This window comes from Bubalus bubalis, chromosome 6, assembly GCF_019923935.1.
Source record: "Bubalus bubalis isolate 160015118507 breed Murrah chromosome 6, NDDB_SH_1, whole genome shotgun sequence".
Taxonomy (NCBI): Eukaryota; Metazoa; Chordata; class Mammalia; order Artiodactyla; family Bovidae; genus Bubalus; species Bubalus bubalis.
The window spans coordinates 95,709,765-95,853,943 of NC_059162.1; the positions used below are offsets into that span (position 1 = coordinate 95,709,765).

The 144,179-nt window shown below is 41.5% G+C and overlaps 1 protein-coding gene and 1 long non-coding RNA gene across 6 annotated transcripts; both read right to left on the reverse strand.

Annotated features, from left to right (window-relative positions):
- Window positions 1-6,985: 6,985 nt before the first annotated feature.
- LOC123333929 lies at window positions 6,986-7,712 on the reverse strand. Its single transcript, XR_006551523.2, has 2 exons — window positions 7,554-7,712; window positions 6,986-7,302 (listed from the first exon to the last, which is right to left on the reverse strand). It is a non-coding gene; the product is annotated as an uncharacterized LOC123333929 (long non-coding RNA).
- Window positions 7,713-28,093: 20,381 nt separating this feature from the next.
- Window positions 28,094-119,197, reverse strand: ELAVL4 (ELAV like RNA binding protein 4). Of its 5 annotated transcripts, none has more exons than XM_044945029.2 (7): window positions 118,857-119,197; window positions 79,703-79,943; window positions 53,063-53,166; window positions 37,337-37,490; window positions 35,250-35,475; window positions 33,573-33,611; window positions 28,094-30,515 (listed from the first exon to the last, which is right to left on the reverse strand). In XM_044945029.2, exons 1-7 carry the CDS (start codon window positions 118,863-118,865, stop codon window positions 30,146-30,148), a joined length of 1,143 nt encoding a protein of 380 aa, XP_044800964.1. In that variant the 5' UTR covers window positions 118,866-119,197; the 3' UTR covers window positions 28,094-30,145. The 5 variants fall into 5 exon arrangements, with proteins under 5 accessions (XP_044800964.1, XP_044800963.1, XP_006054797.3 ...); XM_044945028.2 differs by lacking the exon at window positions 118,857-119,197 and adding an exon at window positions 118,087-118,496; XM_006054735.4 differs by lacking the exon at window positions 118,857-119,197 and adding an exon at window positions 118,087-118,488 and having other exon boundaries at window positions 28,094-30,473.
- Between the last annotated feature and the right edge of the window lie 24,982 nt (window positions 119,198-144,179).

A 144,179-nucleotide genomic window follows, 5' to 3' on the forward strand; every position in this document is an offset into this window, starting at 1 on the left:
CATTAGCATGTCCTGTAAATGATCTGTGGTGAGGGACCTTTAATTTTTCCATTTTTGCTATGTTCTGGACCAACAGTCCTATAAAATACAATAAGAACATCTCAGCAATATCAAAATGCTATTCTGAAATATCAAATCTCTATAAAGGTTTCTAAGTCCCTACTCTTACCTTTCCCTTTTTGTACTTCTTTCATTATGGGCTGGTTATAGCTCACAAATCAGTTCCAGTTTGCAGACCACACTTCTCTGAGCGCTGCTCAAGTCTCTGTCTCCAGTTCCACTGCCACCATGCTGGACCAAGCCACCCTCATTACTCGCCTGCTTCTGCAGCAGTTTCCTAAATGCTCCTCGTGTATTCTGGTCCATTCCAACTCATCCTCCACCTGATAGCAAGACCGATCATTCTAGTTCATGGATCGACCATGTCATGCACTTGCTTAAACCTTCCTAGGACTTTCCACTGTCTTCAGTGTGGTTCACGATAGACATATTCCTGCTTCTTGCTTCTTATTTAAATTCTTATTTCCTCTTGATTTACACCGGGGTTCAAGTCATGTCAAACTGCAGAAATTTTTGAAAATGAATGCACCCTCTCATACCTCAGGGCTTTTGTAAGGCTGCTCTGTCTATGTGGAACATCTTTTACTAAAAAAAAAAAAAATCATTCTTTTAACCGACGCTTATGGCTACCCACTATAAGCTAAACATGCTAAGCACTGGGACTACAAAGGTGAAGAAGATACAGTTCTGTCAGTTAGGAGCCCATGATCCAATAAAGAGAGAGAGACGTGTAGACTGTCAATGACTGCACAGTGGGGCAGTGGGAGACCAGAGGAGGCTCTTGTAACCCAGCCTGGGGTCAGGAAAGCCTGCCTGGAGTAGATAACACTTGGGCAGATCACTAAGGAATCATTCAGAGTTAGCTTGGCTATAGCAGAGGTGGGAGTGAGGAAAGGTGATCTGGGCTGAGGAACAGACTACCCAAAGGCTCAGTAGTGCCAGACAGGAAAGGGGATGGAGAAATGGCAAAAGGAGGCTTCTTCATTGCTAGCTGTTCCTTGCTGGACCCTATGCAAGGTCCTCGGGATACACCTGTTGTGCCGAAAATCTAACACGTAATACATACCAATGGGCTTCCCTAGTTTCTCAGCAGGAAAGAATCCACCTGCAATGCAGGATCCCTGGGTCAGGAAGATCCCCTGGAGAAGGAAATGGCAACCCAAGCCAGTATTCTTGCCTGGGAAATCCCATGGACAGAGGATCCTGGCAGGCTACAGTCCATGGGGTTGTGATGGAGTCAGACACACCTTAGTGACTTAAAACAACAATAACAGACTTAAATACAGAAACATGAAAACATATATGGAGAACCTTGAAAATATTATGCTAAGTGAAAGGGACTGGACACAAAAAGTCACGTGATTCCATTTATATGAAATATCCAGAACAGGTAAATCCTTAGAGACAAAAAATAGATTAGCAGTTGCCCGGGGCTGGCGGCAGGAGGATGTGGAGTGACTGCTTAATGGGTACAGGGTTTCTTTGGGGGGATGATAAAAATGTTATGGAACTAGATGGAGGTGATGGTTTTACAACTGTGAATTTATACTGAGCGTCAATGAGCTGTGCACTCAAAAATGGTTAATTTCTGCTTTGACTACACTGGGTCTTAGTTGTGGAATGCAGGCTCCTAGCTGTGGTATGAGGGATCTAGTTCCTTGACCAGGGATCAAACCCCCAGAGCCTTGCATTGGGTGTGTGGAGTCTTAACCACTGGACCACCAGAAAAATTTCCAAAATTGTTGATTTTATATTATGCATTTAAAAAAAATATGTGGAAACCCCTAGACATTTTCACTCAGCAGGTACTTACGGAGAGCCTCCCATGTGCCAGGCACTGTATGAAGCACAAGAGATAAGGGATAGTTCCTACCTTGAAGGTCCCACATGTACAAGTCACACAGATATGAACCCATACAGACAAAAATGCAGGCCTCGTGAAGACATGCAGGCATATTCACTTAATTCATTTAGTAACTATTTATGGAGTGCCTAGCATGTGTCAGGCAACAGGCTGGATGATGGGCCTACAATGGGGAACGAACAGGCATAAATACTGTCCTCATGGTTTAAGGACACAAACACGTAATCACTTACTGAGGCACACCCAGATTGAAGTACACATACACACACACATAACAGACACATACCTAAACAGAAAGCAGCCAAAGTCTACCAGCCACATACATCCTGGGTGAGATACATGAGCAGTGATGCACACAAGGGCAAGCATGACCCCATCTCCTCATCATGTACACATCCCTCATGCAATCAATGGGAGTTCCATTAAAAGTCAGATTAAAACTGGCTCAGGATTTCAGAGCATTCTCAGGAGAGGGGCATAAACAGGCCTCAGTAGAAAGGCCTGGAGCACTGAGAAAAAAATCCCCAAGTCTCACTTAAGTGATTTTTGGCAGAAATCAAATTAACGGCAAGACTATGGACTGCTGACAAGGTGCTCCATCATGCTCTGCTGTGTGAATGTGTTTCTTATACATGTTGTTTTCATTAGCACTTCATTTGATAATGATAAATGGCATTTTCATCTGAAAGGAAAATATTAAAAAGTTCTGATTTGCAGGAGCGAGTTAGAATAAATGATATTATTATGTTCTGCCACTTGTACGGCTCAGAGAAAAATAATAATAATGTTAACAAAAAACCCCAGCAGCTTTCTCTGCTGAAGAAACACAAGCATTTTATTTCTCCACTGGGCCATTTGCTCGCCATCAAATCTGTCCTTGGTGTAGAACCTGCTGAAAGGTGATGGTTTAGAAGAGTGGGGGAGAATTGCTGGAGACATCAAAGGCTGTCAGGAATGGTGACCTTGGGAAGTCCTGGGCCGCTTGCAGACTAGCAGGGGAAGCGACTGCTCATTGGCTGAGGCTCTGTTAGGGCCTGGAGTGCACTTTCTTACCTTTGAGTCAGATTGTAGGATTTTCTCCTTCAATGTGCAAAATATGGCCCCTTCTGAATCTGCTTCAAGAATGCTGTGGTCACTCTGATGGTTGATCAAGTCACTATCCTGCTTTCAACCCATGAAGGGCTCCTATCACCTACCGGATAAAGTCCTAACTCTTTAGCTTGTATCCAAGGCCCTCATCCACCTTGTCCCAGCCCCCAGCCTCAACTTCCACATCCCCCCACGCTCCCCTTATGCTCGAGCTACACTGAACTCTGTACCACCCCCTGCCCATGTTTTCTTTTCTGCCCACATGCCATTCGGAGTACCTGACCCACAACTTGGGTGAACTTATACTCATTCTAAGAGCCAACAGGGGCTTCTCCCTATGAGATTTTGTCTGAATCTTCTTCCAGGAAAAGGGTTCATTTATTGGTTCCCAAGCCTCATTTTGCATACCTAATCAGGGGTGTGAATGCATGAAATGCCCTGGAGCAGATGAAAGGTTGCAGGTCATTGGTGTGGTGGTGCAGAGGATGTGGGCAGGTGCGCAGACGATATGGGCAGAAGCATTGTGGCTGCAGCTGCGCCCAGCCTGCAGAGGGTCTGGTATCTTCAAAACCTCTTTGGCTTTGTGCACCTCAAGCTAGTGAGTGCTCCCTTCTCTGGCTCCCACAGCACTCTGGGCTACTCAATCCTATGAACCATCTTACCCAGTGGTCTGGGTCCATGGTTCTGCCCTGTTCTTGCCCCTAGACCGGGAGCTTCTTCAGCACAGGGTCTGCTCTGTGTTCTCTTGGTGCTACCGGGGTCTGCTCAAAGTGAGCATTTGTTAGATAATCAAACGAGTGGATGGCATGGTGGGTTCTCTAACCAGGGTGTGTCACCTGAATCTAAGCAGAAGTTGGGAAACTTGAAGCCTGGAGAGAACTGTTGTTGTTTGGATGACTGACTTTGTTCCTGATATTTCTTCATATCCATAATGTAACTTTTCTTTTCTCCAGAGGTGAATCAGAGTCAAATATGCTTGTTTGAAAATCCAGCACATCTCTGTGAGGGTCGATGGCATTAGCATGCATTGGGAGGTTTCCAATGTCTGGCATCAGTTCAGGCAATTGATAAATGTCCCTCCTGTCTCCTCTGCAGCAGAGGGACCTTGGTGTGCAGAGAGAGGGCTGAGAGTCTTTGGATGCAGTGAGAACTGCTCAAGGTCAGTGACCATGGCAATAACACAGGGCTTTGTGTCTGTCTGTGGTTTATCTTTCTAATCATATGACCATCTACCGCCTCATTTGATGCCCTGCAAGAGTCCAGTTCAACTGACATGAAATGAGCTTCCACTAAGGACTGAACACCCTACTGGATGCTACAGGCAGGAGAAGTATGGCTATTCCCATTTTAGAGATGAAGAGACTGAGGTTCAAAGAGAGGAAGGATCTTGCCTAAAGTCACATAGCTGGATAGTAGATGAATTAGGACTGGGATCCAAGTCTGTCTTGCTTTTATCTGGATTAAGGGTTTCCCTCTTCCAAGCATCCATAGGTATTCAGCCCTGAAATGCATGCTGGGGAAGAGAAGGGGCTGAATGAGCTGGAGAAAGTGGGACAGAGGGAAAGGTTTGCATCCTGGCTGACACTGAAGGTGTCCATAGCTGGGCCCTTCTTCTGCTCATCCCACATCTCAGCCTGGACTCCATCCCACCTGAGCATTCTCTAAGCAGGCCCTGCCACCTTCTTCATTCCATGTCTTTGTTCAAGACATCTCTCCTGTCTGGCAACCCCGTGTATCATCTTCACCTGTTAAGAATCCTAGCATCTTTTAGCAGCAGCATCTTTTAGGATCCAGCTCATATTCTGCCTTCTCCAAGAAACCTGCCCACTGCACTTGGTTCATTATCCCCACAGAACTGTGAGCCATGTGGGGTCATGGATTTCTCTAATTCAATCTTGAATTATGCCTGACACATATGTAGTAGTTGCTCAGTAAATGTATATGTAGTGACAATCACCATAGCATGCTAATCATTATTAATATTGTAATACTTGTAAGATTTGTCTAGAAGGGTGCTTCCTAGCCAACTTTGGGTCATTTTTTCCTTTGAGAATCTGCTATTGGGAGCCACAGACTCTCCTGCCACAGGCAGACAAACAGAGAAGTCACATCTTATGCAGGAGTTGGAAAGTACATACAAATTTTAGCATCAACCTCAAGTCTGAACAACTATAACGACCACAAGGGGTTCATGGACCTCAAAGCTCAGGCCTGGACCTCAAGTTAAGAGCTTTTGGCATACAGCTTTAAAATGTACAAAGTCTTTATCATGCAGTAGCCTATCTTAACCTTCAAAACCATTCTTTGAAATGGATTATCTTTGATATTATTCCTACTTCATAGATAAGAAAATTGAGACTCAGAGAGGCCAAATGACTTTTAGTTCAAAGATCTGGCCTCTTGTCCAATCCTTTCTCCAAAGACTTCCCTACTCCCTTGCCTGGATGGCCACCTTGGGGGTCTTAATTAATCCTTGGTCTACTTGTCAATGGAATGGGTGTGTGATCTTGGACCAATTCCCTAACCTCTCTGAAACTCAGAAGCTGTGTTTGCAAAATAAAGATAAAAATACCCACTGAGTAGTGTCCATGTAGGATTAAATGAGCCACTGGATGCAAAATTACCTGGCAAGGTGCCTAGGATATTGCAAAGGCTCCCTAAGTGTTGGGTTTTCTTCTCTACTCTGCTGGCACTCCTGGGAAACCAACCAGGAAAGCCTCCCTCTGAGCAGTGTCATCTCCCTTCCTGACCACCAAAGGGCTTCAAGTTGGAGTCCTGGGCAAACTGCTTGAGAATATGAAAACCTTTCCTTGTCTTTCAAATCTCTGGATCCTCAATGCCATTTATTAAACACTGAGTGGAGAGCAGAGGAGCAGGAACCAGGTATCTGTTCCATCACAGATTTTGTGTGACTTTGGACAGGTGTCTTCAATTCAAGAAAGGCTGATGGAAACAAATGCTTTATCTGGACTTTCTAAGCCCTTCATGAACCTCTGCTCGAGCCCTCCAGTGACTGCCCGTGTCACTTAGAGCAAAAGCTCAAGTTTTACAAGGGCCTATGCAGCCTACATAAAGGCAGGGTCCAGCTGGGAAAACAACCCACTCTAGGGAATTTAAAAGAGACTGTTTAATACAGGGAGTTTATTACAAAGGCATTAGAAAATCTGGAATAGCAACCAAGGGAAGATGAAGCAACCCTGAGATTGCAGGGAGTGGCCACTTCCTCTTGGGATGCTGGAATAAAGGGAACCCAAGGGCTAGACCTGTCTCTCTGGAGCCAGAACCAGGTAGGCCTGTCTGGTGGGAGCTGGACCCATCAGAAGCTGTGGCCCCTGCTAGATATACCACTTGAAACAGAGAGAGTTGGAGATATACTTGGCTTTTTTCCCCTCTCCCTCTCTCTCATCTCCTACCAGTGCCTTCCATCGACCAGACCTAGTCAGAAGTCATAGGGCAAGGGAGAAGTAAAAACAAGGATGAATACAAGAGGAAACCAGCCACTGATGGCACAGAACCCTCAGGATATGGTGTACCCCTCCCCAGCTCCTCATTAGCTCTCTGAACTCATGTCCAAAGTCTTGCAATTCACTCCCTATGCTCCAGCCACATGGACCTCCGCAGCGTTCTTTGGACTCACCAGGCCCTTACATCTGTTGTTCCTTCTGTCTGAATTTTGTCTGCTGGGTGTCCACATGGCTCCCTTCCTTCTATCACTTTCTAAGTGAGGGCTTTGACTGTTCTACCTAAGTTTCCATCCCCTCCTCCACTGGCCCTCCTTGTCACCTTCCTGTTTTATACTTCTATTTTTAATGGTCATTTAGCAGTCTTTGCTATTTATGTTTGTATGTATATTTATTTATTTACTTCAACCCATTTCCAGTGTTCTTGCCTGGGAAATCCCATGGTCAAAGGAGCCTGGCAGGCTATAGTCCATGGAATCACAAGAATCAGACACAACTTAATGACTGAAACAGCAAAAAGTCAGCAATTAATTTATTTATATTTTTGGCATCACGGGTCTTGTTGCTGGGCATGGGCTACTCCAGTTGCAGCTCGTGGCCTCAGTAGTTGTGGCACATGGGCTCAGTTGCCCGTGGCATGTGAGATCTCCTTGGACCAGGGATCAAATTCCATGGCCCCTGCATTGGTAGGCAGATTCCTAACCAGTGGACCAGCAGGGAAGTCCTGTATGCATATGCATCTTTAGTGTCCACCTCTTCTCTTTAGAGTGTAAGCTCCATGAGGGCAGAGATTTTTGTTTGCTTTGTTTACTGCTGTATCTCCAGTGCCTAGAACAGTGCCCGGCAAAGAATAAATATTTGTTAAGTAAAGGGATATCCATACTCAACTCAAGATCCAAACACCCCCTTTATTTGTTTCATTTGTTCCTGCAGTGAATTTTAGTGTGGGGCATATAAAAAGGCAATCTGAACAATTAGGGTGCGATTCTGATCGCTGGGCCTTTGTTTCCCCATCCCTCAGGCCAAGGGGCTGAGCCGGAGACCTCAAAAGACCTTTCCAGCCTCACCATTCTACAAACCTGAGAGTATTTTCCTGACAGAAATTCTTGGAAGATAAAATTAATCCTCTCCTTAATCAGCGGTTCCCATCTCTGCACGTGACTTGTCAGGGGAACTTTTCTCTGATGCTCATGTGATGCGGGAACTTGTCACATCTTCCATCTCTGGGAACATCCTCACCTGAAATTGAAAGGTAAATATTTCAGTTGTGAGTCTCTCTGTCATGACTCAAATAATTTTAAAATTGCTTAGATGTCTTTGCCTAACAATGTTCAGATTGTTCTAATGCAGGGGAAAACGGTAGTTTCAGACACAGTAATATTGATAGCAGCTAGTAATTTCCATGTATTTCTCACGGTTACTGGCGCTGTGAGGATTACCAAGGAGAATTTTTTTACTTACTAGAAAGACATTCTATTCGAGGGCCTAGCATGGTGCCTGGCAATTGAAGATGCTCACCAGGTGATGACTTTTGCAATATTTATTTTTGTTGAGTTGGGTTGGAAAATAGCTGTGCGTATTTCCAGAATGTCCACAGGGATCTCAGCTCCAAGGTATTTTAACCCCAGTAGACCCCTTTAGAAACCAGGACAGGCCCACTGCACGAGTTGCAGAAACTTTGTGAGGCAGAAAAGAATGAAAGGATTGAAAAATATTGAAAAGGGTTTATGACTAAGGGTCAGTGGACAGACAGGCCAGGGTTGACACAATCCTTCTCCCATTTATTCAGTAGATAATCTCTGGTGCCTTCACGAAAATGAAACTCTATCCTTGCCCTTAAGCAGCTACTGATCTAGTCAGAAGGACAATATAATGTGCTGTAAATATCAGTTAATGGGTCTCAGTGCAATGGTAGGAGAAGGTACAGGGCATTTCTCTGAGTCTTTAGAACAGCAAAGAAAGATGTTTAAAACAGTACGTCGAGGGCCATCCCTGGCAGTCCAGTAGTTAAGACTGAGCTTCCACTGCAGGGGCACAAGTTCGATCCCACATGCCACATGGTAATAAATGTGGCATTTATTAGTGCCCAAATAAATAAATTAATTAAAACATTTATACGCTGAATCAAGCACAAGTTTTGTTTCGCTACCTTTACTCACCAGTGCCAGCAAAAAGGGAAAATGAACTAATACGGTCAGCAATTATCACCATTTAAAAGGCAGTGTTGTTGACATTTATCTGGTCATTTTTGTTGTCTATTTTCTTTTTAAGGCCAAGGGATTTTTATCTGTTTGTTAATTGCTTTACCCTCATCATCTAGAATCATGTTGGGTACATAGCAAATCCCCAATAATTATTTGCTGGCTGATGGACTAGACCAGCCCCATTGCACAGGAGAAGAAATAAAACTGGGCCCTGGTCAGGAGAGAAGCTGGAAGAGCCCCAAGGTCCACACAGTCAGTGGGGTATGTAGTAGTGGGGATCAGAGATGGGAGGAGGGGACAAGATTGCAGAGACTGGAGGTGTGGCCAGAACCTGGAAGGATCTTAAATACAAGGAAGGAAGGAAGGATCTTAAATACCAGGTCAAGCATCTTGACCTGTGTCCTGAAGCCCTAGAAAGACACTGAAGGATTTTTAGCTGCAGTGAGACCTTTTCGTACTCCTGCTCCAAGGCTCTTTGGAAAAAAAAAAAGATGTTTCCAGGTTCCTTTTGTGTCACTTGCTTTATTTGACTAGGCCATTGTTACTTGGGCGTTCTCTAGCAAGGAAGTCTTTCAGTGAGTCTAAGGGCCTCAGTCATCTATTCCTTCCTTCCCCAAATTCAAGCCCACATTCTTCCTGTAGTTAAACCCAAATTCCAGCTAAATTAGGCAAACATTTTAAAATGGCAACTCAAGAAGGATGTTTTAGTAATTGTGTGATGAAGATGTCAGATCTTTGTCATCTTATTGCAGCCTGAAGGACAGCTGGTAAGGAAGTTACTTGGAGGGATTTTAATAATGAGTCCAATTCTTGCCGCGTATAAGAATGATGACAACTGGATGCCAGTCCCAGAGGATGGGCCAAACTTTGGATTTGTGTGTCTTTACCACCTGTCACATATCAGGATCTTTTTTTTTTTATATTAACAGAACACTGTATATTGACAAATATTTCTTAACCATCTACTAGGTTCCAGGCACTGCCCCAGAAGCTGGTGCTGGGGATTAAGTATTCTCAAGAAGCCTTGTCCTTGCCATCAAGGATCTTTTAGTTTAGGAGAAAAGATTTAACACATGGTCATAAGATCAGCACAACAAAAATAGCTTCCTTATCTACTATGTGTGATTGAAATACATTTTCTCATTTAGCTTTCACCGCAACTCATTAAGGTTAATACTTTTATCTCTATTTTATGAGACAAGGGAACCAACCGTTGCAAATCTTGTGATGCAGTCAAGATTTGAACTTAGGTCTGACCCCAGACTCAAGCTCTTTCCATGGCACCTGTGTCTTACCTTAGAGGAGAGCCAGGACTTATAAGGCAATGGCACCCCACTCCAGTACTCTTGCCTGGAAAATCCCATGGACGGAGGAGCCTGGTAGGCTGCAGTCCATGGGGTCGCTAAGAGTCAGACATGACTGAGCGACTTCACTTTCACTTCTCACTTTCATGCATTGGGGAAGGAAATGGCAACCCACTCCACTATTCTTGCCTGGAGAATCCCAGGGACGGGGGAGCCTGGTGGGCTGCCGTCTCTGGGGTCGCACAGAGTCGGACACGACTGAAGCGACTTAGCAGCAGCAGCAGCAGGACTTATAAGTAGGATGGGGCCGGAAGAAAGGCAGCCACGTGGCATGTCGGGGATTCTTAGAGAAGAGGAATGAACAGATGGAAACTGGCTAGGGTGGGGAATGGGGAAATTGCAAGGGATAGAAGTGCTGGTCTGCTATGGGGGTGGGCAAGTCACCAAGTTCCAGGGGTCTCTCCATATGGCCAAGTTCTACCATGGCAGACTTCCTGCGCTCTCCCACTAGTTACAGCTCATGTTTCTGAGTCCCTGCTTCTGACCCACTGCTTTCATCCCCTTGGATCTCTGGGAGAGGCCCCAGTGACAGTTCTGCTTCTCTCACCAGTGTCAGCCTGGCACACATCTCCCACATACCTCATAGTGGGCAGGTTTAGCTGCAGGTTCCAGCTGTTGCTTCCAGTGATAGGCAAGTACCACTTGCACATGGAAATACATTTCTTACCTGGGGTTTGCAGAAGTAATTCTGCCGCTGGCTCCATAGAAACCTCCCACATGTAATCCCCTCTCTTCCCCTGTCTGCTGACTACATGCAGAGGAGTCATGGGCCTTAGGGGATGGTGAAGCCACAGGATGGCTTTATAGACCCACGTGGGTCTGTAAATTTCCACTTGGAGGAAAGCTTCCTACCTATCAGGAACACCCATTATGACTTTGTGTGGATGAGAAATAAACTTCTCTGGGTGGGGGAGGTTTTCTGTTACAGTAGCTTTGCCTTTGAGCATGCCCAGTCGTGTCTGACTCTTTGTGACCCCATGGATTGTAGCCCATCAGGCTCCTCTGTCCATGGAATTTTCCAGGCAAGAATACTGGAGTGGGCTGCCATTTCCACCTCCAGGTGATCTTCCAGACTGAGAGATCGAACCCACATCTCTTGTGTCTCCTTTATTGGCAGGAGGATTCTTTACCTCCTGGGAACTGTGCCACCTAGGAAGCCATTATAGCAGCTGGCGGATGCCTTTTCCTCAGTGCTCCTCAAACTCTAGTATGCACCGAAATCACCAGTGATGCTTGTTAAAACAGATTTCTGGACCCTATTCCAAATTTCCAATTGAGTAGATCCTGAGGTAGGGCCTTAAAACTTGTATTTTTTTTTTTTTTAATTGATAGGCAGTGCTGCCTGTATGGGAACTACATTTTAAGAATTACTATCTTAACTCTTACACCAAGTTCAAGGATTTCACGCGAATGAGAGAAGAATAACCTTGGGTCTCCGGAGGGTAAAGGCACAGCTGCATGGGAAGGGATCTTGGTTAGATGATTATGCTGATACTGAAAACAATGATGATATTCTTAAATTTCCACCTTTGAGGGGCAAAGACTTTTGTTGCAAAAGTGCCTTACATGTCCCCTCCCTCAGGCTATGTGAGAGAAGGGAGGAAGCAGATATCTTGGGAAAGATAATGAAATTTAGTAGAAAGAATACATAAGCTCTGGAGTCAGAAAGACTGGGCTAGAATCCCATTTTCCCCACAGACAACCTGTAGATGCTGGGAGAGTCACAAGACTCTTTTGCATCTGAATCCTCACCTGTAAGGTGGGAAAAATGCTACATACTTCAAAGGGGGTGTAGGAAGATGACAGAGAGTGTATTTAAACTCCTGGTTCCTGGTCTGTACTCAAGAAAAGGCATCATCATTATTAAGTCTGCTCTGAGTGCCTAGACCCCATGCCTGGGCTTGACCTGGCTATGTTCGTGTGTATAACACTGGTCCTTTTCCCTGAACTGCCTCAATTTCCCTTGAGCAGCCACGGGCAACTGTCTGAAGATGGACGAGATGTAGCTACCTGTAGCTACTATCCTGCCCAACTGGAGCTGACCTAGAACTCCAGCCTGGCTCTCAGGTCACCAGCACACATGGGTCTGGCAAGCCTGATTCACATGTCCTACTCCTTTTTGTAATTCTTGGGGCTGTCCTGACCTCAAGGCAGTTTCGTTAGGTTTATATTTAACTCTCCCTAAGCATGGAGATGAGACCTAGCAAGTTTTTGCAGAGGTAAAAGTTTGGGTGAGGGTTCATGGCCAAATCAGAAGTAGGGATTGACAAAGCCAGCCCCAACTTTGTGGTCTTAACAGCACAGAGCTCTAGGCTCCAGGTACTTTCCTGTTAGTAGGTCACTTTTCAACCTCCCTTCTCAAATGCCAGGCACTTAGCTGGAATCTTGGCTGGAAACCCCCAGGCATTGCTAGAAAATGCCTTTTAACTGTCACCATAGCAAAACAGCCCTTGCTGGTATAAACTATATTTAACCTCTTTAAATGCAATCCATTTCTAGCTTTCCCTTTCACTTGGTCTGTGTGTTTAACAATGTGGTTAAAATGCCCTACAGGCCCTGGCAATGACACCTCTGATGATCCCTGGCTAATCTCACTTGAATCTGAAGACAGATCCAGAGGAAGCAGGTCAGAAATGGTTATCCCAAAGGAGTGATGTTTGGTAGAGGTCACACAGTGTAAGTCTGGCAGAACAGGGATCCAAATCCTCAGGTCTTAACATTACTCCACACTCTTTAGAAAGTTGACAAGACAGATGAATTCAGTGACCTTAGAATAAAATCCACGGTCCTTACTGGAGTCTGCAAAAGCCTGTATGATTTAGCCAGCTCTCCAATGTCTTCTGATATCTCTGTCCCTTCGCTTCCTGTTCTTCTGACCCTCTGGCCATTTCTTGCTTCCTAGACAACAGAGGATGAGATGGCTGGATGGCATCACCAACTTGATGGACGTGAGTTTGAGTGAACTCTGGGAGTTGGTGATGGACAGGGAGGCCTGGTGTGCTGGGATTCATGGGGTTGCAAAGAGTCGGACACGACTGAGCGACTGAACTGAACTGAACTGAACTGAAGAACCTATTAAGTTCTCACTTAGCTCTAGGACTTTGTATGGATATTCTTTGCCTGTCTCTTTCACAATGACTCCTTATAAACCTTCAGGTCTCATTTCAGTCTTTTTCTCAGGGAAAAGACTTCTACCCTGCCTAGCTAGAACCCCTCTGCTATTTTTTTCCATAGTATTTTCCTTCCCAGACCTGATCACAGTTCAGTTCAGTTGCTCAGTCATGTCTGACTCTTTGCGACCCCGTGGACTGCAGCATGGCAGGCTTCCCTGTCCATCACCAACTCCCAGAGCTTTCTCAAACTCATGTCCATTGAGTCAGTGATGCCATCCAACCATCTCATCCTCTGTCATCCCCTTCTCCTCCTGCCTTCAATCTTTCTCAGAATCAGGGTCTTTCCCCATGAGTCTTTCTTCTCATCAGGTGGCCAGTATTGCAGCTTCAGCTTCAGCATCAGTCCTTCCAATGAATATTCAGGACTGATTTCCTTTAGGATGGACTGGTGGATCTCCTTTCTGTCTGAGGGACTCTCAAGAGTCTTCTCCAATACCACAGCTCAAAAGTATCAATTCTTCGGCGCTTAGATTTTTTCATGGTCCAACTCTCATATCCATACATGACTACTGGAAAAACCATAGCTTTGACTAGATGGACATTTTTCAGCAAAGTAATGTCTCTGCTTTTTAATATGCTGTCTAGGTTGCTTATAGCTTTTCTTCCAAGGAGCAAGTGTGTTTTACTTTCGTGGCTGCAGTCACCATCTGTAGTGATTTTGGAGCCCAAGAACATAAAGTCTGTCACTGTTTCCGTTGCTTCCCCATCTATTTGCCACAAAGTGATGGGACCAGTAGCCATGATCTTCGTTTTTTGAATGTTAAGTTTTAAGCCAGTTTTTTCACTCTCCTCTTTCACTTTCATCAAGAGGCTCTTTAGTTCCTCTTTGCTTTCTGCCATAAGGGTGGTGTCATCTGTATATCTGAGGTTATTGTATTTCTCCCAGCAATCTTGATTCTAGCTTATGCTTCATCCAGCCTGGCATTTCACATGATGTACTCTGTCAGTCAGTTCAGTTCAGTTCAGTTCAGTCGATCAGTCATGTCCAACTCTTTGTGACCCCATGAATCGCAGCACGCCAGGCCTCCCTGTCCATCACCAACTCCCGGAGTTCACTCAAACTCACTTCCATCAAGTTGGTGATTCCATCCAGCCATCTCATCCTCTGTTGTCCCCTTTCCTCCTGCTCACAATCTCTCCCAGCATCAGAGACTTTTCCAATGAGTCAACTCTTTGCATGAGGGGGCCAAAGTACTGGAGTTTCAGCTTTAGCATCATTCCTTCCAAAGAACACCCAGGGCTAATCTCCTTTAGAATGGACTGGTTGGATCTCCTTGCAATCCAAGGGACTCTCAAGAGTCTTCTCCAACACCACAGTTCAAAAGCATCAATTCTTCGGCGCTCAGCTTTCTTCACAGTCCAACTCTCAAATCCATACATGACCAAAGGAAAAAACCATAGCCTTGACTAGACGGATCTTAGTTGGCAAAGTAATGTCTCTTCTTTTGAATATGCTATCTAGGTTGGTCATAACTTTCCTTCCAAGGAGTAAGCGTCTTTTAATTTCATGGCTGCAATCACCATCTGCAGTGATTTTGGAGCCCCCCAAAATAAAGTCTGTACTCTGTATATGAGTTAAATAAGCAGGGTGACAATATATAACTGTGACATACTCCTTTCCCAGTTTGGAACTAGTCTGTTGTTCCATGTCTGGCTCTAACTGTTGCCTCTTGACCTGCATACAGATTTCTCAGGATGCATGTAAGGTGGTTTGGTATTCCCACTCTTGAAGAATTTTCCACAGTTTGTTGTGATCCACACAGCCAAAGGCTTTGGTGTAGTCAATAAAGCAAAAGTAGATGTTTTTCTGGAACTCTCTTGCTTTTTCCATGATCCAGTGGATGTTAGCAATTTGATCTCTTATTCCTTTGCCTTTTCTAAATCCAGCTTGAACATCTGGAAATTCTCAGTTGAAGCCTTGCTTGGAGAATTTTGAACATTTCTTTGCTAGCATGTGAGATGAGTGCAATTGTGCGATAGTTTGAACATTCTTTGGCACTGCCTTTCTTAGAGACTGGAATGAAAACTGATCTTTTCCAGTCCTGTGGCCACTGCTGAGTTTTCCAAATTTGCTGGCATAGTGAGTGCAGCACTTTCACAGCATCATCTTTTAGGATTTAAAATAGTTCAGCTGGAATTCTATCACCTCCAATAGCTTTGTTCGTAGTGATGTTTCCTAAGGCCCACTTAACTTCACATTCCAGGATGTCTGGCTCTAAGTGAGTGATCATACCATCATGATTATCTGGGTCATTAAGATTTTTTTTTTTTGTATAGTTCTTCTGTGTATTCTTGCCACCTCTTCTAAATATCTTCTGCTTCTGTTAGGTCCATATCATTTCTGTCCTTTATTGAGCCTATTTTTGCATGAAATGTTCCCTTGGTATCTCTAGTTTTCCTGAAGCAATCTCTAATCTTTCTCATCTATTGTTTTCCTCCATTTCTTATCTCTCCTTGCTATTCTATGGAACTCTGCATTCAGATGTGTATATCTTTCCTTTTCTCCTTTGTCTTTCACTTCTCTTCTTTTCTCAGCTGGTTGTAAGACCTCCTCAGACAACCATTTTGCCTTTTTTGCATTTCTTTTTCTTGGGGATGGTCTTGATCTCTGCCTCCTGCACGATGTCATGAACCTCCATCTGAAGTTCTTCAGGCACTCTGTCTATCAGATCTAATCCCTTGAATATATTTGTCACTTCCACTGTATAACCATAAGGCATTTGACTTAGGTAATACCTGAATAGTCTATTGGTTTTCCCTACTTTCTTCAATTTAAATCTGAATTTTGCAATAAGGAGTTCATAATCTGAGCCACAGTCAGCTCCCGGTCTTGTTTTTTGTTGAGTGTATAGAGCTTCTCCATCTTTGGCTGCAAAGAATATAATCAATGTGATTTTGGTGTTGACCATCTGGTGATGTCCATGTGTAGAGTCATCTCTTGTATTGTTGGAAGAGGGTGTTTGCTGTGACCAGTGCATTCTCTTGGCAAAACTCTGTTAGCCTTTGCCCTGCTTCATTCTGTACTCCAAGGCCAAACTTGCCTGTTACTCCAGTTATCTCTTGACTTCCAACTTTTGCATTCCAGTCCCCTATGATGAAAGGGACATCTTTTTTTTCATGTTAGTTCTAGAAGTTCTTGTAGCTCATTATAGAACCATCAGCTTCTTCAGCATTAGTGATTGGGGCATAGACTTGGATAACTGTGATATTGGATGTTTTGCCTTGGAAATGAACAGAGATCATTCTGTCATTTTTGAGATTGCACCCAAATACTGCATTTTGGATTCTTTTGTTGACCTTATCACAATGTGTAATTGTTTTATTTATTGAATAAACAGGTTGACTTGATACTCAAGTCATTTAATTCAATTAACTTAATTATTCACTTATTTAACATTTATTCATTATTAAACATTTATTGAGCACCTACTAAGGGCCATTATTTCAGGGGCTGAGGTTACAATAGTGAACAAAGGTCCAAATCTCTGCACAATGGGGAAAATGTCTAGAGGAGAGAAGGAAAATAAATGGAGTTAATGGTAACCCCAAAGGTTTTGCCTTAAAAGACTGGAAGGATGGTGCTGCCTTTTGCTAAAATAAGGAAGAGAGTAGATTGAGTGGATGTGAAGGTAAAAAGGCATGGCTTTTGGTTATGTTAAGTTTGAAGTGCACTTTAGACAGTCAGGAGGAGACATCAATTTGGCAATTCTATATATGTCTTCAGAGCCAAAGGGAGAAACCTGGGCTGGAATTATATTTGGGAGTCATTGAACATAAATTATATTAAAAGCAATGGCCCTGGATGAGTGATTCTGATGAGTGAATGTAGTTAGAGAAAAGGTCCAAGAACTCAGACTCCAATATTTAGAGGTCAAAGAGATGAGGAAGAAATTTAGAGATGGCCAGGAAAGTAGGAATGGAAGCAGAGTCTTCACTTGAAAGTGAAGAAGAGGCAGAAGGTATTGGAGGTTTGAAAGAAAGAGGAGAAAGCAGGATGGCATCATCTTGGAGAGAGGGAGAGTGAATGAACTAGAGTACAGTGAAATGAGGGAGGGCCAAAAAAGGATGCTTGTAAGCGTGGGATTATATATTCAACAACGGAATTTAAACTGAATAGAAATGGAAGTGAGGACATGCGGGCTGGGGAGGGAAGGGACAGTAAAAAGTGAGTTGAAGGTCTCAGTGGATTGAAGGGTTATTTTGAGTCAGGGTAGTAAAGAGAGTGGGATAGGAAGTAGGCATTGACAAGAGGATGCTTGAAACTGGCATTCAGGTCTTAAGGACTGACGTATGAGCAGGGAGGGAGTAATGAGGAGGAGAGAGAAGCAGAGGTTGAGAATTCAGAAGCAATTATATTGGAAGGATCATCTGTGTGCATATTGAAATCATCAAGAATTAAGACTGACTGGTTTTGGAGAGTCTTAGTGTGATTTGGGGGAGTATTTATGAGAGATAGGTGTGTGCCTGACACATGGTTGGTTCTCAGTCAATGCAATTTGATCATTTATTTGCTTAATATTTGTTCAGGGTGCTGAGGCTTCTCCTGCAGGTACTTCCAAGTGAGGCAGAGCTCCGTGGAGGGTTGTGATATTGCATTTCAAGTGGGGATGGGGGTTGCAAGACATAGCTGGGGCACCAGCCTGGAATGTGTGGATGCCTGTGGCCGAGGTTGCCCGGTAGTCTAGGGCGCAGGTCCTTCTGCAGGCTTCAGGCTGGACTCCCACCAGAGCCGCACGCCTCCAGCTCCGTGGCAGCAGCAGCAGATGGTGAGAAGTGGGTGGGCTGGGGGTATCTGCGACTGATCCCACGTTTGCCGGATTAATGAGGCCTCATGCCCGCCTTCTTTTCTGCAGTGTGCCAGCCGACAGTAACTTCCTTTGCTGGGGTGGGTTTGTTTGTGGGAAATTTTTTGGCAGTGAAAACTCAGCACCTGATTGAAAACTTCCTCTCCCCCTCACTCTCCCCCTCCCCCAGAGCCTAGACTGGTTCGAATATATTCTGGGTCCTCAAGCCTGTCCCTGGGCTTCCTCCTGGTATCAGACTGATGAGGCTGAGATTAGGTAGTACTGGTCCTGCTTTTACAAATGGGGAAACTGAGGCCTAGAGAATTTAGATATTCATTCTGTCACAGGAGCCTCAGGATTCTGCACACTCTCTAAGCCCTTTGGGTGTCTAGCTACATCCCCAGGTTGGCATAGACTCCACAGGTAAGAATTTGGATTGTTCATATTTGAGATTCAGACATATATAAGCATATATGATGGACATTGAGGTTGTGGGGAAAGAGAGCATTGGAAGCCAGATTACAATGAGGACAAGGAATTACTGAGAGAAAGCATTACTGTAGGAGTGGAGGGAGGCAAGCACAGAGGATCAGGCTGGTAAACGGGTGTGAAGGTAAGGGGCACTAGTCGTGGGCATAGTATAGAGCTCTTCTTAGCCGACTTTGACCTGGCCCCTTGGTAAATCCTAAAAACCATTTTGGTAAGATACTAGGGTAACTCTGTGATAGGATCGTTCCTTTCCCAGCAAAGTAGGATAAGAGAGAGGAAGGGTGCATCCCCAGTGATGAACAAGAGTGAGAGAGCAAGCATGTGAGAGAGAGAGACAGCCCTGGGGATCTGGAGGTGAGCAAAGATGCTGAGGTTTCCAATTAGCGGGTGGCAGGGATCAAGGCCCCAAGGGGCATGAGAGGTCAAAGACAGGTCGGTGCCACTGGATGGATAGCCCAGGAGAAGCCTTAGCCACATGGACTAATGCAGAAAGAAATACAGCTGTGACAGTGAGGTGAGTGGGGATGGAATTCATGACAGTGGAGACATTAGGGGCTCTGAACATCTGGTGTGAACTTGAAGTTCAAGACAGGCTTCATCAATGTGGTCAAACTGAGGGGCACAGGCAACAGCTAAGTGCAACAAAGTAGTAAGCAAAGTTAAACCAGTGAGACAAAGTTGTCTAGTCTTTGTCACATGGTAATGTAGTACAAAAATATTCATTTGTCCCCAGTAGAGTAGAGGGACAGACGTGTGGGGCCAGAGATGCATGCTCAGGGGTTGTAAGAGCCCAGGGTCCCACCTGGTGGCTCAGAGGGCCGAGGAAATAAAATGAGCACATCAATGAGAATATATTCAGTGGTTGGGAAGCTCTGCAGTAAGGAGGATATTTTTTTCTCAAGTAATAAGAGATCTTGGGGAGATAATCCAGGGTTGCTATAGCAATTCAGAGGTACCACCGAGGACCTAGTCACCTCATGTGCTTCTGATCTGCCATTCATTGGTTTTTACTAGTGCCTTTTTGGTTGCAGCCAGACACATGCAGCTCCAGACATCACACCAGCATTCCATGTGGGAGGAAGGAAGAAGGAGAAGAGGGCAACGGAAAAGGGTAAATATTGTGTTATCTGTTCTTTTTTAGACATTTTTTTCTACTTTGTTTTTTTTTTTTAGGTTACAGATTTTATTTGTTAATGTATTTTTGGCTGTGCTGGGTCTTTATTGCTGGGTGGGCTTTTCCCTCTAGTTATGGTGAACAGCAGCTGCTCTCTGGTTGCAGTGCACACACTTCTCTTTGCAGTGGCTTCTTTTGTTGCAGAGCACAGGCTGTAGGGCACATGGACTTCAGTAGCTGCAGTTCATGGGCTTCAGAGCACAGGTTCAGTAGTTGTGGCACACAGGCTTAATTGTTCTGAGGTATGTGGGTTCTTCCCAGACTAGGGATTGAACCCGTGTCCCCTGCAGAGGCAGGCAGATTCTTTACCACTGAGCCACCAGGGAAGCCCCTGTGTCATCTTTTAAAGAGCTTTCCTGGAAGCCTCACCAAGGACTTGTTTTATGTCATTGACCAGAACCTTGTGATGTGGCTACCTCTAATTGTAGGGAAAACTGAAAGATATTTTGTAGCTAAGCATTTTGTTGCCCCAATGAAATCAGAGTTCCGTTAGAAAGGAAGAAGAAACGTGAGTAGGACTGTGACAAATGCTGCGTGTATTCAGGGAACAGTTCCTAGTTTTGCATAGCTGGACCACAAATTATGAGGCATGAAAAAAAAGAGGGATGAAGCTAGCTGAACCATCAGAGCCAAGGTGATGCAAGGCCTTGAAAGTCATATTCAGGCATCTGGGCTGTATCATCTGAGTGATGGAAATCCAGTGATGGGATGTAGGCAGAGGAGTGATTCGGTCAGATTAGTGTTTTTGGCAGATCATCCTGGCTGAGGGGGTGAAAGGAGTGTTGATGGTGAGGAGGGAAGTTCTCCTGTGAAGTTAGTGCCAGAATCTGTGTACAAACACAGACGGTATCCAGGTGACCTTTGAATGAGATGTTAAGACTCAAACTAGGATATCAGCCATGAAGAGGGGGAGAAAGGGAGGAATTTGAGAAATTTTCAGCAGGTGAAAAATGACTGAGTTTGGTAAATGATTTCATAGTTAGGGGAAGGGGTTTGGAGTTTAGAAATACTCCTGGGTGTCCCCCATTAATTGGGATGTGGAATATAAGAAGTAAGTCTAGAATATATAGTCAACACTTGAACAATATGGGTTTGAACTGCATGGGTCCACTTATACATGAACTTTTTTCAGTAGTAAACACCACAGCAGTACTATACAGTTCATGGTTGGTTGAATCCAGGGATGCAGAGGGCCAACTATAATGTATATTCAGATTTTCAATTGCCAAAGGGCCAATGGCACCCCTAAAGTCTGAGTTGTTCAAGGGTCAACTGTATAATTTGTTCAAAATCTCACAGGAAGTTGGTGGCAGAGCTGGTAATTGAACCCAGCTCTCATAGGAAAGTGTTCTTTCCATTTTTCTACTTTATTCTTCAACCTCTATCCTCTGGAGCCAGGAAAAACAGTCTCCTGATGTCATTGGACCCACTGATTTGTCTTCCCCTCCTCTATTCCCCAAGTCATGAGAGCCCAGAGATGAAATTGATCCAGTGGTGGCATCTTGCTCCTGGAGGGCCTAGTTTGATGAGGATATGCTGAGGGGTGGGCAGATGGGGCCACCACAAACCCCAGCCCTGCTCTCACTAATGCTGGGGGTCAGGGAGGACCAAATAAGGAGGCTGAACTGACTTCCAAGGACTTCTCATAGCTACCAGGGAAGGCAGTGCATGCATGCTGCTTGCAAAATCACTTCAATTGTGTCCAGCTCTCTGTGACCCTGTGGACCATAGCCTGCCAGTCTCCTCTGTCCATGGGATTTTCCAGGCAAGGATACTGGAGTGGGTTGCCATGCCCTTTTCCAGGGGATCTTCCCGACCCAAGGATTGAACCCATGTCTCTTATGTCTCCTGAATCTGGAGGGGGGTTCTTTACCACTAATGCCACCTGGGAAGCCCCACCAAGGAAGGCAAGGCCAAGGCCAATTGTGTGAAAAGTTGGGGAGGGCTACCTTTTATAAATAGTCTGATCAGATCACCTTGGGTGAGCCAGATCTTACGACTCTTGTGCCTACAGCCAAGCTGGACTTGGTGATGTCAGTCTTTTAACAGGTATTTGCTTATGAATGAAAATGCCTCATTTCTCTCCTTTAAAACTTTCTAGCACCCTGTGTTTATAAGGAAAACCACTGCTTCAGCCTGAGTGTTCAATTCTTTTTCTCTTGTTCTGTTGCTATCTGCCCATGACTGCCTACCTAGGCTCCTCAGCACCTGCCTCCATCTGTTCACTAACCTCAGGAAGGCCTGCCTTAGCTCTGCCATGCCCAGACACTCCTCACTGTGTTGCCCAGGCTCTTCAAGCTGCCTGCCCCACCCAAGCCATTCTTTACTAGCAGGCCATGTTGTTTAGCACATAACTCCAGCCCTGGCTTCTGCTGTTTGGACTAGGTTGGTCTGTGGGAAAGAGAATTGATAATAGCAGCAGCTTGTAAATGCCAGCCCACCAGGGTCAACCTGGTCCCTCTCTCTGGAATTTGAGCTGTTTATGCAGGGATAAGTGGACCTTCAATAAAGTGCAACATTGAAGAGTTGCAGGGAGTGAGGAAGTAAAATGGCGGAGTCACTATAGTGGCCGGGCTCCAGAGGATGGGCCAATTCCTTCTCTGGTTGCTGAGGAGGAATCAGAGCCTCTTCTGGTGTGTGGTTGCAGTTACTATTGTACTGGGTTGGCCAAAAAGTTTGTTCTGGTGTGTGGTTGCAGTTACTATTGTACTGGGTTGGCCAAAAAGTTTGTTCTGGGTTTTCTGTATGATGGGGAATCCAATTAGAACCCAACTGGCCAACCCAATGTTTTGAAAGCAACTCAAGTACCATGAGACCCAGTAAGATTTCCAAGCACCTATTCCCACATGCATCTCTACTATCTTGTCCCTCATTTACTTGAGGGTTTCTCTGTTCTTTACATTCAGAGGCATCCACCACTGACCCCCACTGCCCTCCTCCCCTCCAGTCAGTCAGATGGCCCCATCTGAGCTGCTTTCCTCTGGAAAGATTTCTGGCTACAGTTTGACTTCTACTATTCTTCGCTGAGTGTCAGAGACTTGATGTATTTTATCTGTGTTTTTTTTTTTTTTTTAATCATTTATTATGTTTGGCTGTGCTGGGTCTTTGTTGCTATGGGCTTTCCCTAGTTGCGGCAAGCTGGGACTACTCTCTAGTCGCAGTGTCTGCTTCTCATTGTGATGGCTCTCTTGTTGCAGAGCATGGACTCTAGGGTTCTCGGGCTTCAGTAGCTGTGGCGCATGGGCTTAGCTGCTCTCCAGCATGTGGGATCTCCCCAGAACCAGGGACAGAACCCATGTCCCCTGCATTGGTAACTGAATTCTTAACCACTGGACCACAAGGGAAGTTCGATATATTTTATATCCTTCCTTCTCTGATCAGGAGTCTCAGAGACATTAAACAGTTTACCAGGGAATTCAAACCCAGAACTTTCTTTCACCAGAGCTGTCCTCTTCCCTTCAGGCCATATTCTCTTTCCTTTCTGGGCCCTGGAATACTCCTTTCACTCTTCACGGATTTTAAAAATTTCCTCTAATTCTCCTCCCAACATAGAAACAATCTGGCATAGCTAAATAATTGTTCCATATATCTTGTCTTTGTAACAGAATTCCAAACTTCTACACCCTGCTTTTTTTGCTTTGTTTTCTGTCATAACCTACTGCAGTGTCACACACAAAATAAGTGGAAGAAAAGAAAATTGAGTATGTTTACTCAACGTGTGCCTCTAGCTCAATGCCTGGCATGTGGCAGATGGTCAGGGTAAGGATTCTAGTGTGGATAAGGCTTAGGTTGGTTTCCTCACTGATGGTGGTGTCACACTGAAAGGTCATTGGTGTGGTTTAGTGGAAAGACATTGGACTGGAGCCAGATGGCATGGGTGTAAATTCCAATTCTACTTCATGCTGTACAATCTTGGGCCAGATATTTAACATCTCTGAGCCTGTTTTGTCAGATATAACATGGGAATTAAGTAATGTGCTTTCCAGGATTGTTCTGAGAATCTGGTGGCACACAGGGAGTGAAAGGAGCTCCCACCTCAGTAATGCTGGTTCGTCCACACAATGCCTTTAATTCATAGGGAGTCTAACAGGACCAAGTTCAAGGGCAGCTAAGGTGGCTTGTAAACATTCTTACTTTCTAATCCTATCCTTGACCCCTTTCTACCTCAATGACTTTTGGTGTCTGTCAACAAATAATCTTCCTTGATTTTTTAGCACTGCTGGGCAAACAGCAGTTTAAAAACTGTTACTTTTAGGTTTTGTTTTTCAATTGCTAGTAAACTGGTTATTGGACTCATTTTTCCATTAAAGATTTGGGGAGAAGTTTAGCCCCAGGCACAGAGGATTAATGCTATTTCCCTTATTTGTTATATAACAGGACTCATCTCCACTTTTAATTGAAATGAAATGCTAATTATGACAGAATTGGCTTATAGCCAGGGTGGTATAACTGGGAGCTTTGGAGTCACATAGGTCTGGGTTTGAATCCTGTCTTCACCACCTACTCCCTTGGACAAGATGCCAAATCTCTCTGAATCTTTTTGCTCAGTGTGAAAAGGGGATATCATTCCTCATTGAGTTGGTAGAAGGACCAAATGCTAAATGTACAGTGCCTGGCATACTGGAAAGATAATAAATGCTAGTGCTCTTTCTAGAAACCATTTCTTAAACCTCGAGGACTTTGCTGGAAACCATTTAAAATAATTACATGGCATCTTGGAGTGGCATTGAGTCCACTTTGCATTTGAACTACTAGTAGATCAAACTGGACTAGCATAGCGAGGACTTCTGGTAATTAGCCCGGGGTTGGGTGATTTTGAGCCAGTTTTTATTCTGCTGCGGAATCCCAAAACGATGAGACTGGAGAAATGCTATTCCTTTAATTGAAGGAACACGTTTATGTTCTCAGGTCTATTTTAATCTTAAGTGCCGATTATGCATCATTCTCTCCTGTTAACAGACACTTCTGTAAGTGATCTGCACAGAGAGAAATAGGATTCTAACATAAATACTCTACCATGAGAAATTATCTTATTACCTAATATGCCAAAAAGCTAATAAGATAAAGGAACAGTTCGAGTCATTTTTGGACAATATTAAAATTTGATTTTAGCTCATGGAAATAAAATGTAATTTCCTTTTATTATTCTCTTTTACAGGTAGAACAAAGGCAGTGAAGGGTGTAAGGATATTATATAGCTGTGTTCCGTGAGCGCTTGTTAAGGCTGTGGAATGGATCCAGGAAGGATGGCCTCAATAGCTCTTCCATTTAGAAATCATACTCTGGCTGTTAATGCTGTCTTATCAGATCTGAGTTTTGAATTTGCAGATGAAAGTAGAAAACCCCATTTCCTATTCAACTGTACAAATGTTTGCCTCGTGTGTCTGCATACATTTGTCTGTTAGGGGACAAATGTCTAGTGCCTACAGAAAGGCAGGACAAAACAATTTCAAGAACTGGGAGTTTCCTGAATCATCTACGGTAAAAGGTGATTAAGTGTTGAACTCTGACAAGGATAAAGTAGCCAGACCAAAACACTGACTAAGCAGGGGCCCGAAGAGGCTTTATGAGTATCAAATATGCTTTTAAATATTATTCTTTGGGATTCAAATGTTTTATTTACAAATGAACAAGTAATGATTGATTTTGATGAAAGAAATTTAAACAGGACCCTAGTTGATGAAAACTGCTGGCTGCAACTATCATTTGGTTGTGTTTGATCTTTGGTAGAAGATGTAAGTAGTTTTGATGATGGTGGTGATGATGCAGGCTGGTTGTGGACACAAGTCTGTGTGTTTTTGCCTTCTCTTCCTATCACGTTGACAGAAGTAATACTAAGTAAATGCCTTCAGTCTTCTCTGGAATGCAATTTTTCATCCAAGAAAAGCATAATGTACCTAGGACCTGAAAGAAATTTAATAATCTCTGCATTCTTGTGATTTGTTAAACCTTTTCCAACAAACACCTAGAGAAACTATACAATGTTTGCCTGGAGATTTGAGGTAACAGGCTTACACTTGCAGTGAGATGGATTTTTTATTAGATGTTAGGCAGACACATTGTGCTGATGGTGGGAAGCATTGCTGAGAGGGCGTATGTAGAATACCCTTCTACGGATATTTTAAAGATCTATTTAAACACCTACAGTTATTTGTGAAACTTTTAGGATAGATCTGTTGGAGGTTGGGGAATGAACTGTTTGAACTGGTAAGATTCCATCAACTTCCAATATTCCAAAATAATGTATCCATTTGTTTAAAGTGCACTAAAATGCCACCTTTAAGGAGCAGGGGTGGTGATGCTTGGTGATAACTATCATAGGCTTGGCAGCAACATTTTTGGACCCTAGACACACATTTGTGAAGCTCTGTTATTCCTGGGGGGCAGTGATTAGTTTGAATGCCTGTTTTTCTTCAGAAAAGGAACGTAGGGTCTTGTCTTTAAGATAAAACTAAAGGAAGAAACTTTTAAGTATGTGAAGTTCAGGCTGACTTAGAATTTTAATATTTAGTGTGGTTAATTAAATCCCATTCTTTGCCCTGAATTTAATTATGCTAACCATTGAAGTAATTTAATATAATAATAAAAAAGGAGGTAATGAGAAATGGAGGTGAATCTTGACTACTCCTTCCCCTGGATCAGTGGGGGCATTTCTTCTTCCTGTGTCAGCTTGTGGATGGTGATGTGATGTTTTATGGAGTAATATGAATTTTCAATTAGTGAGAAGATGAAAAAGAAAGACAGTAGATCATCAGTGAATGATCATATCAGGAAATCACTAAAAGGCTCATCTGTAAAGTTCAGATCATATTTTAATATGACTTCATGATATTTTAGGTAGTCTTTTCCCCCTAGGCTGAGCTTAAATCATGTACTTTATACACAGTATGAAAAAGTCTTTGTTTAGTGTTCCTATTCAAAGATAAGAAAGTCAGATATTTGCCACTTCTAAGCAAAAATGAATTTAAATAAAGAAGTGCTCTTTCTTGTCACTTACAGTAGAGATGGTCTGTTTCCTTACTATTGCTCAAGCTCTGCCATCTCAAAACTGAAGTGTGGTGCACTGAAGTCTGTGCTATCAGACTTGGATTCAAGTTCCAACCGGGGAACTTTGCTGGTGGTCTAGGGGCTACAACTTTGTGCTCCCAATGTAGGGGCTCTGGGTTCGATCCCTGATCAGGGAACTAGATCCTACATGTCTCAACTAAGACCTGGTACAACCCAATAAATTATATATATATAAGTTCCAGCTGGAAATTTGCTAGCCATTTCAAGTTACTTAATCTCTTTCACTGACCTCAGTCTTGCCATCTGTGAAATGAGGGTAGTGCTCTCTCCCTCTCCCAGATTGCTGTGGGACCAAGGGAGGGAACACAGAGGCCACCACACAGACATAATAGATGGTCCGCAAATAGTGACTCCCTTTCTTCTGCACAAGTCACAAGTACACTTATAAATGAATAACAGACGCTAATGGATCATAAAGCCAAACACACTGCCAAATGTGTTGGCTTGTTATCAACCAGGACAGTGCTTCTGAGACTTTACCAGTGATTCACTTGAGGATCTGGTTAAATATAGATTTGCATACAGCCTGAGACTCTGCATTTTAACAAGCTCCCAGATGACGCCTATACTGCGGGTTAATGACCACACCTTATAGTAGTGTGGAACTAGGGCAACGACTTTTGAATACTGAATTGACTTTGAGAGACTTGGCTAAGTTGCAAAACAGAATTTCACTCTGCCTTTTTCGTTTAACAGTAAAAATATTGGGGAAATCTGAAGATGCTACCAAAAAGAAAAAAAAAAAACGTGTGAATAAACACATTTAAAAATCTGGGAAGCTCAAATCCATTCTACACACTTTCATTTATTGTCTGGACAGATAAAGTACAAATAATTCAAACACAACAAGATTAAGGAAAAAAAAACATTTACAATACTTTCCCTCAGAAATCATCTAAACTAGCAAGATTAACATGAAGTCATTCATTATAACTAAAGTATACAACTGCCTGGTCCTAAGATTTTTTTTCCTTTTTTTTTCCCCCAAGAGTGAACACATTATAGAGAAGAGATGTTGGCATGCCTTTCCCACTAATGCTTAGCAAATGCATCAAAGCTTTGCCAGCAAACTGCGTTCATTCATAGCAGGTGATATAAAAAGGTTTCCCTGAATGTTGAACGAGTGTTCTCTGAACTGAAATCTGGTGGTTTTTTTTTGTTTTTTTTTTCAAAACTGAAACGAGGAAAAAAAAATAGAAAAAAAATTTCAAGGAGGAGTCTACGGTGCAGCCCTGGTTTGCGTTATCTGCCTACCACTACGACTACTACCACAAAGTTTGCCTCTCCAGTGTGAAAACAACAGCTCTGTCTACATGCACTTAGTGGGTTCAGCATGGGAAAAAACACACAAAGTAAGCACAAGTTATAAATAACCATAACGTTTTATTACCATTAAGACTAAACTGGTATTGAAAAGATTGTATATAACAAGACAAGAAAAGCAATAGCAAATTTAACTATCAACTAGATTATGCATAGCGAGTAACTGTTTCTATTACCCAGGGAAGAGCATGAACCCTTGTATTTTTTTGTTTTGTTTTTGTTTTAAATATATAACCGTACAAAGCACAAACATACTAAAATGATCAGTGCACTGGACGTGGGAGAATGCTCCCTCAGTCGTTTTGTTCCCTTAGCTCTGTTTTGTTTTCCCCAATCTGAATTACATTAAAAGAAAGACCCAGTTGTTTTTATTTTTCTACTGTGCAGTAAGAAAAAAATATTCACAACAAACATGACAATATATCAAACAATAGTTCTACACAAGTTACCTTGATACCTCTTTAACTGTCACTTAAATATCATAAGAAAACATTTTAAGACATATACAAACAAAACTAGCCAAGTGTTACAACTTATAATAAATTAACCCAAAGAAAAAATAACTTTATATATATATATTTATATTGTATATACACATACACACACAACAGAATGACACAATAATATGCTTCTTCCCATAGTTTAAGTAAACAAATACGTAGTCTAGCCAATCTAGCTATATTTGATCTCGGCCATAGGCATCATCACATCTGCGATTAAATAAATAAGTGTTTCAAGCAACATAAACAGTGTTTCAAATGTACCAACACAGCCCAATTCTATCAGCATGGGCTACAAAGTGAATTTGAAAATTCCTTAATGAATTTAAAGCAAATGTATCTTTTGTTTTCCTCTCCTAAACACATTACATTTAACTATGATACTAAGATATGTAAATAATTTCGTAGCACCTACTGCTCAAACTAAGGAAGTTTTAGATTGAAAGGAAAATTAATCTTTTTAATTTTTGTTCTGCTGACATCCCATACTGATGACTTAAAGAAAAACTGTCTTTCAACTCATCTCCTTGCTTTTGGGTTTTGACTGTGGGGAACTGTGGTACCCTGGGTAGAACGAACACTCCTTTCCCCTAGTAATTAATAATTTTTTATATTATTATTACATGCTATGAAAAGATATGAAGATCATCTGTTTATAGCCCATCCTTCAAAAAACAGTCTACGAATCCAGTTTAAAACACACATCTTGATCTCTAAAAAGTTACCAGTGCAGTATGAACGCGACAAAGTTGTCAATTTCCCCTAAATTAGCCAGTCAAAATATTTTTTTCTCAAATCCAGATTCTCTTGTAAAAATTCTTTATATTTTATAAAAATAGATTTTTCTTGAAACCCATTTTCAGCAAAGAGACCACCTCTTTGGCAACAATGTTAATGTTATTAAATTGTTAATGTCATCAGGTATCCCCCTCGCCCCCGTCCCCTAACAGAAGACTGTTTTAGTTCACATGATATAAAAGAAAAAAGGAAAAATAAAAAAATTTGCAAAAGTTTTTTAATTTTTGCAATTTTTATTATTCCTCTTTAATTTGTGTGGGGGTTTTGTTTTTTTTTTTTTTTACCAATCTGATTGGATCAACATTTTGACAAAAAAAAAAATCTTTTATTTTCTCTCTTTGAATCCCATTACTTTGTAAAAATTGTTTTATTTTTATTATTTTTTTTTTGTTTTTTGTTTTTCTTCTTCAAATGAGTGAATGGTCATCTTAAAAAGATCCACCTTCAAGGAAGGTAGTAAAGTTAGCTGGCTGGGTAAAAATCCCTGCACGTCGCTATCTATGTATATATAGTCAACAACGACAGCTATGAAAGAACATTCAATGCATCAAAGGTATTTTTTTTGTGTTTTTTTTTTTCTTTTTTTCTAAGCATTATAAAATCCTTTCCTGGTACACCTCAGGATAATCCAATGTTTTAATACTTAGGCAACACTGGCTTATAAAGTCCATGGTTGAATATAAGCCTTGAAAAGTTTGTTTCTCTCTCTTTTGTGTGTGTGTGTGTGTGTGTGCGCGCGTGTGTTTTGTTCGTATATATTTATATATATAATTTAATAAGTAAGGATGGGAAATTCAGGACTTGTGAGCTTTGTTGGTTTTAAAGGAAACTTGCAACACTCGGTCTCCCAGGCGGTACCCGTTGAGGCTGGCAATGGCCATGGCTGCCTCATCATAGTTGGTCATGGTGACAAAGCCGAATCCCTTGCACTTGTTGGTGTTGAAGTCGCGGATGACCTTGACGTTGTTCACTGCGCCAAAGGGGCCAAAGAGCTGCCAGAGGACACTCTCGTCAGAATCAGGGGACAGGTTGTAGACAAAGATGCACCAGCCCGTTCCTGTGTGACCAGGGATGTTCATTCCCACAAGGCTTGTCATCCCATCAATGGTGATTGGAGAGAACCTGGGGGGACAAGCAGAAGGGGGGACTGGTCCAGACATCAGTCTGACCGTGGATAACACACAGATGCACAGACACAGACACGGGGCAGAGGGCTGAGTGAGTGTTTGCAGGAGAGTCTTCAGGGTTTAAAAACCAAAATGCAAAAACTAATGTCTGTGGCATTTCTTCTGATGGGAACAGCTAGACTGGCTAAGGCATGTAAATGCCAAGAGAAAATCCTAGCTCAACTCCTAAAAACCAGGAAGAACTCTCAGAGCAAGGCTCTGTCACGCTATCACAGTATATGTTCATAGGGTATCTCACCCTGACCCTCTCCCTCCCTCCCCACAGTAGATAGTGAACTCTTCATAGAAGGGGCCCTACTTCATCCATCCTTTCACTCTATTTCTTTATTCAATGGAGGCCATACAGGAATCTCACAGACATGACACATAGAAAACACTCAATAACTGTTTATTGATTGAATAGGTGAATAACACTGGTAGAGGTCAATGCTTGGGAAACTTTTTTTTTAAGGAAGTCTAGGCGATGGTCCTAGAAGTGCTCAAGTCCACCATCTTTGCAGTCCCTTGACTTAACAATCGTTAAAGATCTCTTGATATTATTGAGGATGGAGATACATGAGAATAAACAGACAAGACTTGTTATTACTCCAAAGGGCAGCTTATGTTTCATTTAGCGTTTATTCAAGAGAGTTCCAAAAAAACCCCTGAGCAATAATAATAAAGGTGATCACTCCTTGATGCTATATTATCTGGAATTCATTTCTAAGCATCACAGGAGTGAGATTTCAAGTGGTTTGCGCATTTACATATCTTGAATCACTGTACATTAGAAAAGCAGGAAACTGTTATTTGTCCTATTATAACTACTTTTGTATTAGGCTTCGAAATCTTCTCAGTTTTCACATAATCTTGGAAAGAAAAACAATCCTTCAGATACTATTCATTGTCTGATAAAATATGTATGTGATTCATGATGGATGCATCAGATGAAACAATTAGGTTACCAGTGCCTACAGCAGAAAAAATATTTGTTAACATTTTACTTATACCAAACTTATACGGGTATTTTGATTCTATACACTGACTAGTATTTGCTTTTCATTTGGTTAGTTTTTTTTTTTTTTTTCCTGAAGAGAGGGATAGAAGGAGAGGAAGCAAAAACTGGGGAAGAGAATGGATTAAGTGTCATTTAGGACTGTTTTAAAAATAAGCATATATCCATATATGCATAGGATTTGAAAGTCCTATGAAAGAATACTCTGTATCTAACTATTTAAATAATCAAATGGCTCCTGAAAATATGCTAAACACAACAACTCAACAGATATTATTTTCGGTATTATTCACTAAGTCAATCTTCCCTCTTACTTAAAAACAAATTAACAGGACAAAACCCAAATCATCATAGTACGAATTCTTAGAAGGGCAAATCCATATGTAATTGTTATTTGCATTATTTCTGAAGACTGTCTTCTCAACTTTCTCTCCTCCAACTAAGTCAACGGACGTCTTTCAGTTTATAGGTAGAGAACAGCTAAATATTATAAAGCCAAAGTCAGGGGCTAGCAAAGAGGTTTCAAGTAGAGCCTCAACTGCAGGTGGTAATGCTACCTGAGCACTTTGGTAGGAAGGACTCTGGATCCAAATCTGAGCTTAGTAGGAAAAGAGAGTGCTCTTATCGACTCGTGATGTTTAACTATGGGTGGGGAACTGGAGAAGATGGCAACGTGTGTGCTGTCTTCCCTGACCTCATCTGTATATAAGCATCACTCTCTTCATAGTATCTCACTAAGTCCGAGAGGAGCAAAGGTATGGGACAGAGCTGGGCAAAATGTAAAATGTGTGGGAACAGGCAAGCCGTGTGCCAGATCCATGGAGGTAGTTTACAGTTAATCTCACAGGGGCTGGGATTGCGATTCGAGAGGCTGGTGCCTTGAGAGTGAAGTCTGCAATCCAGTTACTTCCTCTACTGTGTGCCAGTTTCCAGAGCAGGATACTGGGCTGGCCAAAAAGTATGTGTGGGCTTTTCCATAAGATGTTATAGAAAAACTCAAGCAAAGTTTTTGGGCAACCCAATACTTACCCTGCACAGCCAAGTGGTGAAAGACTCACCTCATATGGGGAGAATGATTCAGACTACTCATGACCACACTTTTTTCCCTTGACAGTAGGAAGGGGAATTAAAGTGTGCAGCTCTATAGAGCAGGATGAGAAAGATGCTATGTCCCTGGGAGCTCAATGGGGCTTATCAAAAGCACACGTGGGAATCTTATGGACACAGTGACATACAGCACCCAATTTGCAGATTCAGTTTTCAGACTAGGTCTGGAACACCCCTGTGACTACATTTAGAAAGTCCCCCAAACTTTGACTCTGTTTGAACCCTCGATCCCACAAAAAGGTTTTAAATAAAAGAAACAGCAAGTTTAAAACGTACATACACATATAACCAAGGGAGGACTGATAATTACTGCTAAAACCTGTAACAAAAGAAACCTCTGGTTGAGGTGCACACAGATACACTTTATTCTCAAACTGTGCCCTGAAATGAACACTGAGGTGGGGGCAGGAGTCATAAGGTCACCCATGCATTTATTCATGCTTTGGCCAGGGCTGGTAGTCCAAAATCTAATTTTTCCACTGGCAATCATAAGATTGTCAACCATGATAAGCAAAATGTTCTAATTTTGATTTGCTGGAATCTGCCCTCTTAACTGAATCTTGGCATTGCTAATGCAAAACAGTTGCCTTGCAAGTTTGCAAAATCAGCTGGCAAAGAGTCACAGCCTTCCCTCTTAGGGGAGCTATTCGAGGACCAGATTATCAAGGGCTTGGTAGCTGTGGCACCTGAACCGTAGGAGAAGCCCACCTGCAAATAAAAGAAAAAGTGAAACACACAAACACACTTGTGTGCCCTAAAAGAAACAAAACCAACTGAGGTCTGAAAGTAAAAAAGAATCTGACATGCTGGTGGAAGAAAAAGGAAGAATTTAAAAAAAAAAAAAAAAAGTAAAGTTAGTGAATTAAAAAAAAAAAATTCTAGCCCCAGTCTGTGCCAACACGGACATCTGGCAATCTGTGGAGTTTTAATTACCTCTTTACGCCATAGGCCATATTAAGCAAATTGTCCAGCCTGCAAAGAGAAGGAGGGTCTCTGGGTTAATGCCTCACAGATGGCAAGATCGCTCAATGGAACTATTAATAAGAATGCTCCATTTTCAAAGAAGAAAAGCTCAAAAACTTTCCCTGGTGCTCAGGAGCCTATCCACTAGGTAGTTTCCCCTTTTCCTACCTAACGTAATTCATGTTGAGGTCAATGCTAGAGTTTAAAGCAAGTGTCTAAATGAACCTTCCTTTCTTTCAAGGTCTAAATTAATCTCACTCCACCCCATCTCTTAGAACATGTGTGGATATTATATATGTTGTGTGTGAAATTTTTTAAAAAGGGACTAATGGCTTCTTATGTTGTTCACCTTTTATTGTAATGAAATTTATGAATAAAGGTCTCTGTTACGGATTAACAATACATGCACACACATCATGCATATCAGAATGGATCTTTCTTATTAGCCTGGATACTTTAACTAAATCTTCTTACCACACACATTTTTGGGCAGGAGGGAGTTTGAGGGTTCAGACTTTTTTTTTTAAATTAGCTTACTATTTACAACCTGAAAGCACCTCCCAGCAAATTGCCATTTTGTTATAATCTCCTTCATGTTCAGTATCTTACTCAGGGACAAGCTTTTCACATCATGGGGCAGTAGTAACCATAGTTTCCACCATTAGAAGCCTGCTGGAAAGGCTTTTTACATAAATACTGCATGTGCTCTCACACAAAATAAAAATTAAATGACTTGGACTCTTCATGAAATCATTAACCGTTTCATATTCAGGGGGCATGGGAGGACACTCGGAGGCTGATTTTTCTCCTCTTTGTGGCCAGATGGAAGGGCCTACTATCCATGTGATGTTTGAAAAAGAGAAAGACCCTTTCATTAAAGGGAAGTCAGGACATGGGTCAACTAAAATAATTATTTAGAATTATTATGGGTAGGTTAAGAATATTCTTATCTCTTGCACAGTAGAGACTGGTCAATGTCAGCCTGCCTTCATGGAGAGATATCTGCCTTTCAGAAATGTCCCAGGAGAAGGAGAACGTCCCACTGCACCTGGAGCTTCCTAGGGGTTGGGTACCTCATGGAAATGCTAATAAGGCTTGGACAAAGTCTTCCTCTTTGCCTTCCCAAAGTCTGCTGACTTAATGTCAGAGTGAAGTTAACACAGAAGATTGGGTTAATCCCCCCACCCAACCCAATAGAAGCACCGGCAAGAGAAAGAGGAGAGCAGACCAGACCACTCCCTTTGGCAAGGACATGCCTCCTGGGCTACTCTTTTCTTTGACTTCATTAAAAGTCATTCACTGCCTTAGCCTTAAGTCTAAACTGCTGAATGTAGTCCCTTATCTGTGATGAACTCCTGTTGAAACTGAACCTTCTTATCTGGTTAAATGTAGAAATTTGTTTCAATCAAAGAATCTGAAGTTTAATCACAGTCATGTGCTAGTTTGAAAGGGGGCTTAGAAGAGCATCTTGGCCCAGTCATCACATTTTACAGCAGTGGAAACTGAGGTTCAGGGGGAGTGTCCCACAGTGATTCCAGGGGGCAGATATCCTCACTCAGCCACATCCTTCAAGGTCAAGGGCTTCCCTGGCTCTTGCCCAGCTCTGTACTTGTGTAGTGGGGCTCTTGCCCCTGTGGGTACACCTACCTGAACCTCTGAGCCTGGTGGTGAAGTGGGCCAGGGTAGCGCCGGTTAGGGGACTGGTAGAGCTGGGAGAGCAGGGCCTGGCTGGACTTCTGGCTGGGGTTGTTGGCAAACTTCACAGTAATCGGTTCCGTAGCACCGCTGGGCTTCTGGCCATTCAGACCTTTGATTGCTTCTTCTGCCTCAATCCTCTTATCAAATCGGATGAATCCCACCCCTCTGGACACTCCTGGGGAAAGAGAAAGAGCCTTTGTAAACAGTGAACAAACCAAACTGGTAAAGATCCCCAGGAAGTTATGGGCTGAGTCCCATCAATGTTTCTAGGGGAGTCAGCCCACTTGTGGGGCCAGGGCTGAGCCTGGCTTCCTGAATCTCTCTCACCCATCAAAATGCATCTGCCTGCCTTTTTGTCATCATGGCTCTGTGCTGGCAATTCCTGCCCACAGAACACAGGCATATTTCACATCTGTCCCTTCCTGCCTTCCTCTACTATCCTGCTCAGCCCTCAAGCCTTCCTTTAGTTGCTGTAACTGATCATCCGCTGTCCAGTTTCTAGCCCTCCAATGTGCTCCCCATACCTGGCAGCTAAATAATCCATTTGAAAGCAAACTCTGACCATATGATACCCTTTAAAAACACCTTTTATACCTTTTTGTACCTTTTCTGTTTTTTACCCTGTGAATGTACCTGTTCCTCATTGTTCCCTACTCCAAAGGCAGAAAAACAAATGAACAAAACCCATAAAAACCCCTTCCATGGCTCCAGGTGGCATACAGAAGAACTCCAGACTTCTTGGCATGGCATTTAATGACCCTGATGATCTGGTCCCAACTCCCTGTTGAACTTCATGTAAGCCAAACTAACTGCCAGATATTCCTTGAACAGGCTGTGTTTCTCCTTGACTCCGTGCCTTTGGGTATGTCCTATCACCTATTCTATGGGATATATCCTATCCACCTAGGATGTTCTCTCTCTCTTTCTCACCGGACAGCTTCAAGTCATTCTCTAAAACTCCGTTCAAACACCATCCCCTTGATGGAGACTTCCCTTCCATCAGTGCCTACCAGGCACAGCACACCTTCTCCTGAGCTCTCCTGGGGCACTGGGCAGCTCTAGCTGGTACTCATCACACTGTGGTCTTGTAAGGATGGGGCTGTGACACCTTTGTCCCTGATCTCTGGTGTCCCTCTGCCTAGCATCTGGGGCAGAGCTGCCTTCAGTGAGGTTTGTTGCAATAATCAGATGATAAACACACGCTAAATGACTCTCTTGGTGGCTCAGATGGTAAAGAATCTGCATGCAATGCAGGAGACCTGGGTTGGATCCCTGGGTCAGAAAGATCCCTCGGAGAAGGGAATGGCAACTCACTCTAGTATTTTAGTCTGGAGAATTCCATGGAGAGAGGAGCCTGGTGGGCTACAGTCCATGGGGGAACAAAAAGTCAGACATGACTGAGTGATTAACACTTTCAAACGACTCTCAGGGGATGTTTTTAATTAGAGTAGGAGAAAACCTTCTGTCATCAAAAATGCAACCTGGGTGCCTTTCTTACTGGTGGCAGCTGCTTTTCTTTATGATAGCCCAAGTACCAGAGGACCCAACCCTGGGTTATCCCTGCGCTGCTACTAACTGGACAGGTGTCCCACTTTGGATCTCTGTTCTCTTACCTGTGAAATGAGCCAGTTTCAGTTTCCCTTTAACTCTACAGTGCTATCAGAGCAGACAGAGCTATACACAGAGGTTCTTTTCACATGCAAAAGTAATGTTATTTGGTTGAGGGTTGAAAGAGACTTTGAAGGTCATTCAGCCCCACTCCCAGCCTGATGGCTGAATCCTCCTTACAACTCTGCCAAGTGGTTTAGCTGCTGCTGGAACCATTCCCATGATGGAGTCCTTCTACTTCCCAGGATGGCCCATTTTAAATTTCAGCAGTTGATTGATAAAAAGTCTTTCTTTTAAGTCAAAAAGCTGCCTACTTATGACCCATACCCTTTTCCCTAAGTGACCATTACCCTTCTGCTCCAGTGGGTCACAGGGCACTGACTGGTGACAGTGACCCAAAGGAAGGAAATAGCCTAGAAATACTTCACCTGTGACTTGATCAACCAGGATTCGTGAGGTGATGATACGGCCATATTGTGAGAAAAGCTGTTCCAGTTCCTTCTGGGTCATGGTTTTGGGAAGGCCGCTAACGTACAGGTTAGCATCCCTGATTGAGGCAGAGCTCGGACGGGCATATGAGACCTAGGAAAAGGCAAGAGGTGCTAAATGCATTACAGGCAACACCTTTCAAGTACAGACGGAGTCCACAACCGAGATGATAGCCCCGCGTCTATCATTCTAACTCACAGTGTCAGTTCAAATAACTAACTCTGTAGTTCAGATTTTTAGCTGTGCTTGGACTAGTAATGAGCACCAGGAGAACAGCAATAGAGGAACAAAAGGAGAGTGGATGATAACTTAAAACAAATGCACAGATGAGGGTCTCTAAGTGCAGAACAAAATAGCTACTGTATGGCAGCTGTTAAATGCAGAACAACCCACGCATGGAGTTCTGAAGATTTACCTCCTGGATGTGGGTGTATAGATGATTTACTGTATCCAACACATAATAATCTTTGAATAAACCAAAAAAAAAAAAAAAATCCCCATGAAACTCTGCTCTGCAGCTTTCTTTCCTTGCCACCCCCAACCCCCAGTCCCTTCTTGAACACATAAAAAGCGATCAGGTTCTCAGCAAGATTTTTTTTTTTTTTTTTAATGTCCCATCCTTTGTGTTGTTCCAATCTGTTCCCACAAGGTCTGGTCTCGCTGAATGACAAAGTGCTGGTGAAATGGGGCTGAATGAACATCTGCTTGCGAAACTAGATATGTGACCTTGTCATAGCATCTGCAAGAACCAGTTGCCTTCGAACTTGGAAGCAGAGCAGCTAAAACCACAATAAACAAAAATGAGGGCACGATGGGAAGGAGGGAGGAGAGGCCAGTGGAGAGAGACTCGAGCCTCTCCGATGGTTATAATAAGTTTGACTTTATAAATTTGTCCTCCCAGATCTCTCAACTGCTTTTTTTCTCCCCAAAAAGCTAACACAGAAGTGTAAACAGATCTGAAATTCCATCTGCAAGAAGCCAAATCTGTAGCAGTACACATAAGCAAAGCAAACCCCAGCAGTCATTAATTTTAGACTTTCATTTACTTATTTATTTTTTTAAGAAAACAACATCAGACATTTGAAATATAATTTACAGCTAGTCTAACAAAAGCATTTTCCTGCTAAAGCTATTTCTGCGGCGGTTATGGCTCAGAATAGATGATGAAAACAGTCATTTCAGAGCACATCTGACAATGTTGGACAGGAAGGGACCTATATGCCTTAGCATTTTTCAGTTTTATTTAATTTGTATCAACAATTCACAGGACCTGCTAAGACTACAGGGGTGAGGGAGTGAGTGGGTATGCTTGTGTGTATGTGTGCTCTGCACACACGAAAGCATGTTTGCAAAAGGAATTGTATGCATTAAATTGGACCTTTGGCATTAGGAACTAAACCTCCATCAGTGAAGCAGACCTTGCCTCTGAGAATGGGTCTAGCAGTGAATCCCACAGAGGGGCATGAAGGATGAGTATATCCCCTCACTCTACCCCTTTCCATGCAGAGATGCCAGGTCCCTTTATGGGTTCCACACCTAAAAATAGATGTTGACTCAACAGATAAAAGGATGCTAGTGACGAATCTGCCTCGCTGGCCTCCTACTGCCAGTGGAGCAAGGAATCCTGTCGGCAGCGTCTACCTCTTCCAGAAACTCACGTGTGGCTTCTGTAGGCTCCTTCCCAGCAAATGGACGACATGCAGAAAGGTCTTTGCATGGAAGGTCCTTGTGTGTGCATTTAGGGGTGAGGACTGAAGGATCATGTGACTGCCAAGACAGGACATCACTCCACATAAGGCTGTCCTACCCTGACCTTTCAGGTTATAATCTAGCAGAGCTATTTTTCTTAGACATGAGGAGGGAGTGGTAGGGAGAAGGAAATAAAAACATCACAGTGATATGTCTGTGGTAATGAGGGTCACCCTTGTCTCACCCCTGCTGATTGCTGACAAATTAACTATCTGAATGATCTTCATGTTCCCCAAAACATACGTCCCCATCTCTATGCTTTTGTTCATAGGGAACATTTTCCCACCTACTTCCTCAGGTCCTAATTGTATGGCCCTTTTAAGGTCCAGCTCGAACGCCACCTTCTCTAGATGGCTTTCTCTAATTTTACCTCCTCTTAAAAATCTCCCTGGCAGTGCTCTTGATGGTATCCATGGTACTTAACCCATTCTGACCTTGATTCTCCACCTCTCTATCTAGTCTGCTGATCTCCTTGAAGTCATGCATTGTGTGTGTGTGTCTTATTCATCTCTGTGGTTCTAGCTCCTTACCTGGACTCTCACAGGGTGCTCAACATCTACTGAAAGAGTGAATGAACACCCACAGGTCATAATGAATGACTCGGGCATTAATGGCATGTTGGGTTAACTGCAGCTTGAATTCCTCCACTTAGGGGGATCACTGAGAGTTCAGCATCCAGAATCATAGCTTTATTGGCTAAGCTGTGAGCTAAGAGATAAGTCTCCTATTCTCCAGAATCTGGGGTAGGAAGGACTGAATCTTGTTCAAGAACTAGATTTAGAGGCCACTCTTAGAAAACATTTCCTGAAGATCTACTATGAGCCAGGCATAGTGCTGTATGCTGGGGATACACAGCAAGCAAGAACAGGCATGGTCTCTTGCCCCATTGGACTTCCGAGTCCAACAGGGGCAACAGGCAATACCACAGCAGGTACTCAACAAATGAGCTGCATAGAAGAATGGTGCACAAATGGACCAGTTATCATAATGTCACAAGGTGAGTGCTGTTCCAGGGCTATATGGGGAGAGACAGGTGGGGAGACAGGTTGTATGACAGTGTGTGGTGGGGTCAGGGAACCATCGCCTGATGACAACCCTCCACTGCTGTGAGGACAAAAGAGATGATGAAGGTTAAGGGCATAGGGCAGTGCCTGCCTGGCACCCCATCAATGCATAATGGATAGTAATGACCTTGATCCCCTTAGTTCTGGGCAGCCTGAGCTGGGGTACAGGGGAGAGCAGGCTGGGGACAGGACTGCTAGGGAAAAGGAGCTGGCACAGGAAAGTTAATGACAGAACCAAAATCGATTCCCCAGAAGAGGATTCTGACTGAGGCAGAATCTCAGCTGGGAAGGATTACTACAACATACTCCAGTCCCAGCCCAGCGACAGATCTCAAGGGTGAACAGCACCTCGATCATTCACCAAAGCCTAAATCCCACTTAATTTTTCTCTTCTATTTGGAACTTTAGGTCTATCGTTTCTCTTAGTCCCCCATCCTGGAAACCTGCAGAAGTGGGAGTGGGCAAAAATAACAGAAAACAGACCTTCCCACATTCAGTATCCAAATGCTTGTCCCGGTATGAAAACTTTTCAAGTTTCTTCATACATTTATTAAATCCTAACTGAGTGACTACAGGTCTCAGGCCCTTTGTTAGGCTGAAATATTTCTAAAAACATCGTTGACTTTTAGCTCCGTCCTGACCTTTAGCACAATTGCTAGTTTATTAACCCCACTAGAACCCAGGGCTTCCAACACTGGAAGTGCCCTAAAGAACCCTGAGTCTCAGACCATCGGGGTCTTGCTCACTTCTTTCATCCAGAATCTTTGAAGACAAGACTAGCATTTCTATCTAGCTTTGCACCAATCTTGCTCTGGATCTCAGGAGCTGGAGTAGGGAGACCACTCCTCTCTCTGGGGAAGGGCGACCCAAAGGCAGGTGACTGTACAAATGATCTTGTCGGAAGATCAAGTCACTCCAAACTCCCTCTCCCTTCCCGTTCCTACATGCTTACAGTTATTCCTACTCTCTGCAAGAGGGACAGTGCAGCACAGAGCTTCTGAGATGTGGGCTGCCTCCAGTACTCACTAGCTTTGTGACCTTGGGCAAGTAATTCAATCTTGATAAGTCTATTTATTTACTGACAAAAAGGAGGAGAATTCTCCTTCTATGGCTTTTCAAAAAGAATTAAGACATCAGACTTAATGCGTCTAGCACATACCTAGAATTTAGAATCTACTTGGTAAATATTATTATGGGATGACTCAGACTGACTTTTGTGGGTCACTCTGGGACGCTAGCTCCCATAGGGCACATCTTTCAATTTGATCACACAAGCAAACATTTGGAACATGACCAGTGAACACTTAATAGAAGCTCTGTCCTCCTCCATCAGACTGGTGGGGTCTGGGATCATCCTTTACCACTTCACAGCCATGAATTTCCTCTAGCACGTTCCTACAGATTCCTCTGCCTGCCATCTACAAAGTACTTTTCACTTTCCAAAGTGACTTCACAAAGCTGCTCTCAGCGATTCTCACCAAGGTGGGAAGGCAGGCACTATCATTCATCCCAGATGGGGCAGCAGGACCAAGGCGGGATCTGCCCCTCACCACGCAGCACTCACAGGTACCTTCACCTGCTCACAGCTGGGGCGTGGCAGGAACAACACGGCCTAGGGAAAACCTTTCCTGAATCATCTGGCAACACTGTGGCCCTCGTCTGACCCACCATGGAACAGAAAAAGAGGGCACTTGGAAAGCATGATAAAGACATGGTCTTGAGTGCTGCAAAGAGGGTGAGATGAGAGGAAAGGGGCTTCTTTAGGAAAACACTGGTATAGAAGGTGAACGTTCACTCATTCCTCCCTTTCTTGAACACTTGCTGTGTGCCAGGCCCTGTGCTGGGAGGGTTTTTTCTTTAAAGATCTGACAGTCCAGTGAGGAGAGTAAGCAAACAGGTAGAGAGTGCAATGCAGACGGCTGTTCCTGCCAGGGGGAGACTCACTTTTCTTCCACATGGAGGATGCCTCCTGGATAACGTCCAGCTCCTTTGTACCCCTGTATCCCCTCTTCTCCAGGGAAGTGCTGCAATGGCTCTGAATAGGCTTTAATAAAGGGAATGAGCATGTGAGCCACAGACGCTGCCTGCTTCCTCCCTTCTGGGAGCCAGATGCCAGCCGGAAGCCCACTTTCTATTTCCGGTTTTATGTTCTATGGGAGTCGGCTGTGTTCTCATGTGGGGGGTCCTATGGGGTCCAAAGCACCCATGACATAGTATATTAGTTTGTCAAAGCATGGGGTTCTGTGTTAAGAAGCTCAAGGTGTCCACAGAAGCCATTTGGGCCTTAATCAGTAATAAAGAACTTAGGGTTCCATAGTTTTCTTTCTGTCTTATCTCTCAATTGGCTTAAAAACTTGGATGTAGAAAACAGAGGTGTCATTTGTTGAGCTCATTTGAATTACAAAGACCTCTAGCATTTTCTAGGATGTTTTCATGAGCTTGGTGTTCTGTTCACAAAACTGTTCATTTCCACAACCATAGTTCACGGTAAGTGGTAAGGGTGACAAGTGATAATGGTGATCTCAGCAGAATGCATTATCTTTGAAATTTGTTTCATAGAAATTTGATGCTGGAAGTGACCTCAAAACTTCAGGGCAGGATGTCAGACAGTTGGCCAACCACCTTATACATTTCTAAGGACAGGAAGCATCCTATGTAATCACTGGCCATCACTGACTATTGGAAAGTTCTTCCTTCTGCTGAATTCAAACCTGTCTCTCCCATAGCTTCTAACCTTCTCCTATTTCTATTCTGGTTCCACACACTAGGAGCATCCTTCCTGTCCTCATCACCCCTTTTCTTGTGGGTCTCACTGATATGTCATAGTTAGAGCAACAGACAAAACTGTATTTTGAGACAGATCACTCATTTATGTTACTTTAACAGAAATGGAGCATCTCTTCAGCAATGGGAAAGAGACAGAGGTTAAGAGCAAGGGTTTTGGTAGAGAGATGTAGGTTTGAATCCTAATCACTTACTAGCTATAAATGGTAAAGCTTGGGGTAAGTCACTTACACTTGAATAACCTAGTTTGGAAGCTTCCTAATAGAGCTAACAGAGCATTAAACAAGCTGATGCATATATGATTCTTAGGTACCATGCCTGGCACATAGTAAGTGAAAGTGTTAAATTGCTCAGTCGTGTCCAACTCTTTGAAACCTCATGGACTGCAGCTTGCCAGGCTCCTCTGTCCATGGGATTTCCCAGGCAAGAACACTGGGAATGGGTTGCCATTCCCTTCTGCAGATGCCTGCCACACAGCAAATGTTCAGTCAATAGGGCTCTGAAACAACTGCTGTGTACTTAGGCCTGATGCTAGACACTGGCGGTACAAAGATGAATACAACAACCCCTGACATGCAGGACTATTAGTTTAGCAGAGGATACACTTATTTCAGAAGATAAGATTGCAGATTTTCCCCAGTCTGTTGTAACACAGTACTCTCTGAGTGAGCAGAAACTTCCCAGAACATACACATCCCTGGGGACATTCATTCCAAAGAGACCAGAAGGATAGCAGCAGAGAACAGACTCTGGTGCTTCCAAGGCCTTCTAGGAGCAAACCCTCCCTGGGACCTCTGATCCCACCTCCGGGAGTAGGGAGAGAAGAAAGCAGCCAGCCAGTTCCTAGAAATGACAGTTTTTATTGTGAGAATCAGCTTATTCCTGTGCCTATGGCTGCAGCCCTGCTCATAGACAGGACAGGTGTCTGCTTACGTGGCCCCACGCCTCATATTTTCCCCACCCATCGCCTAGTATATGATGTCCTTCTATCAGGGGCAAGACCTGATGGTACTGTTTCTAATGAGTTCTTTTTTTTTTTTAATACTTATTGGCTGCATTGGGTCGTAGTTGTGGCGCACACAATCTTCGTTGCTGAGTGAGGGCTCCTTTGAGTTGTGGCATGTGGAATCTTCAGCTGCAGCGTGCAAATGCTTAGTTGCAGCTCGTGGTATCTGGTTCCCTGACCAGGGATCGGACCTGGGCCCCTTGCATTGGGAGTGTGGAGTCTTAACCCCTGGACCACCAGGGAAGTCCCTCTAATGAGTTAAAATTGTGCTACTTCTTCCTGCTCAAAACCTTCAGTGTTTCTCCAGCATCTTGTGATGGAAGCTCAAATCCCTTACCTGAGCATCTAAGGTCCTCTGGGATCTGGATCCACCTCTAATCTCCTGCTAACCCCTCTAAGCAGCCTAAGCCTCAGTTCAAACAAAATGTCTCTGTTCCTGCTATCCATCATCCTCATGGCAAAATGAACTCCTGCCCATCCTTCCAGGCTCAGACTGAATGCCACTTCTTCCGTGAAGCCCAGGCACAAATGCCTGCTCTCTCCTCAGACTCTGCAGATGATACACATTTCAACGACAGTAGCTATCACCCCCTCCCACCCATCACAACCATCTGCACTAACATTTCATCTACCCCAAAGTAAGAGCATTCTGGTGGTCTCTGCAGACTCTCTGTGGCATCTAGTCTCCAAGCTTTACAGAGGGCAGGAACTCAATAACATTCTTTGGACTGAAGCAAAAAAAAAAAAAAAAATGTGTAATGTACTATATGGAACACATTTTAGCTCTTTTCCCAGGAACTGACTCAGATGTAGAGAAGGAGCTAGAGGGACCCATGGATATGAAGTGAATCCAACAATATCATGAAAGTATTTGGTACACAGTAGACTGGATAAATACTTCTTTTAAAAAGGGGTGTGGTGATAGAATTCATGTGCCTTACAACTTTTTAAAAGCCCATCTAATTATCAAGGGGGATTACTTGGTATAAGCACCTTGTGGTCTGTCTAGCGGTCCCTGGAAGGGAGAGAGATGTGCTAAAGATTTCATGGCCTGGTTAGTGGAAGAGCTGGTCTCAGACTCAGGGCTTAAGACACTGAGCGTCCTCACTAAATTGCAACTTCCGACTCTCACTATACTGGTAAGACTGCTGTGGCCTCTTGAAAGCTCCGTAATACTTTCCACTACACAAAGTGAGACTCAGATTCATTCTTCATGTATCTCTGAAACATGCAGATGGGGAAAAGTCTTCCCCTCTCTCTATGTAATTCTCACCTTGGGGTAACCCTATTCACTATCATCTTCATTCTGGGAAGCATTACTTGAGAATTCCCTATAAACCAGGATTACCTATAAGTGAGATATTATTAGTTCCCTTTTCCAGACGATAAATTCTGGCTCAGTGTGACAAGTACTTGTCCAAAGTCACACAGCCAGCACTGTGCCAGTGCTGGATATGACTCTAGGATCTTTCCACTATGCCAGGCTAATGTGGACAGTGAAATAGAAGCCATGCACTTGGCACAAGCTGCTACTTTCCTTGGAGAATTACCAAGCTGGAAAGATCACGCTATAATATTTTATTGGCTATACTGTTAAAGTTGGAAGGAACCATTCTGCAGATCAGGAAATAAGTCCTGAGAAATAAACTAAATTGTCCAAGGTCATCCTAGTAATTTTTAACGGAGCTGGATCTGACTCCGTCTGAACTCAGAGCTCTTTTGAATGGACAACAAAGGGAAAGGAGAGAGGGATGTGGCTCTATGACCTTTGACAGACCAGCTGGTTTGCTCTGGGGCTTCACGGTAACCATGGAGAAATGATCTTTTATTCTCCAGGGCCACTGATGCTCTAGGCCAGCATTGCCCAAGAGAACTTTCAGAAAAAGTTCTAGATTTGTGCTGTTCAACGTGGTAGCCACCATCTACATGTGGCTCCTGAGTACTTTAGATGTGTCTAGTGTGAATGAGGAACTGACCTTTTCATTTATTTTTAACTTATCAATTTAAATTCAAATATAAATAGCCATATGTGGCTAGTGGCAATTATACTTGACAGAACAGTTCAAAGTCCAGAAACAACACAAAGTTATAGCATCTTAGAGCTACAGGGGACCTTTAGGATCATTTAGTCAGACTCCAGTCTGGTATAGCAGTCCCTCTAAGTCATCCCTAATGACTCCACACGAATGTCTCGGACAGTCAGGGACTCACTATGACCCAAGGCAAATGACAGACACAAAGATTCTCTTCTCAGATTCTGGACATACAAGATTGAGCTTGAGAGTCACTGCAGACTTTTTTTTTTTTCTCTAGAGAATGGAAGAGCAACCACTGTGTGGTGAGTACGTGAGTGCAGGACCATCTGGCTGTCTTCTTCATTTGCCTCTGAACAAGCCTTATAGTGTCTGGTCCTTTCAAAACACGGAGCTGAGAATGGGACACAAGACACCTGGGATGAGTTGACCAGAGTAGACTGGAAAGGACCACTGCTTCCTGGGATCCAGAGTGGACAATTCTCCTAAGACAGCTGAGGTGGACGATTGTTTTTAAGCAGCTCACATCACATTGTGGGATCTTTTACACCAGTAGCCAGCTAAAGGCCCTAAGCCTCATTCCACATGAAAACCTAGGTGTGCTTGTAACCTGTACCTGCCCAATCTTTTCCTGTCTCCCAGACACGGGGCACTGTGGATGACCTTTAATATACTGGAAACATACGAGCCTCACTAATTGTATCTCCATCTTTCCAACTCCTATACCTGTATCTGAAATTATTCACTCAGAGCAAGTTAACAGGGCCCTGGAAAGCAAAGCAGCTGAAAAGAATCTATCACAGGAGAGAAAGAGGGTCCCGTACTACTGGGGTAAACGGGTCTCCCATTTTCACTGGTGTTGCCACTCTCTCTCTCCACTCCTTGGGGATTCAGTGATCCAGCCGCCCCTGCTGACCTTGGCCGGGAAGCACTCCCACACTGGCTCTGACTACAGCCATAATGGAGGAGGAGAGACAAATGCCTTTTTATTATTAATGAGACTAAGGGAGGTAGTCTATCATTTCTGGGTGGGGTGATATCCGTCAGCAAAAAATGATCTGCTAACTCTCCGGAAGGCATTAAGGGCAGTGATAGGAGAAATAATTGCTTATGCCGAGTGCAAAGAAAAGATGCCTCAGCGGAATGGAGGCCTTTAGCGAGGCAGGTGGATTGTGGGTGGAGGGAAGGAGGCGAGGCTCCCTGATGACCCCTGGCAAGAGAAAGAAGCGGGAGGGGCAGATGGGAACCTGTGAAACTCAAGTGTGGAAAGATTCCCCTGGAGGCACCGTTAGTGTTATTAGAAGAATAAAGCGAAAAGGGAGAAAGGGCTAAGCAGTGTCGAGCAAGAGAGGCTGAAATAAAGGAACTGCTCTCCTTCCTGGAGAAAAGAGGTTTTTTTTCCCCTTCTGAAAAGCCTTCACTCACACACCTTCCCCTCCTCTAGCCCTGCTCCCTTTGGAACCAGGCTGCTGCCTCGTGATAAAGCTTCCTTCTTACTCTCTCACCCTCTCTCCTGATGGAGTGCCAACTCTCCTGGGTTCAGGCAGAGTGGCAGGAGCAGCCTTTGTGTCCCCTCAGCCAAACCTAATCCTGAAATCACTCACACCTTCAGTCTGCACAAGAGCTGTGCTCTGGGAATGCTGTCTTTAAAGTCACAGTTTCAGAATTTGAGGAATAGCTGAATGCAATGATTAGGGCAAGAAAAGCCACAAAATCATTTGTGAATGTAATACAATGAGAAGAGGAAGGAAACACAAAAATGTTAACAGCGTTGAGTTGGGAATGGCTGATGTTGCCTTCATCAGATGATAATGAATTTTCCAAATTATTTATAAATAAGCCTGCTTTGCTTTTAAAATGAGTAAAACAAAGCTCCTAATAGAGATGATGAAAAACCAAAGTCTAAGGCTGACAAAAACTTAGCATATCAGCCCGCAGGCCTCTGGCCTCATTCGTCAAACACCCCAAGTGACATGCCATTGCCGGATGGAATTTCTTGGAACTTCACTTTGACTAGATCCCTCCTGTGCTCAAACCTGGTACAGCTTCCTACTCCCGCCCCTCTACCCCAATCAAGTGGGAACCCCTGCAGCCCCGTGGCCACCCCCACCTCCCTGCATTAGAGGTGCTCCTTGAGTGTTTGTGTCTCCCACGAGAGAGGAACTGCCAGAGGCAGAGCACTGAATGCTTCTCTAATCCTGCTTCTCAAACTTGGGTTAAAATCCAAACAGTTGTCCCACTACTCAGAGCTTTAGGATTCCAAATCCTCAAATTCCATTTTGGATCACTTTTTCCTGGAGGTGGTCAGTGTCACTTATATATCAGCCCAAACTTTCGATAAACATATCCCTCTTTTGAGACTACTACAGAATCATCTACTTTTCTTTGTTCCTAATTCATGCAACAAAGAGCTGGACCACTGCAGCTGCATTCTTAAGAAGCACTAAGAAGGGGAGTGCTTCTTAGTGAGAAGCTGGAATAAAGAGTAAATTCAGAAGCTGTTTTGTAAAGCCTATAGGGAGGTTCAGGACTGGACTGGCATCCACTGTGAAGTTTAGGGGATACTGGGAATTATTTTCCAGAATCCTCAGCTGTTTAACCCAATGCTTCTTGGAGTCTAAAGTGACCTCTGTTGGAGAAAGTGGGTTACGGGGAGCTAAGCAACACTTCTGAGGCCCTAAACAGGGCAAATAATCTTCATTGGGTTTAGGGTTGAAATGCTGAGAAAAGACCCAGTTTGGGGTCTTTGGGGCTAGTCAGTGTAAATAACCCCTTGGTCCTTACCCTATGCCTCTCTGACATACATGGATGGAAGACTCTCCAGGGCACTGTCGTCTCTGGGTCACCTAAGAACCTACTGCAGGGCCTGGAAGGTAGGGGTCTGAGAAGACATGATCTGAAGTCAGGTCTGTCTCCAGAAGGATGGCAGAAGCCCTGAACTGCAAATCTGTTTACTGAAGAACCTAGAGGAGCCACACAATTCATCTGTTTGCTTTTTATATCTCCTTTCCTTGCCAGTGAGTATAACCCATGTGTGCACAGAACCAAATACACACCCACACACTCACAGAATACATGTGCCGCTGAGCAAGCAGGTGGTGTGACATTCCAACACAGGCGACCTATTGCCAGAGTTATTTTTAACACATATTTTTCTTACTCCAAATCTCACTTACTAACTGATCCTAGGTAAGTCTCTTAATCTCTTTGGGCCTCAGTTTCCTCATTTGTATAAGGGAGAGAATCATTATTTTAAGAATCAGAGCTGATGTGTGTAAAGCTTCTAGTCTTTGGGAAACTTCAAGGGTTAAATATTATTAAGCATGAAATGCAAAGAAGTTAGACACCATAAACACTCAATGTAAGGTATCATTACTATCACTATTATTTCCTTTCAAGCTCACGCGTGCCTATCAAGTAACTCCTGGAAGACTCTTTCACAGTATCTTTGGATGCTAACTCAGCTCAACTGCTGGCCACTTGTGCGCCTTTGCACAAGTCACTTTATCTCTGAGCCTGGTCTCCAGAGGGATGGGGACCTGGCCACTTTCTCCCACTAAAGAAGTTATGATTCAAAGAACAATTCCTCTGCAGCCTCATTTTGCAGCCATGTACTAGATGGTTCCAGGGAGATCTTGGTAATGCATACTTCCAACGAAGTTACTTGTTTCTTCCTAATAGGCAAGTTATCTGCAGTCATCCACATTACTTGGAGGGGATTACTTAATGAAGCAGTCTCTTTTTTCTGCTTTGATGCTGTGTCTGCACCAAGACTGTATTCTCCTTGAGCACAGACTTGGTCTCGCCCTCCATGGGTCCTCAGTATTCATGCACAGTTACAGGACATCCCCCCTAATCAAGGGGAGAGGAATATCTGTTAACAGGGAACCATCATTTGTGGGCACCTTCTACTAGCAACCTAGTAATGAATCACTCACTTTCAAAATGCAAAACAGTGTTTGTGTATCTAAATTTAAGTTCAGAGGTTGCAAACTTCTCCACAGGTCAACTCGTTTAAGTTTTGTTTGATTTGCCTACATAATGCTCTAAAAATTTCTTAGTTGATTCAACCTTTCAAAACTGGGAGATTTGGCATAAAATACCTAGATTTCGGCTTCTACGGAATAAGTGGAAGATCTGACAATGAACTGGGCCTAAATAATCAGCAGTAGCTGAAGAACAGCTGCCCTTTTTAGTGCTCTCCAGCTCACAATGGTTTCCACCACTTCTCAAGGCTTTCTAGAACTATCTCTGAATCTAGCTGCTCATCATTAACCTTCAAAGCTTAGTAATTAACTCTTGGTTTGCCTGCATCTGTGCTGTACATTTAAACTCATGTGTTTTGCATGAAGCAAAAGGAGAGACAGACTTGACCAAAGTTTGCAAACACTACATGGTTCTGAGGAGATCTATATAATGCATGCTTCCAAAGAAGATACTTATTTTTTTCAGATAGGCACGTTATCTATTCCTTCATAAGAGTCAGAGCAAAGAGATAAATCTCATGCCACTTATTAAAGCAAACTGATGCAGAAGAAGTAAATAGCAGCCTGAAAGGCAGAAAAGCAATTTTAAAAAAATTAATAAATAATGAGACTATTAACAGCACAGGAAAAGGGTCTGCTTTTTTCCTTCTCTTTAATGTGATTTTTACCTTAAACACTGTGTCCCTTTAGGAAAGGGAAGAAAAGTTAATAAAGGAACCTATCACTCAAACTTAATTTTTAGTATGGCAAATAAACTGCTTTAATGAAAGGGCTGAAATTCCCAGGTTTGCACATTAAATTTTCATTCGTTGTAGAGAATGGAAATTATTGATTCAGCCGTGGCATCATGCATTTTGGATCCTACGGAAGCCCACGTTACTGCTGGGTGCAAATGTGTTGGCAGTGTTTTGATGCTGGGTGAGCACAGGGTGGGTGAGGGGGTGGGGAAAGGGATACAGAGAAGGGAAGGAGGCAGATTGATTCTTCACAGAAAGAAAATAATCAATGTTCCTTGTCTCTAAGATCCACTGAGACAAAAGCACTGCTCCTGATGGCACTGTGGGCCAGGGAGTGCATTCTGAGGTCAGAAAAGCCGGGTCCACTCAGCCTTTGGGGAATCCCCAACAGCTTCATGGAATATTTTATTTTAAAAAAGCAGAATGGATGGCTGAGAATTTGATCTTAAGCTCTTGGGGAGGCTTGGGTTTTAAGAAAACTAGAGGAAAGAAAAGTACCTTTCTCAGTTCAAGTTAGGGAAGAACAAATGCCTGACATTCTAATGCTGAACTGGATAACAGAGAAAAATCAGTCAAACCCACAAATACAGCCATCAACCTCGTGTGGCCTCATCCAAGAGTCAGGTGACAAGAGCATCCCATCTCAAAGCATTGAAAATAGGTATGTTTTTCCTTCGATAGAAATCAACACTCCTGCCTCTCAGAGGATACTCCATAATTATACAACTCTCGGTTATTTCCCCCTTAGAGAACTCACAGGGACTGATTCTAAGCTGAGACTGAGGCAACCTGAATCAAGCCCGTTTTGGGGTCTTTGTGAAGCAGACTGTATGAGATCCGGAAAGCAATCGTCTTTAGAAATAAGCTAAATGAAATTCCAAAAGTGGAGTGGCTTAAAGGAAAGAAGGAAAGAAAGAGGGAAGGCAGAAAGGAAGGAAGGAAGGAAAAAAGAGTAGAAAATAAAAAATAGATAACTACATAATACATTCACAAAAGAGAAGGTTTCTGTTTTGTTTTTTGTTTTGATTAACTCCCAGCTAGGATTATCTTACACCAGGTAGCCTCCTTATCCATCTGGATGTTAGAAAAGTAGTCTGTTGAGCTAAAAAGTTCTGATTTTGTGTTTTCAGATGCTAAGAGCTGGTGCCATCTATAGATTTCCATTCTGGGAGAGGTTTCTCTTTTGTCCTACTTTGCGTCAGACCTGCTGTCGTGAGGATAAGAGTGCCCAGGAGACACCTCCTCGTGGTTTAATAGGCTATGAAGGATGGGACTCATTAATCGGTCGGCAGCTGCCCCTAAACAGGAATCTGCCCGTAGGTAGGGGAAGAAGGGAAAGGGAGGCTGAGGAGGAGGCAAGCTCTATCCCGGAGACCACCACCGACTGTCAGGGGTCACGGGCCAAAAGCAAACAGCACCGCCTCCTCAAGGATCCCCTCAGGGTGAAACTTGAACCGAGAGCATGACAATCCAGCCACAGAAACCTCCATCTGGAGGAGCAGACTCTGCATCACTGGATTTTTTTTTTTTTTTTTTTTACTAGACTCTGCATAACTGGATTTTTTTTTTTTTTTTACTAGACTCTGCATAACTGGATTTTTTTTTTTTATTTTTTTTTTTTACTTAAAACAACCCCTCTTGAGATATTACCTACCAGTCTAATTATTTCTGGATTGCTAGAATGTTACTTTTCCTGTTATCCCTTTACTATGTTCCCAGATGTTATAGTACCCATCCCTATTATACCACTGTGTTTCTTTATAACTGATTCTTCCTTTTCAAGTCTTGTTTAAGACAGTCCTCTTTACCTGTGGGTAAAGCCAAGCTGTTTGGCCTAGCATGTGAGGCCCCTGCCCACCTCCCACACTCATCTTTTCATCATCTTCTCACTGAATCTCAGGTCATAGAGTTCTGTATGTCATTCCCCACTCACAATGTATATATACATTTTCACAGCTTTGCATGTGGTGTTATCTCCACCTAGAGCAGCTTCTTCCCTTGGCTCTGCTCTGACCATCTTTGAAGGCTTGGGGTCCCCGGCCTTCTTGGTGTGGGTCATCCCTGACATCTTACCTGCTCCCTGGATAGGAAGTCCTATAGCTTGTGATGCCCTCCTTCTACTCAGCTCTCACCTTGTTCTTCTGTAATGATCTGTGTCCCTCATTTAGTACAGTAGATAATAAGTGTCCTTTGAAAAAATGAAGAAGCCACCGCCAGCTCCCTCATAGCCTGGATTTATTAGATCAAAGGATGAAATTTAACCAGTGTCTCCTAAATAAAGAGGCATATAACATATAACCTCTTACCTTTATAGTTTTGGTCTGGAGTCTGAGTCCATTTAAAGTGTTGATGGCTTTCTCTGCATCCTTTGGATCAATATAGTTAACGAATCCATACCCTAAACTCTGTCCTGTGGAAACATTTTTTAAGAGAGAGAGAGAGAGAGAGAGAGAGCTCATTATCTTGATAGAGGTAACACTTCCCATTGCAATGTGTCAAAACCCTCTAGTATATGGTTCCTTTTATACCAGGGTTTACTCTCAGGTTGAGAAGTTTCTATTTCTTTTATCTCTCACTCTGGCCAGCCTTTAAACTCACAGGAGCTGCCCTAGCTAGGAACTCATAAGTTCTCCTACATCCATACCATATACACATCATATACCCACAAGTGTCCACTTAATTGGGAAGAGGCGGGGAAAGGAAGTGGAAAGAAAGAAGGTGTGGTCTGTTAGAAGAGATTTGAACTGGAGTCCTGGGGTTTTTCCCAGGAATTAAGCTGTGTGACTCTGAATTCATTTAATCTCTTGCTTCCCCCCATCCCCCTATATTTCTTCTCTGCAGATAACAGCACTTGCACAGACAGGTGTGAAAGAGTTAATGAGATCCTGAATCTGAAATAAATGCCTACCTGGAACATAGTAGCTGCTCAACAAAAGACAGCTCTGCTATGTTCAGACCTGTAAAATTGGGGCAAGTGCTGGATGCAGTGGCTGTGTCTGCTGCCTCCGTCATGTCAGCCACACCCACACTCAGAAGACCATGGCCAGATCCAAGCAGCAAAGACTAGAGACATTTATATTGAAGGCATGGCCTGAATTTAAAGCAATTGCTACAAATCATTCATTGCCCTCATCATCCACCCAGCTTAAGAACAATAAAAAGGGGAGGTGGCTCGATTGGAAGGAACTGGGGAGCGCCTAACACAAAGGGAAGAGTGCAAATGAATTCCGCAAAGAGGATTTAGCTACTTTAGGTGAAGATGGCATCAACTTGTCTGAAACGAGCAGTAGCAAGTGACAGGGCTCCCCCCTAAGTGAAATAAAAATAATGTGCTTGCGATCGTGCCACTGATTATAAATAGTCCATCAGCTCTGCCATGTGTCATCAGCCAGAAATATCATTAGGAAACTTTACATTTTCTGACATACCCTTTAAGAAATACAGAGCTTAGGGTGGCTGAACAACCGGCTTGAACTTCCCAGGCAATGTTATTGATTTGTGGGCGGCAGCAGAGCCGAAGGGGAGGAAAATGACAGGACGTCACATGTCAGGAAAGACTGATTATATAAAGCTCTCTTTGGAGTACCGGGGCCAGGGCTGGGAGACAATACAGCAAAAAGTCTGCCATGTCCTGGTGACAGGAGCCCATTTCAGCAGCCAAAAAATCTTTCCAACAGCTTCTGTTTTGCTGGTAAATGTCTGTGTTTATGTTGGTTGTAGGAGGGAACCTGGGAAAACAAGTTGGGTTCCGGATCAGAAAATGGGTGACTTTGTTGTTCTTTACAGGGTGGAAGTAAAGAGAATCAGGAGGAAATTCAACTGAATTTTGTCCCTAAAATGGGAAACCTAAAATGACAGTACATTAGGATATTCCTTCTGTTTTGGAATAACAAGGTTAGAATAGGAAAGACAGGGGCAAACTTTGCCAGATATGCCTTCACCAGCCAGAATTAGTAGCTGAAGAAGGGGGAGAGAACGTGGAGCACCCTGTAGCTGGGCCCCTTCTCTTACTGTGCTGTGTGTGGTATGTGAGCCATGTGTGTACAAGTGGCGTGTGCATGCACATGCCGGTGCTCAGGCACACACATTCACACACATGCACAGGAAAGTAAGAATTAGAGACAGAGCTGTGAGTGTGAGAATTACAAGACCCTGCCACATGTTCTGAGAAAATTTTTTTGCAAATCCAAAAATACATGAGACTAATTCATTGGCTTAAAAATATCATTCATCCTAAATTCAGCTTCACCTCATCAAGCCTAGCTAAATTCACCTAATTAAATTTATTTTTATCATGCAAATTTATCAGTCCTATTTACCATGTATATAAGAGAAGTCTTAACAATTGCTGTAAAATATTCTTACAGTTATTTCTTTTGAACAGTCATGCACCAAGTTGAGGGGCTTTAAAAGGCATTTTAAAAGCAATAATCTCAGTGACAAACCTAATGTATGAGTACTAGGAAACAGGTCAGACAGAGTCAATCTATCCAACTAAATTTAATTTGTATAAAATTAAAATGAAATATGGAAAACATAGACAAAACACTCACCACTTAACTTCAAGCAATTCATGACTCACTGTACTGATGAAATATATGTGGAAGAATTTATCATGCCTACTAGTGGTGCATGTTCCCTGAGAAACTTTCTTTCCAATTATTCATATATTTATGGAAATCTTAAGTATATATAGTGGCTATAATTTTATATTCTATATTTTATCTTTATTTTAGAGCTCTGCTTCAGGAGGAAGGAAAACACACTCAGATTCTAGGAAGGTTCTGAAGGTCAAGTGAAGGAAAGACTCCTGCCCAGCAAGATACATCATATCTACCGACCTGTCTGTATGGTTGCAAACCCACCATCTCCTTAGTACCTGACTGCAGTGAGCACAACTGTGCTATCCTCACCGGCTTTAGGGTTAGAGAGAGATTGCACTTAACGTCAAGAACGAAGGTGCTTTGGGGAAAACTAAAAAACCCAATGAACATCATTTCAGAATGGAAGGGGAAAAAAGATCAGAGATTCTCCTTGATATAAAATAACGAACTGCAAACTCAAAAACAGGGCACTGCACTGAACAGGAGGAGGAGCCAGGTGGAAAGGCTTGCCTGTGAGTTGAAAGCTATGAGATAAATTGGCAACACAACGAAACTACCTGTGGGTAGCCTAGTTCATGAACAAGCTTCATTCATGTGCTTCTTGCCATTATCGTAGGAATACAGCTAAGTCTAATAAAAAAATATTTGATGGATCTAAGTATATTCTTAAAAAAAAAACAACTCTAGAGAGAATTAAATCCCTTAGGTAGAAAATATAAAAACCCAAGCCTCATTTCTTTCAGAAACTTTTTAGTAATGGGGGGAGGGGGATGGGGAGTAAAATGAGGAAGAATTTTATGTTTTAATTTTGGTGGCCATATATTGGTGATGGGTTTTTGATTTGCACTTCTGTATTCAAATTGTCCATAGTACGTAGAAAAATATGGAATAGACACATTCACAAAGAATATCAACACTATTTCCATGAGGACCAAGAGAGTCACAATACTGGGAAAGACCAGGATAACCAGTCTGGAGTCTAGAGCATCCCAGAAATAGATAAAGTTTCCTTCTTCTTTTTCTCTAATAACTGCATCATCTCCCTTTATCAACGGTAGCAAGATCTGACCATACAGGTATGGTGATAGTACTTTCAGAACATAAAAGTAAACTGTTTTTGCTCCCAGTTTATGAGAATATTTTGATAGCAAATCAAAGAAATTAAATCACTGAAGTTGTGTGCATTGAATCATCAATAAAAGAGAAACAATAATTAAAGAAAAGATAAAAGGTTGTAAAATGGCTGCTGCTGCTGCAGTTTAGTCACTAGGTCGCGCCTGACTCTTTGCAACCCCATGGGCTGTAGCCTGCCAGGCTCCTCTGACCATGGGGTTTCTCAGGCAAGAACACTGGAGTGGGGTGCCATTTCCTCCTGTACAGGCTCTTCTGGACCCAGGGATTGAACCAGCTTGGCAGATGCAGTCCTTACTACTGAGCCACCTGGGAAACCCCAAATAAAGAGTACCTTCAAAATTTACAAACTTTAGTGAGTGCCTGGCTCCCTGATGCCCAGGATAACCCTTTCGTGTGACCAGTCCTTAATAATCCTTAATAGGCTGACCAGCAGGCTTGGATGAGAGGCCTCAGTGACCATGAATGGGCAAGAAAGGCATTCTTGGCAGTTTGGGATGGAAACTTAAAATTAGAATGTAATTTTGAAGAGAAAACTGTTACACATAATGGCTACATTTTTAAGGCGCTTTAGTGTATTTTGGATTAAACAGATTCTTGTTTTTAACAAGCTTTTCTTAAATGTGAACCTGAATACTTCTATTTTTTAAATGGTGCACATGTGCACGTACACATACAAAGACATGCCGTGTCCTCATACTAGGATGTGGCATTATCTCTCTTCTGTTGTAATTCTATACCTAACTTCTCTCCTTAGAAACAGAACACTTCTCCCTACAAGATAGAGTCTGCATACTTGAACACAGTAGGTACTCAACAGATATCTGAGAAGGGGAAGAATGAACACATACATTTGTATTAATTCTCCATTGCTGGAAGTGTATAACCAGAATATGTTTATGTTTGGCAGGAGAAGAGCATGAGCGTGCCTGAGAGGGGAATTCATTTAGTATTTGTGTCAAAGGGAGAACAGGACAACAAGCTGACACCAGAGACTGGAAAAAAACAACAACAACCAGAAACAAAATATGTCCTGGTGGGTTCCCCTCCAGCACAGATCAGATGAACAGGAAAACCCATCCCTGCCCACCTTTCCATAGAGATCCTGAGCTTCCAAAGTGCTTTCCCACCCATTTTGTCGCATTTGATTCTCACAGCAACCCTGTGGGAGAGAGACTCATCATTCCCAGTTGTGGAAACGGAAGCTCTGAGGGAACGGCAATTTGCTGGAAACTGAAGCTCTGAGGAAACAGCAATTTGCTCTACTCTTTCTGAATAGCTGAAACTAAGTCTAGATCAGGGGATGGCAAACTGTTTTATGTTTAGGGTGAGAGACTAAATAGTTTAGGATTGGTGGGTCCTCTGCTCTGTCATGACAATCCTGCCATTGTACCAGGAAGGCAGCCACGTATAATGTGTAAACTGATGAGCATGACGGAGTGTCAATAAAACTTTATTTAGAAAGATAGGCAGTGGGCTCAATTTGGCTTTTGGGCCATAGTTTGCTGACCCAGGGTCCAGATCTTCTGACTGCAAATCCAGTCTCCTTTGCTGTGACTACAGTTACTCCATTGGAACTAAAGTGTTAGTGACTATTCTGAGGCCTGGAAATAGCTCTGAAGTTTTTTTGAACCACCTGAGAAAAAGCAAATTACCTTCAATAGTTTGTGTTAAGCAGTTTTATTGTATTCAAACTCTAGGAAGTGTTATCATCACAGCTAAATACAACCCCTCATTTTCCAGTCATTCCAGATAGAAGTTGTCCCTTGCTTTGGGGCCCTCGAGGTTATGACAGCAGGACCCTAATGTGACATTCTCACGGCTGATGGCAGCAGAAGAGAAGCTGTCTCCTCTCAGGGCTGACGGGAAGGAACCTCAGCATTTCTGCCCGTCAACCTGCACACTCTGCTCTTTCTCCCCAAACCGTCATTCTCCAGAAACCTGACAGCTACTCCCCTCATCTGCAAAGTCCCCTTGCGGGCAGCCAGGTGGGTAGCTGCTGTTGATAAAAACTTCTGAGTCGAGTAAGGAGTTTTTGTGGATGTTAGAACTCCTAGCTCAGGCTGAAATTCTGTTCTCAAAGCACATGATAAAATCCCCAGTCACCTCAAGATCACCTGCGTGGCAGTAATCCACATGCTGGGTTCACTGCAGCCAACTCCAAACCCCAGGACTCCCTCCCTGCCAGTCCTGGGATGACTTTCCCTGCCACCAGCTGCCTTGAAACCTATCTCAACACACCCTGAAGTGGGTCAGAGAGCTCCATGGCTATTACTGCATGTATATATGTGTTAGAGTATATGGCCCCAAACTATACTTGTTGTATATCCTTGGTTAAATCATTTAAGCTTCGCCAGCCTGTTCCCTTATCTGGAAAAACAGGGATAATCCCTTATCCTCACAATCAAAGCATCATTGTGGATTAACTATATTAACATGTGGATGAACAGCAGCTACAATTTATTCAGTGCTGACTCTGTGCCAGGCACCCAGCTAAGTGGCTTATAAAATTACCTAATTTAATCCTGTGTGAAATGGGTACCCATCAAGCTCACTGTGAGGAGGAGAGGAAAGTGAGGCTAAGAACTGTTCACTAACCTGACCCAAAGTCAACCAGGAAGCAGGCTTCCAGGCTAGGATTTGAATGAACCCAGGTCTATGTGACTTCCCAGTTCATACCTTCTCTCCACGGGGTTTGGCTCTCTGTGCAAAGGCACAGCAGAGTGTCTGACACCAGGCAAGAACTCAAGGGGATGCACACCCCTTATTTTGGGGACCCTCTTCCTTCCTCACAATGACTGGGATGCTTTGAGATTCTAGAGCAGCCATGGCTCTGCTCCTTCCCATCCCACCTCTGTGGTTGTTTCCATGTGTCGGACAGTCTGGGTCTTGGCTTTTCTCCTGCAGATTCTGTGTTGGCAGAGCCAACTAATCAGAGGATTTATCTTCTTTTGGTAGTTCACACAATTCCCTCAAATTAAGCATGGTTTAAAGTCTTGTTCTTCTAAGTGTGATCCCTGTACCAGCATCACTGGCCTCAGCGGGTGCATCTAAGAAATGCAGCTTTGGCTTATTGCTGCGTGACCCTCGCTAAGTTAAATGAACCTTCCCATACCCTGGATTCTGAGAAAACAACACATCTAACCATAGTCACGGGGAAGGGAAGCTCTGATAGGACTGTGGCCCACAAGGCTTCTCTGTCCATGGAATTTCCCAGGCAAGAATCCTGGAGCTGGTTGCCACTTCCTTCCCCAGGGAATCTTCCAGACTCAGGGATTAAACCTATGTCTCCTGCACTGCAGACAGATTCTTTACTGCTGAGCTACCTGGGAAGCCCCTATGATAGGAAAGCTCTCAGGGTTTCTTAATATGCGCTATTTCTTTTCATTCTCAGATTTTGCATTCTTACATTGCCCCCCTTTTTGCTGTGGTAATCTCATCTGTAAAATGGACTTACTATTATTTTTTAATGGTGTTATTAGGAGTATTGAGAGTGATAATGCACATGAAGTGCCTGGTATATAACAGATGCTCAATAGTGCTTCCCTGGTGGCTCGGATGGTAAAAAATCTGCCTGCAATGCAGGAGACCCAGGTTCTATCCTTGGGTCAGAAAGATCTCCTGGAGGAGGAAATGGCAGCCGACTCCAGTATTCTTGCTGGGAAAATCCCATGGACAGAGGAGCCTGGAGGGCTACAGTCCATGGAGTTGCAAAGGGTCAGACATGACTGAGCGACTAACATTTTCACAATAGGTTCTGGTTCCTTTCCTTTTTGCTCCCATGCCCCAATAGACACTGCCTTTACCAATGTCTCTAAGGATGCTATCTCTTGATTGAGACCCCAATCTCCTCAAAGGTGGAGAATATTTCTGATGCTTTACTTTCACATTGGAGCACATACCATGCAATAGGTACATAAATTCCACAATTAAATGACACCTAATACATGCCAGATACTACGAGTGGGCCCACTGTGACCAAAAAATTGTTCCTGCCTTCAGGGAACTTGTCTCACTCCCTCATTCCTAATCAGAATATCAATTCACTGATGGCAGAAACCAAGTCTTTTTGGTTCTCTGCTATGCTCCCAGAGGATGATGGTAAGACATATGGAACCAGAACTCACGAGACACATTTGAAAGCCCTGTGGGCTTTAATATTGAAGGAGAGAAAATTCTAGAGGTGCTCAAAGCCCCTTCCAATACTTGAAAGGCTGCAATGGGAAGGCAGGGGTAGGCTTGCTATGTGGGCTACCAGGGGAGAGAATGAGGATCAGGCAACAGAAGAAAGTTAGGGAGTGGATTTTTGCCTTGATAAGAGGAAGAACTTTCTACCAATGATTTTATAAAGATGTGGGCTGTCTTGTGAGGTGGTAAGCACCCCATGACTAGAACTATGCTAACAGAGGCCAGGTCTACATTTTATCAGGGGATGTTGTAGCAGTTAGCAAAATCAACTCATAAGATCCCTTCTAATGCTAAGACACAAAGCTTCTAAATTATATTTATTTGCGACCCCATGTCCACAGTTTATCCTTATTTTCTAACTGAGAAAATAAAAATAATAGAGAATATTTATTAAGCACATACTGTGGGCTAAGCACTTTACATATCAGATCAGATCAGATCAGTCGTTCAGTCGTGTCCGACTCTTTGCGACCCCATGAATCACAGCACGCCAGGCCTCCCTGTCCATCACCAACTCCCGGAGTTCACTCAGACTCACATCCATTGAGTCAGTGATGCCATCCAGCCATCTCATCCTCTGTCGTCCCCTTCTCCTCCTGCCCACAATCCCTCCCAGCATCAGAGTCTTTTCCAATGAGTCAACTCTTCGAATGAGGTGGCCAAAGTACTGGAGTTTCAGCTTTAGCATCATTCCTTCCAAAGAAATCCCAGGGCTGATCTCCTTCTTTACATATATTATTATCTAAATCTTTATAGTCTCTGAAGCAGGCATTTCCATCCCTGTTTTACAGAAGGGGAAACTGAGGCCTCAAAAAGAGAAGCAACATACCAGCGTTATTTGGCTGGAGAATAGTAGCCAGACTCATCTGATTCCAGAGCCTGTACCCTTCTGCTGTGCCCTGATTTCTTGAATATGTGCTTATTTGTGTGTTAAACATTTGCCCTGACAAAGCACAGTGTGCCTGAGACTTCAAGAGAGCCTGGGTTTTCTAGGACTATTTTCAAATCCTCATTCTTTCCTTTTAATTCCCATATATACCCCAAAGTATTCCATTCCCATCTTCTACACTGACTGTGTCTCTCAAACTGGACCTGGTATATCATAGAATGACAGTCTTGGAAAAGACTTAACTATCAATCCTCTTTGAGTCTCCTACAAATTCAGCACCAGAGGACCAAGCAAGAAGCAAGCAGTTCACGGCCTAGTAAGAAAATCAGAACTGTGAATCAACAACTATAGTAGAGTGTGGCTAAGTGTTATGATGGAGAGAAGGCAAGAGGATTTTCTAGAAGATATATATGAGCTGAGACTAATTGGAAAAGACTGATATGAGACGCGATAGCCAGGCAATAGACAGACAAGAGCATTCCAGGAGGAGGGGACAGTTTGAGCATCTACTCCTTGAGGAGAGAAGACTGCTACTCAGTTTATAACTCACTTCCAGGAGGTCAAAACTGTTGATAACAACCTGAACTGACAATATCAACTCCAAGTTGAGTGCTCAGATGTATATAAGAGATCTCCCCATAGTCTGGCACAGATTCAGAAACCATTTAGACATCTGAAATTTTGAGTGCCTCAGTTCTCTGCCAACAACAAGCACTATTAAAAAAGGACAGAACCCAGCCTTCCTTCTTCTGATTTCCCAAAGTATTTAAAATTACATTGAAGCAGTACTTGGTTATTTCCAGAGGCTACATTCTGGCTTCCTAAGAAGATGTAATTTCCCAGTTGAGAACTCATCATGTGACATCAAGATGAAAACAAGCAAAGCACTTGGTCCACAGTGGGCATTCGATATAAACTTGTCGAACCAACTGTGTCTCTCAAAGGACCCTAAGCTCCTTAGGACAGGGATACAGGTCTTATTAATCTTGGCATAACCCACGTCTGGCACATTGTAGGCTTTCAATAAATCTGTGTTGAATGACTAAATGAATGCATGAATTCAATAAGCAAATAAATAGTGACAAATAGATACCATTTTTTTTTGAGGGCTTACTATGTGTTAGTCACTGTACTGAGTGCTTTATTTATTTATTTTTTCCCAAGCTTTACGGAGGTATAATTTGACAAATAAGCTTGTAAGATAAAGTGTACATCATGATGATTTGATATGTGTATACACTGTGAAAGGATTCCTCCCATCTAGTTTATCAACACATATTTATCTTTTTCTGTGGTGAGAACATTCAAATTCTACCTGATGGCTTTATTTATATCATCTCTTCTGCTTCCTAAAACAATCCTACAAGATAGGCATGATCACTGCCATTTACCATTGAGAAAACTGATATCCAGAGGCCTCAGATCCCAAGACACAAGTTCATCTGTGTGGACTCACACAGGCTTTTAACCGAGTTTCCTGACTTCAGAGACAATATCAACCAAACTGTTTAAGTAGATGTAAAGTACTACCTCTGCTACTGGGGTAAGGTACATAGAAATTCAGAGTATATATATGATGATTTCCAGGAGTCCCCAAAGCAAGAAGGACCAGCTACAAAGTACACTGTTTCATAAAGAAAGACAATCAACCAATTCTCAAAGGAGGTTTTTTTTTTTTTTTTTGGTTAATTTACCCTTTTGGTTTATCCTATAAAATTGTTGTTGTTTAGTCGCTCAGTCATGTCTGACTCTTTGTGACCCCGTGGACTGTAGCCTGCCAGGTTCCTCTGTGCATGGAATTCTCCAAGCAAGAATACTGGAGTGGGTTGCCATTTTCTTCTCCACGGGATATTCTTGACCCAGGGATTGAACTCGGGTCTCCTGCACTGTGGGCAGATTCTTTACTGTCTGAGCCACCAGGGAAGCCCATCCTATAAAATTGGTTGTTCCAAACAGATCTTCAAACATACTTTTCAATAATAAGCCTCAATAAATTCATCAGGTAGAATTTAAGAACTAATCTGAACCTCATTTTTCTTCTGTCTGTTCAGGAAATAAAGGCAATTCATAGGATAAAAAGCCAGTATCAAGAATTTAGACTAAAAAAAAGGAAAAAATATTCTAGGTAATGTATGGGAGAAAATAGAAGCCTCAATGACAACTATCTTACTTTCAGCATTTATCACACAGAAAGAAGTGTTCAGACTGATGACCCTGGGGCAATAAAAGATTCTTAATAGAAGCAACATTAAATTAATTTATGTTCAGAATATTCTTACAGACATGAAAGAATAGTCACATCTTTAAATATTTTTAACAAGGGTAGAAAAAAAAAAAAAGAGGGAGAATTTGGCAAACTCCCAGCAAGCCAGAGAGACGAACTAGAATTCTTCATTCTTGGTTGGCTTACTCTCACATGACACAGAGGTCAGACAGACAAGACTTACCCCCTAGAATGAATGTGAACCAACTGGTGATTTCAGAAATGCAGCTAATATCAGCAGAGAGTTTAGTGACAAAGGAAGAAGAGGTAGAAAAAGTTATCAGGTTAATACTAATTATATACACTGTAATCAGCCTTTGGGCAAAATGAGATTGTCTTTGGGTGAAATGCCTGTGGAAGAAAGGAATTGCTGTATTTAGGCACTAAGACAATGGCTTTCGAAACTCCAATCAGACACTGTTCTTATAAAGGGCAGGTGGAGGTTTCTGATATCATGTTGGGATTTAAATTAATCGAGATAAGGTATGTGAGAGGGCTTGGTAAAAGGGAGATGCTTCATAAATATTAACTGAATATAAACCTATTAAAATTTCCTTTATTCGAAGTAAAAGAAAATTCATAGCTCCAAACAAAGGAGGTGAGATAAATAATAGTCTGTGCAGAGATAAGTCAACATGTCAAATATGACTTGGAGAAGAACTTTATGGGAAAATCTTTGTCAGTGTGTCTTTTCTGAACTAAGCACCTGGGGTTCTCTGGCCTTGGACTTACCACTGATAGCTGTGGGGAACTCCCTATCCCTACCATCAAAGCGTTCACTGATAGCAAAGTGCCATCAGGAGGCTCATGACCATGGTCTGAAAGCTCAGTCTGGTTCCAACAAATGTTAGAAATGAAAGAAAGTCCCCAGATGCATGAAAAAGAAGAGAAATAAGAAGCAAAAGTCTATTTTTCCTTTTCTTCACCATTCAGCTTACAGGTAAGAAGTAAGACAAAATAAAGAAATAAATGCCTGATGCTTTTGAACTGTGGTTCAAAAACTGATGATGCTTTTGAACTATGGCATTGGAGAAGACCCTTCAGAGTCCCTTGGACAGCAAAGAGTTCAACCCAGTAAATCCTAAAGGAAATCAGTCCTGATATTCATTGGAAGGACTGATGCTGAAGTTGAAGCTCCAATCCTTTGGCCACTTGATGTGAAGAACTGGCTCCTTGGAAAAGACCCTGATGCTGGGAAAGGTTGAAGGGAGGAGAAGGGGATGACAGAGGATGAGATGGTTGGATGGCATCACCGACTCGATGGACATGAATTTGAACAAGTTCCAGGAGTTGGTGATGCACAGGGAAGCCTGGTGTGCTGCAGTCCATGGGGTTGCAGAGTCGGACATGACTGAGCAACTGAACTGAAGTGAAAGAAATAAAAACCTAGGAACAAAACAACTCACACAGAAAGGAGTCTGTAGAGCAAGAATTGAGGAGGAAAGTCGACTTATGTTATTTTTTTTTTAAGCCAAGGGCTTCATGGGGAATGGACACCAAACACGTGTGACCAACCTTTTTACATTGAGCCAGATGCCTGGGAGAGGTGAAAATGAAGGCATATCTGGGATGTGTGTGAGAATCACCAAATGTAAACATTTTCTAATAACTCAGCTTTTTTGAGCAACGGAAAATGAAATGTCACCCTGACAATCAGGAGACCAAAAGAATCCATAATGTAAATAATTTCCAGAACATATCTAGTACTCAATAATTTTCAGCAAAAATGCCAAGTATATGATGGGACTTTGCTGGTGCTTGAGAGATGAACCCATGTGACATCATTTTCTGTTCCTCCTGGGTGTTGGTAAGACTTTCCTGGGTCGCCGAGGCCTCCACTTGTCCATCCCCATGCAGTAGATGACCCCACCTCTTTCTTAACAAGAGAAATGAAGTCATCAGGTAGTAACTGGCCCAACTGTCTTCTTCCCTTCTACCTTAAGGAGCTCCATTTCTTCCTCTTGGTTTAGAATGTACATTCCACAAAATGTTGGAGAAGAAAAGCTTCTTTGGGTAATGCTACATATTATATACCATTATTTTTAAGATTTATAGTACACATGAGCACAGACTTAGAGAAGTAGTGATAAAAAGAAATCCCTTCCTAACTCGATTTACTTCAGTTCCCAAAACTCACGCAATCACATAAACTATTTTTAAAAAATAAATTACCTATTAAATACCTTTGGGAAAGAAGTTTAGACAGGATTCCCAAATGAACATTACTCTTTGAAACAGAACTGAATTCAAGATATAATTAACCTAAAGTTGGGGGTGTTGACATTTCCCGAGATACCAGAAGGGCTAGCAGAAAACATGGAGACCAAGCCAGAGATTACGTCTAAGGTCTCTTTTCACTGTGATAGTCCATGATTCTATTTCTCAGAAGACATCACACAGACTTGCTTCTTGGATAATCTAGACAGGACAGAAATGCACAGTGGGGAGATCAGACATCTGTGTATAGATATTCATGTCAGTACACACTGTACATCCTGGAGAAGGAAATGGCAACCCATTCCGGTATTCTTGCCTGGGAAATCCCAGGGAAAGAGGAACCTGGCGGGCTACAGTCCATAGGGTTGCAAAGAGTCGGACACGACTGAGAGACTGAGCACACACTGTACAAGTCTGGTTCTAGCTTGCTACATATCAATAGCAACGAGTTCAAGGAGTTTCACTAGGAGAACCAAAGATCCAGGAGAAAAACAAAACACAATTGTGTGTGACTACATGGGCCCCTAAGCAGGAATACACACTTATAGGTATATATACACACAGGCACACACGTGAACACTATCTAAACCTTACTAACTAGGCACATTTAGAGAAGTTTAGTATTGTACATAAAAATAGAGGCTTTGGAGTCAAATAAACATGGATTCAACTTTTCTCTGCCTCTTAGAAGCTGTGTGACCTAGGACAAGTTACTTAACCTTTCTGAGTCTGTTTCCTTACCCGTTTAATAGGACAAATAATACATACACCTCACAGAACTGCTGTGAGAATTATATACTATATGTCAGGTGTTGTTCTGGGTGTTTTACATATACTGATGCTCACAACAATCCTATCACTATCCCTATTTTACAAATAAGAAAACTGAGGCACAGAAAGAATGAAAATTTGCCTGTTATACAGCTAGTAAGGGCTTCCCTGGTGGCTCAGACAGTAAAGAATCCATCTGCAATGCAGAAGACCTGGGTTTAATCCTTGGATCAAGAAGATGCCCTGAAGAAGGGAATGGCTGCCCACTCTAGTATTCTTGCCTGGAGAATTCCATGGACAGAGAAGCCTGGCAGTCCAGTTCATGGGGTTGCAAAGAGTTGGACATGACTGTGAGACAAACAGTTTTCAGGTTGTGAGGCTGGGACACAAGCATAGGCAGCTAGCTCTTAATCACTAGGCTCTCCTGCCTCATACAATCTTGGATTATAGTAGGTCCATGATATTTCCCTGGAAGACAGGGACACACATATTCAAATATATAAACACCTTACACCTCCTCTTCCTCTCTAGCTTTTCAGATTTGCTGTTTTTGTCATTAATTTATTACACGATGCAGTTCAAGTGGGCAGTGAGCAGACATCAGCTTCCCAAACACAAGGATCCTATGTGGCTGCTCAAGGAACAGAAGAACAAATCCAACCCTGAGAAATGTTAGTTCATTCTGAATGATGACTCACAGCCGCTATTTTCACAAACAGCCTGCTAATTAAACTTTCTTATGAACTCTGCTAACCAATTTTTCCAATGCATGGAGAAAAATCATTCATTATAGACCGGAATCCAAAATCTAATATTAAAGCACAAGTAGGATCTGTGGCATTGTAATTTGATCAGCTTGAGCATTAATAACAGTTACACGCTGATGTCTGAAAGAGGTAATCAGCTTTTGTTGAGATGTACGTAGATAACTGAACAAAACATCTGGACTAGAAAGCAAAGCTAGCTTATCACAGGGGTTTTAGTATTTATTTTACCCTCAGATCCCCTGCTTACAGTAGCCTACCTTCTGGGTGACCACAGTAATGTCCTGAATTGGTGTAGCTCTTTAACTACTTATGGACACATTAGCTCATCTCATGTCACAACAGACGGCAAGGTGGAAAGAGCCAATGTCATTGCCATTTTATGCACAACATAAAATGAGGCACTGAGGTAGTGAATGGCCCAGAGCTAGAGCTAGAATAAGAACCTGGTGACTCTTTCCAGTTCCTCATGCTGCCACTCACCAAAGCTGGTATGATTTTTAAATAATTCTCAGAAACCGTCCTGACATTTTCCAATACTGAACTAAAGGCTTTCATTTATAATCTTCCAGAGCCACTAAAACTGCTGTGCGTTATTACTGTAGTTATCTCTGAGGCTTACCAGGATCATCCTACACAGCCACGTTCACGACTCAGGATGAAACAGCAGAATACAAGGAACCCTCTCTGTGAAGGTCTCCTGACCCAACTGGCTGCAGCATATAGTCAGACAGACACAGGTACACAGCTTGGTCGCCTGCCAAGTGTGTGACTTCAGGTCAGTCATTTTAAACTTTCTGAGCCTCAGTTTTCTCATCTGAAAAATGGGGCCACCATTACCTCTTGCGGGCAAGGCCAGGATTAAATGAGATAACAGAGTGGCTGGCGTCTAGCAGTACTTAATAAATCTAAGTTCCTGTTCCATTTTTCGGCCTTCTCACACCCTGTGTCCTACTTGCTCCTTGGAATAACATGCTGAGGACTGCACCAGAACAGAAATCCACTTTTACACTCCTCTCCACTCCTCTCCCTTTATCCATCTGCTGGCCCAGTTGGTAGAACCCTTGGAGAGAAGCGGGAAGGAGTTATGAGATAGAAGGGGCCCCTCCCATTTATTGCTTTAGTTTACAAGTGTCTTCATGTGGCATTTGGTTTGAACTCACAAGGGCCGTTCAAAGAAGGTAAAGATTTATCTTTATATTGTATATTAAGAATGGAGGTCTAGGTGAATACAGTGACCTATGCAAGGGCACGCCCACTTCTACTAAGTGTGTGTGTGCGGGGAGGGGGGTTTGTGGTACAGGAGTTTGACACCTGTCCCACCTTTGGTTAGTCCAATGCATTGCATCTGGTTTTCTTTTTTCTGGCATCTGGTGTTTTTGACCAGAAAGTATGCGAGTGTGTGTGTGTGTGTGTATGTGTGTGTGTGTGTGTGTGTGTGTGTGTGTTGGGGACTGTAGAGCTCTTGGGTAATGCTCATTTCTTTTGTAGTTAAAGGGTGGTCTGTCTCACTGGGAAGGCTCCGCTGACAGGTGAGGGCCACTGGGGAGAGAAAAGGCAGCTGAGGACTAATTGCAGCTTCCAGGGTCAGTACATGGAAGTGAGGCTGACATTTGTTTTTCCTGTTTATTATCCAGCTCAGGGTCCTGGATGATGGGGAACCTGCCAGAACTCAGTGTAGGAACCCTTACCAGGGAGATGGGCGCAGAGGTCTGATGTTTCTGCATGTCCAACCCTGGGATGTAAAGGGACAGAGTGACTGTGGAGACTCAGAAGCCACCTGTATCTCAGTTCAGGGCAGCAGGCAAGGAAGCCTGCTTCAACTGTCTATACCTTTTATTAATGAAAACAGGGACTCCACTCAGGCAGCTTCTCTGTTGGCTGCCTGCCCCAGCCATAAAACACAAGTCTATCAATCCAACATGGATTTAATTTGAAAAAAAGAAAACTCTATGTATATGACTTCAGGCTTCATACCCCAACCTATAGGATAATTGGCAACAGTCTTCATGATCAGAGGCTCTAGTGAGTGTGGTGGGAAGGGAGCAGGGCTGGGAACCTGGTTACCACTTGAGAATGGGATCAAGGTTGTCATCATCCACATTTCCTTGATGTAAAGAAAACTCAGACTAGGTGGTTTTGGGGAGGTGGTCTGTTACTTCTGAGATGAGTCATCTAGCCACAATTAATTTACAAACTTTATGGCTGGTCTCCTTTTACCATTCTACTGTTTCCCTTCTACCTTGTTTTTTTTAATTATGGCTATTTAAATTTTAGCTCTTTTCTATCTCATAAGTCAATTCAAATTCTTTTTGGTTCAAATGGCATATAAATAAATAAGGCAGAAAGAGGAGGTAGGACAGGAAACAAGCAAAGAAAGGAAAAAAGAGGAAGAAAGGAAAATAAGAAATCAAGAGTTTCTGGTCTTATCTGTAAAGTAAGTATAGACACTGCCGATATTGGGTACTTTAATAGGGTCAGAAGAGGTACTGAGTACAAAAACCTTTGCAAATAAACATGAAAGGCAAATATCAGGGGTTATTAAGTATACCTTTCATGGTCATACTACCAATAAAATTATTTAATCTGATTTAAGATGTTTGTGAAGAGAAGCGGCCATAGGAGTTAGAGTAATTACCCTAATTAGCTGTATTCCACTCAGTGTAGATTGGGCTCTGTCTCACTAGATATCCAACAACAAAACAAGGGCCAAACAGAAAACCAAACTTATAAATCAGTGCAAAACTGAAGTTTTTGGAAAGAGACTCACTAGAGAACATGACTCTGACCTCAGTGAGAAAAACAGTAATTCCCAAATCACCACGAGAAGTCTGCCAAGTCGTCCACCTCCCGTGTTAGGTCAGGTTATTTATTGGCAAAGTAGAAGGAACACAGACTTTGGAGTCTGACAGACTTGGGTTCAAATCTCAGTTTCACAACTTATTAGCTGTGACCTTAGATAAATTACTTAACCATTTTGACCTTATTTCATCAACACAAAGTGAATACTAACTTTACCCCAAAGAGTAGTTCTGACTGTTCTATTCACTATCCCTTGACGATGTCTCTGAAGCTTGGCTCAGCTGTTTTCTCTGTGTCTACTCATCTCGGATAATCTACTCTCTACCAAGTTCAAGGCTCACTTCTATTTGACACTTGCTCTGAGAACCCCAGCCCATGGTGATCTTTTTCTCCTCTGAACACCCATAGCTGATGTTTTATTCATTTTCATTCAGCAACGGCAGAGTAGTAAGGTAACAGAAACACCATAGGCTTTGTATTCTCCAGCTGATTCTTTTTTTTAGAAAATAAATTTATTCATTTTAATTAGAGGCTAATTACTTTACAATATTGTAGTGCTTTTGCCATACACTGACATGAATCCACCACGGGTGTACATGTGTTCCCCATCCTGAACCCCCCTCCCACCTCCCTCCCCATCCTGTCCCTCTGGGTCATCTCAGTGCACCAGCCCTGAGCACCCTGTGTCATGCATCGAACCTGGACTGGCGATCCGTTTCACATATGATAACATACATGTTTCAATGCCATTCTCTCAAATCATCCCACCCTTGCCCTCTCCCACAGAATCCAAAAAACTGTTCTATACACCTGTGTCTCTCTTGTTGTCTCGCATATAGGGTTATCATTACTATCTTTCTAAATTCCATATATATGCATTAGTATGAACTGAATACTGTATTGATGTTTTTCTTTCTGGCTTACTTCACTCTGTATAATAGGCTCCAGTTTCATCCACCTCATTAGAACTGATTCAAATGTATTCTTTTTAATGGCTGAGTAATACTCTATTGTGTATATGTACCACAGCTTTCTTTTCCATTCGTCTGCTGATGGACATCTAGGTTGCTTTCATGTCCTGGCTATTGTAAACAGTGCTGTGCAGCTAACTGATTCTTTTCCTTGGCTTTCTGATCTGTAAAATGGAGATAATACCATGGACCATGCATAACTGGTACAAAGCTTCAATGAGATAACATACATGACGTGTGTGACCGTAGCTGACACACAGTACTGTGTGCATGTGTGCTAAGTCACTTCAGTCGTGTCTGACTCTTTGTGACCCTAGGGCTTTCCTGGTAGCTCAGCTGATAAAGAATCCGCCTGCAATGCAGGAGACCCTGGTTCAGTTCCTGGGTCAGGAAGATACCTGGAGAAGGGCATGGAAACCCACTCCAGTTTTCTTGCCTGGAGCATCTCCATGGACAGAGGAGCCTGGTGGGCTACAGCCCATGGGGTCGCAAAGAATCAGGCACGACTGAGCGACTAAGCACGGACCGTAACCTTCCAGGCTCCTGTGCCCATGGGATTCTCTAGGCAAGAATACTGGAGTGGGTTGCCATGCGCTCCTTGGGGGGATCTAGCACCACCTGGGAAGGCCTGACACACAGCAGGTACCTCATCAAACTGCCAACTTCATTGTTCTGTTATGAATCCTTTTGTGCTCTCTTTCCAGTGAAATTAACAGCAAGGGTCAGGAAAAGCAAGTTTGGGCTTTGGTGAAAAACAAAACAAACATCCCCCACCCAACCACTAGGCCCCTCCTGCACCGCCCCCACCCCCACTGCCCCCTGCCGCCAACACACAGAAAACAGCAAATGTGGCACCACCTTTATGCGTCACATGGGCTCCCAGCCACTCCCAGACCTGCAGACGGCTGTAGGGCCCTGTAATTTGTCCTGACTTCCTCTACTCATTGGCCGTGCTAGAAGCAACATGTGGGCACAAACTACGTCTTATTCTCTTTAGCTTCCTCACAGACTCTGATACAGAATTTAAGAGAATAGAAGGAAAAGATATAACATTTATTTGGTCTGAGGGAGCAGACACTAAATAAATAAAGTTGGCTGATTGAAAATCTTTCACAAATGTAAAAGCCTTATACAACTATATGGTCTCCATCTGAATTTTATCTTTTCTCCAAACTAGAAATATCTTCTCCCATCAAAGCTCAATTTTGGGACTGTAGGAAAAACAAAAAGGCAACTTAAAGATCTTTAGTTCTGACAAGGAATAAAAGACAGGTAACAAAGTTCATCAGTTAAGAGCAGTACGGGGTGGGGTGGAGGAGAATGAAAAAAATCACCACTATCACAGCTCACAGAAGACAAGAAAAAATGATTTTCCCATTAACACATTTCAGAAAGCACTTTCCTCCTACCCTGAAGCTGATGAATTACATTTTTAGATAATGTATGGAAATTTCAGTTAGACATTACCTTCCTGCTTAGTTCCTAGTCTCAATCAACCAGGTCATTCTATAGAGAAAGAGGGAAGAGAAGTGAAGAGAGCGAGAGAGAGAGTGTGTGTGTGTGTGTGTGTGTGTGGTGTGTATGTGTTGGGGGGAGGAGGGGTGGCTGAGTGAACAGGGAATTGGTCTTAGGAACCAAACAGCCAGTTAAAGTACAGAAATAGAAAATCCTTAAAATACGCAGTCCTGATTCACATCCCAGGTAAAAATCCCTTGAGACACCTCTCTTGGGATGTGAGAATATTTTCCTACGGTTATCTGAGTTCAGAAGCAGGACAGAACCATCTGATTTGGAAGGGAAGATGAAGGGAAAGATAGCCAGGGGGCAAAAGGAAACCATACCTGGTCTATAATCCTGCCTATTGCCGTCCTGGGAAAAAAATATGTTGAAAGAAACAGAATGTACCTGCACAAGCTCCACTCAGTTGCCAACCTGTCCTAATTAGAAAGGATGGGAGGTCCCTGATTGCCCTTGATGGGTGTGTAAGAGGCACAATGATTATATGGTTCACGGTTTGCACTTAACGTTTTGGAGTTCTTCAAGTTCCCCTTAATAAAGCAGACCCCTATTCTCCTGTTTTGTAACCCCATTAGTCTGTCAAATCTTCTCCTTAACTAAAAATTTTCCATTCAACCCCCAACAATAATCAATCCTCTCCCCAAGTCAACAACTCAGATTTCTTTTACTCTTCTTTGTGGAATGTGTATAAAATGACTGCAGGGAGGTGATAAATAAAATAATAGATGCAAATCTGCCTGATTTTCCTCTGAATTCAGGAGGCACATTGCACTGTATCAGGTACATTTGCAAAATCAGCAGCAAAATATGCTGATAAATGCTACTATTTCCTCTACCCTTCCCATTGCTAACGCATATCCCTCTGATGTGCATGTAGAAAAGTTCATTTAGCTAATCAATATCTTGGGATTTTCTTGGATCTGCATAATTGAGGCTGGGTTTTAAGTATGCTTAAACTTAAGGCGGCATCCATTTCAACACAGTGCTTGGAAGATAAAGAAAAGGAGAACACAGTGAGGGGTATCTTGTGAAGAGAGAATTTGAAGGTAAGAACCACTCGAAGTCTATTCTTTCTGTTCAGGTAAGCAGTGACCTTACTGGTCACTGGTATTTTTTTTTAATGCATATCATGCTATCTTCCGAGACAAAAGATTTTGAACTCTAATTATATTTTCCCTGTACTAAAAGTTTTCATTCCCTAGGTAATATAAGTTGTGTTGGTTTGCAAGGGGGAGATGTCAGTTTAGTATTTTTAGGGAAACTGGCAGAGATAAACTATAATGGGACAACTCACAATTAGTCAGAGAGCCAAGAGTTCAAGTCCCAGCTCCCCTACTTGGAAGCTAAGTCATCTTGGGTAAATGACTCAACTGCTCCTGAGCCCAAGTTTCTTAGACTGTAAAATGACCGTTTTGGGGATTACATGAAACTTCATTTATTGATCTCAGCCCAATGATCAGCACATAGTAAGCACTCAGTAAACACTGGCTATGATTATGAATCTCCAAGAAGTCCCAATTTACTATTTAAATGAGCGACTATATTTAAAGCTTGTAATATAGTATCCAGAATATGCAGAAGGCACACAAAAACATACAAAAGCTGCTGCTGTTATTTTTCTTTGTCTTTGCTGGATGCTGTCAGAAATTACACCAATAAACTTACCCCAGGGCTGAACTGACATTTCAGAAGTAAATTCAAAGCATTTTTGTACTTTAGGATTTTTTTTTCAGAGCCTTTTTATTGTTTATAATGTTATCTTAGAAGCAAAACAATTAAATTCCCACAGTGTCCCTATTAGTCCAGTTCCTTGTAAATATATGAGGTAACATAAGGTAACCCACAACCCTCACTCGCCTCTCCCTCTTGAACCCAAGAGACTGTATCCTATGTAATACCTCTTGGCCTTGATGCTCTAACAGACACAGCTTCCTCCCAACCCCTAACCCCCCAGCCCCCCACTGCTGTAGTCCAATCCTACCTCCTGAGAGGGAATTATTAGCACTTTCACAAATCCAAGAAAGAACAGAAGTTACCCAGTGTCACTGAATCAACGCTGAGTTGGTTCCTTTAATTAGAGCTGTGATTCTACACACAAAGGCTGTGGCAAAGCATTCACCCTCATGCCTCCAGGAGTGCAGCATCTTTTTTGCCTTGTTCTGCTCTTTCCACTAAATGATAATATTAATTACGCCAAAGTCATATATTATAAAGGAAGAATGAAAAGATGGATTAGAGGTGGGGTTTAGGAAATGTTGTCGTTGTCCATCAGGTGCAACTCTAACTGATAATGTTCTGTGTTTTGGCCCCAGGGCACAGCATGTGGGATCTTAGTTTCCTGGCCAGGAATTGAACCAACACCCCTTGCATTGGAGGCTCTGAATCTTAACCACTGGACTGTGAGGGAAGTCCCTGACTTAATGCTTTCATATGCTTAACTTCACTTGGCAGCACTGCTTCAGTATCAGAGGACTGCGTCTGAGAGGCATGACCTGGCTTTACTTCCTTTGTCCAAAGCACAGAAGAATAAAAAAAGACTTTTGTTCTTAGACTGGAATTTTTGCTCCATTCCTTTTGCTTTTCTTCTGTCTACCTAAATCCTAACCTCATTCTTCAAATGCCACCTCAATAGCTCTAGCTAATGGAGACTTCACCTTTTCTCAACCACCCACAGTCCATATAATCTATTTCATATGCTGGTCACTCCATATATTCAGTTTTATAATGGATAATGTTCATTTTGGACTACCCCATCCTCAAACCCTCACTTCAGAGTTCTCATTTGCCTGAAATGGATAGAAAACTACACTTAAAAACCATACTGCATGGGTACATGAAGAGTGATATCAAGTAAAAATATAACTCTTTTTTTTATCACCATGATGCAAATAATCACACAGTCTAGATAGGCAGATCAAAACTCCTTGCTGTTGTACACTGATTTATTTCTGGGGAATTTTCTTTGTTACTTTCCTCCCTCCTTTCTCTGTTCCTTTTCGAGAGGGGTGATAACAAGAGAGACAATTATAAAGATGCAATTTAGCATTCCAGCTGTGCTCGCTTTAAGATATACTATGAACCACCTAACTATCCTGGTTCAGTCGTATGTTTCCTCCCCTAAAATACTAATCATCTAGGAACCTGGATTCAGAAATGCCATCTCAAAGCCTGAAAAACAAAAAGGCAACAACAACAAAAAAGAACTTAATTCAATTATCCGCAGTCCATGGGAATAACAGAATTTCTACCAGGGGGGTTTGGTGTTCTTTGCCTGAGTTCCTCGGTGGCACGAATCCTTGCAGGACACATGCCATCTTCCTTTCTCTCCAGGAGCAGAGGTGCAGGTGGATGGAGAAAAATAAAGAACATAGCTTCCAGAGCCTCCTTGTGTTCACAGATGCACACAAAAGCAACTTGCAACACACATTTTCTCTCCCCGGTACCTAGATTATCCTGATAAGTGTCCTTTCCCAATTGGAAAAAAGAAAATCTAATATCTCTGAGAAGATAAGTAACAGAGATGTCCAAAACCACCGTAAGGGAATCTTAAACCTGGCATTTTCAGTAAATTTGACTCTCCACTGAAGGCTGAGTTATATCCCCAGAGGATGATAAATATTGTTATCTTTGCCTCTGGTTATACACAGGGGTCTTGTTTTAAGCCATGGTGCATTAGGTAGACTTTGCAGAGTGGAGCAACCGCTGCTCAGAGGAACGCGATGTTTCACTGGGTTATGGGGGAGGCTTAGCATGTATCTTCAGGTAACACAGGCAGGGGTGTCATCACATGCTTCCATGTAAGATCACGCTTTTGGAAACGGGGAGTGAATCCCAGCTCCATCACCTGCTAATAAACCGTGCTGCCACGGTAAGTTACTAAACCTCACTAAGCTTCTGCATCTTCATCTAAGGAAATGTAGGTTGTTCTCAATGTTAAATAAAATAAGGTATGTTCAGTGTCCAGTAAGTACCTGGCCTAGAGTAAGTGCTTGATAAATAATAGCAAGTATGTTCTCGGCTGCATGACACTTAAGTCCATGCCCAAATTCAAATGGAGAATTCATTGACAGCCCACAGCAAGGAGTGAAGCCAGCCTACTGGCAACACCATTAACAGTTTCTCTTTCCCTCTTTCCCTACTTCTTTCCTTCCCTCCCTCCCCACCCTCCTGCACTTTCAGAAGCCAGAACTTTCTAAGGAGATCGATTCCATTCTCTTAGGGAGTGGTTAGGCTGGAAAATCTTAATCTTGAATTCTTATCTTTTTGCCACTTCCCACCCCCTAATCCTCCCACTGGGTATTTAGAACTCCCTGTAAACTTCACAGGATCGAGATGCATTGAGATCTGTAGGAGGTGTTGGAGGAAAAGGGGGGACTGGGATGTTAAAAATCAGGGCAACAAAAATACCTATGATGTCATTTACCCTGACTTCTGAACCACCACCAGAAGCCTTTTAACTTGGCAGGTGTGAAACCTCAGCCTCCCAGCCTGTGTTATCACTTAACCCCAAATGCAGGCCTCAGAGGGTCTTCCATTAGAGAGATCCCCACTCCTTCCCTACCTCCCCACAGTCTATCTCTCTCTCCTTCTCTGACTTTTAGTGTAGCCAATTAAACCTGAACAACGGGTGGATGGAGGAAATATGCTGCATCTATGGAATGGTACAGCAGGGACCAGTTTCACTGTTAATTTAAAATGCTAGAATTAATTAGGTAGTGTAAATGAAGAATTTAATAAGCACTCTTTACAGCCACAAGTTCTACTTTTATTAAACACTGCTACCAAATGAGGGCAAATATCTCTGGTCTCTCTATATTTCCCTGCCTCATTCCCATAAGTTCTCTGCAAATAAAATTCTTTTTCCCCCTGAATTAAAAAATGCATAATTATAAATTTATGCCTGAATTGTATTTCTGCCTTCAACCCATAAGCTTCTTCTTTAAGCTCAGATGCTACTGTATGTCTCTGCTTGTGCTGGAGAGGGTGCTAAACAAGCCCAAGTTGACAATTTTGGTTTTGTATACCAAATTAAAGGCTGTCTTCGAAGCTGTCACTCCTATTCAAATCCACTCAGTGAACTACCAAATTAGCATTCTTTCAGTAAAGGAATCTGCTTGTTTAAACATGTGTCTTTAGAAAACAAAGAACAACACCATGAATCAGTACTTCTGAAAAATCTCACTACACTTCTAAAGGAACTCTTTTGAAAAGGTGCTTAATAATATTCACTAAGATAGCTGGCAGAGTCCCTATTTAGAAGGTAAGGCTATACCAAAAATACATTTTCCATACAGGAGTAGGAGGAAGAATCATATGGTTAACTGGTTTTAATTTGGTTTGAATTATCATCCTATTATATAAAGATTATTCAGGAATCTAAACATTGGCTTTCTGACAGCATAGGCAGTTCTGTCAAAGGATGGATGATCCAGGGCTCTGGGATAAGAACACCAAAGCCGTGGCCCTATTTGGAGACCTTGATAAAATTTCTCTGTTCTAGTCACTCTTCTTGAACCATACTAACTGTACTTATAATAACAACACCCTCCCCCGTTACTGAGAGACTACTATGCAAGAGGCATTGTGCTAGGCAGTATATATCCAGTCTTCCATTTAATCCTCACAAAAAGTCCTTTAAAATAAGTATTATTTTCCAACTTTACAGAAGAGGAAATTATGTTTGGTGAGTTATGTGATTTTTATATGTTGACAATTATTTGAGTTTTATGATTTTTCAAAATAATATATATAGGGGACAAATTGACAAGGGAATCAGAAGAATTGGAGAATATGGCTACATGCACACAAATACACTGTATTCTCTGATTTAAAAATCAAGATAACGTATTTCAATATTTTAAAGTTTCCTTTTTCCTATATAGGCCAGCTGCTCTTCACTTAAACTGTCCAGAGAGAGGGAAATACAAGTCAACATTCAAAAATGATAAATACTCAAAGCTGAGTGTGAATGATTTTAGGAGAGGAGCATCAAAGCATAGCAGCTTCACTGCCATCACGATGTAGTCCAATATTTTTCTAGGAAAACATTCTCACTTCCAGAAAGATTACAGGGAAACGACCCCCAGCCCCAGCCCCAAAGGATTATAGCGTCAGTATCTGGCAGACACGAGGTCCTCAATGAATGACTGTCAATTAGAAAAAAAATCACAACCTAAAGCTTTCAAGTATTGAAGGGTAGGGTATTGTTTTACTTTCCAGTAAAAAGTCTCTGAATTCTCAAAGAGTATCTTCACAACAAACACGTAAAATAAAATTCCTTCATGTAGCATCTCCCTCCCATGACAGAGTAGATTTATTCCAGAATAATCTGCTCTCCTTAAGGCCTATTACTCCCAGGGACAATGGGCAGTTGTGACGACAATAGCGCCCTCTAAAACACTGTCTCAGACACATGGAAGAACGCTGGACACACACAAACCAAATGTTTGAGAGGAAAGGAATAAACAGACAAAAACGAGTACGGGGTTGGGGGCAGAGGGCAGAACTGAGAACTAAAGAACAAAGTGTAGGGGTGGCTGATTAAGAATAAAAGAGGATACAACCAAAGGATTATTTCACATAAAGCAAAGCTGAGGAAGCTCCAAAATCTTTATCTGCTTCCTGGTCCTACCAGTCCGCAATGCGGTTGCATGTAGTATTCACACACATATGCATTTGTGACTGTAACCATGCTATCCTTGAATGCAGGACACAAGCTGCAAACACTCAAAGCCACCACCACACACACGCACTCCTGCCAAGGTCTGCATTTCTAATGGAACAAGGTGGCTGTGAATCCCAAGCCTAGAATAGTGAAGAAGAGCGTACCTGTAATTTTGTCTCTCACGAGTTTGCAGGATTCTATTTCACCAATGCTCCCAAAGAGACTCCTGAATTCCTCCTGGGTCATATTCTGGGGTAAATAGTTGACTATGAGGTTGGTTTTGCTGTCATCTGTGGCTGCCCCTGTCTGCATGGGAGAAGGACAGTTTCTATTGTTGCTGGAGGGTCCATTGCTTGTATTGGATGTCGGGCCATTTGACACCTGAGGCTCCATGGTGCTAATTATCTAAATAAAAATAAAAATATTAAGCCTTTTGATATTTCAAAGACACAAAGTCTCTTTCAAGATTTGATTTTATTTTTTGTAAAGAAAGGGAACAAGATAAAGCAGGATGGAGCAAAAGAGATGGGGTTGTGAACACAGCCAATTTAGAAACATGTTTTTAACCAAAATGTTAAACTCCCCTTGCTATTTTTAGGCCAGCCCATAGATTTTGAACACAGACTAGAATGCAGTGGGAACTCTCCCATTATTTTGTTAATGAAAAGCTAATTCCTGTTTTCATTACACAATCACTCTCAGAAATGTATACTTAAGCCACACCAAATTATAATTAAAATGTAAAGTAATAATCATGATTAAAATTATAGTTCCATTAAAGCTGAAAAAGCTAAACATAGAGGGCTATGCTCACAAGATCAAATACAGTACCTGTTTATTAACTATCTCATAAAGTAAAATGACATTAAATTAAGTGGGGCTGTTTCATATGAGAAGGGTTTAGATTTTCACTGATGCTTAATAATGATCAAACTTTAGATTTCATAAAAGCACGCTGGGGAGCTACAAAGTTATCTAATGATGTTTCTCCCCAGCTACTCTGTTATTGTTTCTCCTGGACCTCAAATAAAATAAAAAAACATGAAGGAAAGTTCTCTCTAGGTCTCTACTTCAAGTCTAGTCCAGCCCCAGATGGTCCTTTCACACATTACTCAAAAAAAGACTTCTATGTATTTAAATAGTTACTTAAAGAAACATTTCCATGAATGTGTTAACTGTTTGAGGCAGCATGCATGGGAATAAAGAGACAAGCCTCAGTCTCTATCCACAAGGAGCTTACAGTCCACAGAGGACATAGAAGGCAAAGGGCTGCAATTGGACAGTGGCCATGTAATGGAGGAGCAATCAAACCTGCTTAAAGGATAGGGGTACTCGGGGAAAGTCCCAAGAAGATGTTGTTAGAATTAGGTTTTACATGAAAAGTAGGTTTAAGCTCATGGAGCTGGTTCATGAAGATGCCTTGTACGGTATGACAAGCACTGAGAATCAGAAAACTGCAGAGCCAGAAAGAAGGCACTTCAGGCAATACAATTCAGTTCAAAACTCTCCTGTTGGAGATGAATTCCAGAGACATCCAGAGATTTCTTTGTCATCACAGGAAAGTGGGGCAGAGTCTAGGCCTGTACCCAGTTTTCCCAGCCCGAATGCAGTCCATCAGTCCCACTTTTCCATTCTATCTGAGCTCCATCCCTTACTCATCCTTTACGGTGTTATTTCCATCTTCTGTGAAATTGAACATCAGCCCCTTGGAAATGGGATCATGCTCTGTCATTCCCTAGTGGTACAACTTTGGGTAAGGGACTTGAACTCTGAGAACCTTAGTGTTCCTCATTTGAAAGAAGAGAAGAACAATGCTGCCTGCTTTGCAATGTGTTAAGAAGAATCTGGTGACAGAATATATGTAAAGTGCCTGAATAGTGGTGGGAACATAACCACAATCATTGATATCCATTAAAGTCATTCTAGGGCTTCCCCTGGTAGCTCAGCTGGTAAGGAATCCACCTGCAATGCAGGAGACCCTGGTTTGATTCTTGGGTGGGGAAGATGCCCTGGAGAAGGGATAGGCTACCCATTCCAGTATTCTTGGGCTTCCCTGGTGGCTCTGCAAGTTACCTGATGTGACTTCTCTCACTGACTTCCCACCAGAAAGGAGTGAGGCATATTCTAACATTCTCTGTGTTTTTTTTATAGACAAGGAAACCCAAGCTTAGCAGATATCTGATTACTAGTAGCTTCCATTATTATTACTATTATTTGGCTGCTCTGAGAAATTTGGGGAGATAAGCCTGTTTATATAATATACATGTAGTAAACTGTACAAGTCTCAAGGGTACAACTCAAGGAATGTTTACAAAATGAACACAACTCACACTCAAGTAACCACCTTTCAGATCATGATACAGAAAATGACCAGCATTCCAGAAGACTTTCTTGTGTCCCCATCCTCATCATTCATACCACCCACCAAGGTAACCACTACTCTGATTTCTAATTCACAGACTTATTTTTTTTTTTTAATTTTATATACATGGAATCACACAAAATGTACCCTTTTATGTCTTTTCACATATTATGTCTGAGTGTCTTTCATGTCTTGAAATATAGAGGTAGGCTGTTCTTCTCCACCTCTGGAGAAAATTGCGTTGTATTAAAATATTATGTTTTATGTGTCTCTTTTACTTCGAAGAACACTGGGTTATTTTTAGTTTTTTTCTTTTTTTTTTAAACTATTATAGATAATGCTGCTATGAGCATTACATACACATCCTATGGTGTACGTAATACATATTTCTGTTGGGAATATTCTTTGGAGTCTATTTTGGGGTTCAGGGGTATTTCTGCTTTAGTAGGTACTGTCTATAGTTTTTCTAAATAGATGTACCAACCGACTCTCCCACTAGCAGAATATGACAGTTCTAGTTGCTGCTCGTCCTCATCAATGTCTAGAGGCTGTTTTTTTTGTTGTTGGTGTTTTTGTTTTGTTTTGCTTTTTGCTTATTTGCTCATCTGAATCATAGTGTTATAGTAAGAAGGGAATAAGTTTTAAGAGTTTTAGCTGACTTAAAACTCTAGTTCTACTACTTTATTAGCTCTGTGATCTCAGGCAATTGGGCTCTTGGGCCTGTTTTCTCTTTATAAACCAGAATAACACCACCGTGCAGGGTTCTTTATATATGTAAGATGCCTAGAACATAAAGTGGCTAGAAGCATCGTAACTATTACTCCTCATTATGCCCTACATGGATAAGCTTTGCTCTAATTGCTTCTTCTTCTGATAATCACAACTGGGAACTGAAACCAAAAGAAAGAAAAGAAGTCTCAAGAGCAATCAGGGAAACAAGGCAGATGAAGGAAGGTGGGAAGCGTCTAAGATTCTTTGCCATCATGTAGGTAACTAAGTGGCTTCACTTATCACATCAAAACTTTCAGGACAACTGTGGGATTGTGTTAGGCTGGTCCAGAGAGCAAGGAGAAAGTAAAGGGCTCTGTAGAGGAATCTTAAATCAAGCTCTCCTCAGCAGTGATTAAAAAAAAAAAAATGCACCCAGTAACTCCTATGCAGATGCTCTGCCCTTGAGGCAAGGGTCCAGGAAAGAATCAGGGCGTTGTGCTCAGGGGAGGGATCATGCTAATGGAGATGATGTTTTAGAACGTCATCACAACTCCTGGCTGGGAGGTAGGTTTCTGCTCTGCCAAGCCATCGGCCTCCTGGGTCTGTGCAGTGCCTCCCTTTGCTGTGTTGTCTCACTGCTTCACTGAGTCAGGTGTCCAGGCAACAAGCCTAAGGAGCACCACCAACTCAACAAGGAACTTGAAAAATAGAATTTATCCAGTTCAGGAGGCTCGACCGGCAGAACCACAGAGCTGCCCAACAGCTACATTTTGATTTAGTGGCAAAAAAATCAGTCCCACAATCTACAGAATGCCTTCCCTGCACCACCAAGGTTCCTACTCAAACACCTGAGAAATATCCTGCAGTAAGGCAGTATTTAGAGTATCAGTGATGGAGCAGGACAAATGTAAGTCATACCTAGGCACGCTGAGATGCTGTGGGACCAAGACTGTAACAGGTCATCTGACAGCTGTGTTCATTCTTAATTCACTGGATGCTTGACTCACAGACACATGTCGTGAAAGCCAGTACTTGTCCCCGTGAATATTTCACAGGTCTCCCTGCTTCAGAAAGGCCTAAGAAGTATCAAGTCTGCAGCAAAGAAATTTCAGTTCCCCAATAAGTCTTCTGGATCTCCTTACATCCTGTGTGGATTTCCTAATTTATGTTGACTCCTGGAGCTGAGCCCCATCTGTGCATCAGACAATCCTACCCTAACTGGGGTCCAAACCTCTGAAAAGGAACCATGAAATACAATGTTCAGTACTGAGCTCCTTTCATCGAACAAACCTATAAATCAGGTCAAGTCATTCCCATCTCGTGGAGATGGAGCTCTCTTTACTCTGCACACACACTGCACAGTTATCCTTTTGTGGGCTCAGAAGGAACTGAGGGAAATATACATATGCGCACACACAGTTTTCTCAATAAAAGCGTACAGTTTTAAAGCTGAGAAACATTTGCAAATGTGTTAATATACATTGTGTAATAAGACCCCTTGCTGGTCTTAATGACGCATCCCAGGATGCAAGACAGGCTTAAAAAAAGAATCAGAAATGTAAAATGTCAGACTGAAATCTGACACACAAGAGAACCAAGAGCATTACTTGGAAAATAAGAGAAGCTGCCAGGGTGTAAATGTATGGAGTATGAAACTACGGCATTTTAAGGTCACATCCTAGACCTTACAGAGAGGACACCTGCAATCTCAACTTGGGAAAAAGATCAGAGGTAAACATGTGTGTTCGTGGGAAGCTATCCTCCAATAAATTCAGAAGCTGGCTTGACGAAATCAGAATGCTTGCTTCCCCAGGGTAACACCTTTGATATTCTAACAGCACAATTTTCACTGCAAGTAAATATATCAGTTACTTAAGTGTGCGTATGTACTTTAATGAAGGATTCTGTGTGGGTCTCACAGCCAACTTCGTAGCTGACCAGGTTCCAACCCCCTGACTCGCCTTCCTTCTCTCTTCTGAACGGCAATTAAGAACAGAATTACAGTCAGCATCCAGAAGAGAGCCTTGAGGAGGTTCAGTTGACTTCAAACTCTAATGGTTACACAAAGCACTGCATTAAATCTTTTATGTTCCCATGATGTATTTTAAGAAACATTATACAGGCAGAAAATTTCAGGGATAAACTATTAAAGCAGTGCACAATAACGCAGGCACTCAAATCTTGTCACTGTCAATGTCGATGGTTTGAATGACTAATTACTCACACTCAACGCATTAACCTCACCCCTCCCACCCTCTTTTTTTTTTTTTTTCCTGCAAAATATACAACAAAAGCAAGAGGGAAGGCCTCAGGCATGCAGCTGCAGGGACGTTTATCTCTGCGGAGGCAGGAGGGAGAAGAAGCAGAGGTTGGGCCAGGCTTCTTTATTTCTCAGGATGATACTGAGAAAAAAAAAAAGCCAACCCTCTCAGCCCTTTGTGGCTTCTCTGTTGCCACAATCCAGGGTCCTTCCCAACTGTCCTAAGTAACCATTCAATAACATCCTTCGTTATTGTTCACCTAAAGTATATGTTATACTGCTTCCTGGACAGGCCAGGTTATATTCATTAAAAAAGGGTTTATTTCCATGATAGCTAGATCTGGAAATGTTAGATGAACAGGGATGGAGCTCTGGAGTGCCAGGCACTGTGCAAGGTCCAGGGGATACACAAAGACTGGGAGCTGGCCCTCACTGAGTTCACAGGGTGGATGCATGATGTCAGAGAACATCAGGGGCCACTGAGCCCAACCCTGTAATCATAACAAGGAATCTGAGGACGAGAAAGTAGAAGTGACTTGCACAAGGTCACAGTGCTAGTTAGGCAGAAACGGCACTTAAGTCCAGGCCTATATCTCATTGCGTATTCTTGTGACAATGCAGACATGGCCATTTGGATGAGAGTTTACTTCTATTTTATCTTTGGGGGGAGAGTAAAGATGGTTATATCACAGAAATGTGCCTGAATATAGGTGTGGAGATATGTTTATTTCCTTACTCTTCTGAGTAGAGTACTTTGCAGTTCACAAAGAATGGCAACCTCAACTCCGAGTTCCACAGTAGAGAGACCACATCTGTTTTATTTATAATAGTACCTCCTGCAAGTGGGACAGGGCCTGAGAATGGTTATGTCTGAATGAACTGAATGAATGAAAGTGCTTGCCAGTCCAATAGTTCCTAAATCCTTCTAACAGCCCTGTAAAGTATAAGCCAATAATTTTAGTAGTGTCAGCTCCATCTTCTGTATAGCAAGAAGATAGAATACTTGTTGAGTTCCTATCATATGCCAGACATACATTTAGATATTATTTTAAATGCAGATTTTAAGAGGCATTCATTCAAGCAGGACTGCTAAAGCTTTGGCTGACATGGACCCTGTAGAGAACTTGCTGAATACCTCTGCCCTTTCTCCTCAGAAATATCTATCTATCTATCTATATACACATAACACTTAGGGTACACTAAAATCAATCCTTGTTCTCAGACTGAAATCTCCCAATCGACTCTAAGAGTAGCAATATAATCAAAGGGCAGAAACTTCCCTTCTTTCCCAAATCACTCTTTTCATGGAATTTCTTGCCCTCAGAATTCATTCATTCAAACAAATATTTATTGCCAAAGGGTCCACATGTCAGAGGAGAGAATAAGCATGTCCTATAGCCAGAAAGTCCTTCAAGTGTATTAAGCAAGAGCCATTCTGAAATCCTAAAAAGGACTTAAAGCCTCCTTTAATGTTTCTTCCACCAGCTCATGAATCCCTTGCAGCTCCCTCTATCCCCCACTCTTCACAAGGCTTTCCTGTACTCAAGCTCAGGGGTGGGGAAGCCAGGTTAGAATTATAGGGCTGGTCTCTCGCCTTACAACTGAGGACATCACTATTTCAGGCCACGGAGAGGCAAATCAGGGGTCCCAGCACAGCCCCCTCACCTGTTCTGTCAGCCACACCACGTCATAGCTCTGCTCCAGTATTTTCCATAGAAGTGGCAGTCTGACAATAAACTGTACGGTCTTGCATTTATGTATCTTAACCTAGTTTACACCGTCAGTATTTACGTCATGAGGCAAAATAAAAGATTACGAGTTTATATTACAGGAACCTGTGCCTGTAGAACTCACTGCTGACATTTATCATCAGTGCAGGACCCTTGTAACTCTATCATGCCACACTCAGCTATTCTCAACTTCTGATTTTCAAGGGGACGGGTGGCCTTGATACTTCAAAAGCAGGCAGAAGGATCAAGAGAAAAGAACCTAAGAAGGTCACAGGTATATGTTTCTTTTTCAAATACTCTTCCTTCTACTTTCAGTGCCCTCAAAATGTCAGTATTGCCGGAAACTAGAAAGATACTAAAGGACTGCGCTGATAGCAAACACGTCTCAGGTGTGTACATCTGCAATACACATATGCATTTTATTAAATATTTTAATGAGTATTTAAAGGTGTTTTCTTTTACCATGTTGGAAGGACTTTTGAAAATTTATGTATAAAAGCTAAGCCTTATGTAATAGAACAAGCACTCCCAAGAGCATGAAGAATAATGTTTACCAAGGGCAGTCACTGAATCAAGCCATTAAAGAAATAGATTTAAATTATTCATGAGAACAAAAATAAAAGTCCTAATTCTCTTTGTAGGCATTTCCCACTTAACCCTTATAAAATTCTGACATGCACTATGTGAGACTCTGGTGGAGCAGCCCAGACTACTGCCTCTCACCCCCTTTTCAAAAGCCTGAAAAACAAATCCCCAAAGTTAGAAAATTACACAGCAGGCTCTGTGTTCCTGAAGACATATTATTTTTAGGAATAATTCTTCACTTTGCTTCTTGCTCCTTGAAAGATACTAAAAATGTCCTTACAACACCCCCCCCTCCAAATTCATATCTCTTTAAAGTTTTGTCCATCAGCTCATAAACTCTATACTCTCTTCTCCTTTTCAAGAGGTTTTAATTTGCTCAGGTCCCTTCAGATTAAGTTTTTTCTAAATGCAATGCTTTCCTGGTTATGATTCAACTGGGAAGGAGCCATAAGTTATTAGTGGGGCCCAAGAGGAGGGGCTGAGATCTATGATCTGATCACTCTAGGAAAAGAGAATTTAGGACTATACCCCCACCGCTAAGGTAATGAGTCACAAATTACAGGTGATGACTCACAGAGACCGCTAGAGAGGAGGATCTGGCTGAAGATTGCCTGCATGTCCCCCTAAACCATTTGTACCAAGTTTTTGTAGATTCTACTAGAAGGTAACTAGAAAACTCTAGAAAAAAAAATTAATTCCAACTGGGGAAAACATGCTGACAGTTTAATAATACCTTTGGGCAGATGCACAAATAACCTGAAAGACCTATTTACTCTAGGAAGTTATGTGGTAATAAATTCTCAGCATATCTTTAAAACAAGTGTATTCAATTCAAGACAAGTTTATTGAATGCTTTATAGACTAAGGCACCGTTGGAGGAATTGGGGAAACAAAAATAATTTGATCCCTACTCTTACAGAGTTCAAGTTGAGAGAATGAGAAAGGAGGGGAGATAAATATTTAAAATCAATGATATACACCCCTTTCTTTAAGCAATTCCCTCCAGACTGTCTCTGATGACTCCCACCCCCACCCCCTCACCAAAAGCACGTGAATGAAATTATACACAGACAAGTCATATGCCACTCTCATACTGAACTGACAATCCTGTTTCTGGTCTGAATGCTTATGTCCTGAACAAATGACTATTTGGAACAATGAGGTAAGCTTGAGGCATTACTCCTCTGAAACAGCATCTTCTTCACTGGAGATGAGCACAGGGCATGCCAAAAGTATTCTCAGTGGTGGTAGTCAGGGTTGTGTTTTCTTTTTAAAATCAGCAGCCACTGGAGAGAATCAGAGGCATTAATACTTAAAATAGCAGGGCCAGCATTTAAATGAAAAGCATAATCAAAATTTAATTTCTCTTAGGCATTATTCTCAAAATCACAGAAATCCGAGTTTTTAATCTTGTTCCCCAGACACATCACATACATTTCTCCTCCTAAATAAATACTGGCCTCCTTAATATCTTACAGTGTCCCTTTAGGGCTTCAGTTTTGGCCTAAAATGATCTGCTAGTGTGCCCATCCTGGGGCAGTGCTGCTAAAACCCCTGAGTACTTGGTTTTAACAGACTTTTACAGAAAACTCTCCAGAGCAGAGGGATGGCTTAATCATCTAGTTCACTGTAAAGACAAGGAAACCCTCAAACCGCACCCACCCCGCCGTCCATTCAGTCTTCTTTTCCAAAATGGCCTGTAAATACAGCCCCAAACTTTCAATAAGCTCTCTTTGTTAAAGACATATTTGAAAAATAAATGTCTTTATATTAGTATAAATGTAATTTCATGGGCAAGCTCTCAGGCTTCCTGAAAAAATATCACCTTTAATAAAAAAATCAATTGGAAAACAATTTCCTTCCCATTCTACTCCCTAAGACCTCAAACTCTGAATATTTAATATAGACAAAATAACCAAAATGCCTAATAATAAGCTATGGATTCCTGTTGGGATGGGAGCCAGTTGTGATGGTATCTATGTTATCTTCATCTTCCATACAAAGAACACTAATGAGTCACTTGTAAAACTATCCACAGACTAAGTCAGACTTCTGATTAAATGCATAAAGAATAGCCAGTGGCACAATTTATGTAAACATATTAAATACTGTGTATTTATAAAAAGCCTGGCTAGTGGCTCAGAGTGTGAGCAAACTCACCAAGATTCAGCTGTAAAAAGTTGTGGGTTATTCGGTATCTATATCATGATCTAAAGCATAGGGTCACTTCTCTGCATTTGTTCTGTGCACACTCAGATTAAATTTTTCAGAAATCCACATAAAAATATTTTTTATTTTGAGAACAGATACTTGTTTTCTTAACACAGTTGGGGTAGTGATGAGGAAGAGAGCAGAGGGAAGTGGAGGGAATTAGTATCTAGAAAAATCTGCACAGAGCAACGTTTGCTTTGTTGAGAGGAATTGTATAATGCCAACGGCTCTTCCAGTTCAAAGGACAGTGATTATCTTGGGACATTACGAAGTCAAAGACTGAGAGAAACAAACCAGTTCTCAGCACCTCAGTGCATGTAATGTAAGTGACCAATATATAAATTAGGCCCATGGATAAGGCACACAGCTGCATAGTACATCTGTCTATTCATCAGTGAAAAGATTTTGAACATCAATCTGATACGGTAGTTTTAAAAATTCCTTTATCACACTTGCAATTTGGTTTTTGATTTCCTTCTTCACTGACTTCCTTTCAGGTGTTTTTGTTTGTTTTTGTATAAGAAAGAAACATTAGAAAAAAGGGACACCCTTTTGGAAAGCAAGGGGGAGCAAGTAAACTTAGGTTCTAGAAAACCATGGTTGGTGATAATGCAGACCTGGAAGGTCCGTCTAGTCAAGGCTATGGTTTTTCCTGTGGTCATGTATGGATGTGAGAGTTGGACTGTGAAGAAGGCTGAGTGCTGAAGAATTGATGCTTTTGACCTGTGGTGTTGGAGAAGACTCTTGAGAGTCCCTTGGACTGCAAGGAGATCCAACCAGTCCATTCTGAAGGAGATCAGCCCTGGGATTTCTTTGGAAGGAATGATGCTAAAGCTGAAACTCCAGTACTTTGGCCACCTCATGTGAAGAGTTGACTCACTGGAAAAGACTCTGATGCTGGGAGGGATTGGGGGCAGGAGGAGAAGGGGACGACAGAGGATGAGATGGCTGGATGGCATCACTGACGCGATGGACGTGAGTCTGAGTGAACTCCGGGAGTTGGTGGTGGACAGGGAGGCCTGGCGTGCTGTGATTCATGGGGTCGCAAAGAGTCGGATATGACTGAGCGACTGAACTGAACTGAACTGAACTGGGCAGGGAGAAGTGTGGATCTGAATTATGTCTGGACAAAATGCTTACTGAGAACATACACAGAAATTCAAGGTTTGCGAGTGTTGCTTTAAAGTGTCCTGAAATAGTCTCTCTTATCTTTATAGGTGGAAATATAAATTGGCACAACCTTTCTGAACCTTATGTTCATATAGACCTGTTGATCCATTCTGAAGCTCAGAAGAGAATCCAAAATTCTGTAGACCAAAAGTATGCACAGTAAGGTATCTTAAGAACAGTGTGCCTAGAAGAGTGAAAAATAGAAACAAGCTGAGGGCCCAACAGAGGGGGTGACTAAGCTATCGTATAATTTTGTGATACAGTATTCTACAAATGTTAAAATTATGTTTATAATGCATTTTTATAACATGAGAAAACGTTTGTAATCAATGTAGAGAAAAGGTAGAATTAAAAATGGATTATGTCAATCACATAAACATGCACAGAGTAGGAGGGAAAAAATGAAAATGCTAATAATAAATAGTAGGATTATAGGTGATTGTTATATTTGTCACCATTTCTATTCTTCAAGTTTTTTGTTTGTTTTACAATAGCACCTTTATAATCTGAAAGAAAGTTATATTTTAAAAAGAAAAGAAGCATCAAATACTTCAACCCAGTTCAGACCCAGTATTAACAAGGATGCCATCTCCTTCCCAGAGCCATCCTGCAGGATTTCTCCTTGGCCACACTCTGCTTGTTTCTACATAGGAGCCCAAATGAATAAAAATCGCATTTCTTGAGACAGTCTGATTTGGTCTCCCCTTCACCTAAATCACTGCGTATTAGCAAGGTTACACTCTGAAGTCTGCCTTATCGCCTGGCGGCAATCTTCATGAGGACAGCAAGGAGAGTGGATGATTTATAAGAAAACCGTTTCTTGGATCAGGGAGTGAAAAGTACTGATCCGTTCTAAAAGCTCCTGCTGACAAACTCTGATATTATGAACATTCTGCACTTGGACAAAAGCTCCCACTTTTCTTAATTACATGGTTTGAGCAGGAGCCTGCTTTCAGGATCTGCCCAATCATACAACAGCCATTTATTTTCCCAACTGCAGCTGCCAAAATTTCCCTGATCTCTGTGCTGTGCTCCATCTTCAAGGACATCTTGTGAATGTATGACACTGTCAAGCAGCATTCCACGCTATGCTTTTTAAGCTTCTCGCTCTCTCTTTCCTGCTTACGGAGATCCTCCTAATACATATTTATAAAAATCTCATGAACAAGAGGCAAAGTGGAGAGGCAAAAAAAAGAAAAAAATCACAAATACCAAATATCAGAATACTTCTATCTGCTCTGAGGCAAATACATTATTATGACAATGAACAACTAATATTCTCTATTATCTGTGTGATGGGTTTACTTTTATTTTATGGATGCTACATCCTGTAATTCACTGGGTTCCCTCTTTGTAATACTGCTAGGAAAACGAGTGCCAGATCTGTAGACCTCTCTGTGTACAGAAAGAGCACAGGACCTCACTGCAGCTAATTTTTCTTAAGCATAAACCTTACCCATGAGTTTATCTTATTTTTAAAGTTCTCTTCATTTTCCTTCATCTCAATCTCATTGTGCTATTTTTCAAACTCTCCTACTATATGCATTATGATTTGCTTCATAACAGTGAGAATTTTGGATTAGAACAGAGGATAAATATGTTACTATTTCTGTCTTCACAATCTTTTGTCTTTATCAAAACATGCCTTTTAAATCTAATTCATACCAATTGGGCAAGAGTCAAACTGGTATTTTAAAAATTGAGAAATAATCAGCCTTTTAAAAACACATGATAAAATTCCAACATTATTATATATGCATATATATGTGCATCTTTTTAAAATTCAAAGTGTGTAATAAATAATTCTCAGGTAAGGTCCTTTAAGGGCTAATTTAATACATCCCTAAGAATAATTTGGATATGACACATCCAAATTACAATACACTAAGGTTACTGAAGAGTTTACTTCTTTGAGTAGGGTAACCAATCTCCTCCAAAATCACAAAATAAATTTGTTTGCAAGGTCTTTCAACTCTTGACATATTCTTTTCATCCCCAAAATTTACCTTTTAAAAGAGTGAAAGACTACCAAATATTTGGAATCAGCTGTTGCCAAATCAGTGCAACCTAAACTTCTTTGGTTACAGGCATATTTTAAAGCAAGTTATTAGTCTATGTTAGTCACTCAGTTGTGTCTGACTCTTTGTGACCCCATGGACCACAGCCTGCTGGCTCCTCTGTCCTTGGGATTTCCCAGGCAAGAATACTGGAGTGGGTTGCCATTCCCTTTTCCAAGTGATCTTCCTGACCCAGGAATTGAACCCGGGTTCCCTGCATTGCAAACCGATTCCTTTCTTGTTTGAGCCACCAGGGAAGCCTGCACTTCTTTAGTTATAGGCATATTTTAAGGCAAGTTATAAGTTACAATTTAATAATGATAATATACCAGTTCATTTGAATAGCCCCTTCCCACAACTGAAGTTAGCTTTTAAAAGAAGAAAAGCAGTATAAAGGAACAAAAAGCCAAGCTAACTTCCTTAATATTAATGAGTTCCTTCGACGAGCCAGAAGCCATTCTGTTAAATGCCAGGGATATGAAGGAAATAAAAGAGGTTCCTGCCTGCAAGGAAGTAAATAAATAAGTGAATAAGTAATTACTATATAATGTCATAAATGTGGTAATGGAGAAGCACATACTAAGTGCCTAACACAGTCCCTGCCTGGAATATGGCAAAAAGGCTCAATCTCAAAGGAGATCCTGTGATAAGGCTGATTGAGAAGTACTTTGGTTTACACAGGAAGATGTCTAGGCAAGCAACTACCATGAAGCCTTTCCAATACTCCCAAAAACACACACAAAAAAGGTGACACGTATCTTAACGTATATTACTTCACTTAATTTTCCCACAACTTTGCAAAGTAGGTAATTGTCACTCCTATCACTTACAGATGAGGCCTGCGGCTTGAAGTGAAGTCACTTGACATATGGTGGAGAAATGAGGCTTCAGGCAGTGCCCACTGTCACTCAGCCAGAACACAATCTGAACTCAAGTCTGAAACCAAATTCTGTGCCCTTTTCCAAATCTTCAAGTCTGGGCAAAGAATTCCTATCAGCATAAAAGGCAATCCAGTAGTCACAGGGAAAGTCAATAATCTAATCTGATTAAAACAATTCTAGGCTATGTATCTGCTATTAGTAAATACTGCCAAATAAACTCATATTACTGGAAAGATCTTAATTCAAAATTCTACATGGTGTAATGGAAAGAACATGAAGTTTAGAGTTGATCTGATCTGGGTTTGAAAATGAACTCCAGTCTTGACCTTGGCTTAGCTACTTATGACTCTCTGAGGTGTAATTCAAATTTACTCATCTGAAAAATGTGAACAATTTTCTGTCTGCCTTGCAGGGTTACTGTGAAGATTGAAAAATAACAAATTTAAGGCATTTGGCTCAGAGCTTTGCACATAGTAATCACTTAGTATATGTTTATTCCTGTTGTCTAAAACATAACATACTGAAAATATGTGCCCATTAAAATGTGTTGCAGGTGGCAAAGTTGAGAGCTGGAAAGATTTGTCCTTGGAATTTAATTTCTGAAATAGAAAAGAACACTTAAAAACGTTACTACTCATCAGCTATATCAATAGTCATTTCTATCTTCAAAATGCTTCACAAGCATTAACTAATAAGTTCTCACAATAATGCCAGTCAGGGAAATATAGAGCAAAGGGGGAGAGATTAAGTGAACTTTAAAAACTGAATGATGAAAGCACCATTTTAATCACTTACAAACACAATTTCAGGTACACTTAGCCCTTTAAAAAAAACTCTTTACTGTGAACGGGTTAAAGTTAGATACTTCAAATGCAATAAGCATAGTCATTAGGGCTTCAGATTTCTCAAAACGAAAACCCTCTTGTTTTCATGGGAAATTTCAGTAAATCACCACAACATTGTCTGTATACTGTGAGTGGAGGGTGCTCCTGGCTTTCCACATGGACCTGTTCAGGGTTTAAGAGCAGGGTGTATTCTTGATCCACCCTCCAGTTGGATGGCTCCTGCCTTCCTGTGGATCCCAAAGGGCAGAGACATGGACCAAATGCACTTCAGGGATTTTCCAGGCTACCATGGGAAAGGTGTGTTGGCAAAAGCAGAGATTACGTGGCAAGTGTTATTTCCCTGCAGAAACAAGACAAACCTTTACAAAGCCACTGGGAAGAATTCATTAAATCACAAGCTAGACGCAGGAAAGTTTGTAAGCACATTCAACATCCCATTTAATCTTCCTGAAGATCCTCAGAGAGGGCTGGGGTCCATCCTCCCTCCTCCCAACCGCGAGCAAACTGAGAGTTAAGGAGAAAACGAGGGGTAGAGCGACTAGTCCCTGCTCATAAAGTGCAGAGCTGGGATCTGGCTCCCATCTTCCTCCTTTACCCACCACAACCTCCATAAGCCCTTGGAAAGCACACTCTGGGCAGCACTGTTCTGTGACCAGCAGTGGCAAAGCAGAGCACACTGTGTTCCCTCCCATGCCATGCTCTGTAAAGCACTCCTGTTGGCCCAGAAGGCCCTCTTCTTTCATCAGCAGGCCTAATGCTCCCTCCCTCCCCACCCATCGCGGCCCCTTCCTCTATCCCTTGTATACATTTCCAACACAGACATTGAGCATGTTGCATCGGGACTCTCCATCTTGCTGTCTCCCTCTATCACTGGACTGTGAACTCCTTGAGCACAGGGACAGTGTTTGATTCATCTGTAATCCCAGGGACCAGCTCCAGGTTTTATTAGTAGAATAAATGAGTGAAAGGATGGCTCTCTGTGCTCTAAGTGAAATCTGTTTTCCTTGCTCTGTTTCCCACCATTCCGCTCTTATCATAAACCTCTCTCATCTCTTTCTCCTCCTCAAAATCAATTTAAAAACAGGAGCACTTTGATCCTTTAAAGCTACATGTACTTACCTATATTGTTTCCCTCAACTTCTTTAAAACTGTTTCAAAAGACTATATTTTAAGGCCAGGGGCCTTCCATTTTCTGGGTAATCTTTATAGCCTCTGTCTCTTCACTTACAGATTCCTTTGACCTCTGATTTCCTCTGTTTCAGGCCTAAACTCATATTTCATTTTCACTTTGAATTTGAATCGGGCTGAAGTCTGAGGATAAGAGCCCAGAGACCATTTCCACCTGTAAGATTTTCTACATGTTGCATAATCCATAGCCAAAACCAAGGGGGCTTCTTAATACTTGGCTGTTAATATCAGAGTCTTGCTTGCTGGCCATTTTTTCCAAAGAAATAAGAGAATACATTATCATGTAATTACTTCTACATCCATCCAATTCATTCCAGTTCAAACACTTATCAAATGTCTATTGCATAGCATAATGTTTAAGAACACAGGTACCAGATCCTGAATGTCTAGGTTCAAATCTTTGTTGTGCTGTGACTTTGGCCATATTACTTATTAGTTCTATGTCTCAATTTTCTCAGTATTAGTAAGGTTCACAGGGATGAGAGAGTTGGACTATAAAGAAAGCTGAGTGCTGGAGAATTGATGCTTTTGAACTGTGGTGTTGGAGAGGACTCTTGAGAGTCTCTTGGACTGCAAGGAAATCCAACCAGCCCATCCTAAAGGAAATCAGTCCTGAATATTCATTGGTAGGACTGATCTGAAGCTGAAACTCCAATACTTTGACCACCTGATATGAAGAACTGACTCATTGGAAAAGACCTTGATGGTGGGAAAGATTGAAGGCAGGAGGAGAAGGGGACGACAGAGGATGAGATGGTTGGATGACATCACCGACTCGATGGACATGAGTTTGAGTAAGTTCTGGGAGTTGGTGACGGACAGGGAAGCCTGGTGTCCTGCAGTCCATGAGGTCACAAAGAGTTGGACATGACTGAGTGACTGAACTGAACAGGGATGTGGCAAAGATTAAATATTTTATTATTTTTAGATAATTGAGTTCCAAGGCATTTGATACCTGCCCTCTAGGAATTCAGGTCTCGAGGGATTAGCAGATAGATCTGTAAACAAAGTTCCAAAATGTGATATGGGAAGTGCCATAGTCTGAAATGCTTCCTGCGGTATGCTCCTTTCATGTTATGTCTCCTCCATGTCTTTGAAGGTGTGGTCCCTATCCCCTCACTAAAATGCTTCTCCCATCACCATCTAAATAACCCTGACATTTTGCAAAACTCAGCTGAAGCCAGCCTCCCTGACCCACACAATCTTGGGAACCTCCTCTCTCTCCTGTTGTAGGACTTACCATCCTGCATTCAGTCACAGTCTACCTGCCTGTCTCTCCACAGACTGGGAGCTTCTTGAGAACAGGGCCTGAATTTTGGTTGACTTCCTGCTCCCTGCATGCAGTACCCAGAAAGAAATCAGCTAAAGCCCACTGAATGAGTCCGTAAGCAGAGGCAAAGGCGGGGTGTTAGGAGAGTTTAGAGGGAGAGAGGACAAGGACATCCTGGGAGAGGCTTCCTTTTTCCTAATCCACCAGACTCTGCAGTGTGCTGAGAAAGAGGAAAATGTGGTTCTGAATTTTCAAATCTTTTCTTAAGCTGTTTCTTCACTGTTCACTTTAGATGAGTGCAGGCATCAAGATCAAACAAACACAAACTAATAGCTGAGGGGTCAAATAAGTCTCTAAGAATCACAATACTAACATGCCATTAACCACAAGAGGAAGAACATATTTGGGGCTTCATCCAGTGCTCTGCACAAAAGGTGCGCTGTCAAATGCTTGGATAAGTATTTTTCTACTGTTAAGAGAGTCTAATGGAGAGTTTGTTTTAAGTAATTTTAACTCTACACATTGCTAATGAAAGCAATGGAGCTTTGGGATAAGAGTTTTCTCTCTCTCTCTCCTTTTTAATCTTAAGATTTTTAATCTAATTTTAGGCAATAGTATATACAATGGCGAGCAAATAAAAATATAGAGGTTTTTATCTATATTATCTATATTATAAAACCAATATTCTTCAGTAGCTCACAATGAAGTATCAAGTAGCATCAATTATTTACAATTCCAGTTAGTATAGGGGCCTTTTGACCAATGAAAACACACATTTATAAGTACTCAAACTTAAAAGTAGAACTGAACTCAGGATTTCAGATTCCAAAGCCCTTTTACCAAGTACCTTTCTTCTCAGAGCCTCAGGCCTCCTTAGAGGCCTGTGACTTCAGAAGGATGGAGCCCACACAACTTTGTGATGGAAGACTGGCTGTTTCCGTCTCTACTGTAAAGATTTGGAGCAAATCAAATCTTGTTTTCCTCTGTCATCCACAGTCCTTTATGAGATGATATCCTCAGTTTTGAGGTTATATGCTCTCCTTTTTGAAGGCTATACAATGGGAAGTAGCTCACATATTTTAGTCTAAATCTCTTTCTGTGAGCCTTGCAATAAATGATTGATATATAAAATGCACACCCTGAGGGGACTACGTAGCTAGTAGTAGAACCTGAACCAGCCTGTTTACATATACTGACAATTAATCCTCTGAACAAGCCACTAAAGTAGATATTATTGGCCCCATTTTATTGACAAACTGAGGCTCAGACAAGTTAGTGACCTTATAGGACTTCACTACAGGTAAGAAGGGAAAGAAAAAGCTCTCAGTTTCTCTTACTCCAAAGCTCATGATCTTTTCTCATATGTGTGTTTGCTTTGTTTTTGGCCGTGCCTCATGACTAGTTCCCTGACCAGGGATTGAACCCATGTTCCCTGCAGTAAAAGCACAGGGTCTTAACCACTGGACTACCAGGGAAGTGCCCAAAGCTTATGCTCTTAACCACTATAATATTCTTACAAACATAAAGAATCCTAAGATAGAGTCAATGACTCCTGCACTTTTCAGGTCCAGGCTTCTGCAAAGAGCTACCAGGAGATCTTATGAAATTACTTGACAAAACATTCCAACTGACCTTGTCCTTAGCTGAATGATTGGCCAAAACTTCCTTCTGACCTTCTCAGGATGTTTACTCCATTTTGCAGCCTCAACTGTAGGGAAATAGAGTAGAGCCTCTCCCTCACAGACAACTTATGAGAGAGACCTCTGGCCTACTTATGAGTTCTCTATGTTGGGCTTTACTGAGGCCCAGATACCTCAACCTAATCATCAAATTACTTTTCCAGGGATAACCACCCTACACTAAGTGCAGGTAAGGCAAGTCTGTCACCCAAAAGTCAGCAGCTGGACGTATAAAGCCCAGCCTTTCAGAGTAGAACATGGATTGTTCTATCTAACAAGTAGAAACAAGACAGTGGGTGAATTGTGGTGGCCTCCTGGTATGTCCACGACATGTACTCGTTAGCGCCACTTTCCATTATCTGTATTTTTAAAATAACATTCCAGTTGAGCTATTCCAAATCCTGAAAGATGATGCTGTGAAAGTGCTGCATTCAATATGCCAGCAAATTTGGAAAACTCAGCAGTGGCCACAGGACTGGAAAATGTCCTTTTTCATTCCAATCCAAAAGAAATGCAATGCCAAAGAATGCTCAAACTACCACACGATTGCACTCATCTCACACGCTAGTAAAATAATGCTCAAAATTCTCCAAGCCAGGCTTCAGCAATATGTGAACCGTGAACTTCCTGATGTTCAAGCTGGTTTTAGAAAAGGCAGAGGAACCAGAGATCAAATTGCCAACATCTGCTGGATCATAGAAAAATCAAGAGAGTTCCAGAAAAGCATTTATTTCTGCTTTTTTGACTATGCCAAAGCCTTTGACTGTGTGGATCACAATAAACTGTGGAAAATTCTTCAAGAGATGGCAATACCAGACCACCTGATCTGCCTCTTGAGAAATTTGTATGCAGGTCAGGAAGCAACAGTTAGAACTGGACATGGAACAACAGACTGGTTCCAAATAGGAAAAGGAGTATGTCAAGGCTGTATATTGTCACCCTGCTTATTTAACTTATATGCAGAGTACATCAGGAGAAACGCTGGACTGGAAGAAACACAAGCTGGAATCAAGATTGCCGGGAGAAATATCAATAACCTCAGATATGCAGATGACACCACCCTTATGGCAGAAAGTGAAGAGAACTCAAAAGCCTCTTGATGAAAGTGAAAGTGGAGAGTGAAAAAGTTGGCTAAAAGCTCAACATTCAGAAAATGAAGATCATGGCATCTGGTCCCACCACTTCATGGGAAATAGATGGGGAAAGAGTGTCAGACTTTATTTTTCTGGGCTCCAAAATCACTGCAGATGGTGACTGCAGCCATGAAATTAAAAGACGCTTACTCCTTGGAAGGAAAGTCATGGCAAACCTAGACAGCATATTCAAAAGCAGAGACATTACTTGGCCAACAAAGGTTCGTCTAGTCAAGGCTATGGTTTTTCTTGTGGTCATGTATGGATGTAAGAGTTGGACTGTGAAGAAGGCTGAGTGCCGAAGAATTGATGCTTTTGAACTGTGGTGTTGGAGAAGACTCTTGAGAGTCCCTTGGACTGCAAGGAGATCCAACCAGTCCATTCTGAAGGAGATCAGCCCTGGGATTTCTTTGGAAGGAATGATGCTAAAGCTGAAACTCCAGTACTTTGGCCACCTCATGTGAAGAGTTTACTCACTGGAAAAGACTCTGATGCTGGGAGGGATTGGGGGCAGAAGGAGAAGGGGACGACAGAGGATGAGATGGCTGGATGGCATCACTGACTCAATGGATGTGAGTCTGGGTGAACTCCAGGAGTTGGTGATGGACAGGGAGGCCTGGCGTGCTGCGATTCATGGGGTTGCAAAGAGTCGGACACGACTGAGTTGACTGATCTGATCTGATCTGACGTGAAGATATCACACAATATATATTACCTACTAATATCCACTTATTTATTTACTCTGCTGTCTGTCTGCCCTCTCTAAAGTGAAAGCTCCATGAGGCAAGGGACTTGTCTGAGTCATCACTGCATCTCCAGCACCTAGAACAGTGTCTGGCATGTAGCAGGCACTAAGTGAGAAATAGATTTAAGGGACTAGATCTGATAGATAGAGTGCCTGATGAACTATGGACGGAGGTTTGTGACATTGTACAGGAGACAGGGATCAAGACCATCCCCATGGTAAAGAAATGCAAAAAAGCAAAATGGCTGTCTGGGGAGGCCTTACAAATAGCTGTGAAAAGAAGAGAAGCAAAAAGCAAAGGAGAAAAGGAAAGATATAAGCATCTGAATGCAGAGTTCCAAAGAATAGCAAGTAGAGATAAGAAAGTCTTCCTCAGTGATCAATGCAAAGAAATAGAGGAAAACAACAGAATGGGAAAGACTCGAGATCTCTTCAAGAAAATCAGAGATACCAAGGGAACAATTCATGCAAAGATGGGCTCGATAAAGGACAGAAATGGTATGGACCTAACAGAAGCAGAAGATATTAAGAAGAGGTGGCAAGAATACACAGAAGAACTGTACAAAAAAGATCTTCATGACCAAGATAATCATGATGGTGTGATCACTCATCTAGAGCCAGACATCCTGGAATGTGAAGTCAAGTGGGCCTTAGAAAGCATCACTTCGAACAAAGCTAGTGTTGAGCTTTGTTGAGCTCAAATTGCTTTGTTGAGCAATTCCAGTTGAGCTATTTCAAATCCTGAAAAATGATGCTGTGAAAGTGCTGCATTCAATATGCCAGCAAATTTGGAAAACTCAGCAGTGGCCACAGGACTGGAAAATGTCCTTTTTCATTCCAATCCAAAAGAAAGGCAATGCCAAAGAATGCTCAAACTACCGCACAATTGCACTCATCTCACACGCTAGTAAAGTAATGCTCAAAATTCTCCAAGGCAGGCTTCAGCAATACGTGAACTGTGAACTTCCTGATGTTCCAGCTGGTTTTAGAAAAGGCAGAGGAACCAGAGATCAAATTGCCAACATCTGCTGGATCATGGAGAAAGCAAGAGAGTTCCAGAAAAACATCTATTTCTGCTTTATTGACTATGCCAAAGCCTTTGACTGTGTGGATCAAATAAACTGTGGAAAATCCTGAAAGAGATGGGAATACCAGACCACCTGACCTACCTCTTGAGAAACCTATATGCAGGTCAGGAAGCAACATGGAACAACAGACTGGTTCCAAATAGGAAAAGGAGTATGTCAAGGCTGTATATTGTCACCCTGCTTATTTAACTTATATGCAGAGTTAACATTTATCATGAGAAACGCTGGACTGGAAGAAACACAAGCTGGAATCAAGATTGCCGGGAGAAATATCAATAACCTCAGATATGCAGATGACACCACCCTTATGGCAGAAAGTGAAGAGGAACTCAAAAGCCTCTTGATGAAAGTGAAAGAGGAGAGTGAAAAAGTTGGCTTAAAGATCAACATTCAGAAAATGAAGATCATGGCGTCTGGTCCCATCACTTCATGGGAAATAGATGGGGAAACAGTGGAAACAGGGTCAGATTTTATTTTTTGGGGCTCCAAAATCACTGTAGATGGTGACTGCAGCCATGAAATTAAAAGACGCTTACTCCTTGGAAGGAAAGTCATGACCAACGTAGATAGCATATTGAAAAGCAGAGACATTACTTTGCCAACAAAGGTCCGTCTAGTCAAGGCTATGGTTTTTCCAGTGGTCATGTATGGATGTGAGAGTTGGACTGTGAAGAAGGCTGAGCGCTGAAGAATTGATGCTTTTGAACTGTGGTGTTGGAGAAGACTCTTGAGAGCCCCTTGGACTGCAAGGAGATCCAACCAGTCCATTCTGAAGGAGATCAGCCCTGGGATTTCTTTGGAAGGAATGATGCTAAAGCTGAAACTCCAGTACTTTGGCCACCTCATGCGAAGAGTTGACTCATTGGAAAAGATTCTGATGCTGGGAGGGATTGGGGGCAGGAGGAGAAGGGCATGACAGAGGATGAGATGGCTGGATGGCATCACCAACGTGATGGACCTGAGTTTGCGTGAACTCCAGGAGTTGGTGATGGACAGGGAGGCCTGGCGTGCTGTGATTCATGGCGTCGCAAAGAGTTGGACACAACTGAGCGACTGAACTGAACTGAACAGATAATAGGAAACAGAACATGGGCTTTGGAATCAAACAGACTAGGCTTGGAATTCCAAATCTGACATTTCCTACTCATGTGACCATATGTGAGTTATATAAGCTATTTGGTGCTCTTTCTTCAAAACGGGAATAAAAATACCTGCTTTCTGGAGTTGTTGTGAGGTTTAATGAGATAACCTAAGCAAAGTTCTTTTTGCAAAGTCTGACACATACACTATAAACGGCCACTATCACTGTGATGCATCATTGTTAACTGTGTGGTACAAAGAGCAAGTGACATAAGGAGTCTAGAAGAAAGAATTATTGAGGAATCATAGATGAGTCATGGTAATCAGGAGAAGTTTCATGTAAACAGACATACTCAAAATCTTCAACTTAAAGTTATAGAACTGTGGTTGGTGAGCAACAGGAGTATCAAAATCAGTCAGTGATTATGGGGCTTTGGGGCCAACATCTGTCTCATAAGCTAGAGTTTAATAGGCCATCAGTTAAGAACCTTTTATGGACAATCTAACAGACATCCAACTACATCATTTAATTAACAATTAATTAATGAGCACCTACTGAGCCAGATACAGAGATAAACCCAGTCTTAAGTGTTGAGGTGGTGGTGAAATGGACAAATCAGCAACTGATTATGCCATGTGGAAGATCAATGATGGACGGATGCCGGCAGCGCTCACAGAGGAGGCTCTAACCCGGCATCACACAGACAATCTTTCCTGAGTGAGAAATCACCTCCAAATTGTCTCAGGAAGTCAGGCGAAGAAAAGCAGAGGATGTTTGAGACCCAGGGATCTGTTTAGGCATAAGAACCACATAGCACAGTGCAGTTCCACAGTGTAGAATGAGTGGAAGGCAGAGAGGTACAGGACCTGACTCTGGAAAGGTGGGCAAGGCCTTCCCATGGAGGATCTCCTGGGCCTGGTGAAGGTGGTGGGCTTTGAGCCACAAATCTATTTGGTAGCCATCTCTGTGATCTCATCTCAACTTCTGTACCTGTAGCAATACAGTGGTTCCCCATGAAATACAAACAAAACAGCACCAAGAAAGAGAAAGAATACATTATTTTTGTTAGGCTTGCTGCCAAATTTTCTTTGGGACCCTATTTTCTTCCTGAATAGATCACAGGAACTTTTAGCCTAGTGTAGTTTATCGTCACCTCATGATAATGTTCCCCCTTTGTGCTCCAAAGTTGTTTTAAACGCAACTCTGCTCAGCAAATGTTACCCTCTCTTCCCCAGTACAGTACGCAACCAACTTGACAAATATTTGCTGAATTAGGCTGGATCCATTGAGTGACAACTACATAAGGTAACATTGTAACAGTGGACATGGCTGGGTCCCAAGGGGAGGAGGGGCTAAGAAGATGACTGTCATCAGTTTAGTTCCGTTGCTCAATCGTGTCTGACTCTTTGTGACCCCATGGACTGCAGCACACCAGGCCTCCCTGTCCATCACCAACTCCTGGAGTTTATTCAAACTCATGCCCATTGAGTTGGTGATGCCATCCAACTATCTCATCCTCTGTCATCCCCTTCTCCTCCTGCCTTCAATCTTTCTCAGGATCAGGGGTCTTTTCAAATGAGTCAACTCTTCGCATCAGGTGGCCAAAGTATTGGAGTTTCAGCTTCAACATCAGTCCTTCCAATGAATATTCAGGACTGATTTCCTTTAGGATGAACTTGTTGGATTTCCTTGCAGTCCAAGGGACTCTCAAGAGTCTTCTCCAACACCACAGTTCAAAAGCATCAATTCTTCGACTATCATAGCACCCTCAATAAACCTAAACTTCTAATGATGCAAATGAGGCATGCATGACCATAAGGGGCATGCCCCAAAGCAGACTGCAGGGTGTTGCATTCTTTCAGTGGTGGCCTGTTCATGTGGTAGGAATCTGAATCCCACTTTCACAGCACTTTCACCAAACACTCAGTTCTTTGAGGGCAGAGGGCTATGTCTCCTTTATTATAATAAATTCTCAGAGACCACCAAGTGCTTAGTAAATATTTATCAAGTGGATCTATTTAATCCTTAACAACACTCAGAGGGATAAATATTTTACAAATTTGGAAACTGAGGTTCAGAGAGGTAATGTGACTTGCTTGAGGTTATAAGGTTAGTAAGTGGTATAGTAAAAATAACAACAATAATAATTAATGCTATTTTTAATTCTAAGGAACCCCACCCTCCAGTTATCATTTTCCAAATGTCTCTGTCACAGATTTTTATTTCATTCTAAAATGGGAAAGGTTCTCTCTGCCTGAATGAAACTTGAAGTTTATAATTTGAATTCTTGAACTTTGGTGGGCTTTTCCATGCTGCCATTCCAGGAGTTTCAGTGGCTTTAGGAGAGATACATCTGCCACACTGTATGTAAAGACACTCTTTAGCACAAAGTTTCTCCAATACTGTCCCATTCTCTCCCCAATCACCAGGTAAGAATTAATCCAATTTCAATTCAGTTTAGTGCATCTTTATTGAATACCTACTATGTGCCAGGGACTTCCTTGGTGGCTCAGTGGTAAAAGAATTCGCCTGCCAATGCAGGACACATGATTTGATCCCTGGGTCGAGAAGATTCCCTGGAGAAGGAAATGGCAACACACCCCAGTATTCTTGCCTGGGAAATCCCATGGACCAAGGAGCCTGGGGGGCTACAATCCATGGGGTCACAAAAGACTCAGAGATGACTTGGCAATTGAACAACAATAGCAAATAACAACTATGTGCCAGGCACTTTATTGAGTACTTGCAAAAATAAAATATTTAGTATGAGAGTCTTTATGTCTGTCCTCTTATGACTAAATCACATTTTACTTACTTTCATGCACAGAAAAATCTCAAGCACATGTAGTAAGCACTCAAGGGTAAAGACCAATTGACCCACCTGTCTTTGTAGAGGAGTACTGTGCTAACACATAGTAGGCATCTTACTACAACTTCATGAAATTGAATAGTTTTTTAAAATTTTGCTCTGGAAATAGACAAAATTGACAGACCTGGGTTCAAAACAAATCCTTGCCCAAACAATTATTGACTATCAACTTTATCTTCCAAAATCTCAGTTAGCTCATCCATAAAACAGGAAAAGTAATATTTACCATTTAAGGCCGTTTTAAGGATTAAAAGAGATGCTGTCTGTAAGACGCAGTGTCTGTGTCATAGAGCTCAACTAGTGAAAGCTAATTGCATTATTTCTAGTCCTACATCTAACTCACCTCCACTACTTACTGTTTTCATTATTATTATTACTTTGCAGGTTCAGCTAAAAGAGCTCAACCAAGGAATGAGATTTGCTAGTTAACAAATACTGTAATTAATACAGAGCACCAACATATATTGGGTAGACATTAATTTTCAAAGATTTAGGATATAATGTTCCACTTTAAATCTAAAATAATCAGAAGTTGTCCTTTCTTTAATAATTTGGAAGATACTAGAGAACTTGCATTGCACAGCTCTGGAAAAAGTTGTCTAGTTTTTTCCCTTTGGAAAATTCAGAGCTTATTGTCATCTATAACAGTGTTTTTCAAACTTTACTAACCACAATCTAACAAAGTAAAAACAAGTTAGAAATATATTGAACACAGCAACTTCATATTGCAACTCAGAACATCAGTAACTAAAACAAAAGTTTCACGAAATAATACCCTTACTAAGTACCAGCAACTGAAATTTTCTATTTCATTTATTATTTTAATTTTTTAAAATTCTGGTCAAGACTCAGTAAAACAACTTTAGGCAAACTAGAACTTAGTAATTTAGCTAATATTTTTATCTTGTCTGTTTAAGCATATTAAGGATATAGTTTAACTGATCTTCCCATCAAGCTATGAAGCTGTAGTAAATTCTATTTTACAAATTAAAAAACTGAAACTCAGAAAGGTTAGGTGATTTGGACTAAATAGACCCACAAACTGAGGACAGACCCAAGATTCACAAGTTTTCTAACTCTGTAAATCAAGCTGTTTAAAAAGATTATGATAACTCAATTCCATAAACATTTATTGTGCCTACCATGTACCCAACATTGAAGTAAGAGACCTTTGACATGATCTCCGCCCCTTTGGGCTTCCAGACTACCAGAGGAGACAAGCATGTCTCAGTAGATGCACTTGAAAGTCTGAAGTGGGTACTTTTATATTCTGGAGGAAATTATCTTATTCCCAAACTACCACCATCCTCTCTCTGGCCACCCATCTCACAAAATGAGCACCAGTACCAGTAGATGAGAGAATGCAGTGAACTCCTCTAATGGCACATTTCTCTATGATCTGAAATAAAGTCAGTACTTTCCCTTCTACCGCTCTTTGCCATTGTAACCCTAAAAGCAATCCTCAGTATGACTCCACTGATGAGCAGCAGCATTATAACATCACACCATAATCAGAAAAGTGCTTCAATGTTGACACCCTCTCAACAAACAATATTTAATTTAGAAGCATCTTCATGATGACTTCAACTTCTGAGAAATCATGACTCAATAAAGATAGGTCTTGACCCCCTGCAAAACCATCAGGAAACTCTAGTCCTCTGATCTAAGACATTTCTTAGCTACTGGTTCAAATAAAGCCAAAACCAAGACAAAACACCCAAATCACCTTAAACCATAGCTTTTACCTGTCCCTCTAGCTTTATCTTTACACATCCTATGCTGTACTCAGTGACAGATTTTATTTTCTTGGGCTCCAAAATCACTGCAGACGGTGACTGCAGCCATGAAATTAAAGACGCTTGCTCCTTGGAAGAAAAGCTGTGACAAACCTAGACAGCGTATTAAAGCTGAGACATCACTTTGCCGACAAAGGTCTGTATAGTCAAAGCTATGGTTTTTTCTAGTAGTCGTGTACAGATGTGAGAGCTGGACCATAAAGAAGGCAGAATGCTGAAGAATTGATGCTTTTGAACTGTGGTACTGGAGAAGACTCTTGAGAGTCCCCTGGACTGCAAGGAGATCAAACTAGTCAATCCTAAAAGAAATCAACCCTGAATATTCATTGGAAGGACTGTTGCTGCAGCTGAAGCTTCAATACTTTGGTCACCTGATGCGAAGAGCTGATTCATTGGGAAAGACTCAAATGCTGAAAAAGATTGAAGGCAAAAGGAGAAGGGGATGGCAGAGAATGAGAGAGATAGCATCACTGACTCAATGGATATGAATTTGAGCAAACTCCGGGAGATAGCAGAGGACAGAGGAGCCTGGTGTGCTGCAATCCATGGGGTTGTAAAGAATCAGACACGATCTAGCAACTGAACAACAACAAATGCTGCACTCATGCCAAACTATTTCATAAATAAGTTCCCACCTCTGTGTTTTTACTTATACTATTTCCTCCATCTGTGATTCCCCTTTCTCTTAATTTTTCTGTCTATCCATCTTTCCTGACCCCACTCAAATGGCATTTCCTCCATGAAGCCGTGTCTCCTTCCTGCAACAGTGAATGTCTCCCTCTTCTGTACATTGTACCTCCTCTGCTGAGACAATTTTCACATTCTGTCATAATCCTTATCTACTATATTAGAGTATGTTTTAAATACTGTGACATCCCAGGAGGCACCGACAGTGTAGTTTATATGCAACAGACACACAATTGTGTTTGCTGATTCCATATAGAATAACTTGATCTGGAAAAGGAATTGTTTCCCCTCGCTTCCCGAGAAGCCAAGTTGGATGTATTCTTAAACACTCTGGATCTAGGACTTCTGATGTTGCTAAACACGTAACCTAAGGCAGGCAGTTGAGCTTTATTTTTCTATAAAAAGGGGCCAACAGTCCCTTCTTTAATTACATTAAAGAGATTGTACTTCCAACACAGGGTTAAAATTATCCTACAATGTTCAGTGAATACGAGAAATTATCTCCATGGTCACAGATCCATTACAGCAGAACTGGACTGGGAACAGCTGAAGTTCTAGAAATGTAAACTTCCTCCTCTATTCCTGAACAACTGACAGTTCAGGAACAGTACCATTAACATTATATCAAATACAAGCCCATGTCTCCAAAGTTCACCTGTTCAAGAGTCCTTACTAAAGCTCTTTTAAGCTAGAAGTCTTTTTCTTTTCCTTCTTGCAGATAACCTTAAGCCAGAGGTATAAAGCAAGAAGGAATTGAGGTTCAAGTATAGGCTTAAATATGTGTCATTTTTAAATAATGCAAACACTTATCTGGGAAGGAGATCCTAAGAATATCCACCTGCCCCTCCCCTGTTCACTCACCTGTTCAAATCCTTTACCTAAACATCTCGTTTTGGTCTTTGATTACTAGGTATGAGATTTTTCTAGGACCAAACATGCAGAAACATCTTCTAGTTTACCTTCTTCAATTTAAGCCCCTATCTTTCACTGATATATTTATACCATATAAACACAATCTAAAAATTGACCAAATTCTTCCAGAGAGTTTGCATTCCACATAAAAGGCTGCTTACAAAATCCTCTGATGAAACTTGGTGAAGCTTTGAGATAGTATACATGTGGAAAGAGAAAAGTTCAGTTGTCTGTTTTACAGTAAAGGATCTTTTTCATAAAAATATAGGGCCTGCAAAATGGCACTTGGGGGATTAGATCAATTTATAATCCTTTCCCCTAGTTTTAAGTGTTAAATTGAAGGAAAGAAAATTACTCCCTTCACATCCTTGCTATGATTATATAGAGTGGAATTCAAATTCCATGATATTAAAACAGTATTCTAAAGAACATGTTTCCATTTTAATTCTTGAATCCCCTGAAGGGACTACATGTGTTATTTCTTCACCCTCACTGGTGACAGCAACAGGTCCCAACTGAAAACAGTTCGTGAATTTATTTATATGCCTATTTATTTCTTGCTTCAGAGCCTTGGGAAAAGGTATAAAATTAGGCTTGGCCTAACACCAGTCCTGACACCCACTACCCCTTCCCACATGTGTGTGATCAACACCTATGTCAAGACCTTTGGGATGATTTCCCCCTTTCTCTTTTCTTCCTTCAAATGGGAGGCTATTAATTGAGGGCCAGCATTCCACTCCCACCTTCCACACCTCTCAGTCAATCTGATTACTTCTAGAGCTGTTTACACTGCCAAAGTCATCCATCATCCTGCCTCACCAAGCAGGAGAAAAACTGATGGCAAGTTAGAAAAATCTCATTAAACTGCTTTCTGCCTCAACCTCTTTCCAACTCCTTGAGAAATAGAACTTCAAAACTGAGTCTGTTGGGGAAACAAGAGGGATAGAGGGAAGAAAAGCTGATGTGATAAAGGGAAAAAATAGGTCCAAAGTAAGTCGGTTTCTGGGCCAAAGTCAAATAACTCACTCTATCTATCTATTATAGACATCAAAGACGAGACCATATCAGTTAACCTTCAGTTCAGTTCAGTTAAGTCACTCAGTCGTGTCCGACTCTTTGCGACCCCATGAACCGCAGCACGCCAGGCCTCTCTGTCCATCATCAACTCCGGGAGTCCACTCAAACCCATGTCCATCGAGTTGGTGATGCTATCCAACCATCAACTTCCTTTTGTTTTCTTTAAGGCTGAATTCTGAAGTTCCTAAACACACTCTTTCATGAAATGGAAAAAAACTGCTTCAACTAAAATTAATTTTATATTCACCTTTTTTCTAATGACAAATCCCAAGTTAATTCTAATTCCAAAGGTGATCATGGACATACCTAGGCAAAAGCCTAGGACAATACAGAAAACTTAATAAAGCCACACAACTCCAGGGAAGAACTGAGGGCCTGTCTATGTTTAAAGACCAATGTTTGTCAAACAAAACCTCCATCCTCATGAGTTCCATGGAGAGGAAGGAGACTGTGAGCATAGCATGCAATATTACTCCTTTCCAGGACATCTGGCGTGGATAGAATGACTACAGACTGAAAGGGCGTGGATGTCCTCTATGCATCTTTAAGTCCTGTGTATGACTACTGTCTTCTAATACTTTCTCATCTGATCCTCACTGAACCTCTGTTGAGTTAGCCATTATCATTCCCATCTTCAAAATGAGGAAACTGAGGCTCAGAAAGTTTAGGTATCTCATCCAAGATCACCCTATTACTAACTGGAGAAGCCAGGATTCTAACCAAGTCCACCTGAATCTGAAGTTCTTTGCACATTCTGGTTTCCTAAGACAGAGCACTCTTTGCAGAGGCTTGCCAGTACAGATGCCCTGTGAAGGTTCTCGCAGTCTGAGGCAGACTCATGGTTCCACGGCATCTGAGCTGGCCCTGCTACCAAAGACATGGGAAGGGTGGTATCTAGTTAGAAACAAATCTAATTTTCCTACATGTGCCCAAGTCGATGTAATAAGTTTGTAGCCTCATCTGCACACTGGCCCTCTGGTTTCTAATCTTAATAACCAGGTTGATTTCAGGCCTGGAACCTTTTCTACCACAGAGACGATTAAAATATAATCAAGCTAGAAAGTTATCCTCCCCCAAAGCCACCTAAAACAGAGCAACTTCAAAATAAAATCAATTTACATATTTTAGCCCAAATTAAAAAAGTAAAAGCTAAGGATTCCCTTTTAATATCGTGAATAATAAATGCACATTTATGTAAAGCTTCCTTCGGGGAACGGTTACTATGAGGACAACTTTCCCAATATTATTTATAAATATCACTTTTGTTTTAGTGTTACAGTAAGAACCTGGACTTATGGGAATTGTACTGTCTGTACCCAGTGCATTAACAGAGATAATTAATATTGAAGACATGTACAATATCCAGAATTTTAGATGTGTGGCTGGCTGCATTACAAAAAGTAACATAAGAAACGATGAGTCAAATTTGGTCAAAATCACAAATTACAGGACTTAGTCATTTACTCCATTTTAAGTGAGTCCTTTCCTAATGAAAGTTTCATTAGTAAAGATTGCAAGTTCTCAGGCTTTCCACTACAGACTTTTAAATAGCACTTAGAGCTAAAGTTTATCATTAAAGCTGTATTTACTACTACTGCATCTTCAAAGGGGGCACTAAAAAAAAAGTTCAACTCAGCCTGTTATTTTTCATGTACAAATTAGAAAGCAAAACTCTAAAGGGTTTAGACTGGCAGCTGAGGAAAACACAGGCTACTTGAAAAGCCATTACTGATACTTCCCAGGACACACTGAGGGTCATGGCTGTCTATCCCTACCACACACACAAGAACACACACACACACCCATGAACACAAACACACATATACACACACTGCACATAGTATCTAGGTGTACATGACAAAGTAACTCTCTACTAGCAAACGTAAAGTCTACACAGGGGTGACATCAGCTATACTTCTATATAACTTAAAAAAAAAGTTTGCATAGTGGTATGCCAAGGAGGTCACCATCTTCTCAAATCGTCCCTGGAGAGTAACATGAGAAAATGTATTCAGAGAATCATCTGTGTCAGAAGCAAGGCCTTCTTATTTTTGCAAAATTAATATGTTATCTAGTCAAGTTATAGCAGATAGACAAGTTCCTTCCAGCTGTCCAAACTTTACCTTTTCCTGAGAGTGAACATCTGGATACATGAAAGCTTATAGACAAAAATGTCCAGAAGAGTTTTTATTTTTATCTTCTAGAGTCATGCACAGACTCTTAAAATACAAAAGGAAAAACATTTATGTACTTGAATGTTTCAGCAGATCTTTTCCCAAAATTTGACATAAACCTCATTGAATGATGTCCAACCTGAAAATCCCTCACTCCCTTTTATCCCTAAGTCACAGAGATTTAGTCTCTAAAATATATTTTGATCAGTGTCAGAAGAAATGGTGACTTTCAGTTTCACATTTCAAAAAAAATGCACATAGTAAGTCTTCAACAAGTATTTCTTCATCCAACAACAAATAGCAGCCAGCCTCGATTATGAATACAGTTGGCAAAATAACATCAAGGGTGAGTTGTTCCAAGAGAGCAGACAATAGAAGGTAACTAACTCGGAATGAGCAGGAGTGGATTGAAAGCCACAAAGTGCAAAACAGAAGCAACCTCCACACTGTGGTGTGTTTTTTAGAATTCACCATTTTGATTGGAATTGTTTCTCTGCTTCCTCGTATCTTAAAAAGGGAACTCAACCTCTTACAGAAAAAAATCCTCATGAATTAGTATATTTTATAGCTTTAAAATGAGTAATTAAGAAATGAAATTCAATTTTAAAAGTAACTTTCAAACCTAGAGTCCAGAGAAAGTTATTTTCAGGAGAGACCTATGACTTGTAATTTTTGTCCATTAAAAAAAATCAAATCTGCTAATTTTGCATTTTACTTTTGCGGTTAAAAATAAGGCTTTCCTAAAACAACAAAAGACAAAAATGCAACTACAACAATTACTCTGACCCTATTTCTTCAACATTTTCACTGCTTTTTCGACCAAAATTTATTTAAGAATTCTTTTTTCAGCATTCAATCTTTCTTGATCCTTGCAGGGGGCGGGGATCCACATTAGAGGGGAAAATATTTCTGGTGTTTGATACCATGAAGATCTGAATAATGCTCTTCCCCAAAGCAAAAATGGCCAGTGCTAAAATGGTCCATCAAAAGGTAAAAATCTCAGGAGTAGGGAGAGGGCATGGGGAGAGACAGAGATAGAGAGATGGGGAGGGGAGAGAGAGGGAGAGAGAGAGAGCCATCGCCTATTCAGAGCACTGACACTGCATAAGTGATTTCTTAATGAATGTACAAGGAACAGCATAAATATTACCATTAGGCAGAGTGGATGTGAACATCTAAAGCAAGCTAGCTGACTGATTGCTTTCTCATTTTTTGTTCTTTTGTAACAATTCCATTTCCAAAGTGCTTGATTCCTATTGCTGATGCTCCAAAGCTATTGTGAGTACACTGCCTGAATGCTTAATGAAGTAAACAACAAACAAAATGGCTCATCTTCGGTGCCCCCAGCTAGCATCCCAAACTGGATATAATTAAAGGTGTGAACAAGCAAGCAAAGAAGTAATGAACCTGCAAAGTCAAGGTTCTGAGAAATTATCGGGCATCCCGCACTGCACCAGTTCTGATTTATCACTCATTATCTCTTATGTCGGCAAGGTTCAGACCCATGTTGGTACCCCTCTCTACTCTTGTCTTCCAGCTTTCATTTTTCCTTCCACCTCTAGAAGGCTAATTTATGACAATTACTGCTTGTGATGACTCCCAGCCACACACAGATCACCTTTCCTTTTACCCTTAGAAAGCTGCTCACCTATAAAAGCTCTCTACCCCTAAAATACACTGAGATTTAAAAAATATAAGGAAGTTCCTAAAACACACACACACACTTCACAAAATGAAGCACGAGAAGCCACCCGACCTCCTCCTCGTTTTTACCAATGGTTAAAGACTAGGTGCAAATGCTCCCAAAGAAAACACAATTCTCCTTTCATATACACATATATTTTAACTTGAACCCAAAAGCTTGGTTGAAAGGGCAGCATCTAGTGTACAAATATTGTTATGAATCTGCACATATATGGTTTCTCAAACCACAACTAAAGAAAGGTGTTTGGTTACTAATGGTCCAAGGGGTTTAGATAGGTCTTTCGGATGAATTTTTGTATTTTTCTAATAAGAAAACTCTTGGAGTCTGTAAGGAAGAGAAGCCACTTTTTATGGGAAGACGGCCCAGTTTGGTTTTCTTTCCATTTTTATACACACATATATTTGCAAGTATGTATACACAGTTGGTAATACCAAATAAGGAAAGCCTAAGACAGGTGCAGGATTCCAGAAACACAAATGCTTACATTGATATACACACACATACACACACACACACACACACAATTTTGCTCACACACACAGAATCTATCAAATGGATGGGAGATGGATAGTGGGCAATAAAATGTTGACTTCACTTTCAAAAGGGGAATTGGCCCATTCTGTGCAATATGGCCCATCGACTGGAAAACAGTAAGATAAAAGCTTAGGACTGTTTATGTCTCTTCAATCCCCCAAAATTCTCAATGACATTGGGAAAAAATACTGCATTGCAGCATTTGCCAGCGCACACTCACGTATCTAGAATCCGTTGGCCAGCTCGCCAACAAATGTACATATTAAGTGTCCAGGCATATAAATTAAGTGCCTAGTGGCCACAGATCATTGAAACTGATAGAGAAATTTGTCAAGGCCAAAGTACTTCTGTCTATGTACAGTGACCTCTATCAAGACCACCATTTCTTACTCGCAGTACACACTGATAATTTGTTTCAGCTTTTTCTTAATTAAAATAAGGCATTAAGATACCAAGGGCTAACTGGAGCAGCATATCAACATATCTCCTCATGGAAGGAACAGTTTTTGGTCTACATATAGGAAGAGAACCCACCCACAACAAGGAAATAAGAGCAAAGGGAAGAAATCAAACCAAAGAAAAAGACCTGCCCTGAAGAAACCCTTTTATTGTTCATGGTAACCCTTACTTGAGTAAAACACCTTGATTCACTTATAAATTCTTTTAGAGGTATTAAATACACACACACACAGAGCACTATTCATGCAATGATTTCCAGATTTAAAAATTTAAATAGATTATCCCCAATAGAAATGCTAAGTTTAAAATATTTGAAGTCTAACCTGTCTCAAACTCTATTTCAAGACGGAGTTTTAATACTAAACTGTGTAGCCCATTTTCTTTCTCTTTCTTTAAAAAATATTCTATTGTTATTACCTCACAACAATACGGTCTTCCTATCATAATAAAATCCTTGACTATTCAAAGGACCAAGGAAAGGCTACAGGAAGATAAAAAAGTTTTAGGGCTTTGGAAAACTATCAAACAGAAGCAAACTCATCTATATCTGGTCAGGAGGATGACTTGAAGGAATGGCAGTTAGGAATGAATGGAACTGAGGTCACAAATGAATGGTTAAGTTGCTTGCTAGTTTTTTAATGAGATATTAACATTGTCCTATAAATCAATGATTTTCAAAGAGATTTTCCAGCTGTTTACCCATCTACATTCAAAAATTTAAATACTAAATTATTTAAGCATTATTTTACAATAAGATACATGAACATTCTGATTACTAAAACTGTGATGTAGTCAGGTGTTTTTTGCAGAAATATTCCCAATCAGATTTTCATTTCTTAATAAATGCACACTCAGCTTTGTGTTTCCATAAAGACACACCTCCACATGCAGGTAGTATGTATTAATATTTTTAAGACAAAGACGCGAAGAAGGTCAGCAGTAGAACCACGTGTCTTTTTTACAACCCAAGCCAAGGTGACATTTCCTACAGAAATTATTTTCCCCCTAACTAAAACATACCAAAAAATTCTCAGAAAAAATACATTCGAGAGAATCAGAAAACTATTCTGTTTTTAATAGCGACATATGGTTACACATTCATGATATGAGAGGAAGGTTTAAGTGTATGACAAAAAAAAATATAAGTTTATTTATTATTACCTCGACAGTCAAAACAAATTTTAAAAATCCCCCAATAAGAGGATAAAACATAAGCATCTGCAAGGACGAAAGAATCGGGGTGGAGGGTGGTGGTGCGGAGATTTGCATTGGAGAGAGTAAAATGAAGAGTACTTTCAATACAGCCAGTTATATTTCCCAACCTTTTAACACATTTCAGTGCCTTTTAATCTCTCTTTCTTGGGCTTAAAATTATCATGTACCTAATTTATCTCTCTGGAAGAAACCATAATAGATCATACTTTCAGTTGTTTTTATGATACCTTCTATTAACCTAAGTAATATATCTTTCAGTCCTTTTGGTACCCACCATCATGAGAAAGAGACCACTAGTAAAGCACACTTTGAGAGAGAAAAAGCGAGAGATGCCTATCACCCAGTGCACGCATGGGTCCCAGACGTTTAGAGACGCTGGAAAAAAATCAGCTTTTCACTCAGTTTATGCCAAGACCAGGATTAGGACCAAATGCCAAATGGAAGGCAGTAGTTGCAAGGATACAGCCTGATGGATCCTGCGGCTGGAGGCATAGAGATGAAGGTGAAGTAGTAGACTAGAATATAGCTTTTCATGTATTATTTTAAAAAAGTAATTTCTACTCGGGATATGAAATAAGAGATACAGTGAACTCCCTGGAACTGTAGTATCAATATCTGATTTAGTAAAAACACCAATATTGCCTAGCACAAAATCATTGCTTAGGGTAAATCTATTCTACCTATATTTCTCCTATGGATATTTTGCTGGAAATTTCGAAGAAATCATTTGCAGAACGTATCAGCTGTGGGAGTTCACTATTATGCTTCTGTCAACTTCATTCAATATAATTTACATTTTTTTCAAATGGCCTCACAGGATTCCTTGCGATTTTTCGCACGTACAATTTCACAGCAGGGAAAAGGGGGAAAGACAGTGAGGCAGAGAGGAAAAAAAAAGCAAGATTCCCTACCCTCCCTTCCCCCTCTCCTTCTCTCTCTCTCTCTTTAAACCAAAAAAAAAAAAAAAGCCAGGGGAGACAGAACAGATGCTTAAAAATAGATTTCTAAAAATCACTGTAAACCAGAGTTAGAAATGTAATTAACACCTATTTATAAAGAATAATTAAAGTTGGGCCGGCCACAAAGAACAGCAAAGATAATCGAGGTCCTGTACCCCCCCCCCCTCCTTTTTTTACACTGTTTGCAGTGTGTTCTCATGATAGCCACCTGCTCCCTACTCGGCTTTTCCTCTGTTCGTTTCCCCGGCAACCTTTCATTGGGTTTTCCTCCCAGCTATCGCTTTCAGTTGGGCTGCTCGGTCTAATCTTATTTGTTTTACACCCATCAAAACAAGCAGCCAGACAAAGGCAATCCGCTAAGAATGGGAAAAAGACCACAGCTTTGTTATAACATCTATGCAGAGCGAAAAGTCCTCCCTAGGCTTTTCTAGCAAAAAATAAGTGAGATTGATATGAATTTACAGCCTTCCCCCATACCAGCTTTGAAATCCCGTGAAAGCTATTGCTAGTGAAATTCAAAGTCAAAGTGGGCACCCGTGGCATCTGATTGTGCCATTTTGTGCCATATCTTCAGGGTCAACATCAGGCGACAGGAGCGGGACTCAAGGAGTTTCCCTGCTTCTTCTTTTTTTTTTTTTTTTCAGAAAAAGATGATACTAAAAATAGATCTACTACTTTGGCAGAAAGGTTTTCCACTTCCCCTTCCACATCTAAAAGTCCTGTTCCACAATTGCATCTGCTGGTACTGCACCTCCTCTCCTCCACCCCTCATTCCCAGCCTTCCCCATCACTCCGAGCAGGAGACGGAGAAAGAAATGTGCCTTTAACTTTAACAGTCGTGCAATTCCATTGAAAGCTCACAGAGGCAGTGGACACGCCAGCCAACAGTGATGGTGACACTGTGATTGTCAAAAAAGACACCAGCCTTCCTTGGCTAAAATGTGAGTTTGATGGAAGAGACAGTGTGTGTTCCTTGTGTGCATGCAGTGCCATCACACTTGGAGATGGATTCTGGTTTTCAGAAAAGAGAAATACTAACAAACACACACATACACAAACGATCTGCACAGTGATTTACAATGCACAGTCCACCATCCTTATGCACACACATACAGACACACACACACGGCTGGAATCTCCAAGCTGCCTTCCTCTTTTCACTTACCATCTTCAAGCCATTCCACTCCATCTGGGATCAGAAGAAGATGGACCCTCACACAGTGTGTCAAAAGCGGAAAGGAACGTTATGTAAAAGCTGACATTCCTTCTAACAGAGCTGCTGCCCAGAGAAGGAAGCAACAACTCAACACGCCAGGCACCGCTACACATACAAGCCGCCTCCTCTTTTTTATGAGGTCATGACAGGAAACTCTTTGAAATACAAGATGCAGCATTTACTGAAGCCCAAATAAATCACTCTCTTTGCCGTTTTGACTGCGCAGTCCCCCGAAACACAACTGCCCATCTCAACATTCAGGATTCAGGAGCTGCCTCGCAAGGTTTAAATTTCCAGCTCAGAAATGGAGAGATTCCTAAGCCGGCTGCACCCACCTCCAGCCCCACAAAACCCAGGCACATAGACAAACCTCCCTTTCCCTTAAAAAAAGAAAATCCTTCTTTTGCCATTATTGTCTCATGTAATATAACCTCTTTCAGCAAACCAGCAATTATTTCAGCCCACCTCCCCTTCTCCACCCCCACCTTTATGTTGAAGGGAAAATTGACAATGACCTGTTAAAAATGAAAATCTATTTCCCCTCTGCTTCTCAATAAAAGGACCTACCCGCACTCCCTACACAAAAGAGATAGTAAATGTAGGAACCAAACAGCAGCAGAGAACTAAACTCTTGTGCAAGCATAAGACTGGTCAAGGTGGAGATGCTTTTCTTCCCTCCAGCAACACAAACAACAGATTATAAATCTAGTCATACCTACCATAACCATTCTTATTGGCAAATATTGGGTCTCGCAGAGCTTCGACTCTTCTCTTAAAAATTGCAAAGATTTCAGAATATATTTTTAAATGACTACTATTGTTATATATTTTTAAAGATCCACAAACACAGCGTGGATGATTGTAAAGTAAATCAATTATCTGATGGGGGGAGGTGGGGGGAGAGGAAAAAAAAAAAAAAAAAAAAAAGAAAGAAAAGGAGCAGTGAGCTGAAACCCCCGATTCTAGGATGTAGATAAGAACAACTGAACAGAGCCTTGCTGAAATTGGCTCGAAGCTTCCCCTTTTTACATCCATTTATGGGACCATCTGTCAGCCGAAGCCAGGATCTGATTGGCTGGGGAAACGAAGGGAGGCGTTGCAACATCAGGTGCTATTTAAATTAGCTACTGCCAGATTGACGATGTTAATGATTTGGTGACCTCTACAACAACAGAGACCAGATTTCTGAACTGCTTCTTGTGTCTGGTAATTAAGGCCAGGCTGAAGCAACAACAGCCATACTTGTATTTTTACCTTTTCCCTCCTCCCAGTTCAAAAGTACCGTAACAACTGCAGGTCACTGGCGGCTTACAAGCCTTAACAGTGGGAGTGTTCTCCCTTGCCCTTGTCCTGAGGGCTGTACCACCCCACCCCTCAGAGGAGGGCTTTTCCCTCATAGAATGTTTTCAACCACCTTATCTTTTTCGACAGTTGCTTTCTAGCGAAATGCATATTTAATGATCTGCCTCTGGGCTTAAAGATACAACAAAAGCACTTTAATGTGCAAATATATCTACATTTTAACTTTATTATTTCCCAATATTGCTGATTTTTAGTAAGTAATGCTCCTTCTGCAGCTAATATGGCCAGCGTCTTAAAAGAATTGGGCTTGCTCTGTGAACTAGGTTCATACAAGTTTGCTTCAGAAAACTATTTCCTCATAAACAGAAAAAAAAAAAAAAAAGCTGGGGGAGAAGGGGGTCAGCTGCCACCCTCTACCTTTCTGCCTTCTGCCTGAGTTTTTCAAAACAGAATGATGAATGATTTATTTAAATGAATTTATTTCTCAGCTTGGATGGGGGCATGATCTGAATTTTTAAAAATCTACTGGAACACATTCTCTCTTTGCTTTCTGTACTGCTTCACAGAAGGGTAAAATACACTTTTGACAACAGCCTCATTTCATAACCAGTGCAGAGTGCTCATCTTAACTGAACACATGATTTTGTTTCTTTCCTTCCAAGGATGTCTTTTTATTTTGGCCTCTTAAAATAGTGTGTGGTGATGTATACAGTTTGTCTGCTTATTTTATACATTTCATAACCTCTATGCTACCAAGCCTTCAGTAGTATAATTTTTTTGTTGTTGTTCTACTTTGGGTTTTAAAGTGGCTTATCTGAGAAGTTTATGCTTTACGTTTACCCCAAAGGCTGTTTTATCACTATTTATTTAATTCATAATTTAGTCAATTTGTTCCTCAATAAATACACAGAAGTAACAAATATTACTCAAGTCATAGTTTAACACAATTTTTAATCTTTGGCTGTAGTTGACAGCGGGATAGAATAGGGCCATGTGGAAATACAGGCCAGGCCAAAAATCATGCTACACTCTGGGCTTCAAAGTCCAAGAATAAATGGGTCTGTGAAAAATTATTATCAAAGGAAATAACCTTTACATTAAAAATTAAAACTATTCTCTCCAAGCTACTATTTCACGAACACACAGATACAAATACACAAATATACAGATATACACACACATGTTATAAATACAGATACACCATAAAACAATATCTCTTATACATACAATATGAGCAATTACACTTGGATATAAATAAATTCAGCTATTAGAAATGAAAGTACATGAAACAGAAAAGTAGAAATGTTAAAACCATAATCCTATAAAGTGGAACAATACTGAATTACATAAACTTTTAAAATAATTTCTTGAACAAATGTATAAAGAGTCCTACGAGTCACAATAGTACTACAGTATCCTTTGAATTGTGTACGAAGGACAAATGCACAGGTTATGCACTCTAAAGAGTTCAATATATGTACCCAGAGCAGGTACAGGTGCCCTAAATCAACAATAGAAACTCTGAGTGCAATTTCACCAATATCAAGATACTGTGAAAAGTAAACATGAACACAATGCTGACAAACACACAAATAAAAACAGCTTACTGGGAACAAAATATTTACTGTATATTTCTTGGGAGCTTATAAAAGTCAGAATTTCTTAAAATCCTTTTTTCCCATCCATACTAATATCAGCACGCTTAGTGAGCCATAAATTAACATTAGGTGTATCAGAAGATATTCCGGCCACTTTTCCAAAATAGTAAGTGTATATTACAGTATAAATCATTAGCTGGTTTTGCTAGGCTAAAAAATCCATGCACTTTGTACATCGATCACTTCTCCAAAAACCTCCACTCTGAAGTCTTTCAACAGAATCCTCAAACAAACGCACAAATGTCCTCAGAGGCCTTTTCTCTAAAGACAAAGGCAGAATCCTATTGTTGGGAAAAGTCAACCTTATTATTGCATTTCCAATAGTACCATTCATCTTTCAGAGTGAGGGGCTGGCCGCTACATCAGTGGTGTGACATTTGTAAAGCAACAGATTCTCAATATATTATCGCAAGAATCAGGCAGGCGAGTCTCCCAGTCATGCATGATTTTTTTTTTTTTTTTTTTCCACCACAAGCCACCACCACCACGGGAAGAAACTTGTCTCACTCCAGCAGCAAAGGCAACCTAAAAATGATATCCTAGAGCAGTGGGGCTGCCAGCGCCGCTGTATCCTTCTTACCATAAATGAGCAGTTTCTTGACTCATTAATAACAATTTCCCTTAAAAGAAGTAATCTCCTATCAGTCAGCCCCTCGCCACCATGCTCACATCCCAAAGGTTGCAGATATCTCAGCATCAGTCGCCGGCAGACAGCTTTCCCATACAGAGTCCAGATGGACTGTACCAGAAGCCAATTCAGCGTTAATAACTACCTACTCCGCACAGTGGAGAAGCCTTACGTGGCACAATGGGCTAGGAAACAGCAGCCGGCTGAAACTGCAAATAAAAAAAGACAACCAAATTCTCCAAAAGCACCGAAAGGAAGGAACAGAAATGGAAGCGTGAATTGTATTTCCTTGACTTCAGTGAGAAGGAAAAAAAAAAAAAAAAAAGAAGAAAGAAAGAAAGAAAGAAAAAAAAAAAAAGGAATCCTTCATAAACACACAGGAAAAAATGAAGAGGGGGGAAAAAAACAGATGCTGCCCAGAAAAAAGTGACAAAATATTACCTCATTATTTAACAAAGCAGCATTAAGCGTCCTGCTGATTTCAAACATCTTGCCACAGATTTTGTTTTAAGAGAAACAGATAGAATCCTTTGCAAAGCACTCCGTCTGCAAAGGGTTCTTCAATTTTCTTGCGTGCCACGGAACAGTCAATATATTATTTCCCTAGAGTTCACACATTAAAACCTCTAGTCAGTGAGCTGAATTTTCCCCTTATCTCACACACAGTAGACTCCTGTTACATGTACTGCTCTCTTTGCAAGAGCAGCCTGCCCCAAACATGGCTGGTGTTTAAACTACTCTTTAAAGTAACAGTTCACTGTATAACCACCAGGTGGGTAGAGTGCACAGATTCAAATGAACCATCTTAAAAGATTGTTTTGTGTTTTTTTTCCCTTGGAATAGCTCTTGGTGTAGGATGTAACATGAGAAACGCCAGCATCCTAACAGGCATCTGTCTTGTATCTCTCTCTGTCTTGTCAAAATAAACAAATAAAATCCCCTCTCCTGACTTAATAGTGAGGAAACAAAACCCCACCACCCATTCTAATAAGAACTGTGAAGAATGAAATGCAAACAAGCTTTGTTTCATTCAGCAAAGGATGAAGAAGGAAAATCCAATCAATGCAGAGCAAGGGGGGAAAACCAAAATCTTCGTGGAGATATTTTGAAAGAAATGTTGACACATGATAAAACCCAATTTGAAAGTGTGCATATGAGCGAAGCACACACAAGATGGAGGCAAGAGTTTAAGGGTGTTAACTTTTCTCAGAGTAATATTTGCTATGATGTTTCATGATAGGAAGTAACCACAAGCTTGAAAGATACTGGAAACAAACAAAAAACTAAGCCTTGAGCATCTCTTTTTAGAACACAATTATACAAATAGTTATTAACAACCACAAGAGCAAACTAATCACATATATCTCCCCACTGCTGTTCCTTTTCCCTAGGATCCACCTTGAAATGGAACAATTCTGTTGTGCACTATTTTGTCTGTATAGTTAAACTTGGCATCTCCTTTGTACAATTCTATCCCAATTAATCTGCTACTCTGCCAGGAATAAATAGAATGTCTCAAGTTGAAAGCCCCAAGTGATGGAGGAATGACGTTAAAAGGATAAAGAACCACCTGACAAAAATAAATCTCATCACTTATATCATTATATGGCTTGTTTTTTAAGGAGGATTTTATTACTCACAGAGCAAGCAAGCACCGTTCTATGTTCCCTCATATCTAAAAGAGAAACCAACACACACAGATACCTGGGATTTTGTTTTATTGGCTGGACAAAATTAAAGCCCTGAAACTTTCACATCCTCTTGCAAACACGGATGTCAACACTAGTATTTTCCCAGCCCATCCAGATAACATTTAGCCACATACAACAGTAACTGTCTTTTTCATCTTTAAGTCAAGTCTGCATCTCTTAATACCATTTAACCTCCTCGCACATATTAAGTTTCAAATGACAATTTTTAACTGGGGAGTGAGAAGGAGGAGTTGCTCTCATCAAATTCTGGTTGTATGAAATAAGCTAATTTGTACACTCACCATATGCCTTAAACACTAATTTAAAAATGTCACTTTCTTCAAACATTAAAATGTAATCAGCCTAGTAAATAAAATATTCTCGAGTTTTCTTGCCTTGGTGATAATTTAAAGAGTGTTTATCTCAAGGTAACCTCTCTATTTTGATTACCAAGGAAGGCTTTTGATTTAGAAAGGGAAAAAAGGAGATATTGGGGGCTGGGGGAGTGAGAAGAGAAAACCACAACTGTACGTAGCTGCACAAAGGAAAATAAGATGAAGTGGGTTTTTAAGGACCCATAGTCTTGTTACCCTAAGGCAAATCCAGCCAATCAATACCACCCATTGACGGTCTACCATCTGCCATGCTACCCAGCGATGTGGCTAAACAGACCTGTTCCATATGACCGTAGCCGGCTCATTTTCAGTCGATTAGAGCAGTTCCAGAGCATTCACGTGCAATAGTACACAACTCCAAGTCAGACTGAGCCTCTCTCTTCACACCAGTCCCTCCGAGCACAGCTGCAGACCTTTCCCTCCTGTTCTGGGTGTCTGGATTACCTCTTCTTGCCCCTCAATTGAATTAGCAAAATGGGGTGGAAAGGTAGAGTGAACAGACACATATCCACACACACACACACAAACACACACACACACAGATAATTGCCAGCCCTTCTTTGCTGTCATGCAGAATTCAGGAATTCCTTGTGCTCTGGTCTAATATGATTATGGCACATCATTTAAATAGCGTCATCAGTGACTATGACCTGACATTTTCCTGTGGTTCAATTTCTTTTTATCCTCTCTCTCTTCCTTTGAAAAATAAACCTGAGCTGCTGGCATTTCTTCTTTTAGGGAAAATACAATCAGTATGCCCAGACAATGGCATACTATATTTAAGGGCTTTTGATAAAATTTAAAGCCTAATTTTTCTTTGATAAATTGTGGTGTTGGTTTTGTCTAGTTTTTTTTTTTTTCTTGTAGAAACAATAAGTCAAATTTTATAAGAAAATGCAAACATACCACAGAGGAAAGAAGAACCTGCCAGAATGACACAGAGTCTATCAGTATGATCAGGAACTCACTGTTGATGTTCTACTAGAGATATTAATATATGACCTGACTGTGTGATGCCTTTCTCTTTCCTAAGTAGTTTTATCTACTATGGATTGTGGAAATAGCTGTAAGAATGCTACTGTGTGAGAAATATGACAAATGGATGTCTAGTTCACTTAAATGGCCAAGAGTTCACCTAGGCAGGGAAACTAACTGAATGGTAGATACACACTTGATCTCCCTGCTTTCTTACCATACTCAGAAGCCTATGCTAGAATAGCAGCTGAAAGCAGAGGCTTTTTTCCAGAAACAATGCATGATTTTTCAAATGTGCCTCTGACCACACTCTTAAATAACCAGGGTGTCTTTCTGGGAAAGAAAATTTAAAAAACAAGAAAATTGCCTTACTTACAAAATTCTAAAAAATGGTAAATACACATTTATCCAAGAAATCTAATTTAGGGGTGTCCCTGACTGGACTTTTCACTGATATATTCTTCATCATCACTTAAGAGAACTCAGAAGGGCCAATGTGCAGACACACGTAGATTTCTGAAGACCCCTGTATTAAGGGATTTGAGGCTTTTCCATTTCAGTTCAGATGAGCTGTACTAAAAATAAAAAACAAAGGAAAAAAAAACCCTAGTATAGATATAAATATTCACAAAAGGATATAGTGTTTAACTAGATTAATACAATATTGAAAATAATTCAATGTAGGACCTTTTAAAACTCTGGACTCATTTATAATTCTGTAACTACAAATGAAAAAATAGGTGTGCTATAAAAGACAAGGTAGGTAATTTGGGGAAGAAGGAGGGAGAGGAGAAGTAGAAGGAAGAGGGAAAGATGAAGGTAAAGGGGAATAGAGGGGAGGGAAGAGAAGAAGAAAGAAAGAAAGAAATAGTAGGACTTAAAAATGTGAATAAACACTGCTGATTTACTAGGAGTCTACTGTATACCAGACACTGTGCTAGGCACTTGATATGCAGAATCTCATTCAACATCACAGTAGTGACAATTTTTATAGCTAAGAATTCTAGAAAGGTGTTTTCCTCATTTAAAAAAGTAAGAGCTTCCCTCTACAATCACAGAAAAAGATACATAGTATACACATACTGAATGAATGAGGAAGATGGGCACAGACTAAAAAAGAAAGGAAAGGGAAGATGGAAGGCATGTTTGACTTTTTTCTCAATTAAAAATGTTCAAAAGGTTTTTTTTGCAATGTGCTTCTAACTAGGCATGCTCACAAATGTATCTCATTTAATCCTTCATTATGACCAGGCTGTAAATTTGGAGTGAGAGACAAATAAAGAATTAAAGCTACAAAGCACAAAATCTAAGCAGGCACAATTGAGTTCCCAGCCCTGTCCCCAAATTCCTCTTCCAAAATTGGCAAAACCTCTTATATAGAGTATCTGCTCAGCAAACACTGAATCAGCTTCTTTGTTCTCAGCCCCTTACAGTACAGAGCTTGGCTCCAGACGGCACTCCAGTCATAGGGAATGAATGAAGATCAATAGTCACACTCATCACCTCAAATACTATCCCACAGCCTATTACTTTTGATTCGTTAGGGGTTGATGAACATCTTCTTGATGCTTCCCAGGTGGTTCAGTGTTAAAGAATCTGCCTGTTGATGCTGGAGACATCGGTTTGACCCCTTGGTCGGGAAGATCCCTGGAGTAGGAAATGGCAACCCACTTCCATATTCTTGCCTGGAAAATCCCATGGACAGAGGAGCCTGGCAGGCTGCAGTCCATGGTGTTGCAAAGAGTCAGACTCAGCTGATTGACTGAGCACACAGGCATGCACAAAAACCTTCTCAGGAGGAAATAATATGCTAGGCTCCTTAAATTTTAATAGCCTCATCTGTAAAAATGGGTAAAATAATACTTCCATTAAAGTTTGTTTCCAGAATTAAGTAGATACAGGCTTGGTGGAGGCAGCACTCTAAATGGTAGTTATTATTATTAACATGGAGAATACAGAAAAACTGTATGAATTAGTACCTAGCTACAAGATAAGGCAATCTTGTTGAAGAAAATACAATTCAAAGTCTCCCAAAATAATTAGAGAATAAAAAGACAATAATAACTAAGAAAGGCTGAATTGTCTGTTCCAATTCTAATGAAAAATTTCTGCTGCAGATAAACATTTACTTGGTCCTGTGGGTGAAGTTCAGTGCTAAATTCTTAGCATAAAGAATACAAAGAAATACAAGTCACAATGTACACCAAGGAGCTTACAGTCTGGCTGGGAAAGGAGCTTCATTTTATGCATAAATCCTAATAGTATAAGGAAGAATGTAAAGAAAATAGTATCAAAATGAAATACTGAAGGGCAGTCAATGGTGAGGATATCATCTGGAGTGATGGGGGGAGGCTTCATGAGAGAAGCTGAAACTGAAGGTAGGCTTAAAGAATGACAGGGTTTGTTCTGAAGAGTGGAGAGTATTTCATATAGGTATGAAGGTTGAAAAGGAAGACAGGAAGGAGATATTGGCAGTCAGCTCATTCTAGTTAGACCCCTTTTGAGATCTCCTCTGAATCCATACTTTGGCCACCTGATGTGAAGAGCTGACTCATTTGAAAAGACCCTGATGCTGGGAAAGATTGAGGGCAGGAGGAGAAGGGGATGACAGACGATGAGATGGTTGGATGGCATTACCGACTCAATGGACATGAGTTTGGGTAAACTCCGGGAGTTGGTGATGGACAGGGAGGCCTGGCATGCTGTGGTTCATGGGGTCACAAAGAGTTGGACATGACTGAGCGACTGAATTGAACTGAATCCATTCCATTTTTTAAAAGTTGTAAATAGAGGAAAATTATGATATGATGACTGTGGGAAAGACAACCTCTTATTCAGTAAGAACTTCTATGGAAAAAAAAAAAAAAAAAACCCAAAACACGAATTAACACTTCTTAAGCATCTAGAAAGTGAAGAGGAACTGAAAAGCCTCTTGATGAAAGTGAAAGAGGAGAGTGAAAAAGTTGGCTTAAAGCTCAACATTCAGAAAATGAAGATCATGGCATCTGGTCCCATCACTTCATGGCAAATAGATAGGGAAACAGTGGAAACAGTGTCAGACTATTTTTTTGGGCTCCAGAATCACTGCAGATGGTGACTGCAGCCATGAAATTAAAAGACGCTTACTCCTTGGAAGGAAAGTTATGACCAACCTAGACAGCATATTGAAAAGCAGAGACATTACTTTTCCAACAAAGGTCTGTCTAGTCAAGGCTATGGTTTTTCCAGTGGTCATGTATGGATGTGAGAGTTGGACTGTGAAGAAAGCTGAGCGCTGAAGAATTGATTCTTTTGAAGTGTGGTGTTGGAGAAGACTCTTGAGAGTCCCTTGGACTGCAAGGAGATCCAACCAGTCCATTCTAAAGATCAGCCCTGGGATTTCTTTGGAAGGAATGATGCTAAAGCTGAAACTCCAGTACTTTGGCCACCTCATGCGAAGAGTTGACTCATTGGAAAAGACTCTGATCCTGGGAGGGATTGGGGGCAGGAGGAGAAGGGGACGACAGAGGATGAGTTGGGTGGATGGCATCACCGACTCAATAGATGTGAATTTGAGTGAACTCCAGGAGTTGGTGATGGACAGGGAGGCCTGGCGTGCTGTGATTCATGGGGTCGCAAAGAGTCAGACACAACTGAGCAACTGAACTGAACTGAACTGTGTGTCAAACATTGCATTAGGCACTTTGCTTATAAATCCCATTTAATCTCACAACTCTGAGATTAAAAATAAGAAAATGAAAGATTAGAGAATTTAAGTGATTTGCACAAGATCACACAACTAGAAAGATGCAAATTTAGGTTTTAAGCTTAAATATGTTTAACCTCAGTCCACACTTCTTTTGCTATAAATTCTACCTTATATAGAAAAGTGTACATTGAAAAAATTTAAATCTTATTCACTGTTAGTCTATAATCAGAAACTAACATTAAGAATAATACTGTTGATATGCGCTGACATCTAAAACAATAACAATAATTAAAATAAAAAAAACCCCAACTACCTAACTTACACCTGTAATTTTAGTATTCTGCCACCAGGCGGTGATAGAATCCTGGTCCTTGAGAATTACAGGGGCATGTTTTTGCCTACCATTATTTTCTGTCTGTTCTAGACCCTCCTCCATCTCTGAAAGTAAAGGTAAGAGTGCCTGATCTTCAGATAGAATTGTCAACTAAATCCCCAAGAGGTTAAATTTTCCAAATATTTTCAAAATTTTATTTATCAAAAACTCAACTGTGAGCATAATTCTGAACTTCAACAATTTTCAAACAATTCTATTGCAGATTGTATTCGATGAATTCTAGTTCTTTGTTACTCTCCCACTGTACAGTGAGCTTGAAGGGTAGAAATTGTATGTTATTTCCCTTACAACCCCGGTACGTAGAATATCAGTATCTGGAACATAATGGGCACACAATAAAAAAAATAAATAATTAATTCCAAATATTTTAGAAGAACTTTGAACCAAATGCTTAGGGCACAATGATTTGGTGCTTCATTCATTGATACATAATTTTCTTTTTTCAAACCACTCTTACAGCTTGCTGGTTTATTGTAAAAAGCCCTTTGTTGAGGTTGGTCATCAGCAGAAGCATTTCTTTCAGTGGTCAAGAACTTCCTTCTGCCTTAGCCAGGACAGTCTACATTCATTACAAGCTCTGCCCTACTCAGCAGCCTAGTTCTCCTTTTCAACCCTCTTATGCCTAGGAAGGCCACTTCCTTTGTCTATGAAAAGTGAAGAAAAAAATGTGAAAAACAAGAAGCATGCTATATAACTGTCAGAAAGAGGCAACTGTCCACTTGACCCTTTTTAGTTCTTTCCCTCTCTGACTCTGAAGCTGGGGGAACGATTTAACTACTTTTAGGCAGAAGAGTAAAGTTATACATTAGTGCTGAGTAGCTCATTTCCCTTAGCAACACCTTAGCAACAGCAGATTCAAGTTCAAAATACCTCCTTGAAAAGGATCACACCTTTAACGAGGATGAGTATTTTTTTAATATAAGATTTTTGAACAGAAGTTTTAACATTGTAACCCCCAAAGCCTTGTAGGTTACAAATACTGATTTCATGCTAACCTTGCTCTATGATATTATGAAATTATCTAACATTATGCTCTATGTAACCATAATAATGTTGGGCTCCTGTGAAATTTCAGCTCTTGGAGAAGCCCTGGTCCTACTCTAACACTATTCACAAATATATAACTTTTATCAAGTCACCATCAATTATAGGTTATTACAGAAATTATACTTAAGTTCTTTTAAAAGGATTATTGTTACTGACCTCGCTATTCAGTCTGTTTCCTTATTGAGAAGAGTGAATAACTAAAATCACAGTTTTAAACCCTACATCAAGGTTTTACAAACTATGTTACATATAACCTAAGCTTCTGTGGACAGTTTAAAGAAGAATATAAAAAAGAATTCCAATTTTACCCCAAACTGGTACTTACTGTTATTTAATACCATTTAATACCTACCTTGGGCTTCCCTGGTAGGTGGCTCAGACGGTAAAGAATCCGCCTGCAATGTGGGAGACCTGGGTTCGATCCCTGGATTGGGAAGATCCCTGGTGGAGGGCATGGCAACCCACTCCAGTATTCTTACCTGAAGAATCCCCATGGACAGAGGAACCTGGTGGCTGTGGTCCATGGGGTCGCAAAAAGTCAGAGACGGCTGAGTGACTAAGCACAATACCTACCTTGCCTACTTTATTAGCCATAAAATGGATCATGGGATAATCAATTAATCATCACATCTGATTATTTTTACATTGCCAATAAAATGAAAGTGCTTGAAGGTTTTGCTAGCCTTCAAAACCCTAGGAATATAAACTGTGAGTGTCATATATGCTATGTATATTATTAAAACTTCTTTTCCAAGAATTTCGAAACTCTTTTGTCATCTTAAAGATTTCACAATTCAGATACACACTCCTGCTTGAAATTTGTCTTTGCTGTCTATTAGTATATGGGTACTTTGGGGTAAATGCACAAAGGCAGTGACTTCAATGGAATTCTTCACTGTAAAAATTTATTATCAAGTCCACACAATCTATGTTTGTCAATTACAAGATACAAATAAGTAAGAGACAGATTCTTTTGACACATCTTTTCAGTTGGTATCAGTATATAGCCAAATTGTGCCATCCAACTAACAAGAAGTTTTGCATATATCCATGTGTAAGAGTATTACTGAAGAACATGTCTAGAACAATGGCCCTCATGTACAATAGGTGTTAAATGTGTGTTCTTGAAAGTAAGATCCATTTTAAATCGCAAGGGAACAGAGAAGAGTCAAGCGATCTCAAGGCTAGCTCCATCTATCACTAATAATTCTAGACTTTGGGCAAATCACTTGTTCTCTTTGGACCAGAATGTTTTTGAGTAAAGAAGAAGTGAAAGATGCCAGCTCTAATATGTCAGGGTCTATATGTAAATAGTTTTTAATTAGCAAACAAAATTTTCGGTAAGGCTAACTCAGATTTTTCAACTGATGTTACAGTATAAGAATGCTGGCTAAAGGGAAATCAAGTTTTTGAAGGAGATTTTAAAAACTGCCCCAAATGAAGAGCCAGATTAGTATCATGTTCCTCCAATACCTAGTTTGGCCATTAGAGTTATTTTAACAGACTACAGAACTATAGATGATAGGTTAAAATTAAAAATTTGACTAGCATCTGGATTTAAGTTCAAAGATACTCTTGGTGTCATCATACTTAAAATGAGGACAACAATCTGAGGTTGTGAAGATTAAATGAGATAATGGATGTAAGGCATGTATTACAGGGTTTATGACATACTGTTGAATACTCAAAATGTTAACTATTTTTTATATTAGGTTGAACACATGAAATTGTTTTTCTAGGTCAAAAGTAGTCAAATCCTGTCAAGTTCATATGATTCAATCTATGTTCCATGACTTTTTAACCTGAAAAACCTTCATGATCCTCACTGCCTCTATCAAATACAATTATGCAGTATGATGTTCAAGACTCCTTATAATCTGACCTTCATTTAAGCTTTCTGACTTCTCTGGAAAATTCCCTTCCATATATACCACTCTAAGCTGGCTACTCTAATCTCCTACATCACTTGGCCTTTCTTTCTCATGCTTTTCCCCCCTGCTATTTCATTCCTTTTGGTATGACTTCTCTCCCGAGAAAAAAATCATACCCATCCTTCAAGGCTTCAGCCTCACCAGGCAAAATTAGCTGCTTCATTATCTGAGCTTTCATAGCTGCTTGTTCTTCCTGCCTCCACAGAATTCATGCCAGAGAATTACCACGGTTGTTTACAGGTCTGTCTCCTGGAGATGTTTTCAAGGTACTCCAGGGCAAGGATTGTTCTTATCTGTCTTTGTTTCCCTCCAGCTGAGCACAGTGGCTGTCTCATAGTTGGCACTCTAAATATTTGTTAAAGTAAAATGAATATATTCACATGGCAGGTGAAGATATGGCCTCTCAGAAATAAATGATAAATAGATGAATCTCAAAGATCGTTCTAAAAAAACTAACCTTTGGAATTTACCCTTGCACAAACCCATTTTTTCTGAAGTGAGAAATCTCTGCTAAAGAATGATCTTTTCCCCTCTAATAAATGTTCAAGTGACTAAAATCAGAAACTCTATAAAGTGGAAGTCTCTCTTTAGAATAAACCCATGAGCTGAAGCCATGAGCTTTCAACAGAGACATTATTTTATTGCTAGAGGGGGAGATGCTTTGGCTGCAACCTTATTTAATGAGTATAATGGGAGGGTCTGCACACTGAAATTGTGCTTGTATAGCTGGAGAGGTCTTCAATCACAGAGAACTCCAATAAGGCCCGGATGATGTAGAAAGTATGGAAAAGAGGAAAGTGCTGCTGATGTTACAGCTTGGAGTATAAATTCATCACCTGCTCACATTCCCATGCTCCAAACAACCACAACTCTGCAAAAACTCTAGGAAATTCAAGTGCTTAGGAGAATTAATAGTGTACTCTAAATATCATGTAACTAATATAACTACCTATATGGACAGTAACATTAGTTAATATTTAATATGCATATGTACATGTGTGTAAAGTTAAATCATTATATACAGATGGATAGGTATATAGTTAGTTTAAAAGGAGAGTAGATAGTTCTGCACTATAGGACTACCATGCTATTTCTAGCCAGTTTGTAACTCCAGAGGATTTGCTTTCAAACTTTTTTCCAGCAAGTGAATTTTTCAAAGTAAAATCTTAGGAAAGTCCCTAACATATAAACAAGTAAAATGGTGCAGGTCTCCTGGTAGGGGGAAGATTGGGCCCTGTTAAATATCTACACTGCCCCCACATACTTCCTGGGCACTCTGAGGAACTCAGAAACCAGTGAGGAAACCAACCTAGTCTAGTCTAAATGATAATATTGTGGGTAAAAGGTGAATTGAGGGTCAGAAGACTTGGGTTCCAGCACCAAAGCTACCACCCTTAGGCCCAAGTTTCCTTATCTATTACATCTAATTTAAAGCATTTGGTAATTGTCATGTAGGGATATGAGAGATGCACCATAAAGAAGGCTGAGTGGCAAATAACTGATGCTTTTGAAATGTGGTGCTGGAGAAGACTTTTGAGAGTCCCTTGGACAGCAAGAAAATCAAATCAGTCAATCTTAAAGGAAACCAATCCTGAATATTCATTGGAAGGACTGATGCTGAAGTTGAAGCTCCAATACTTTGGCCACCTAATGTGAAGAGGTGACTCACTGGAAAAGACCCTGATGCTGGGAAAGATTGAAGGCAGGAGGAGAAGGGGACGACAGAGGATGAGATGGTTGAATGGCATTACCGACTCAGTAGATATGGGTTCGAACTCCGGGAGATAGTGAAGGACAGGGAAGCCTGGTGTGCTGCAGTCCACAGAACCTTGAAGAGTTGGGCATGACTTAGCTACTGAACAACAACAATTGTTACCTGAGACTCCAAATGGCAAGTCTCAGCTTCTGAGGCTCCCCAACCAAGCAGGGTAATAGTGCTTACTCCTCTTATACTTTCTACCTACCTTATAGCTTCACAATTAATCCACTTTCATTATTCACTTACAGAAATACAAATTTCAACAATTAATAGCAAAGACAACACAGGTTTTACAAGAACCCAGAGGAGGCTTGGAAAATAAAAATGGTGTCTCTATCTTATCCTTCAAGATATACCTCTTTTTGTTGAGAAAAGCTGTCTGTAGGTTTCCCAAGAGTCCTGGGACTTCCCTGGTGATTCAGTGGCTAAGACTCCATGCTCCCAATGCAGGGGGCCTGGGTTTGATCCCTTGTCAGGGAACTAGAGCCCATGTGCTGCAACAAAGAGTTTGCTGGTCACAACTAAAGATCCCATGTGCTGCAACTAAGACTTAGTGCAGCCAAATAAATAAAAATTGAGAAAAAAATTTTCCCAAGAATCCTGCCAACTGCTTGGTTGTGTAGATTATATCTCCTTAATTTTTCTTACACCCAATGCTACTGTCATGGTTCAAGTCTTTGCATCTCTTTCCTGGATTATTATCATCAACATATTCTTACCTCCAGTTTTGACTGAATCCCACTTACCAACCACAGTGACCTTTCTAGAATTTCAATCTAACTACATTGATTAACCTCAATGTCCATCTCCTCTTCTACTGAGATTTTCAATGAATGGTCTATTAAGGAGTACCCAGCAGACCTATAACAGACTCCACAAATTATAAGCCATTGTTTCATGACACAAAGATATGTAAGTTCATAGTCTTTTTTTTTGCATGTCTGTTTCTCTTATTAGGCTTAAGCTCCTTAAGGGTATGATCATATCTGATTCATAATCAAATGGTTGAATGAACTGAAAAATGCAACCTTCCTTAAGCAAAGCTTCCAAATAGATGTTTTTCTCATTTTTAAGCTACATAAAGCTATAGGTAGCTCTGTTTCATTTGCAAAGTGCTTTCACATAAAAGCTTCTATTGGGCAAAAATGCTCAATAAGTAATATGCCAGGCACCAGTCTTAGCTCTTTACATGCACTAACTCACTTAATATCACAATAGTCCTATAAGGTAGGTACTATTACTGTTATCCCTGCATTGACAGATGAGGGCAACTAAGGAAGAGAGAGTTAAGTATGCATACATTGACTCATTATAATCATTCAACAAACATTTTCAGAGTATTTATTGTGATATTCTCACAACCAACCATGAGAAAGACAGGATATAAGCAATCATGACTTTGAAATAAGGGCCAAGGAGAAACCATGTCTTGGTCGTCCTTGGAGATTCTTGGAGTATTCAGAATAGAATCACATTCAATCAATATCTGTTAAATGGGTGTTGAATTAGTGCCCTTGAAATCTGGTGGTGGGATTTTCTACATCAACCACTTTCCCAGACTGATGCTTGAGAGAAGGAACCCTTCTTTCTCTTGATCAAACTCAGATACATTTGAGAGTACAAGGAGGCTTTGTTAATAACTATGCTTAGACAACAGGCATAAATCAGCACTGTCCAAGGCAAATCAGGTTACATGGTCATATTAGCTAAAACCAGCTTAATCTGATACCTACTTATGATGTTGACAAAGTCCCTGGTGAATATATGCTGGTTATGGTCAACCTTGCTAAGACACTTAGCACAGCAATATGTGAGGAGCATGTGGTCAAAAACAACAACAAAAAAAGAAAGGCCATTATCAAGAAAGCCCACTAATAGTCACACTTTACAAGAACACTCTCTGGAATTACATTCAAAGAACAACATTTAGGTAAATAAAAATGTATACTCGTGTGTATCATTGTACAAGCTATTCTCTCTGCCTGGATCACAATCTCCCCTGCTTCTTCTGCTTGGTGAACACATACTCACCCCTCAATATCAAGTCCAAGTATTAATTCCCAGAGCACCTACTATGTGCCAGACACTAGGAATTCAACATTAAACAAGGCACACAAATCCCTTGCCTTGAGAGATTATATCAGACTAGGAGCAGACAGTAAAGCTTCTCAATTTCCCCCAGGGAGAATTAACAGTTCCCTTTTTGACATCTCACAGAACTTGTTCCTAAGACTATTCCATTCCTCATGGAATTGCAATGACTGCCTTCCATGTCTACCTTCCACTCAAGACTGAGGGCTCTTCTAGGGCAAAAGCCAGTCCTCATCTATGTCCCCATGACTGGCACAGTGCTGGGTTACCTGACTGAACTGAAAGACACATGCTTCCCTGCCTCATGATGTCATGCCCTATGAACATTCCCTAGAGTTAACTGCTTGATTTATGAAGATTTACAAATCACTAAGCAATTCCTTGGCATCCACAATGTACTTAGTTCTGGGATAGGGGATGCAGCAAGAACATGACATGGTTCAGGATCTTTGAACATTTACCATTACAATAAGGAGGCCAAGCTGACTTATGGGAATAAGGACAGAATAAGACAAGAGAGTGCACAATCAAGGACTGCTGCTGCTCCTGCTGCTAAGTCCCTTCAGTCATGTCCAACTCTGTGCGACCCCATAGACGGCAGCCCACCAGGCTCCGCCATCCCTGGGATTCTCCAGGCAAGAACACTGGAGTGGGTTGCCATTTCCTTTTCCAATGCATGAAAGTGAAAAGTGAAAGTGAAGTCGCTCAGTCGTGTCTGACTCTTCACAACCCCATGGACTGCAGCCTACCAGGCTACCCCATCCATGGGATTTTCCAGGAAAGAGTACTGGAGTGGGCTGCCATCGCCTTCTAGACTATGTGAATTGAAGTCAAAGTGTTAGTTGCTCAATTGTGTCCAACTCTTTGCAACCCCATGGACTGTAGCCCACAAGGCTCCTCTGTCCATGGAATTCTCTAGGCAAGAATACTGGAGTGGGTAGGCATTCCCTTCTCCAGAGGATCTTCAACCCAGGGATGGAACCCAGGTCTAATGCACTGCAGGCAGATTCTTTACTATCTGAGCCACCAGGGAAGCCTCTAGTAGGTCAGACCCAAACATTCCCTAAGTTTAGAGAATTGAGATATCACTATGGGCCCAAGGACACCAGTGAATACAAGCATTATAGAATGTCATCCTTCACTTTTAGCCCAGCAGTGTTGCCAGGTACCCTCCAGAGTTCACTACTCTCCAAACCATCCCCAAATATGCCAGAATATCCATACATGGGCCATATTCTCTCAGTCTCTTACGCTTCTGCACACAAACTAGTACCCTTGGTTGGGATGCCCCCAAGCCCTTAATGTGTCTGACAGTCATTAAGAGTCAGCTCAAAAGTCATCCCCTTTGTGACACCATCCCTGACCTTATCAGAAAGAACTAATCATGCTTTCACTGTGTGTCTAATCCTGCTCCTTCCCCATGTACACACCCATCATACCCTGGGGTCTTCACATACAATTGTATCTATCACTTATTTATCTACATGTGCATCTGCCCTAGGGGCTTCCCAGGTGGCTCAGTGGTAAAGAAACTGCCTGCCAAGCAGAACATGTGGGTTTGATCCCTGAGTTGGGAAGATCCCCTGGAGAAGGAAATGGGAATCCACTCCAGTATTCTTGCCTAGAAAATCCCATGGACAGAGGAGCCTAGTGGGTTATAGTCCATGAGGTCACAAAGAGTTGGACCAGACTTAGCAACTAAACAACAACAATCTCCCTTCCTAAGCTGTGAACGTACTGAAGGCAAAGACCCTCATTCATCTTTGTATCTCAAACACAGTACCTGCTACAGAGTTTGTGGATGGCCAGATGGATGAATGGGTCAGCATATAGAGGGAACCCGTTATAATGGGCTGTAACACCACCACCCCTTCCCCTCCAGCCCAAAGGAAAAGCATCAGCTAAGATAACCTCATGTGGTCTAGCGAAAGAGTTTGGAAGTGTAGATAACTGAGTACTAATTTTGATTTACATCTCATAGACCTTAAACAAGTCATTTAATCTCTCTGAACCTCAAGTAGTCTTATCTATTAAATTGGAATAAATCATGAAATCCCTAGCTTATACAATAATAACCAGGAGTTTTAAATGAGAAGATAGAAGTGAAAGTGCTTAGAAAAAAATATTTCAATTTAATATTACTTCATGGGGCAAAAGCATCAGCCACAGTAATGTTATCTAGAGATATTTTAAACAAACGCCAATACTTTTTTCCTTTCAAACTAACACATGGCTGTGCTTTTTCGAGGTCTGTTAAAAGAACAAATAGGTGACAAACCTCTGTGTTGGGAGTCTCTGGGGTGAGCTTCTTTTTCTCTTACTACATAGGAAAAAGAGGATTTGTCCTCTTTATGGGTCTGGGACTTAGGCTCTCGAGGTCTAAACACTTTTGATGGTCTTGAACTAATTTCGGCCACCATCGACAGAATGAGAGTGGAAAAATCCCCACCATATCTGCTTTGTCAGGTGGTGGAGAAAAGAACTTTCTAAATAGCCTCATTATTGGTCCCAGTTGAATTCTGCTCCTGTTTCATGATGCCAGCAAAAGCATTTTAGTAAGATGCCGCCAGCATCAGAAACAGATCCTCTTACAGCTTCCTGTAAGCGTATCTGCAATGGCAGAAGGTGGCGGGCAGCCAGGTGTGATCCCGCGTGCTAAAAACCTCCAATACGTCAAGCTGGAAGAACAATTTATGAAATGAAATGCAATGTTCTATTTCTACTCCAAGAACTCAGTTTAAGGCACCAGAAATTCAGCTAGGTAATTTGGTTCCAATTCTCTGCTGCTTTACCAAATCAGAGAATCTCACAGAGAAAAATGTCCTCTCATTTTTCTGGCTTGAAAGGCCCCCACCCACCCCAACAGCATATCCCAGACAAAGGGTCACTAGACTCTGCTTATAGAGCTTCAACGAGAGAAGGTTATTCACTTCTTTCCCAATAACTTGCCCAATTTTAGTTAGTTCTGCCATGGGGCAAGGACTACTATGTGTCCAGCAAATCTTGTCTCCTTTCCTGCCTGGCCACCCAGCTAGGCAACAGTGGGGCTGAGTAAATTGAGTTCTGGCCATTGGAATGTGGGTAGAAATAACCACTGGTCCATAAATAACTTGTGTATGATGTTTTATCTTCTCATTCTTTCCTTGCCTACTAAGTAGGTGCAGAGGTACCAAGGAAAACTCCCAGCCAGTAAAGGAAGGCAGAGCCACTAAATGGGAGGGGTTGGGTCCCAAATGACAGCAACACAACCTCTTCAAACCCTGTTGAACTCTGGTATGAGTAAGAAGTAAGCTTGTTAAGTCTCTGAGATTTTAGGGTTGTTTGTTTATTGCAGCAAACCTTTCCTTCCATTTATGCAAATGGCAATACCACACTAAGTGTCTTAGAAGTTACTGTATCTCCACCTCCCTTAGAAGCCTTATTGGTCCATTTTGTAGAGAACATTTTAGTATTGATCTGTGTACTGTGAGCTGTTGACTACACTAAAGCCTTTGACTGTGTGGATCACAACAAACTGTGGAAAATTCTTCAACAGATGGGAATACCAGACCACCTTACCTGCCTCCTGAGAAATCTGTATGCTGGTCAAAAAGCAATAGTTAAGAACAGGACATGGAACAACAGATTGATTCCAAATTGGAGGAGTACGTCAAAGCTGTATATTGTCACCCTGCTTATTTAACTCATATACAGAGTACATCACGTGAAATGCTAGGCTGCATGAATCACATCTGGAATCAAGATTGCCAGGAGAAGTATCAATAACCTCAGATATGCAGATGACACTACCCTTATGGCAGAAAGTAAAGAGGAACTAAAGAGCCTCTTGATGCAAGTGAAAGAGGAGAGTGATAAAGCTGGCCTAAAACTCAACATCCATAAAGCTAAGATTGGCCAGTGATGGGCATCTGGTCCCATCACATGGCAAATAGATAAGAAAACAATGGAAACAGTGAGAAACTTTATTTTCTTGGGCTCCAAATCACTGCAAATGGTGAGTGCAGCCATGAAATTAAAAGACACTTGTTCCTTGGAAGAAAAGCTATGACCAACCTGAAAAGTGAAGTCGCTCAGTCGTGTCTGACTCTGTGACCCCACGGACTGTAGCCTACCAGGCTCCTCCCTCCATGGGATTCTCCAGGAAAGAGGACTGGAGTGGGTTGCCATTTCTTTCTCCAGGGGATCTTCCCGACCCAGGGATCGAACCCCGGTCTCCCACATTCCAGGCAGATGCTTTAACTTCTGAGCTACCAGGGAAGCCCTAGACAGCATATTAAAAAGCAGAGACATTACTTTGTCGACCAAGGTTCATATAGTCAAAGCTATGGTTTTTCCAGTAGTCATGTATGGATGTGAGAGTTGGACTGTGAAGAAAGCTGAGCGCCAAAGAATTGATGCTTTTGAACTGTGGTGTTGGAGAAGACTCTTGAGAGTCCCTTGGACTTCAAGGAGATCAAACCAGTCAATCCTAAAGGAAATCAGTCTTGAATATTCACTGGAAGGACTGATGCTGAAGCTGAAGTGCCAATACTTTGACCACCTGATGCAAAGAACTGAATCTTTAGAAAAGACCCTGCTGATGCTGGAAAAGATTGAAGGCAGGAGGAGAGGGGGATGACAGAGGATGAGATGGTTGGATGGCATCACTGACTCGGTGGACATGGGTTTGAGCAAGCTCTGGGAGTTGATGATGGACAGGGATGCCTGGTGTGCTGCCGTGCATGAAGTTACAAAGAGCTGGACAAGACTGAGCGACTGAACTGACTGACTGACTACAAGTTCCTGAAAAGTGAAAATGAGTAGTGCAGGAAGGCAGGGGAAGAGGGTATGGGAAGGAAGGAAGGGTGGGGAAGGTTAGATTTTTTTCAAGGACCAGTGTCTGTAGGCATGTGACTTTCATTTATCCCTTATAACTATCGGACAGGCCAAACTATCACCATTTTGAACAGGAGGAAATGGAGACTCAGGCAGGTTGATGTACAGAACCTCTGACTGAGCCTGCTTGGCCTCTGCCATTTTCCACTGATCTCAGCACCAGAATCCTCCAACTGCCTCCAGTGGACAGACTTTCTTACAATTTCTACCTGCCTAATGCCCAAATATCAATCTCAGAATCCCAATGCTGTGCTTTCCATGCTGGGACCCCAAATGCCAGGTTTTTACATGACTCTTAAAACAAACAACTGAGTCCGTTGGGCACTGAGGTTCCCCACCTGTTCTTCTGCAGGTGGCCTTAGCCAGTAGCTGCGTTTTCCTGCACCTGGCTTCATCCATGTCACCCAAGGTAGCATGCACTGAAAACACACACCCACCTCTCCAGTCCACTCTAACTACAAAAAGGGTGAGAAAGTTTTTAAGAAGCCAACACTTGAGAAAATGCTGAAATTCAAAGTTTGAAAGACATATATCAAAACTTGTGTTTTCTTCCTTGCAATTAGAAACTATGAGGGTTACCTAGAATCTAAAAGGTAACTTACAAGGTCACAATGTCTTATCTCTTTAACTTAATTTGGCCAGTTTTTAAGAATATGCATTAGGTACCCTCCTTTCTATTCCTATTTCCTCCCCTGTTTCCTTTCCACTTTTGCAGCACTTTTCATGCTGTAATGATGGGTTTATAGGTCTTTCTTTCCCACTATGTTGAGAACTCTGCAAGGCCACAGATCTTGTCTAATTCTCCTCTTGATCCCAGTGTCTGACAGTGGGCCAGATAATCCTTAGGGAGCTGGTTGGTTTTCAGGGTGGCTCATAGTCACAGAGCTTTGCTGTGGACTCCTCAAGCTTTGCTTTAGGTCAACATCATCGGCTATTAAATAGAGCTGTGGTTGCACCCTGCTTGCTTCCACCCTGTCTAGGAACCAAATATAGTCATCTGAATGGATCTGAAGCATCACTGCAGCTTGCCAAGGTTTAACTGATTAGTCTACTGAATAGCATTTGGAGAGCAAGGTCTGTAGGAGGATGTGAGAGGTGCTCATTGGTATGTGGGTGGGTTTTCTTTCTTGTTTCCTGGTTTCTAGAGCCTTGAGTGATCCAAGGAGCCTGTCCATCCTCAGAGATGGTTAACACTATGAAAGTAGTGTTACCACTCTGCTAACACCTGCAGACCAGGGACAGGGTTTCTTTTATTTCAAGAATTTATGAGGTGGGGGGATAGGAGGGAGGCTCAAGATGGAGGGAATATATGTATGTATATATATATATATATATATATAATTATGACTAATTCTCATTGTTGTATGGGAGAAACCAACACTGTAAACATTATAAAGCAATTATCCTCCAATTAAATTTTTTTTAAATGAGCTAATACATTCATTAAAAAAAGAACTTTATGAGGCATAAGGTCACACATTTTTAGACCTCATACTTTGTCTGAGGTTGCAATGTTAAAATTTGCTTCCAATTTTGACATCAGCTGGATCCACTGGTGTGAGGATACCAAATCTGTGGTGGGGAGGATGAGAAGCTCAGAATTTCATTATAGATGCAAGTGGAAGAGTTGGTCTACAGAGAGAAGGGATGACCTCCTAAAAGAATTCTATGATTCAGATGTTTTATACAAATGTTAATTAATAACTCAGCATGGCAGGGAAGATAAAACAAGCACAAGTGTTAATGCTGTTCAGGTATATGTGTGTTTATCTTTAATTAAGTGATTTCAGGAGCCCAGCAGTGAGTTCTGAGCATAGCAAAGAACTCTGGCTGCAGTGACATCATGATGCTAAAGTATCCTTTACTCCTGGTTTAATGGAAGATAGGCCAGCTGCCACCCACCAGTGAGCCAGGACATTGCCAGTCAAAAAAAGTGCTATTTCTTACCAGTCAAAAAAAAAAAAAAAAAAAAAAAAAAGCTATTTCTTATAAATAAAGCAAGTGCTCTGAAGTATTCACAACTCAAATCCACAAAAGGAACCCAGGGCATCAAAGAAACCATCAGAACAATTTTTTCTAAAACATGGACCATGGCACTTCCCTGGAGGTCCAGTGGTTGAGATGCCATGCTTCTACTGCAGAGGGCGTGGATTCTATCCCTAGTTGGGGACTTAAGATCCTGCATGCCGCATGGCATGGCCAAAAACAGAACACAAAAACAGAGAAATAAAAAACCACGGATCATTCTCAATGAGCTTGTAATTTTCAGGTCTGCTGGGTCTAAGAACCAGAATGTAGTAAGACAATAAAACTTGTATATTAGTCAGCTTGGACTATCATAACAAAATATCATAGACCATGTGATTTAAACAACAGCAATTTATTTTCTCACAGTTCTGGAAGTTGGAACACCTTAGATCAAGGTGTCATGGGTTCTGATGATAGTGATTTTCCTGGCTCATAGATGCAAACACTTTCATGTTAGCTGTGGACTCACATGGCAGAGAAAGGGAAAAATCTCTCTCTTCCTCAGCTTATAAGGCCACCGGTCCTACTGAATTAGGACCCTACATTTATGACTTCATTTAACCTCAGTTGGGCTTCCCTGATGGCTCACACAATAAAGAATCTGCCTGTAGGGCAGGAGACCTGGGTTCGATCCCTGGTTGGGGAAGATCCTCTGGAGAACGGAATGGCTACCCATTCTGGTATTCTTGCCTGGAGAATGCCATGGACAGAGGAGCCTGGTGGGCTATGGTCCATGGGGTTGCAAAGAGTTGGACACGACTGAGTGACTAACATTTTTAACCTCAAATACCTCCTAAAACCCCCATCTTTAAATACAGTCTCAGTGGGTGTTAGAGCTTCAACATATAAATTTTAGACATAATTTTAGACATTACTTAGTCTATAGCAAGTTTTATGTAGAAAAGTCAGCGTCTACTTCAGGTGGTTACAATTTACGTCACATCACTAAGGTAAAACTCCCAAAAATAAAAATGTATCTGTCCTCAGTGGGTCATTTTAGCAAAGGATTTTTTAAAAATAGAAGCTATATGTATTCTGTTTGTTGTTCATTGCCAAAGCTGTAAAATATACTTCTCTGGAGATTGTGAGAAAAGAAGCAATAGAAAGTCCTGGCGTGGAAGACATGAGCACCAAGCATCTTTACTCTGTAATTAAGTAGCTGTGTCTAGTTAGTAACATCTTGGCTAAATTCCTAACCCTCTCTGTGTCTCTGTTTCCTTATTACACCAAGCTGGTTTAAATAAGAAAACACATTAATTTAAAATAAATCATATTTCAGAGTCCCATTTCTGGGTGGCTCTTTTGGGGATCCAAATCAGTATGGTGATTAGGAAAAGAATCTCCTGCTCCAACAAGGTCTTTCTAAGGAAAATAATGGATGATAAAATAAATATCCTTAAAGTGTGGGCTCATTTTCTTTAGTTTTAAGCCAATAAGATAACTGATTTTCCCACCCTTTTCCTTGGTACCAGCACTCTCCCTTTGAAAAAACAGGTCAGAACAATCAGTGTGTGTGAGCTCAGTTGCTCAGTCATGTCCCACTCTTTGTGACCCCACGGACTACAGCCTGCCGGGCTCCC

What these genes read in the sequence shown, in the direction of transcription:
- ELAVL4 (XM_044945028.2), bottom strand. Translation starts at nt 118,110, where the DNA reads ATGGAGTGGAATGGCTTGAAGATG. An exon ending in CACCAGGCTCAGAGGTTCAG is followed by an intron (nt 33,612 to 35,249) that starts GTAGGTGTACCC and finishes TTCTCTTTGCAG; the next exon opens with GCTGGACAATTTGCTTAATA. An exon ending in ATGGCCTATGGCGTAAAGAG is followed by an intron (nt 30,516 to 33,572) that starts GTAATTAAAACT and finishes ATCCACGGTCAG; the next exon opens with ACTGATGTCTGGACCAGTCC.